This window comes from Patagioenas fasciata, chromosome 7 (assembly GCF_037038585.1).
Source record: "Patagioenas fasciata isolate bPatFas1 chromosome 7, bPatFas1.hap1, whole genome shotgun sequence".
NCBI classification, from domain to species: Eukaryota; Metazoa; Chordata; class Aves; order Columbiformes; family Columbidae; genus Patagioenas; species Patagioenas fasciata.
In genome coordinates, this window is record NC_092526.1 from 1,341,159 (window position 1) to 1,485,337 (window position 144,179).

Here is a 144,179-nt window from a genome sequence, read left to right on the forward strand (position 1 = left end):
GGCACAATTATTTATCAGAATCATAGCCGCAGTCTACAGCACTTATGGTTGTACCTGAGATGTTCAGATGGATTCCCACCTTAACACTCTGCCAAAAGCTCTTCCATCATCATGCAAATATTTGGAAAATGGATTTTTATGAAAAGGCATTGTAGTACTGAATGCTAGCAAAACCTTTCCCAGAATATCTCAAATAAATTAAAGAACTTGACATTAAAAAGTTAGGTATTAAATAAGATAATTTGGGAAGTATCCTCCATGGTGTGCCAGGCACATGGCACCAAGGGACTTGCCTCGGCTCCCTTGGCATCCCAAAGCCACCAAGACAACTTGCCCTTTAAGTCATGGAAGAAACTTGCTCTTCAATTTATAAAAGGGTGCATTGTTTCTCAACTTTTTGCAGAGTTGTTGTCTTTTCTTTGGTCTCTTCTCTTGCCTCATGCATCACCAGCCCCAGGGCTGATCCGTTCGAGGAACACGAGCACCTTCTTCCTCCCCCTGCCCTGCTGGAGCTGCAGCAGGAATGTGAAAACACTTTTCCCCTCAGAAGGCTAACCAGCCCTTTTCAGACGCCTTTAAATAGGTATCAATACCTGGCTTTTACAAACAGGAGGAATTAAACTTTGTAGCATTTTGCTATTTGAATGACCTACTCAGTGGAATTACAGCAGCAAACTAATCCTTTAGGAGAGATGGCTCTATCAATCTTTGGATTTTTCTAATGTGGAAGCTACTCAATTGCATCTCAGAAATCAGGGAGGTAATTACTCATGCAGACAGCACAAAATGAAAAAAAAAAATGCAAGTTCTGCTGAGTATCCCTTTTAGAACAAGCAGTGGAACAAGGAAAACAGCCTCTATAATCAGTCAAATTCTTCCACTAATTTTTCAGGTGTTGAAGGCTGCGGTGAGGATACATGCTATGAAAGTTAACAAAGCAAAGTGGCTTTAATGGAGGGTTTTACAAGAGAAAAATGCCTCTTATTAGGCAAACATACTATTTTAGATGTAGTTCGCTATGTTACAACTTCATTGTTTAAAATCGACATGTTCTGAGATAAATACATTCACAGATCTCTTCTGAGGCGTTTTGCCACAGTGACAACATCCGGCTGTCAGTGACCAGAGCACCAGGGCAGGTGCTGATGGTGTCTGATCAGTGTCACCGACCTGCGGATGCAGCCGTAGAGGAGAACGCACACACCACCTTATCACCCATAAAGGATATTGTATTTAATTTTAAATTCAAGTGTTATTAGATATATACAAAGTAAAGAGGGCATACATGGAAATATAGGATATAAATAACAGTCGAAACAATTGGAAGGAATCAGTGGTTTTGTACATCTTGGATTACTCTGAATTCTATCTCGATGATTAGTCTAAAATAATATCTGCAGAGTCAGACAGACACCCCTGCAGGAGAGGCTGTCACAAGGTGGGTTAATAGCTCTGATTATTGAGTAGGAACATTCTAATCCGGGGGGAACCTTTGAATGCATCACCTAAAGTGAACACCAGTACACATGGTATTCAAGATCTTTCGAAGGCTATCAGGAGTGGTCTGGTGGTGGCTTTGGACAGCTCCTTCAGCACCGGGTCCATGGACCGATGTCTGGTCAGTTTGTGCAAATGCTCCCCAGCCTGGTGCTCCCCCAGCAAGGCCAAGTCTTGTGCTGACCTTGCTCTGCAGTCCTGGGGACTTTGGGTTGCTCAATGCAAGTCTCACCGAGCCCTACAAGAAGAGCATTTCAACTGCCTCGGCCTTTTCCGTGTCCTGTGTCACCAGATCCCCTGTCCCATTCAGCAGCAACATTTTCCCTGGTCTTCCTCTTGGTGTTGATATAAACACGTAAGGATGACAGCCATGGAACTGTTCAAAAACACCCAGCTCTGAATCATCCTGGTAAAATGTAAAATATGCTTTTAATGTAAGCCACGTACCTTTAAACATCAGTAAAAGATTAAGCAAATACTTTGGAGAGCATTACTGTATCAAAACACCAGTGACTGCCGTGTGCTTTTGTTGATGTCAGCGTGGGCCTGTTGACATATGCAAGGGGCTTGTTCAAAAACCCATGAACTGAGAAGTCTTACTCTTTGTTTAACTTTTGAGACTCCTGAGGAAACAGGGAGGTAGCAGGGCTGCTAGCAAATGCGCCGTCGGTTAGATTAGAAATCAAAGGGGTCTTTGGAATGAATGTGAGGGCCCAGAGGGTCTCTGAGACACTTGACGGCAGATGCTGGAGCGGGGCTGGAAGGATGCTCAGCGCCCAACCTGAGAATTTGCACCGCTCTTCGCCTGCCTGCCAGGCAGCCCAGCTCGTCTGCTCACGCACGGTCCCCAATTTGAAATAATGATATTTGGAGAACACTGATTGAGCATAAATAAAGAACGTTAAATCCCTTAGTTCTGAAAGCTTTCTTGATTTCGGTAGTTATGGTAATTCACACCCCTCCAAACGCAGCTGTGAAAGCAGAAGTACACACAGATCCCTGCGACCGCTTTGTGTCTGAGTCACTCCATTGTATACATTGGGGTAGTGAAACACGGTTCTATATCATCAGGTGTTTCGGGAGTTGTCCTGTCACCTAACACATCACCCATCCTCTTTCTTTTTAAAGCACAACCAGAAACGATGCAGAGGGACTATGTTTTCTACTTCGCACGCTGCCTGGGGTGTGTGGTAATGTGCGTTTCACCGAACCTCCAAACTGTCAGATACGACTTTCAAAACATTAAACCCGCCACCACAAATGAGAGAACGTGCGTTGGGCTTTCCCTTCTCCTGGGCACTCAGCAATGGGCAGTTCTGAGGTGGGGGGCGCCTGGGGACACCCCTTTGTGCCACCTCCTCCTCTGCCCTGCTCCTGTCTGGCACCTGCAGAGACAGCTGCATTTGGTTTGGTTTTTGTGGAGTTTTGTTTGTTTGGTTTGGGGCCGTTTGTTTGTGTTTCGGTTGGTCTGTTTTATTATTTGTGATAATGGTGCTGAAGTCCCCCCGAACTACCCCACATACACCAAATGTGGTTGGAAATACCGAGGTGAACATACGGCCAAGGCCAACACGATCTCCCCAGGCTTTCTGAACAAGTGGGGTGATGCTCCCAATCTGTCCAAACCTCCCTGTTTTCATCCAACGATGAAATAACTCTACGCTTCTGCCCCAAACCAGCAGCGCTGCTGTGTATGGGGTGGTTACCCACATCTGGTTCAAGGCTCCATTATTCAGGATCCGTGAAGCACCCAGAGATCTGCAGATGAAAGTCTCCACAGAAGCGCAAAGTATTATTTTTATGATAGGTTTGATGGACAGAAGTGGGGGCGTGCTTGACCTGACAACCTCAAAAGCCTGGTGGGCTTGCCAGGCTTTAATATGATCTGTTAAACGCGATATTAGTGGGGTGTCTGGGTCTGAACAGCTTCAGTTCTGATGACATGTAATTCCCATTCCCTCTCTGCTATAGACAAAGCTCCTCGTGCAATTACCACTGGGATTCATGAAAGGAGAAGATATTGTTCACTGATGGTTCTCTTTCTCCTTATTTTTATCCATTCGTAGCATCCTTCTAAATATTGAGACTGAATAGACTTTTGCTGATGCTTGATATAAGTAAACCGGTTTTGTTTTTAAAATGTTTTAAGTAAATAATCCTTTTTACAGGCTTTGCCAAACTAGATGGAAATATTTCTCCTTCAGCATTTACAGATTATATATTTGTGCGTAATTGATACAACTCTCGGGTCTGTATATTAGAAAAAGAAGGGTACTGTTTTATCTAATTATACATTTATCTAACCATTTTAAAGATTAACAAAGAAGATAGATCACCTCTCTCAACACATGTACACTTCTATATATGCAGACACAATCATTTATGTGTATATATAAGAACGTGTGTGTGTGCACTGTAACATATCTGTTTGGGATATCAATAAAAGCTTATAATTTGCATAAAACCACAGACCCTCCTCCAGAGCCAGTTCATTAACTGCTAGAACAAAGATAACTTTTCAAGGGAATCATTTTCTAAAAGTCAGAATCTGCAAAGTAGCTTATTTGTGATATTGCGAATATAATGGAAATATCCACAAAGGTAAGAAACTCCTGTTTCGGGACGGAAATCTTGGTTGTTCTTTTTGTGGTGGTGGGAGATCCATGTCTTCATTACGATTACATTTAATGGCCTGGTCATGTCTAAAAGCGTTGCTTACTTTTAAAAAACTGTGCATATTTGACACTTCAGAATGATTTTAGATTGCAGAATAAAGCAAATGCTTGTAGTGCAGTGCATTCTGCAGCAGCACCTTTTAGGGGAAGAAACGGCTGAAACCAAACCGTGTTCACATAATCCGCTGCATAGATCTTGGTGTCCTTGTGCAACAGTTTAAAAATCTTAATCAGATTGAATACGCTGGATAGAGATAATCAATCTGTAATCACACATTTAGTAGCAATTCCAGCATGATAGCCCAGAAAATCACACAAAATAAATTAAAAGCACTTTCAGAGAAGTTCAAACTTGCGTGTTACTTCCCTACATGAGTTTTTGCGTTCCCAGCAGGTTACCAGATGTGCTCATTTTCATACTAGAACAAACTTTATCCTCTATTTTTTAAGCTCACAAAGCTTTAAGTATTTATTTATTTTTCACCTTGGATGGGAGAAATAAACCTTGCAGCATCGCTCCCATCGTCCTTTCCCCAATTAGGTCAGCAGCACCAGGTGTTTGCCGTTGGCCAGGAGCCTCCAGCCTTTAATTGGGCATCGCACCAGCCCACCAGAGGCTGCCAAGGCAAAGTTCTCCTGGACCAGGTAAGTTTCAGCTCTTGTTTTGTGTGAATGTTCAAACCAGTCTAACAAACAACCTTCTATGAACAGCTGCATCATTTTTTAGTGTGACATACTGTATTGATGAATATTTCCTGTTTAGTTAATGTGCAGAAAAGAAGATCCAACTGACCTTCCATCCATCTCACAGTGATTTAACAACTAGATTTCGATAGACTTGCTATCAATTTATATTTACTTTTCATATATTTTTCTGCTTACGTGACACACCGTGAGACTCCTCATGCCGATCCAATAACATCTTTCTGGTTACTTCTCCCCTAAAGAAAAGTTTTTATTTATGACTATGCCTCCCTCCCCCATCTGCCCTTTAGCCGATGTCAATCCATTTTATGTTACATTTATGTCTATTCCGCTTCCTTTCTTTCTTTAGACCTCAATCTCTGCACAAAGACCTTGGTCTGTGATGTGGAACTTTGCCGAACGCTGTGCGGGTGTGCGCGGCTGCTCTGGCAGCAGAGGTGCGGTGGGGATGGGCAAACACTGCGGGTTTGCTCCTGCAAAAGTTTCAAGGCACAGCTCAAGCAGCAAAGCCTTCTCCATCCACCTGCAAACACACCTTCTCTGTGGGTTACTCCCTGGTAATGCACATCGCCTGCCACTTGATGCAACTTGTTCTGTCCCGGGAATTTGACATTTACTAACAAAACAGCTCAGATAAAATTGATTTTTAGAAGGAATGCTTTGGTCTTTGTATTTGACTGTGTGTAGAAGAGGTGGTTGTGATCTTGTTTTAAATATACAACAGAAAAACAACAGCAACAACAATGATTTGTTCTTGTGCCAGCTCAGGAGGCCACGTGTTATTAGATACCCAAATCTATTAAGACTGTAAGTTGATTTTTAACATTACCAGATACACACAGTTTCATGTAATTATTTTGTTTCATCATTCCTATTTCACTTTCATTTTAATTTCATTTGCATTTCATTTCATTTTTATTTCATAATTCCTATTTCGCTTTCACGTTTTAATTCCTTTCCTATGGTTTTCTAAGGAAACACAAAGACACACATTTTATACAGAATAGAACTGTTCACTGGGAGGTTTTGAAGCGCATCAGCTGGTGAATACTTGCAGGTGGGTTTGGTTCATGATTTGCAGTGTCGTTAAGTACATACCATGTTGTTTTCCTTTAAGTGTGTCCATAGGGAAAAGTTAAAGTGAAGGCAGGAGAAGTTGTGGGTTTGTATTCTTTTAATATCAAATTTAATTTGTTTAGGAAGTAGATGTTATCACATTTGGGTACAGAAGGCATTTGATGTCTGTCCCATGCTGTCAGTTTTGCCATGGCCAGACGGTGTGGAAGTCTCGTAATCTTTACGTGATTCAGTATTTATGAAATAGGTGATGTTTATCAGTTAGTGCGAGGGAGATGCTTTTACAGCCTTTGCATGAGAGACATCTTGGAAGTACCAATAATTGTGGTGCCTGTAGTTCCTCGCTAATAATTCCTCCTTTCTGACTAATCTGTGATTTTATATTTTTTTTGTTAAACACCACAAAAAAAAAAAATACCCCAAAACATCTCCTAAACAATAAGCAAAACGCTATCACAAAAACTGCACTGAACAAGCCCTTCTACTGGCCCCGCTCCATCACACCCTGCTCCTGCCCACAGGCCTGGCCAAACAAAGACAAAACAAACTCAGAAGCTGCTTTTCCCAGAGCAGGACAACACGAACTCAGCACCCGCTGAAACTGAGGCCATGGGCTGCTTTTCTCATTACTCATCAGCTAATTGTCCCTTGCATTTCCAGCTCGCTTCTCCTCCACACCTACATGCGCTGGCTCGTTCCTCGCTCAGACGCCCCTCTCCCGAGCTGGAGTCTCGCTGATCGTCAGGGTATTGATTCAGCCCACGAAAATATGTTGCATGTTGCAAGTGGAATTTACCCTCTGCCCTTCGTCTCCCCCTCTCCCGTGCCCAACAAGGACAGTTTTCTGCAGTTTCCCCGTGGCTGGTGAGTGCTGTTGGTCGCCGGCAGCAGCCGCTGGGGCCGAGCCAGCACCGGCTCCGCTTCGCGCCGCCTCCTTTCACGAAACCAAACGAAATGCAAAGCGGGCTGCTTTCCTCTGCGCATGGAAAACCCCACTTCTTCCCAACGCCACTCCAAATCCTGCTCCGGGGGCTATTTCTGAGTGGTGGGAGCAGCGGAGGGGCCACAGGACCAGGATGAGGTGCCTAAGCTGGGGCTTGCAGGTTCTGAGCACTAAACTAACGTACCCTTCTTGCCCTGATCTTGAAAGACATGGCCAAGGCAGCCACAAAGAGCCTCGTTTGTACTTTGCTTTGTGACAAGCAAGCACTTCAGTTTTAAGTGCAGTCAATTTATTAAAAGAAAAAAAACAAACAAAAAACCACTAAAGGCAAGGCTACTTTCCACGCCTGCCACACAGTTATCGAGTTGGGTGCTGTGGTGGGATTTAGGAAAGGGCTCAGGTAATTTTATGGCCTATAATAACTGTTGTAGCTACACAAAATGAAGTAATAATAGAGGTAATTAAATCTCATGCATGAAACTCTAACCTGGTTGGCAGTGACACTCGTGGGCAGAGTACAGCAGAGCACTGTGTTGCGCTGCGTTAATTCACCAGCCCACATGGAAGCGGAATTCCAGCTGCTGGGATGTGTGTGGAGCTGCCCTGCTCGAGGAGCTGCTGGTTGAATTGCCGAGGGCTCCCCGAACGGGATGCGCAGGAGATGCAGCGTCTCCTGGCTCAGGTCCCAGTTCTGCTCCTTTGTATCACAGTATGTTTGGGACTGGAAGGGACCTCAAAAGTTCATCCAGTGCAATCCCCCCATGGAGCAGGAACACCCAGCTGAGGTTCCACAGGAAGGTGTCCAGGCGGGTTTGAATGTCTGCAGAGAAGGAGACTCCACAGCCTCCCTGGGCAGCCTGGGCCAGGCTCTGCCACCCTCACTGAGAAGTTTCTTCTCATATTTAAGTGGAACCTCTTGTGTTCCAGCTTGATCCCATTACTCCTTGTCCTGTCATTGTTTGCCACCAAGAAGAGCCTGGCTCCATCCTCGTGGCACTCACCCTTTATATATTTATAAACATTAATAAGGTCACCCCTCAGTCTCCTCTTCTCCAAACTAAAGAGCCCCAGCTCCCTCAGCCTTTCCTCACGCGGGAGATGCTCCACTCCCTTCAGCATCTTGGTTGCCCTGCACTGGACCCTCTCCAGCAGTTCCCTGTCCTTCTGGAGCTGAGGGGCCACAACTGGACACAATATTCCAGATGGGGTCTCACCAGGGTGGAGTAGAGGGGAAGGAGGACCTCTCTCTATCTACTGATCACCCCCCTTGTAATACACCCGAGGATGCCATTGACCTTCCTGGCCACAAGGGCCCAGTGCTGGCTCATGGTCACCCTGCTGTCCCCAGGACCGCCAGGTCCCTTTCCCCTATGCTGCTCTCTAATATGTAACTTCCCAACCTATACTGGAACCTGTGGTTGTTCCTGCCCAGATGCAGGACTCTACACTTGCCCTTGTTAAATTTCATCAGGTTATTCCCCACCCAGCTCTCCAGCCTGTCCAGGTCCCGCTGGATGGCAGCACAGCTTCCAGCGTCACCGCTCCTCCTGTCTCCCTGCCCTTGCGCGTCCCTCCTCTCCATCCTGTGCAAACACTCCGGTATTGCCGCAGCTGAGTTCGCGCTGGGCTCCTGGGTTCTGTGCAGCCACGTGGGCTGCAAGGAGAACATCACGATTCTTCTGTAAAACCGGTCTGTGATCTCTGGAAAACTTCACACGCGTGTTGAAAGCAAAAACCTCGGGAAACATCCCTCTCGTGTCGGAAGGAAGAAGTTCTCTTCATGTGATGTTGTTTTGTCAGGGTTGTGCAGGCATCAGGAGATGTGGCCTGGGAGGAAGAGTAGAAAAAACTAGAAAAGGACTCTAGATAATAATAATTTAGAAAAAAACACTGCTGGCTATTAGTGAGGAGCTGAGGAAGGCTGTTCTTGGTTTGGAAGCTGAGGATGCCCCTCTGTCATCCCCCTTGGTGGGAGCCGCTTTGCCAAGGGTTTCAGCGCGGCGGAGCTGCCGGTGCTCGACGGCCCCGCTGCTCCTGCCCGGCTGCTTGCAGGCAGCAGCTGGAATTAAACACCTTTATTATTCACCTCTGCTTGTTTCGTGCAATTAGAGAGTGGAAGTTAAAATTTGGTTCCAAAGAAAGATGAAAACGCAATATTTCACCAAGACAGCTCTTTTGTCTTTTAATTAGTAGCCAGTGATCAGTCTTTCATTGATGATCTTTTTTTTTCTACTTTATTAATATAACCAAGCTAACCCCAGCTTTTGCATCACTGCTAATGTTAGTATAAACTAGCTAATAGATGGCTATTTTTTTCCACCGAAAGTCTAAGTCTTGATATATTTTTAACTGTAGTTTTGATATTGTGTTATCCTAATAATACAAATGTTAGCCAAGAGTTCATCAATGTTCTGAAGATGAATGAGAATTCTTTTGCTCCCTCTTTGGAGCTGTTGCTACCGGTGCTGATTCATGTAGCACGATGCTGCTACTTGCACCATACTTGCAGAACCCATTCATTTATCGAAGCCTCTTTTTCTGTTTGGCATGTGTACAGACACACAGAGACCCTGGCTATAATGAAATGAAAAGGAGCAGATTTCAGAAAACTTCAAATGGGATCCTATTAAATATCATTCTTGACTTCTTGTGGAAATAGTGCATTAAAATTATGTATAATTTCAGAAAGCAGCAACAGGTGAAAAAGAAATGCCATTTGTTACGCTATATTTTCATGTGCCACTATTGCTCAGTTCAAATTTAATTCAAATAAAGCCTAAGCCTGTTTCTTCCTTCTGTTATATTGTTTTATTAGAGAAGATGCTAGCCTGTATTAGCCACTTACTAGATAAATACAGGAAAACTGCTTGTCATTTATGGGTTTATCCATTATCATCTTGAACATCGGATAGAGTAGCCCGATTTCAAAGTGACAGCTGGTGGAACCTCTTCTTGATACATGCTAATCCAGTTTTTATTATGGAAAAATTGCCTGTGCTTTCAGAGAGCGAGAGGCAGTTACGAGATGTAGCTGCTGAGGGTGGAACCTTCTCATCTCTGCTGTAGCAGCCGAAAAATGAACCATTATCTTCCTGGGTAGCGGCATCCTGGTAAAATATGGACATAGGATAATTTATGGCATGAGCACGTCAAAATGCGCAGTTATTCTTACGGTCTGTTTCATGTGGTAAATAATAAATAGCAAGTTACCCAGAGAGGCCAATTCCCGTGATGAAGGGTTCAGCGGGAGGGGACAGGGGCTGTGCCTTTGGTGGCACCCACAGGTGGTGGAGCATCAGGGAGATGGGACAGCACCTGAGGTGCCTTCGTGTGGATGTGTGGGTCATGGCTGGGGCTCAGGGGTCCTGAGGGGGCGGCGGGGGTGTGGGTGCTTGTTCATCAGCCTTGGTCAGGGTTGGTGTGATGGATGCAGCCCCTGAGACAGGCAGGGCTGAGCTGGCCCAGGTTGCAGCCTGGCGGGGAAGGATGACGGGGGCCGAGCCTCAAAGCTGGACATAGTATGTGTTGTGCCATAATACCCATAATATTGGGGCTCTTTCCAAGATCAGAATGAAGATAATGCAGCTGCTGCTGGTGTTGTGGAGAGGAGCAGCGTGTCGGAGTTCCAGCTCCTGGCTGACAGATGGGAAGATCAGCTGGCTGTTCCATTCTTCCCCAATTATTAATTTATCGCTAAATATATCAGGAGGCAGTAGATAACAGAATATCATTTAACTGGGAGAATAATAGACATTCTAAACCTTGTTTTTTCTTTTCTCTTTGAATTTATCGGATCTCGCTCTCTCCAACAGCCCTGTCCAATCTCTGATTTAAGTCAAACATGCTGGTTTAAAATTTGAAGTGGAAAAGACTTAGCAGCGTGCCATCCACACTTGGCTCGCTTTCTGAAGCTTACATAGAAAGTTTTATCAAAACCGAGAGCCTATGAAGGTCAAGTGCCCCTGAATGTACAGAGCCTTAAAGACGCTTTCCTTACAGACACTGAAATGAAAGAGACTCTCAAAAGGAGCTGTGTTTAAAACAAAAAGAAAATAAAATTGCTCTTATCTCTGCTTCTGCTTTTTACTTTGTACAAGTTATCTGTTGTACCCGTGGGTATGTTCTGCACGAGTGGTATGATTTTACCTGTCTCAGGTAGGTTTGAGGCAAAGGAGCATGGATGTGTGTGTGGATGTCTGACCGCAGACCGCATTTCAAGACTTTGAGGAGAAAAGTTTAATATGAATTCTGAAAGTAATGTTGTAGAAAGCAGAACAGTGGCTTAGGAGGAGACTTAGTTTTGTCAGAACTGGATTGGGCAGCCCACAAAAATCGGGTATTGTTCTCCAGTTTGGAGTTGTGTTGATTGGATGTCAAGCGATGCTGACAACCTCAGTCCAAGCTCCTTCTGAACGGAATCCCAGACTGCAGAGAAACGGCAGAACCCCCCCCGATGTTCGGTCTGTGCAGCCTGGTGCCACCTCTGATGCTGTAACCAGGCCACGGGAGCAGATGAGAACATGGGATGAGTCAATCTGCTCTCCAGCTCAATACCCCTGTTGCTTTTTTGAGGCTTTCTGAATTTAACTTGGACCCTTATGTATATTTGTTGCTACAGGGAGCTGTTGTTTAAAAAATTACGTTTGCAATGATTCACGAATTTCCTGGAGTACCTAGAACCTGCCTTTTCCAGAACACTGCAGTGCTACCGAGTGAACTCATGTCAGAGCATGCCAAGGGGAGGGAAGATGGAGACGAATATCAGCCGCATACAAAGAACGAAAGAAACACGCAGAAATTGGTGCATGGACAGATCTCTTTTACCAGTATCCCATAAAATAGTTGTCCTGCTCTGGAGGCATGAAATGCGAATTTCTTCCCCATTGTCCCCTTTTCTCTTCCCGTTAGAAATATTTCCTACCCTTCACAAAATTGTCAGTCGTTGCAATGGCCAATTATCTTGCCTGGAATATTATTATTATTTTTTTAAGTATAGCAAAATTCTGTAAGAATTCAGCGGGGGACAGCGAGGTGACAGCCCCGCGTGCAGGGGTGGCTCCCAGCCTTTGTCCCCCTCTGCTCCTGGGACTTACCACAGACCGACCCATTAAAACATGAAAGCACCATCCTGCTCCTGTTGAATTGAGTTGAATTGCAACGTGAGGAGGCTCATGTCCACTCCCCAGTGTTCCTGGGTAATAAAAAGAGATGCTGAACAAATTCAGGAAATAACAGGAAGCAGGTCTTGGTAAGAATGCTAGGGAAAAAAAAAAAGAAAGAAAGGTTTCTTGTGTGTATTTTTTGTTGGTTTGGGGGTTGTTTTGGTTTGGGTTTTGTTGTTGTTTTGTTTGTTTGTTTGGGATTATTGTTTGGCTTTCTTTGTTTTTACTTTAAGCAAATTTGGGACTTCAAATAAGCTTTTGCCAGTTTCTGCACCAGTTAAGAGTCAGAGAACGCTTCTCCCCAGCGTTATTTCTATACTGGCTCCCAGCTCCTCAGTTTTAGGACTGACGCTGAGGACTGTCCCTGCCTCTCATTCTCTGCTGTACTTTGAGCTCATTGATCTGTGAAGGTTTGCAGGGACTTTCCCAGGGGCAGTTCTCCTCGCAGCGCCCTGGCCGTGCTGCAGAACAGCTGCTGCTGGTAGGAGCCGGGTCCCTGCTCTGGGAGACGCTGGTACCCGGAGCAGGGTCCCCCAGTACATCCCAGTTCTCACCCCGACACAGCTGGAAGCCCCACAGAGACCGCTAAAGTCCTCTCCAGAGTGGTATTTGTGGTCTTTAAATGAGATTAGGTGGTTCACTTTTATCTAGAGTATCTCAAGCTGGCAAATCGTCCTTCTACAGTCAAGGCAGTGAAGTTGATGTCTCCTTGGTGGAATTCAGAGCAGGAATGATATGGGTAAAGGTAGGAGTGTTGAGGTAACACCAGTGAGTTGGTCCAGTTCCAAAAGCTGAAAATACAAACAGGAGATGTGATTAATCATGACTTCTAGAACATGGTGAGCTGCTGGTTTTGGTGAGGTCATCTTAATTCTCTTACAAAGAAATGGATTCTAAATGAAGTGACCGGCTGCAGTACTGTTTTCAGTTCCTTGGAAAGGAGCTGGTGTGAGCTCCCAAAGCAGAACAGGGACCGCTCATGGATCTGGGACCAAAATCCACTGCTGTGTGCGGGTGGCAGAGCGGCGTTTCCAGTCCAAATTTGGGGTGGAAAGTCCCCCCTGTGCTCCTCTCCCATCCTGGTGCAACCGACAGGTTGACCGTAAACTTTTGAATGAAAAACGTGCCATGAACCCATATGAAATAGTTTTTTGGGAGCACTGGGGGGTTACCGTGTTGGGAAACCGCCTACAAATTGATGTGACGGTATTATTAATATTCCCCATGCACACAAACAGGCTCAGTGCAGTGCACATGGGCTGCGCACGTGTCTAAGAGGGTTTGTTCTGGGTTCTGAAGTTATTATAAGCTGGTTTGTTCTGTAAGAACGTTTCTCATACACGCGGCCTCTGCTGTTTGCTGCTTTTACTGTAAACCACAGAAATCCTAAACCTTTAGGTAAATGGACGTTAGGATGTTGTGCGACCCATCGCAGCAGAGATGGGGACGTTGCTTGGGCAGCACTATTGCGCCCAGGGCTCCGAATTGCCACCAGTCTCCTATATCGCAGGCTCATATATACATAGATAGAGGCACATGGGTGAGCTAAGGATAGCGTTTCATCCACGACTCTGAATTTCCTGGGTTTTGTGGATTTAACTTATTTGAACACAGTTTTCTGTGATTTAATATAGAATTATTTCAGATCAAAAACTGGTAGGAAAATAGCTGACACTCTTTTTGCTGCTGCTCTCTCCCCCCACCCCCCCACCCCGCCTTTTAAAGGAAAGAGCTTTATCTTAATTAAAGTTTAATTAAGGATCACGTTTGGCAGTACTTTTCACACCGATCTACACCAGCAGATTTTCTAAGGCTTAACTTTATCGTGCAGAAAATCCTCTTTTATTACTCCCAACCTGTTGTAAAAGCTGTTGGCACAGAGCGATGCTGCTTCATTCAGTGGCCTTGTTTGCCGCTGGAAAATTCCCAAGTCCCTAGAGATAGCACCACTGTGGTTCAATTTAATATCTGTCCTATCACTACAAGACTCTAGCTCATTATTAATGATACTATTCATTAATTTCTTGTTGGGCTGATGTTGTTATTTATTAAAATATTAAAGAAAGCTCCTGAGACACATACATAATGAGGGACACCTCCATTTCGTGAGCTGTACCAGCCGAGGGAATGAATAGAGCGGAGATTTACCCGCCCGCCACACTGCATCCCTCCCTCATTAGTCCTGCTACATCTCTGAGTGACACTGTAAATTCATTTTGTGCTCTGGCCAATCGGAGCCTCATACAAATGGGGGGCTCTTTTTTTTTAATGAGCCATTCCTATGCAAAATGAATTGACTACTGTCTAAATCATCTAATCTGCCTGTATTTGGGGGAAGGACTAAATTGCCTATATTTATATAGGAAATAAATAAAAGTCGACATATTTTTCCCTTTTCAGTCTTACATTTGGAAAATTTCAACGTAATAAATCCCGCGTTTTAAGAACCTGCCACCTTAGTTAACTAAAGCCCAGCATGACATTTAAACGTGCGGTGGTTGTATTTAAAACAGCCTGGACAAGCAGTTTGTGCCCCGCATTGGTCATTCCGTGCCTTTCCTCACGCGCGCAGGTATAACCTACAGAAATTTCAAGTACACTTGATGTATTGCTCACCCTTTTAATCAGGGGATTTCAGAGCGCATCTGCTTCGAGCATATGAGGCCGGTCAGCGTCGCATGAGGAAACCGCGTACGGCAAAATAAATCAAATAAACTTGTAATTAATTTAGCGATGATGTCACACTTCTGTTTTGATTATTGGAAGAGGGGCTGGTATTAAGGGTCTTCTTTGGCCGGATGAGAGCGGTGAAATCTGCATAACAATTGAGGTAGCATCTGAAGGTAAAGTTTTAATTTGTTCTATATGGTTGTTATTTTCACCCCGTGCAAATAATTACTGTGGTGAAGAAATACCTCCCTGTTTTAAGAGGATTAACTGGGCATAATTGCAGCCTGTTTTGATCCCTCTTTTAATAACGGGTCCTCTCAACCCACATCCCGTCCGGCAGCTTTGTCTGGATCCACGGCTGCTTCCAAGGCATTTGTACACCTAGAAGGTCTTTGTACTGTAAATTTATAGTCATTTGTTTTCTGGGGAAAGTACCTTGGTGCTTCAAAGCAGAAGATACGTGGCACAGCACCCTCGGTCCCACCGAAACACCGAATAAGCAGGGATGCCTGGCCCAGGGAATGGGGATGGCATGGTAACGACCCGCTGAACGCACGGCTTACGTGCCACTGAAAACTTACAGAAAACAAACTTGTCGGGGTTGTTCTTCCTTTTCTTACTGTAACAACATATGAGTTTCCTGAAGCAATCACTATATTGTTTTAGTAAGGTGTCTTATCAATTTAGAAACTCCCCTTCTTTGAACAGAATCACTTCTTTACGATACGTTTCCTGCTAACAGGCTGGTCTGGCTGCACAAATCAGTCCTTTGATTTCTTTTCTCAGGGTCGACACCGATTGAACAGATTTACAGATCCTGTGTCTGCGCACACCATCAGTGGTTTTGGTTGGCGGCGGTGCTGTCCTTCCCAGGTGAAGCTTTGGAGCCCCCGGTGCCGGCCCCACGGCCACGGTCATCGGGTGAAACGCTCAGGAGGTTTCTGGGGAAAGTGCTGTCTTTAATGCGATTTAAAATCCTATGCGCTGATTAACGCACAGATCGCTTGTGTTGTGTGACGAATGACGCAACCGGGCAGTGAAGCAGGAGCCTTCCCTGGGTGGGTTGTGCACCTAGAGTACGGCTCCCTTGCAGGATTGTCCACATGTCCTTGAGAACTTGGTCAGGTAGAATCGTATTTTGACAACCTGCTTAATACTCTATTCACACCCCCAAATCCGTCTAATGTGCATATAGAGACTGTGTATGACTTGAGGTCAGCAAATGAGATAGTTATGGGCCAGGGGGATCTGTGGGGGGAATTCTAATTCTGCCTGGACTGAGAGAAAGCCTGTTCTGAACCTAGAAATGAAGTCATGCCACCGGGCCTCATGGAATCTATTCTGGTGCTCCTGTAAGATCTGTAACCCCTGCTTTGTGCTCCGAGTCTAAGCTCAATAGTAATAATGATAATTAAAAAGACTGGAAAGTCTGGAATTCCCTAATAGCAAAAGATAGAGCAGATGTAGAATAAAACTGCTGAAAGGAAGCGGGTTCGGAGTGCTGTGTCCCTGGGATCTGAGAAAACCTGGGAAACAGAGGAATCTGTGCCACAGCCTCTGGGCATTGACATCTCTGCCCCATCGGGGCGTTCAGACGAGCTCTTTGGGCATGTTAAAGATACAGGGGCTCTGATCATCTGAAGTAGGCAGGGGCAATGGGATTGGACTGGATGATCTTTCGAGGTCCCTTCCAATCCCTAACATTTTGTGACTCTGTGATATTGGTCACAACTTCATTGCACAGCCAGAGGTTTTGGTCTGTTTTCCAGAGTTGCTTTTCAACGCCATTCCCTTGTAAAGCTGGGGGGAGTTTTTTCTTTTCCTCTTATTTTCTCCCCAATTTTCGCGGATATAGGGCTGCAGGATTGCCAGGGCAGTCGCAAAAGACATTCCGGCATCACACCCACAGATTTGCTAAATAATAATAAAACTTCTCCTCATGTTTTTGTTTGAATAGTATACTTTCTGCTTTATGTTCACCGTTCAAGGCATTATAGGTTGCTTCAAACATCTCTTGTGAAAATGAGCCCCGTATATAGTTGTAATTTGTCCTATTGACGTCTCCCTGGCAGCACCCTGGCCATGAGACGTTCCCAGGCTCGCGGTGAAGAGTCGGCAGCGCTGGAGCTGTTAAGCACCAGTAAATCCCCATTTCAGAGCTCTCTGTGCTGGGAAACTGCACCCAGCGTCCAGCCGCAGCCTCCACTGCAAATCCGCACCCACAAATGCTTTGGGAAATTCAATAACTGCTGTTCCTGCTGTTGGACGGACTGGGGTATTTAGCACTGTAATTAAATAGTCCCATCCATTCGGTCTTGAAAGAATCGTGAATTGTTCCATGAGAAACCATCACAGCAATGTAACATTTTTATTTCAGACGCCGTGGTTTATTTTTTCCTCCTTTCAATTAGCTGTTAAAGGTTTTAATCTGACTCTACGATGCAAGTTTTTACTGCAAATATGTTGCGGAAAGCGAGGAGCCCTGGGCGCTGCTGCCGCACATGCCCTGTGGGAAGGGACATTGGCTGCGGGTCCCCAGGGCTCCGTGGGGAGGGTTAATGACTCCCGGAGAGGTGGGGGAAAAGAAAGGATTGCATGCATCCTGCAACCTGCAAGACTCTGAAATGTTTCCAAGTGTCATTTTCTTGAAGTTAAAGTTGAGGTTATTAAGGTTCACTTAGCAGATAAAGTTTGCCACAATTTTCTTGGTCTCTACGATAAGATGACAAGATTTCTAATTTATAAAACCAGAGCAGTATGTTGGGGGCTATGAACCATGCTCGAGGGATACACTGAGGTACTGGGAGCTCTTCTCTTTCACATGTGTTTTTATTTACAAGGAAATTTGAAAGCGATGTGCTTGAACTTCACTCAGTAACCCCTCAGAGCTGGTTGCAATGTGTCTGTGAATATCTGCAGCATCTGTGTCACCACCGTGCTGGGGTCTTGCTGACAATCCAGCTCGTTTGAGGCTGCTGGAATCCTGAACCGTGGAGTTACTGTGTTCCTGACCGTTTTATAGACGGTCACTCTGAACCTGCTGGGCAAACAGGTTACCTCTGAAAGAACAGCTTAATAGCCATGTGGAGAAAGAACAGTGGTTTTATTTGGAGTATTATTACATTTCTGACTTCATGTCTTTCATTGCAGTCATAGTTTTGGTGCTTTACAAAATACCCAGGGATGCCTTGTAGGAATGCGCGTTGATTTTATTACAAACACATAGGAAGAGCACATCCAGGATTGCTGGGGTGTGTTGCAGATGATGGAGATCTCTGGAGTTTGCAACGTCGTGATTATAAAAAACAACTCCAACAGAAACGTAAAGCTCAGCTAAAATCTGCCTCGTTTTTTTGCTCTCCCTCATTGCAACAGAGTTTTAACGAGAAAACCTTGCTGCTCCCATACGGAAAGTGTAGAGCCCTGGGCAGGAGTGAGAGCAACAGAGCTTGTCCTGACCGCTACTCCTTGGGGTTAAAGCTCTCCTGATGTTCTGCCTTATAATGTTATAGAACAGATGCATGAACACATAATTTTTCCATTGTTTTGAATTAGAGACTGAACAACACAAATGATGCTGGAGTTTTAGGAAGGTGCCTGAGTTCTGCTCCCCTCTGCACCCCCACACGTGCGTGAGCTGCGGACTCGGCTGTGCTGCATGGGAGGTTTTACTAAGAACTAATTACCGGTGCTGAAAAAGGTGCAGCTCCTTCTAACCCAAAAGTATTTACCGCGAACTGCCAGCTGTTAGTGGATATTCTTAGTTTTTGCCTAGCAAATTCAGGAATGCTTTGCTCTCAGGAATTTGTAACTCTGATGAGTAATCAAGTCAATTCTTCACCTTCTTGCAAATATACTGATCAGATTGAACTCGTCTCTCCCTGCGCAGCTGTTCTGCAGACTCTGGTTGTTCCCATAGTGCTTCTTGGGACCTTTCAACATTTTTTTTTTAAATGTGGACACTAGAAGTGAATAGATTGTCCCATTAATGGTCTTACTAATACCACATACGCTGATAAAACCACCTTCTCATATCTACTTGATATTCAGTTTCCTGCCTCTGACATATTATACTAGGAACTCGAGAGAGCATGAAAAGTTATTTCTGTCATCTTGCCGTTTTATTAGTGCAAGAGAACAGCTACCTTACATATCAGCTATGTTTGTTGTATTAATGAGGGAAAAATAGCCATTAACTGGCCTTAAGCCTGCACTTGAATTTCAATAAGTGGTTTCTTTGCATAACCAAGAACAGATTACAGATCAGACTTCGCGGCTACTGGAATTGGGCAATTTTTAAAACATGGACACTTCATTTGTAAGGTTTTCAAGTGCTCAGATGGCTATCTGAAATTAAATACCTAAACTCAGCCAGTGTTTGAATTTGAGGTGTCACTGCTTCATCCAAGCTAGAGATAAAAAGGTAGGTGTTGAAAATATATAAATACACTCAGTTAACCAGCCAACTCTAATTGCCTAGTACCCCTCCACACATTACTTAAAAGTGGATCATGACTTAAGAAAGCTTATGTATATTCCACAGATGAAATGTATTGATTTCTTGAGCAGGTCTCGCGGTAGAAGAAAGCACAAAGGCAGCAGCATGTCTAACCCTGCTGTTGTAACTCTCAGAAACACCTCGGTTCGCAGTGGCACACGGATGCTGATGCATCCCCACCTCTCAGTCCTGCTCCCGTTTCCAGGTGCTGTGCACCGGGACGTGCTCAGCCCAGCACAGGCTTTGCCATTGGGGGCAGGTTTCTAATGAGTGATTGAGCTGCAATCAGTACAGATGCAACCTGTTCGGGTGAGGGACGTGACTGTGCTAATGTGTCCTGGTTATTATTGCTGTCTTTTTGCCTTCCGTAACTGTAATATGCTATCCATACTTAAATTGGTAGGTGGAAATAAACGGAACCTCTTCCTGAACTCTAATCTTCCTCAGTTGCACGTGCCCTAGAGAGTGCCGCGCTGCTTCTCAGGAGATAATAATTACAACCAAAATGATGGTCTGCGAGCTTCCCTTATCTTGAGTTAGGATAAGATTAAGGTCTAAGGAGTCTGTTTGTGCTGGGTTTGTGGAAATAATGGATGTCTAGCTCAGATTTCCTCACCATTCCAGAATATTTATTCACTGTGGAGTTTTCTTGCCATACACTCAACTCTTATCTTTCATAGCTCAAAAAAAGTAGAAGTATAAATCTGTTTCTCAAGTTAAAAATTTGGTTGATAGGTGTTTCAAAGAGTGGATATCTATCTGTCTATCTCTCTGTCTATCTATCTATCCATCCATCCATCCATCCATCCATCCATCCTTCTTCCAGGCGTCTTGTGTTTTGAATGACACTTTTACCAAGAAAATACATATAGATAGTAGCTTCTCTGTTCAAAGTTACTTTATTAATTCTAGAGCTATGCAAAGAATATGGAGGTTCTTATTCAGGACTCTTATCTACTATGTGTGGATTCTTCATGTCACCAAACTGTAACGCTCTGCTAAATTTGAAATTAAACAGAAAAAATTTCAAGAAGTTGCAGGAAGAAAAGCCACGTGGCTTTGCCTATTTACCAAAGCCATCTGTATGAAAACCATTTTTATTCCCTTCTTTTCAAACTCAATGTACATATGTTATGTGACTGTAATTATGCTCCTCAGGGTGTGCGAGGCAAAAGGTGGTAGTCAGGTGAAAAACAACACTGGGAGATTGATGACACTGTGTTTTGCTAATACAATGCAAAAGATGCTAAAAGATTATGGTGCTCACATTTGCCTGTTCTATTACTGTGGTCTGAATGTTGTTTCCTCAGTGACTTCTGAACTGATATTTCACTTATCTCAACTGTCTTTATTAAAAAAAAAAAATGATTAAGGCCCCCCAAGAAAAATGAAAAGAGAAGAACAAAATAATCTCACCCTCATTTTCTATGAAACCATTTTAGAGGCTCTCAGGACATTGTTTTTCATCTTCAGATTAGAGATGTGTGCTTATTCAGATAATCTCTTCTGCATACACGATGGGCTAATGCTGCCCAGCAAGATGCACACGGCGGGTTGAAGATACGAACACAAGTAGCTCATGAAAGGTTCTGACGTACTTTTAATTGGGCAGTAATGCATTATTGTCCATTAGTTTCCTGAGGACAAGGTCAGGTAAAAAACCATTTAAAAATAGATTTAAATGTAAACAAGGGGTTTTGCTTGCAATATAAGTAGGTGTAAGTCAGTGGTTTCGATCAGCAGTGCTGGATTGTAATAAGGTTCACCTGATATTTATATCTATTCTTGGTTCTGTAACATCCTTGAAGGCTGGAAGATCCATAATTATTAATCTGGGCTGGTATTTTATAAGCATTATATGTGTCTCAGTTGTCAGGAATTCTTCAGTTACCTGATCCAGGGGTGGATTGAATTTGGTGGTCACTCGGTACAGAGGACACTTAGGTACCACTCTGACGCCCTTTTCAACATTGCTTGTTGTCTTTTCATGAGGGGAACTTGTGTTTCCACAAATATAATAATAATCAGCCACTGCATTCCAGACTTGTTCAAATCACCTTGTATTGATGGGGGCATTCGGCCAGCCAAGCTGGGAAGGGTTTTCTCTGGCTGTATCTTGGCAAACGGATCTGTTTCTCCTGCGAGGTTCCAGCGCTGTGCTGGTCTGGTGTGTGCTGTGCAGGGACAAGGGCTGGGAGGAACCTACGCTGTGCCTTTCGCATCTGCTCTTCTGTTTGGATCTTACATTGGGAGATCTTTGGGGGCAGGAACTGTCTTTGCTGTGAGTTCAGTGCAGTACGTGGTGCATTTCCATCCCCTTTGATAGCTTTGCATGCAAATATTGAGTAACGATGGTTGTGTGATGGAAGAACAATGATAGCTCTTAGTACAATGTCGGAGCCTGGAGAGACTTTGAGCAGAGGACATGGTGTTACGTCTTCACAAAATGCTGGAAAATCATTGCAGCTACATTTGTTTTCTGGGTAGTTTGAGATTACGCTTGTGGAAAACTGTGATTTTTCTGTTTCACAAATATTCCTACGTGAAGACTGATGCCTGGGTAGATTTGGAATATCTTGTTGAGTCACTCATTTGGGAAATTGTGTTCCCCCAACAAACAAGAGACATTGACGTTAAAAAGAAGGGGGAACATTCCTCAGAATCTTCATACAGCTGCCCAGATACAGAGTTGTGCTGCAGAAGTAACAGCCCATTGATGTGGGACACAGCAAACAGAACACAGACTTCTAAAATAAAATTGATTGGCCATTTGGCTTTCTTTCACCTTGTTGTTTGCTATAAGAAAGTGGGAATTGTCGATGAGAGTGATTTCTGGCATTGCACCACCCGGCCGTGCCACGTCAGAAACCTGATGGTTATTAGACCAGTTATGACCTCACAGCAGTCGTGTTTTCCCCAGTCTATGCATTTACACTGGGAAAGAGAGTAATTGCATCCTTTGCGTCTCCAGAACTGTCACCTCGCTGCGAGTGACAGGTGACAAACTGTTAAATTCACAGGGGGGCGAAAAAGTCAGTAACTCTGCAAGGAATGCCATGCTGAACCCCTTTGGTACTGCCACAAGTTCACTCTGCAGTATCCCCTTTATCCTTTGCTGTGTCCTGGGGTGTCCGTCCCCCACGGTGGTGCTGAGCTGGTCCCAGGGGCTGTGTTGGCCGTGGGGCAGAGCCAGAGGTGACGGCACATCTGGAAAGGGGTCCTGGGAGCTGCCCCCACCCACTCCATTGGCACCTTCTCGTTTGCGCAGGCACCAGCAAGTCTCAGAGAAGAATCAATCCCCTATTTCGCTCCTTTTCACGAGTATTTTACACGTGCTTGAACATCAGCGTTTTGCAGTAAAATCAATCAGAACAAAAGAAAGTAACCTGCTGCCAGTGCTGTTAACTTCCCAATAATATTGTGCTTTTAAAGAAAAATATCTGGCGAGTTAACTGTCCTTGCATTGTTTCTGCTTGTAAACTCTTTAATGTTACTGTACGTTGGGCATTTCATCAGAGGGCGTGATTTTCTTAACGGAATTGCAGAGATATTTCATTTAACGATGCTATGAAATGCTGCATTACGGATTTCGTTGGACTTGTTCTTTCTAACAGCTGCACACGGCTGTCCTGGCCTGTCCATTGCGACAGACCCAGCTGGGGCATCACCGGGCACGCCGGTCCCATCACTTCGGGTCCCTTTCCCCACTTGCAGTGCAGTCAGTCCCTGTGGGAATTGCTGTAGATCCCTTCCACGCACAGCACGATTTCAATAGCGTGTTTATTGTAATTTCCCTAAAACTCAAGCAGAAATAGCCCACAGAGTATAAGCTGCAAAATTACGAAATCAGGATGCATTTATGCCAGAAACCACAATGTATCTTACAAGGAGCGGCACAACAGGACTTTCAGCTCACACAGAAATCATCTGGAATTCATTGACAGGTGGCAGTTGGGAATTTGACCGATTTGCTCTTTGACAAACGTGTGTTTCTATGCATCTGGTCACGATTATTACAAGTTTTGTTGGGGTTTGTTGTGTTGCGTTGTGTGTTTTTTGTTTGTTCATTTTTTAAGGAGACATCCTTTTAATCTGCTTTACAGCAGATAGATTATTCTTTCCAAATATTCGGTGGCTCACAGTTTCTCATTTTGTAACGTGTTGTCTTTTCCTCGTATTTTAGTCACAGTGGAATTCCCAGAGCTGAACCGTGGGCAATCTCTGCTGTTCCCTCAGCATCTGACGAGCTAATACACCTTCCAACCCTCCCCATGGGTCTTCGCTTCCTAGCGCACACAGGCATCTTTGCTTTATTTCTGATGTTGGACTAGCAGAGACTCTCTCACAATTCCTCAGTAGCTCTGCACCCAGGGTATCAGCGCCCTTATTTTGACTCAGGTTTGATTAGGGCCGCTGTCACTTATTACAGATTAAAATCGCATTCAAAGCCTCCGCGTTCGGAGCTTTACAGTAATCCAGGCAAAATCGCCATCGCCCGCCTGATTCTGCACCCCCTTTTCTCCAAAGCTTTCTGCCGCCCGCGTGGAACTCCTGCTATCTGATTTTTTTATATGCTGCTGCCATTAGACTGAAATGATTTTTCTTCAGTTTGCTCAAAGCCAGATTTAAAGTCAGGTCCCAGAGGCAGCAGGAAAGTCGATCCCCTAAGCTACTCAGTCATTGTTTGCTTTTTTACATGTAATATCCTATTTCTAAGCCAGAGTGTAATTTAAAATGCAACACACACTACATAAAAACGTCCTTTGGAAATTTTGTAATATGGCATTTAATGGAAACGAACAGCTTTTATTGTCATGTTTTGTTGCACGCCCAACCTGAAAAACGAATAAATCTACTTGATATTATTTAGAAATATTTCTCATCCTTTCCTTTTTATCAGAGTTTCTTGATTTTAAATCAATGTAGCTGTAATAGTGCTGTTGAGCTCATCTAAAATATGTCCAAAGATATATAATTTTAAGTGCAATAGTCCACCTAAGAATTAAATGTGTCTCTTACCCATTAGTTACGTTTTAACACCACTGGAAAAAACACAGATCTGTAGGGAAATACCAGTTAAAGCTTCATATTTATTGCAGAGCTGAGACCAGCAAAGGGTTACGGTAGCCCAGGCATTGTAAGTACAAGCAACAGGACTCCATTGGCTTTAATTTGTCCATGTCTTTCATTTGATACCACCAGTATTAATAGCTTTGCAAGGAAATTCTGCAGTCATTAATCATAATAATTAATCAGATCCAATTATATTGCATATAAATGCGAACAAATTGCTGAAAAAATAATGATCTATCACCAAGATGTCACAAGAAAAAGAGACTAAAATAGTAATTAGAAGCAGGGATGTAGTTGTGTACAAGTACTCTGCAACTGATTTTAGCAGGATGATGATCTGATGATGTAATTAGTGGAAGGAAAGTCTGGCGGGCTTTTGCAGCAGACCCCTTAATGACTGTGCACCTCGCAAAAAACACCCTCGTACCACTGACTGCCTTTATAGTCCTGACTAATTCCTCGGGTTTTGTGCAAAGGCGATTAGGAAAATATGGCTTCCGACATTTCCAGCCCGAGTTTGCCTTGATGCACTCCGCAAATTTTCAAAAGCCCCTCTAAAATTGGGAGAAAGGACAAAGGGTGTAATCCGGGACAGATTTGTACCGTTCACTGGGGATGTTCAAGTGGGAACATTGAATATAAAGGAACTCCTGTTTTCGTTGTGCTGCCAGGCACTGCAGAGCCAACTTCTGCTCAAAGCAGCGAGTTTTTCAAGTGTTTTTCTTCCCTTTTTTCCCTCTTTTTTCCTGTCTTTCTTTCCTTTGACCGTACCCGTGTGGCACGAGGTGAACCCAACCGCTCTGCCCCGCCGTGCCGCCTGCTGATCAGCACCCGCTCAGTGACCATTCCAACACCCTGCTCAGGAAAAGCACCCCCGAACCTTTCAACCACCCTGCGCTGCTCCAGTGGATTACACTTGAAACAGTTAACTGAAGGCGGATGAGCAGTTTTATGACAGATTTTCCACTTGAAAATAAATGTGAAGTTCATCATAGTTTTCAATACTAAGCACTGCACTTTGCTGCCTTTGATCTCAGTGTTGTGACTACTACAAAGAAATAAAACCTTATCTTACCTTTTGCAGCATCTACTGCAGAAGACCTCAATAATGCATAAGAACATCTGGAAGTACGGTAATTTCAGCTATCAGAGATAAGAATTGACACAAAACAGGTAAACCCTACAAAGTCGTCATGTTGAAATGAGCTGATTAAGGTCTGGGAACATAAAACATCATGTATAGTGTTTTCATGCTTGCTACATCTTCCCATTTTATATATAAAAAAAGGAATGCCAATTATTTAATCTATCTGGGTATGTCTAATAGGTTGGTTAGCTGGAAGCTACGTTATATTTTTACACAAAGAGACAGAAGCGACTGCAAATCTAGTGCCATATACCTCTCTTTCGAGTTATCTGTGAGTTCATAGAAAATACATGGGCATAGTAAACAGGGGTTTGAAATGACAATTTTTTACTGGTTGCAAGTGCTAATTGCTAGTTCCTCAAGGGTATAGAATTAATCACCTGCTAGATTTACAGTCTCTAGGTTGAGACCTGAGGATGGAGGCAATAAGAAAAGCTCTTGAGGGACATATCATATGGTGAGTCTAAATATCAGTCTCTATGCATATGTAAATTGGCAACAAAGTTTTTTCAAAGCTCAAGTATGCTAATTTCAAACAGGCAAGACTAAAGCTGGCTTTTAGCAGCTGTTTAACGTCTGCCGGTGGGTGGTAGAGAGAGCTTAAAATACAAGCAAACAGTGGTGCATAAGTAATTAAGCAACATTTTGCCGGGCATAAATAATTCTGTTTATATTGCTCTTTGAAGAGTATAGAATACAAAATAACAGATCGAGTGCACCTCTGGTCGCCAGAGGTTAACTGCTCCTCCTCTTTACCTTTCCTTGGGCTCCGCGTTTTTAGGGAAGGATTAAACGAGGGTCAGCGCTGCTCTCTGTCATTTGTATATTAAAGAACTTCATTTAGCATTGCGGCAAAACAGACGCTTCAAAGATTTTAACGTGTCGTGTTCACCGTTCGACAGCTATTCTCAAATAATTCTGTCTCCTAGAATGAACTTCCCTCCCGCCAGGAAGTGGGTCTGAAATGGATGTTTATCCAGTTTTAGAGCGCTGCACTTTCCCCAGATTAGACAAAGTTGATAAAATTATGCTATATGTGCTATTTTGTTAAATTGTAAAAATCAGTGAGTCAACTCGACTATTTTCAAGGTCATAAGGCTGTTGATAATCCATAAAACAAAATAGCCTGACTTTTGCAGTTGTTATAATTTAAATTATTGCACGCATTAAAATAATCAGATGGTTGCCATAATGGTATTCTCCTAAAACCAGGAGTTACTGAAGTGACTGAACACAAAACGCTGTGTAATTTTGATAGCTGCTCTGAACCCGCAGAATTGACTGAAAGCCTGAAAAACTAAACCAGAGCGATTTAAAAAATATCTCATTTGATTCAGTAAAAACCTTGAAATTAATCACAGGGAAGATGAAAGATGTAACACGATTTGGAAACATCTAGTCTGGAAAAAAGGATTAGGAGTACTGGCTGTGATAAGAGTCAGGGTTTTAAAACTTGGTTTTGATTAAATGTTGATGGTTTAAAGAATGAGTAGTTAAAAGAACTGGAAATCCTCCGTACCGATGTGCCGCGTTGCTATAGGAGACGCTAATGCAAATATTGCTGCCACTTTGATGGAGCTACTGGTACCAGTTTGCGGTGCTGGGGGGGCAGGCGGAGCGGGGAGGGATGGGTTTGTGCAGCAGAAGCGCTGATTGTGAAAGCGTTTTGCATTTATGTCCTGCCCACGCCACAACTTGGCTCCCCGTTTCTTCTAATGCAGCCTTTTTTTTTCCCTCCTCACCTATTTCTTTTAGTTTAATTATTCATTTCCTAATTCGCCCGCCTCTCCCTGCAGAACTCTGGCAATTTGTCACCGCGGCTGAGGGCGTTTGGTGGGTCGAGGCGTTGGTGCGGGTGCCAAGGCTGATGTGGAAGACGTCCTTTGAGCCCGAGCACCAACACCGCTCATTACAGACCCCGGACTGGCCAAACATGTGTTTGGCTTTAGAGAAATATCACCCGATGGGCTTCAAATCATAAGCAAGAGGTGGCGCACAGAATTTGGGACAGAAGAAAGCCTGGAGAATGGGCAATATTGTCTTTAGAAATGTAACAAAGCAGCACAAGAAAACACAGGTGTGAATGGTCTTCCAGGTGCTGAAGAGAACAAACTGAGCAGATTTTGGCTGTGCTGCTTTCACAGGGTTCTGTAGTAAAGCTCAGAGAGAACTGAAATGTGGCTTTTAGCTAAGTTGCTGTCACAGCGCTCACTGTGTCAGAACAAAGCTATTTCAGGTTGCTCACACTCCAACAGAATACTACGTTTCTCGTGAGTACTTGGCAGTTGGACCAGATGATCGCTGTGGGTCCTTTCCAACTGAAATAGTCTACTCTGCTTTTTAAGAGTCTGGATATTTAATTCCTGAAGGAGCAGCCTATCTTTGCTGTTCTAATTACTGTTGTCATTTTCTACCCCCTTTGTTAAAGTTTCTTCTTTCTTGCCTACAAATATTGCTTGTTCTGACTCGTTCTCTTCTCAGACCTCTTCTCTTCCACCTGCTTGTGGTGGCCATCGCTGTTTTGCCTCTCCAGCCAGAGGAAGCCAGTTTTGCAGATATATTCTATTTGCCTTTTGGTGGTCAGCACCAAGAGAGCAGCAGAGAGCTCTGAGGGCAGCCTGGCAATGGACTTATTGGGGGGTTGTAATGATTTCGTCAGAGGAAGAGGTGATAGGTGCGTTCACGTCTATTTTTTGTCTTAAAACAGAGCTGGTCGTGACCTTCAGCCTCCCCTCCCATAGCCGAGCAGTTTGGGGTTGGGTTGTTTGGTTGGGATTTTGTTTTTCAGAGTGTTTTTGTTCTTTGAACAAACAGAACGGCCCCATGTGTGTGAGGACAACCTGTTCCCTCCCCAGCACTCAGAGCTCGCAGGTTCCCTGCTGGGGTGGTGGATGCTGGGGGCCCCGTGGTCCCCAAACCCTCGTTCCAGTACCCGTGATGCTCCAACCTGTGAAAATCAGGCTGTGTGCACCTGGGCAAGAGGAGTTCATTGATCTCCTTGAAGATTTTCCTTGACAACCCAGGGCATTTTGCTGAATATAATCGCTGCTCTCTGTTAGCAATAAGAACCAAACTAAGAAATAAAATAAGGGCGACGAGAAAAATATGATTTGTATCCAAACTGCTGGTTGCCGCAATAAGCGAACTGTTGCAGAAATGCTCGCTGTAATCCCATTTCTGGCCAGGTTTACATTCTGGCAGTAGTTGGGGGATCTGGGAAAACTTTGGGGTGTTTTTGTGGATTCTGTACCATCTGGGAAGCTTTCCTGGGGAAATTTCCGCTGTGGTTCCTGCGCACCCTTCCCTGCAACCCAGCACCACAGCGCAGCTCAGCTCCCCTGCCAGGGCTTTTATGCACAGGAGAGGGCAGAATTTGTCCCTCAGCTTATCTCGGAGTGCAAGGATCATCCGTTAGCAGGGACAATAGTGCAGCTCCGGAATACCACGTGTTAATAGTATATCTGGAGAACAACATCCTGTATTGATTTTTCATTTGATTTTGTTTTTCCTCAGGGCTTTTTTATTGGTGTGATTATGTGAGTTTGCTTCCACCTGCTACCAAGCACTTCCTTTCATCTTATAGCCACTGATTTACATAAAACCTAAAAGCAAGAGATAATAACAAATATTTGGCTATTTCATGAATTTTAAAATTGTTTTCATTATCAGGGAGAAATATTTCTGCACGGCCTTCATTTCCTCCTGAATTTTTCACTACTATCCTTCAAATATAAAAAATAAAAGGGGGGAGGAATTTCCTATTTCTCTCCTTTTGACTGGTATTTTACACTTGCTTGAACATAAATATTTTACAGTGAAAGCAATCAGAATAAAAGAAAGCAACCTGCTGCCTGTGCTGTTACCATCCCAATGCTCTTATGATTTTAAGGTGAGCTAACGGTCCGGTTAGTTTCTGCCGATTCTAGGAAGGTTTCTTTTAGCTCGGACAAACTTGCACATTATATTTAAAAAAGAGCAAGGCAAAAAGGCCTCTTCAGCTGTCACAGCGCTGTGGCAGAATTTAGTTCTGTTCTCAAGAGCTTCCTTGTCCCATGAGTGCAAAGACAATAGTACACTATATAGAGAGCCAATAAATCAATTAGCTTGAACAGCCAGCGTTCAGGAAATGCATTTATTCTCTTCAATGAAAACACAGTTTTTACTTGTAGCCATACTTCATACTGTTAAGGTCAATTTTTCATGTGGAAATTAAATCCAGTGGATGAAAAACTGCTTGTATATTCCATAAAGCAGGAAAGAACCGTTCTCACTGATGTGGGATCACAAGTTTGTTTTATTTGTAATTATCTTTCTTTAGAGTAATTGAGATTCTAAACAGTGGCTAATAGCTTGGCTGTCTCAAATTACTACTGCCTGGAACTTTACCTTTCCAAAAATAAGTGAGCTTTTCAATTGCAACACAACTACTGAAGCCTGGGTCATTTTACAACAATTAATCGAGAGAGGTGATTAATAGCTTAATAATGGGTTTCTCTGTAAGTGCATGGAAGGCATCGGAAAGGAATATGTAATTTTGTATCCCTAAAACACAGCCTAATGGCGAACTCAGTGGTGAGCCTTCCATGCCTACCTCAGGGCGCTCTTTGCAGACCTGGTTTGATGCCATCAAATCTGCTCCCACGTCACCTCTGGGTGCTGCAGCCTGGTGGCTCCAGAGGGCGTGAGGAGATGCCACCAGTCCCATTGTTCAAATGGAGGCACAGGGAAGGAAGGCCCAAAGAATTGACCAAGGCAACGTAGAATCATAGAACCATAGAATGGTTCGGGTTGGAGGGACCTTCCCAGCTCCCCAGTGCCCCCCCTGCCATGACAGGGACATCTTCACCAGCTCAGGTTGCTCAGAGCCCCGTCCAGCCTGGCCTGGGATGTCTCCAGGGATGGTTCAGCCACCACCTCTCTGGGTACCTGGGCCAGGCTCTCACCACCCTCAGGGCAACAATTCCTTCCTCATGTACAGCCTGAATCTCCCCCCATTCCAGTTTAAACCCATCACCCCTTGTCCTATTGCAACAGGTGCTGCTGACAAGCCTGGAGAACGGGAATCAGGATTTTTTGCTGCTTCAGAGGAGTTCAACATCTGCAGTGAGGAAACCTATGAGCTTCTCCCAAGGGGGAGAGAAGAAGCTGGAGAAATGCAAATGTAAAGGGAAAAGGGCAGGTTTATCGTCAGTGATCTTAAATTCTTAAGCTGAAGACCATCAGCCCCAGGTTGCAAAGGAAAAAAGCCCTAGCTAAAAAACACCTGTTAAAGGAGAACCACCACCCAAGACAGGAGAAAGCAAGGTACATCCCCGTGTTGAACGTACAGATGCTCAGGGCAAGCTGTGGCTGTGAAGTGGGGCTGGTTTGTAAACCATCCCCTTGAATAAACTGGGAGCCACCAAGTTAGGCAGAGCCTGGCTGAGCAGAGCGGGTCAGGACTATTTGCAAAGATCACCAAGAGTTTTAGCTCCTGAGCTGGTACGGAGGGCAGTCCTGGCTTCCACTTCTGCCCACAGTCAGGAAAAGCAAATTCTGTGCCTGAAAAGCGACTTTTGTTCACCCTCCTTTTCCTGCTGCTTTCTTGGTACATGGAGGTACAAGGTGTCTTCTCCATGGCCACAGTGCATCGTGAATAGCGCTCACGCTTTTTATGTTCATGTAGGTAACGTGGTTTCCCGAGCTGCTGTTGCTGAGAAGGGAGCCAGTGGTGGAGCTGCCATCGCTGACCGTTTGCCTGGGGGTTTTTGTACTGGTGAGCGTGCTGGTTTGGGTTTTTCCTCAGCCCAGATACCCAAAGTGAGCAGAACTGCGCTGTGAAGCTGCAGCAGTTTATCTGGGATGAACTGTGGTTTGGGGCTCGTGCTGCAGGTTGCACAGCTGGCACGGGGTGCTTGCTGCCACCGGGCTCTGTCCCCAAACTGTGGCCGCTCGCAGGGGAAGCACTGGGGCACTTCTTTTGAAATTAGAAATCCTGTGCGTATTTTTAATAGTTCTGCGCAGGTTCTGATCTGCTGCTGTGTTCGATCTGTCGGGAACGGGGGCTCAGGGTGCTCGCAGGTTTGGACAACTGAAGCACCTTTTTAAAGGAGCGTAGCTATGCAATGTTTATAGGACAAAATATTCTTTACAGCCTTTGTCCTCAAACTTTTGCCGGACCTTTGTGTCCCTTGTGTTTACAGATCTCCATTTCTCACACAAATTTCTCCATCCTTGCTGCTACTCAGGCTGTTTACAGCCAGAACAACACAAATCCTGCCGGGGTCCCCTCCAGCACCCGCTCCTTGGGTGTTTATTGTCACCCAAAAGCCAATGCAGGTGAGAGGAGCAGCAGGGAAAAGGAAACCAAAGCCTTGGTGGTGCCGGGGAGCGGCGGAGAGCGCGCTGGTCCTGCCTCGGCTGCAGAGGCCGTGCTGCACGCCCCAAAATCGTCACCTACGGGAGAAATAGTCTCTATGCTTGCTTGAAGTTTAAACAAACTTCATTTTAAAACTAGCTAATGCGTTCATTTGCATTAATTAATGCAGCCTAGGCTATAGTAATTAGTTGTAATTATCATTTGGCTGGAGTACAGGTAGAACTTGCAGTGCGACTGTTCAGGCTGATATTTTCCCATTTTCTGTAGACAAAGCAATATCTGCAACATGTTCAGAAATTCTTGAACAGCAGATATTTCTGTATAGATTTGCATATTGGATATCAATGAAAGGATTCTCAAAAGTTTCATGAAAAAGGCTTTTGGTTATCTTGCAGCATTCTGGGGGCAATGCTTTTCGAATGGTGAACGGGGCTCGGTCAGTAGCTCCAGTAGCTGTGCAGAAAGCCCATGTTTTGCACCAGTTTTATTAGTGCAAGGCTTAGGAGAGTTTGTGTGGCAGAGGACAGGGAGAAACAACCATTTGGGAGTCCCAAGGAGAGTGCAGAACTTGTTAAGGAGCTGAGCACGCCCTGAATACTGGAGCAGTCCAAGTCAAACCAGCACCGCCATGGGGAAATGGGCTGGGAAGGGATTTGTAAACCTCCATTGCAGTAGTTGACCTCATGCTGGGTTTCCTCAGACTCGGGTCAATAATGAACACATTTATTCTCTCCTTTTTTGTCTGAGAAGTCCATCAGAGAGAGCGAATGGAGGTAAATAGAACAGGGCTCTGAAAAGGAAGCAGAAAATAAGATTTTTATTGTAGCATTTGCATAATAGTCATCTTGCAAAATGGCTTGGAAATAATAGGAGGAGGAGATGGGGATGAATAGGTTAAGTAGAAGGACAGTCAATTTTTAGTCTTGTTAGAAGCGGTGATGTTTTCTCCTCCTTCGATTCAAGGAGCAGCACTCCTCATGTAAAAGCTGCGTTCATGGCAGGGCGCTGGGAGAGGTATTAACTGAACACCGTGTGGAAAGCCAGAGGAACAGGGTCCTGTCACCGCAGCCCAGGAGATCCCCGCTCAGGAGAGAAGCCTGCGAGGTCAGCACTAACGCTTACAACAGAATAGTTCTTTAGCAGCTCCTACAAACCCCTGGTGCTCTGGGCTCGGCTTAGGGCTCGCTAGGCACGACCCAGCGGCTCTGGGCTGGACTGGCAGTGGCGGCTGCACGAGGGCGGGTGGGACAGAGGCGATGGGCAATGGGTCTCAGCCCAGTGATGCCCGTCCAGGGGCAGCTCCCACAACCCAACAGGTCCCGACAGGTGAATTTTCCGCGTCCATCGGGATTTGGCCCCAGGCCATGTGCCCGTGTTGCTGTTTGTTGTGATGAAATGTAAGGATAACGAGGAACTACATCTAAACTGATAGAAACATGCTTGTTTATTTTATGCTAATTTTTGAGAACATTGGAAGGTTTGGAAAGAATTTAAATTTGTGCTTGAAATGTATTGATCAGTAAGACTTAATTTTTCTTTAGCTCTCTCTGATAGTGTGGTAAATATTTTCATTTGTTACGCATAACAAAATATACATTAATCTGTCAGAATATAAATGGTTTTCTTCTGGCCACTATGGCTTGAGGGATTTATTCCAAGTCAGTGGTGGTACTGTTTGCCCTCAGGATGTATAATATATATTTAAAGGGAATGTGGATTACTGTAAGACACTTATATTATTTGTGTGATTAATATTAGTGTTACAATGAATGAGGTCCTGTGGTCTTACTTTGCTCTTATAGTGAGTTAATCATTTCTCACAACAGTGAAGTCATCTTAATAAAACATTCCATACAGTAGTTTGTGTTTTTTTCTCAGATATGACAAATGCAGCTGCAGTAAGATGTGAATTTTCTCTTATTAAATATATAGTATCATGAATTTAATTTACTGTAAGACATGTACATGATATCATTATGTAGCAGAGTGAAATCTAAATTCAAGCCCATTTCTCCTTGACCGGGTGGGACTGGAAGGAAGACTACGGTAAAACACTATATTCTTAAAGTTCATTTCTCAGCACAACTGACTTATTCCTGAAGTTTCGGATCTGGAATTTCACACGCTGCAAAAGGTCAGCCCTGGAGAGCCGTATTTAAAGTTTCATGTGTGTAGTTTTCCACGGTATGTGCACAAACCCGGTCCTGCACATCCCCCTGGTTACGGTACCATGTCCTCCAGTGCTGCATCTTCTCTTTCTACACTTTGAATTTGTGGGCCGTCCCTGCTGGGGGGTCCATCTGTGCTGCGGTACCTGTCCATGCTGGGGTACCCATCCTTCTGCTGGGGTACCCATCCATCCTGGGGTACCCATCCTCCTGCTGCTGGTGTGGGGTCCCATTTATCCAGTGAAACCCATGGTGGGAAGGAGATGAAGTCCCAGCTCATTGCAGGAGCTCTTAGGGGGGTGAAACATCCCAAGTGCAGTTTGGGTGCTGGGCATGGGCTGGGGGGCCCAAGGGGAGGCTTTGCCCCCCGCATCTCCCCAGCGAGGTGGGGTTCAGCTCCTGTGGCGTGAAGTCCAACCACTGCCATGTGTCTCCTCGTGGAGAAGCTGTTCTCTGATTATTTAATCATATTTAATCATATTACTTCTTAACTGCCATCAAAGTCTTAATGGCCAAATCTCGAAGTAGGTAGTTCTGGGGTTACGTTTCTGCACAGGGCTGGCAGAGATGCCCCAAAGCTGGTGGTGGAGCATCCAACCCACCTTGGGCAGTGGAAGGGCCTTGCGGTTACTATTGCTTGTTAAGTAGTGTATTGTTTAAATCAGCCTTTAGGTATGTTTCCCATGACTGCAGCAGCACAGCGAAAGGTTGGCCAGGTACTCTTGCACTTGGTTAAAATCGTTACGTTAATGAGTTTTATCACCCACAACAGCACAGCACGCGTTTCAGAACGTCGTATCTGTTGTGATGGACATCAGTGTGCACAAAGGGAACCAGTGAAACATGTACACTGTGCATTGTAGACGCTCAGTTAGATAAACCCCCACCTACATGGGGTATCTGTGCCCTTTCCGTGTGTCTGGTCACTTAGGGCAAAGTCTGAATAGATAAATCACCTCTGCACCATTGTCAGCCGTCGATGGGTGTTCAGACAGCAGAGAACCTTCTCCAAGGCTTCGAAAGCAGCTTCTGTGGCATAAACACAGCGCTTTATGAAAGGACCTCAGTAAAACGCTGGCCTTCTTACACAGTACATATGTAGCGTGCATTCTATGGCTTAAAAGTACTTAAAATTATCACGCTCCTAGTGAAAGTTGTCTACAGTGCAAAAGAGTGATGTTGGTAATTACAATAAATTCAGCTAGGACACGGTGGACAAGAGCTTTAAAAACTTCAGAAACATCAATTAAAGCCCAAGTTCTGTGCAATAAGCATCAAAAATTGATAAAAACTCAAATTTAGGTTTTTAGATTTAGTGTTTAAATCAATCAACTGCAAACAAGATTTAATTAAAGAATATTATTTCAAAGTGTAATTACCTACTGGGATTAGAATGAACCTCTATTGCCCATAATGTTCTCCTACTGTGATCCCACACTGAAAAATGTTGAGTTTTAGATTAATATGCATCTTGTAAGTACAAGTCCTAATCTCAATCTTAAAGGACATTTAAAACACACTTGGAACCTTCTATGCAATCAAGCACAGTGTGACTACAATGTCCACCATGCTAAATTTGTGATTACATTTTTTATGTGCATGATTTAAATCGCTTTAGCAGCCGTCCAGGGAGCATTTTACCCTGCATATTAATTACACAAAGGCTTTGTCATGTGAGGGTCTCAGTGGTCATGGTCGGTAATCCAGCTCATTTGAACTGTGAGTACGGTTTTTGAGCATGCTGTGCACATCAAGCTCGGCTTTAAAGCTGGAATATGCCGAGATGGTTAACAGGTATGGTTCCTGCTTAAGGAATGAATGCCATTTATTTAGTGACATCTGCAAACTAATTGCTTAAAAATCGAGAACTGAAAAAGCTTGTTCACAAAGCTTTTGCACAGACCCAGGAAGAAGGGGGCTGGTGCTCCAGCATCCTGCTATCTCCAGAATGCAAAACCCCAGGAAAGAACACCAGAAACCAACCACAATTCTTACTCAGATGGATACTTATGTTATTCTTTTGATGCAAACTACTAGGAGTTAGAACTACTTAGTACCTAACATTTTTTCAATTACTTCGTTACTTCCTTTTCTTCTGAATACCCTTTCTTCTTAATATATATATATATACACACACATATATATATATATGTAGTTTAGTCAAGGGTGAGGCTTTTTATTTGTCCATCCTGTTTGGATCATAAACTCTTAGTCTGCAAGGAACTCGCTGTAGTGCAGAATGCTGCAAAGCGACCAAGTGCTACTATCAAAAGCTGTACCAAACATTTTGATGCACGTACATTTTTCTGCATGTATGCATTTTTTTTAGAAACTGCTTTAGTCATTTTAAAGTCTGTCATTACAGTACCTATGGAAAAAAACGTGTGTTATGGTTAAATTGAGGAACATAAGAGGTGAAAGAGCTGATGGATCCCGTTCTATGCAGGAGCACAGGTTGGACCCTGGTCTGTGCTGATCAACAGCCTCCTTGTGTCAACAAAGGGGCCAGGATTTGCTATTTTAGCGTAGCCATAGACCAGATTCTGTGATCTTTAATTATTTCTCACTTAGGAAACATTTAATTGAAGCCATAAGTAGGCCATATTTTTATTATTCTAATGAGATTCGTGGGACTAATCACACAGCAGAGGCAGACTCGGAACCTCCGTTCCCTTTCCTTTTGCACAGGAACAAAATGAGAATAAGGATGTGTGAAAATGGTGCTCCGGCCTTCAGAAAAATGCGCGTTGTGGCAAATCTGTGCTGGGGGTCTGTGGGAGGTGTTGCCGTGCAAAGCCAGCCCGCTTTAGCAGTGAGAAGATGAACGTGGTGGGATGCTGGTGTGACCCTCCCGCGGGGAAGGAGCAGGAGCCCCATGGCCATGACCGATTTCCCAATTCACTGACCCAGCTGAAAAGAGAAAAGTCATTCCAGTCACATCGTTTGGATGAAAATCCTGCTTGTTCCATTTGCAGAAGATTTTGAAGACCAGGCGAGTAAGCAAGTTGGAAAGGAAAACAGTTTCAAGATTAAAAAGACCCGTATTGTCTAGATTTGAAACATCTGTATAGAATATGGATGCGCTTTTGTCGTTGGTGGTGGTGGTGGTGGTTGTTGTTTTTTGTGTTTGTTTGTTTTTCCCCATGGTTGAAGCTGTTCTTGAAATTTGGCTAAATCTGTTTATTTGTTATTTTCCATTTTTCTTTTGTTTTGGTTTCTTGGTGAGTTTTGGTTGGTTGGTGGTGTTTCTTGTTTGGTTGGTGCTGTTTCTTGTTTGGTCAGTGGTGTTTCTTTTATGCTTGGTGTTTCCTGTTTGGTTGGTGGTGTTTCTTGTTTGGTTGGTGGTGTTTCTTGTTTGGTTGGTGGTGTTTCTTGTTTGGTTGGTGGTGCTTCTTGTTTGGTTGCTGTTTCTTGTTTGGTTGGTGGTGCTTCTTGTTTGATTGGTGTTTCTTGTTTGGTTGGTGCTGTTTCTTGTTTGTTTGCTGGTGTTTCTTGTTTGGTTGGTGGTGTTTGTTTTTGCTTGGTGTTTCTGGTTTGGTTGGTGTATTTTTGTTTGGTTGGTGGTTTTCTGTTTGTTTGTGTTGCCTTAGAGTTTGACTAATCTGATCAAAACTGACACAAATGTTCAGTGTTCACTCTTTGCTGCTTTTCTGGTGTTTCCAGTGGGAAGGCCCTTGGTCTTCAAAACTTCCTTCTCCTTGAAACTTGCGCTGAAAGCCCCCGCGGATTTGTGAGGAGCAAATGCCATTTCTGTGCCCCGGCGTGTTCACGGGGCCTTTCACAGAGATGCCCTTCATGAAATCCACATTCTCAACCGGGGAAGTGATTTTTCTTGGAATCCCACCCCAAATCTGTGGCCTTTTGCATTAAATTCTAATCAGTCTCGAATTTTGAAATCTCAGCATAAAGCTGTTGATATTGGTCTCCTTTGATAAATTATAAAGGTAAACTTTAATGAACAGTGAATGGAATCACCTTTGCTACTTGGGGGTAATAGAATAAAAAAGCAAACAAACACATTTTTCTTACTGCCACATGCCTCTCCTTAATAATAAGTTTTGTGTCTTCTGCAGAAATAGATGCTGTAGAAAGTCTCATTAAATTAGCTGACTGATGGAATAAATACACAGCCCATGGCTCTCCAGTCCATAGTAAACTAAGCAAGGGTCTTGATATCTCAGAGTTCTGCTTATTTACACATGCCTCGGACTCTTCGCACAGATATGTAAATTATTCTGGTTAAAACTAAATGCTAAAGTCTACACCATTAGTCTTCCACTTCATGATCTCCACATGGGGCTGTTAGAGGGATAATGTACCATACAATACACGGTTTACTTTTAATTAATAGAAAAAAAATGTGAAATGAATATTAAATGTAGCTTAATGTGAAAGAAACCTCAAAGCAGTATGGTTGTTATTTTTTTTTTAAATATTCAGCTCTGCTTCAGCGTTAGAAAACAAGAAATGCAGGAGCAGCCTGAAAACATCAGTAAAGCCTGGGAAAAGGAGAAGCAGGTGAAGGGAGATGGAAAAGGAGGTGGGTCCCGGGCAGTTTGCGCTGGGGGATACTGGTCTGGGGAGCCCCCGAAATATGGGGAGTGGTTACGCTCACAACTCCCCACCGGAACCATACCCGCCACCCAACGCTCAATTCCAGAATCGGGTATTAAATCTTAATATAAAACCCCCTCATCAAATAGAAGCATTTAATTAAAACACAAGATCTGTTTGTCTGCGTTATAATTCAACGTGTCAAAATTAATGCCCCTGTTTTTAATAAATAGAATTACCAATTCACAAACTGTTTATCACACTCTTCTCAACAACGGAGTGGAATTTTAATTATATAGCATTATTTATTGCGGTGAAATGAGCACGTTCCACGATGTCTGCTGGCAGTACCAGTCCGGATTTAAGCTGAAAAGCTCCGTTAAGTCGGGTTTTTCTCGGGTGACGCCCGCTCCGTCCCACTGGGCTCACCCAGGATCAGGTTCGGATCTGGGCTGAGCCTCAGCCTGAGAACAGCCCTGCGGAGACCCCGCGGGTAACGAGGCGCTCGCTGACGGCGCTTATTGGGGAGATTAAAGGGTTTGAACTAAGCCTGAAATTAGCAACTTTTCATCCCTTTTACCAAGACAAGCCAGTGTTTTGCAATAAAATAAAGACCCTGCATTTTAAAGCCTCTTCTGCAGGCGGAGTGTGGAACTAAATGCTACTTGCTCATTTCTAAATTATTCATACCTTCTTAATTGTGATGTTATCCTTATAAATGATAGTAATGGTACCATTTAAAGCCTAAAAACCGGCAAGCACCTGCCAGTGAAACGGGTTCATTTAATGCATGGCAGCTGAATCTTTAATACAGGGGATAAATGAGAAGGCTCTGCGGGCAAAAATACTGCGAGACACTTGATTTTGACAACAAGGCGTTCAGTAACGGACTCGATTGCTGGGTGGGAAGGGAAATCCAGCGCCCGGTTTCCAAGGAAAGCTCACAGGCAGGACAGAGTAACTGTCCTGGGCTCCATCTGGAAAAGGAGCCTAAAATACCAGCAAAGTGCCTGGAAGCAGCTCAGCTTCCGAGGAGTATTTCCACCTTTGCTGGAAAAATGAATGATTCTAGTTTGCTGATGTGTATGGCACAAGGGAGAAGCCTGAGGCTGGGGAGTGGTGGTTTCACCCCAGGGGCTCAGGCTGGGCTTGTGAAAGTTTCCTTTCCATGTTCCCTGCTGGATCCTGTACATAAAACCATAAACCACACCTTTCCGTAATCAATCACACGGTATTTCTGCTGGGAAGCAAGCAGAACTATAGAAGTACAGTCCCTGAAGAAGAAGCAGGACCCAGAGTGGGTGGTGGTGCCAAATCCTGGTCCAGGTACCTGATCTAAGTGTGGGGCTGAGCTGCGGGATGCGACAGCAAAGGGTCCTGTTTCAGGGATGTACAGGTGTGTTTAATGAGGTACCATCCTTTCTTTTTGATTTAAATGACAAAATTGTTACAAAGCTCACATTTGTTTAGGGATTGACAAACAATAAAAATGGAGATCATAATTTAAATTACTTAAAGTGTGAAAAATTATATTGGTTCAAAAACTTCAAGGAGATGCAAGACAGGATTGTTTTTTTTTTCCCTCTCCAAATCCACTGATCAACGATTGAGCATTAAGCTTTCATTCACAAAGCCAGATTGATTTCTCCGTGGTTCCTGACGTGGGTCACAGTTTGGGAGGCTTTTAAGGGCTTTTATGTGCTCTTGTGTTCCCAGAGGCTGGCTCCGAGCAGGCTGCTGTGCGGGCACACGGCTCCTGGGGGCCGCTGCTGGAGCTCCAGCCAAACCCCACCAGGGCTGAGCAGATGCTTCCACAGGTGGTGATGGAGGTGGAGATCATCACCTTCCTCCTGGCCTTGGTGTGGCCACCTGGCTGGGAGGAGGAGGAGGAAGAGGAAGAAGAGGGGCAATAGGAGGAGGGTCCCTATGGGGGGGAGGGTCCAGGACAATTTCCTTCATTAGCTGGGGGACTGGGGCAAAGCAACCCTTAGAAGATGCAAAGTGACGTGCTCCAGCGCAGTCCTGGGGACAAGAGCGTTCAGGTAAGCTTTTGTTGGGTGGTGCTGAAAGAAAGAAAAAGCCGGTTTTTTGTTATGAAATGCCTGTGAATTATTTGTGGTTTATTGCGAGCCAACGATCGAGAAACATATTTAAACTACAATTTTGGCACTACAATGTGTTTTTGAGAGTCCCCGCGGGTGCTGGTAGTTGGTGGTTTGCAGTTTGCGTTTTACTTGGCTCCGGTGGAAACTGAAATCAGCCTCGCTCTTGTGTTTCTGTTTGTGTTTCTTTTGTTTTTCTGTTTGGTTTCAGTTTCGGTTTCTCCTGAACCAGCCCAGGGTCCCCGGGGCTGAGCCGGGCTTGGAGGGGCTGAGCCGGGCTTGGAGGGGCTGAGCCGGGCTTGGAGGGGCTGAGCCGGGCTTGGAGGGGCTGAGCCGGGCTTGGAGGGGCCGAGCCGTAGAGGGGCCGAGCCGTATCGGGCAAATGCTGTAACATGCGTCTGTTTCTTGACCTTTTAAGAACCGTTATTGCTGTTTACTAAAGCACTAAACCAGGAACAGGGGTGAGGAACTCTGGAATTGTTTTGTTAGAGCCTGAGCTTCTCTGAAACTTGGCAAAATGGGCTTTAGAAAACGTGACCTGTTTTCCACAATTTATATTAGGCCCAAACTGAACTGATGCTTCTTTTTAATGTAACGATTTCTGGACACATTTTATAATTAGAATAATAGAATTACATTTATTAGATTCACCTTTGGGACCTTGCAGGTGGTTTCTTAGGGCAGAGCCAGCAAGTCTGGGACTTTGTGTCCGTTGGATGATGGTGAAGGGAAGGGTCAGACTGTCCGGGGAATGCTTTGTGTCTTCCAGGACGTGGCTGTAAAACTCCGAAGGTGCTTGTTGATTAGGGTGGAATAAAGTAACATCTCTGTATTCGCCTTTGGCCATGTGGGCCAGACTGCAGGAGGCAGTGGTCTTGTAACTAAATTCTGTGTTTTTTAGTTAAAAGTCTGGGAAGATCTTGTCTCCAGAATCGGTGTTTGGAACCTCACAAACCTGGTAACGGTGCGAGCCTTGGTGTCTGAGTTAGGCCATGCTGGAATGTTGTGAGCTGCGCTGTCTAAGGGGAAAGGGGTGAGAAAATAAACAGGTGAATGATTTTTGGCGTGTGAATTGGCACGCTGGGTTAACACTCCTGCTCCTTCGGTCTCCGAGAGCTGAGGCGCAGTGGGTAGCCGGGGTTTTGCCGCGGCTCTGCCGATACACATCCCTTTGCTGCCCAGTGTTGGGTACAATTTGCAGTGTCCCCATGGTCTGAGGACACCCGGGTCAGGGCTGGCGGTGTCACCATCACCCTGTGGAAATCTGCTGTTCCAGATGAGATCCACGGTGAATTTACCACGGCAAGTCATGAGTTGTCCTTAGAATTAAAAGCAAACAAACAGAGAAACCAAGGCAATTCCTAGTGCACTCCCTAATATGTCATAGGACCATAAACTGAAGGTAATGAATGTGTTCCTGTGTTTTACAACAAACTTATAGGAAAGCATTGCTAGCATTTCCAGTCTCTGTGGTGCAGAAATACGCTTAGCCCAGGCTTATTGCAAACATCACATTTAAGATCATTCAAGATCCCGAAGGCCACAATAAATATATTTACAGATGAATGTGTCCCAGCGCTGTAACAAATGCAGCAAATTCTTCATGGGATTGCTGTTCTGTGCTCGCTTCAAAACGCGAGGCACAGACAACGTTCTGTATGGGTTGTGCCTCAGGGCGCTGTTGTTGGGGGGGAGAAAAGTAGATTAATTTAGTTAACCAGTCTTTTATACCTTTTCTTCATAGGCTGCTGTAGGTCGAGTTTTTGTTTTCTAAATAACAGGGCCTAAAGCTCTGGTTTGGGAGTCTCCTCAATGCCACAGAGTTTAACTTTTGCACAAGATAAAATGACGCTTCCTTTTGTCTTTGAGCGTGGCTTGTTGGGTTGGTTTGTTTGTAGGTTCGGGTTGTTTTGTTTTGTAAATCTCAGCAGAGGGAAAGATGCAGCCCCAGCAGAGCACAGAACAGTAGGTGAACACGAAAGGAACGCTGTGCAAAAGCTGTTTGGAGGGGTGGTGGCAGCTCTGGGGCCGCAAAGGGGTGCTGAGCCGCCCTGCTCTGCTCCGTCCGCCAGGTTGTATGGTGTAAGCCAGTCCTATTAGCATGTAGGATGATTAGGTTCCCCTGTCACTTCAGTGAGGAAAATAGATCTATTTAAACACACCTTTAGTGAAATCCGAGCACAGTGGTTTTACAGACAGCAAGGGAAGCCTTGATTCTGTAGATCTGAGCGTTATTTGCGAATAAATGCCCTTTGTAGTCTCTAAGAATTATTATTCAGGATGTCTTCCCATCTCGCAGATGAACTATGAACTAATGGTTCCTTTTTGCATAGTTCACTTGACAAAGAATTGGTAGATTTTCTGTGTAATTTGCTATTATCCTAAAACTCTCAGCAAACCAAAATGCCAACCTGGGTTTTAAAATGTGATGTGGTTGAAAATGGAAATTTGACCACTCCAAATAGGAAAATCTTCATTTCCATTAGGATTTTTATGAACTGTCTGATTATAGATCAGAAAAACCCACACGGTTCTACAGCCTCCTGAGATGCGCCAGACAAAATGATGAAAACAAAGGCAATTATTTGTACTGGGAATGGCGTGTTTCATTTAATGCTTTAACAGAGAATATGGTCGAATTGGAGGCTGTTGCATTTCTTTAAGGATTTATTTACTTCCAAAGGCTGTAAGTCTCAGACCCTGGACTGCTCTTTCCAGGGAGGTGGCAGCTCCCCAAGCAGAAAACCCCGTGCTGGGGCATCACACCTGCATCTCCCTGACATGTCCTCCACCCATAGGATCTTGGCCTGGGTGGGGTTGAAGGGACCTCTGTGGATCCCCAGCCCCACCTGCTTATGCAGGGTCACAGAGCAGATCACACAGGTCGGTCCAGGCGGGTTTGAATGTCTCAGAGAAGGAGACTCCACACCTGCCAGGCTCTGGCACCCTTACTGAGAAGTTTCTTCTCAAATTCAAGTGGAACCTTCTGTGTTCCTGTTTGCACCCATTGCCCCTTGTCCTGTCACTGGTTGTCACCGAGAAGAGCCTGGCTCCATCCTCCTGACACTCCCCCTTTCCATATTGATCCCCATGAATGAGTCCCCCCTCAGTCTCCTCTTGTCCAGCTCCAGAGCCCCAGCTCCCTCAGCCTTTCCTCACACGGGAGATGCTCCACTCCCTTCAGCATCTTGGTGGCTGCGCTGGACTCTCTCCAGCAGCTCCCTGTCCTTCTGGAGCTGAGGGGCCACAACTGGACACAATATTCCAGGTGTGGTCTCCCCAGGGCAGAGCAGAGGGGCAGGAGAACCTCTCTGACCTACTGACCACCCCGTTCTAATCCACTCCAGGATGCCCTTGTTGAATTCATCAGGTTCTGCTCTGCCCAGCCCAGCCTGTCCGTGCCTCACTGGCTGGCATTGGGGATGTCCTCCCTGGCCGAGGCAGTGGCAGCGAGTGCTGTGTGACTTAGGCTGGTGACTGCCATGAGGCCGATATCTTGTGAGGCACCAGGGATGATGAGGGGGTGGCAGGGGCAGCAGCCCTCAGCCCATCTGGGAGGGCTGCCTGCTCTTCCAGAGAAACCCAAGATGAAATTCTGGAGCTGGATTCCTCCAGTAAGAGGTTTTCTCCCTACTCCGTGGATTTTTCTTCCGTCTGTTTGCTACAGGTGGAATATATTGTCAATATGCGAGCAATAAATCTGACTCCTTTGCGATCGGTTGTGTTTGCCATTCAGGATGCTCGTGTACTTTGATGGAGGAGGTGCCAGGGTGTGGTGTGGGACGTGATGAGCTGTGTGGCTGATGTTGTCTGTCCCGTGGGTTAACGGCTGAGCAGAGCCAGGCTTTGGCAGGGTTTATGTTAATGTGCTCCGTGTTCGCTCCGTCCTCTCTGTGCGTGGCTCTGAGTCCCCGGGGCTCCCCAGCCGGCTGGATGCCTCATTGCCTAGAGCAACCCGGGCACAAAGGAAACCGCCGTTCACAGCAAAGTGGGATTCTGTCCCCGCAGATGTGCCGCGCAGCTGGAGGAGGTCCCCAGCGGCTGTTTGCATCTCCTCTCCCCGGGGCCAAGCCTGGTTTTGGTGTCCAAGCGGTGTCTCGGCAGCGGTGCCAAGCCTCGAGGTTCCTGCGCTCGCTGCTGCGCAAATGCCCAGGACTGGTGCAGGATCCCTGCGCTCCCTGACCAGATTCCAACTCCCTGAGCAGACTGCAAAATTCTGATGCATGTCAAAACTGCCAAAGGGCAGAGACAGGAGCAGCAGGAGAAGGGGAAAAAAAACCCATCAGTTCCACACTAGTGGGAAAGCTCACTTTGCATCAAAGGCTGGTGCCAGATTGTGCTGCGACATGTGTGTCCGTTTCTAAGCAGGTCCCTTCACTCGGTTGCTGCTCCGCTCAGTCTGACTGGTGTGAACTTGTACGCGTACTGGGAAGGGGTTGTTAATGTGGTGGAGGCAGGTTGTGTCTACTGTTCCTTCTTAGCGCTGCTCTCGGCGTTTGGACCGGTTCCACGCGGAAAGCTGCGTTCGGATCATAACTGAGTTCTGCCACGCGGTCCTGGCACAGCGTCGGAGCTGGGGCTCAAGCGCTGCGTGGAGCGGAGCCCGGGCACAGCGAGGAGGAGGCAGCTCGCAACACACAGCTGTGCAAACAAGTTCTTCCCAAACAGCCGTACAGATCTGATGCCACACTCCATAATATTGTGACAAATCCACGTCTACGAGCCGTCTCGTGCTTGTCACCACCCTGCGAAGCGTGCAGGCGCGGCGGCTGCTGCCAGCGCGGGGATGGGGCTGGGCGGCCCTGCAGACGGGCTGGGGGGCAGAAGCTGTGCATCTCTGCCCCGCTCAGCAGGGGAGGGTGAGCCGGAACATCAATATACGTGTAAATATACATACATGCACATAGGAAGCTCAGAAGGCAAGTTTGGGATTTTTTCTTTCACTCTCTCGATAGGCAGACAGTCACAGTTCGAGAGGGGGTTTAATCTCTCGTAAACTCCGGGGGTTTGTCTTTGGAACGTGTTTCCAACCTGTGCCATCAGGTGGGATGGAGCATCATGGACTCTGGGGATAATTAAACTGAAGCGCTTGGAAGTTTTAGGTGTTTGATGTAGCTGGCAGAGATGGGAAGAAATGATGGGAATCCTGACTTGTAGCCCCGAATCTTCTCTTGGGTCCCCATGCCAGGAGCGGGTGCTGGGGAAACCCCCAAGGCAGCTCTGACGGAATCTCTAAAAAGAGCAAAACAATGCACTGACTCATTATAAGTCACTGAAAGAAAGAAAAAACAAAACCAAAAAACCCCCAGCTTCCTGAAACATTTGGTTTAGGTCCTGTCCTCTTTTTGACTCTTTCTGGGCTCACACAATGAATGTGTTTGAGCATGGGGTACACAAACTAAGGGCCATGCCTTGGTCTCAGGGAATAGTGGTTCTGGTTCTTAGTGAAATTCTAGAAATAAAAGATCTGGGTATTTCTCTCTGTGATTATTCTCATCTATTTTCATTTTGTTGCCAGAGTAGTTTTATTTAAACATAATCCCAACAATCTGAAATCTAAACACGGTGATGCCTTTCCAAAGCAAAGAGATGTTACAAAGTATTAGAAATTACAGGATACAGTAATAATCCATTTTACAACATTTTAATGGTGTCAGGAAGAATGTTACAGAGCGTATACAAAGACTTGTCTCGTTTCTGTTGACTTTAACATTGGCCAAGGACTGGAGTGTCTTTCTTACCCTGCTGGGATACAAAACCTGTAATTTGGAAAGCTTATACTGTATCAAAATTCAGAAATGTGATAGGCACAGGCTTGGATCTACTCCAGCAAAGTCAAAAAATCTGAAAAGGTAATTACCATGGAAGACCAAATTGTAGTCTTTGTATCTAATGTGTATTTAGCATATTTTTTTGCCAGTCCTGAGAAACCGTTCTCCCAGCTAAAGTGCAAGATCTGAATCTTTCCATATTAGGGTGGTTTTTAAAATCTAAAAAAACCCGACTTGGAGCAGAATTTCTGTCACCAGCCCTGTTTCTCCGAAGGGCCGCTGCCCCACGTTGGCACGGACGCTGCCGTCTGCTCTTTGCCGCCGGGTTCGGCGCTCTGCAGGTCGAGTCCCTTCGGCAGCGAACACTGACCCTTTGTCACCGCCGAGCAGAGCGTTGGCGTCCCCGTCCCAGGGCCCTGCCCGAGCTGTGGCACCCGACAATGGCCCCTTGTGCCCCTCGGGGCCGCGGGGGCTCCGTGAGTCACCGTCACACACGAGGCCGTGGCTGGACCTCAGCGACCACGCGCCTCTTCCCAGCCCGCGGACAGTGCTCCCGGGGGGCCGAGCAAGCTCGCCCAGGTGAATTCTTTCAACTGGCCCAGACTTCCATTTGAAATTCAAAGAATCCCAGCCTGGGTGGGGTTGAAGGGACCTCTGGGTCACCAGAACAGATCACACAGGATCCCAGGGGGTTTGAATGTCTCAGAGAAGGAGACTCCACACCCGCTCTGGGCAACCTGGGCCAGGCTCTGGCACCTCCCAGCAAAGAAGTTTCTCCACATATTTGGATGGACCCTCCTGTGCTTCAGTCTGTGCCCGTTACCCCTCACCCTGGCGCTGGGCACCACTGAACAGATTCTGATCCATCCTCTGACACCCACCCTTTTGAGATATTTATCAACATTGATCAGATCCCTCTCAGCTTCTTGTCTCTGAACAGCCCCAGCTCTCTGTCTCCTCATCACAAAGATGTTCCAGATCCCTCAGCACCTTTGTGTCTCTCTGCTGGACTCTCTCCTTGTACTTCTAAAACTGAGGACCCCAGAACTAGACAAGGCTCTGCTCAACAACGACTGTTGTTGGAGGTCTGAGAACGTTCTTATTTTCTGCATGGTATGGGTGGTTTGGGGTATCATTCAGCAGTGGAAGCCTGAGATTCCTCATCTCTTGTGGTTTTTCTTTCCCTGATTAAATAAAATCAGGACCTAAAGCTGGAGATGCACTTCTCTGCCCCAGAGCTGGCTGGGGGGGGAGGTAGAGGTGTGATGGTGTTGATGGGTGCTGGCCAGGACCCCTTGGCCTTGGGTGCTGGTTGCTGCATCCCCATCCCCATCCCTCTGCCTGCATCCCCATCCCCATCCCTCTGCCTGCATCCCCATCCCCATCCCTCTGCCTGCATCCCCATCCCCATCCCTCTGCCTGCATCCCCATCCCCATCCCTCTGCCTGCATCCCCATCCCCATCCCTCTGCCTGCATCCCCATCCCCATCCCTCTGCCTGCATCCCCATGGACCGCGCCTGCATCCCCATGGACCGCACTGCATCCCCATCCCTCTGCCTGCATCCCCATGGACCGTGCTGCATCCCCATGGACCGCACTGCATCCCCATCCCTCTGGCTGCATGGCTCTCACCGCTGTGGTGGAGCGATCCCTCTTCCACCGAAGGGACTGCGAGATAGAAATCCCAAAGGTTAATCTACCCATTATTATAAATATTTATAAATGGGTTGGATAAATCATACTGTGTAATTATCTACCTAACTAGTCAAGCCATTAGGACATTAAATAGCACAAATCAGAACTCATTTGGTTCATCATGAGCCTGATATTGTTATGAAACAGCTGAGCAGAGCTGTGAACCTTTAAGGGGTTTCAGGGCAGGGAGTGGGGTGGGAACTTTGTCTGCGAGGTGTGGCAAGCCTTCAAAAAATGGCAGATCTGAGGTATTTGGTTAAAAATGAGTATCTATGATGGGAAGGTCCTCCAAACCAGGAATGTTTAATTAGCTTTAAGTCAAAGTCTAACACAACAAAACTAAACCAAACCAAACAAAAAGAAAACCCAAACAAACAAAAACCCAAACTAAAATACAGCACTGAAATATCAAAGTCCTGTGTTTTGCTGCATTTTCGTGAGAATGCTTATGCAAAGTCTGTTCCGACTTTAATTTATGCCGTTTGTGGTTATCTATCGATAACGGGAGGGATAGCACATTTTTCTGCCTTGAAGACTTTCAAGAATTTCACGATCAATTGCAAAGAAGTTGTCTGTAAGTTGTGCTCTCAGTGTAGTTAACTGCTGAACTTCCACAGAAGGTAGATGAGGGTACAGTTACTGGCTTGTTTCCCTTCACATTTATGTTTCAAATAACTTCCAGAAAAAGGGGCAAAAAAAGAGGATGTTGGTGTTTTGAGAGCAGCCCAACCAGTGCAGCCCAGCCCCGCGGTGTGGCCGTGGGGACGAGGTGACGTGGGGCTGCTGTGGCTCCCAGCCCAGACGTGCCAGAGAAAACCCTGTGATAGGAATTGTCTGGAAATGGCATTGGAGTGGATTAGCAGGATTCCTCGGTCATAGGCAACAAAGAACATTTATCTTGTCTATTATACAAAACATACCAAGCCAACCTTCGTAGTATTTCCACTCAAAGTTGATTTTTTTTTTTTTGTAAACAAACAAAACCAAAATTTGTCTTTCCTACCAAGCCTAAATTTGAGTCTTCCGACTCATTTAAATGACAAGAGCCACTAAGTAATTAGTACCTGCTCTCAAGCCCCTGAGTTCAGCGCGGCACTGCAAGGGCACGTGCTGGTTCCTGCGTTCCCGTGCACTTTGTGGCTGTCCCCGGGGATTATTGTCCCTCTGCGGAGGACATGGCTGCGTGGGCTCCCGTGGGCGCACGAGCCCCCTTTGCAGGGGCTTGTCAGCCCTCCCGCAGCACAAACAGCGCTAAAGCCCAGCGGGTGCCGGGTGTGGGTGCTCCCCTCTGGCCACTGTGCTTGCACAGTTCCCTTCTCTCGCGGTGTCCTTTAAACTTGGGTTTTGCGTTAGTCTGAGGGCGAAGTCTGGAGATTGACAGTGGGGGCACCCGGCGCTGCAGCCTGGGGGTGCCGGCAGCTGACACCCCCAGGCAATCTGCGGCTGCACCGCTCTGATCTGCGCCAGCGCCGCTGCGGCTGCACAGCCGGGCACATTTGCTCCGGGTTTATTTGCCTCTTTTTTTGTATACAAATTGGAGAAATTATTTTGCGATGACATTTAAATAACAACGATGAAAAGTAGGATATAACTCCTCAGGAGTGTGTTCTTCTCTTGGTGTCTGCGTGTAGCTCCCACTGGTATTAACGGGAATTTTCCAGATGTATATGAAGAAGAAAAAACCTTTAGCATTGCATAACCAACCTGAATTTCTCCGGAGACTGTCGGGCACTGAAGCAGTTGGTTGAGATCGCTGCATTTGAGAAGTTATTTGTTTTACCTGCACATCAAACTCCAACTTATATTTTTATTTCAACAGCATATTGCACATCCTGCTTCTGGGAGAGCGGTGCACACACATCCAAGTGAAATTCTATTTCACACTGTGCCTAAATACATTTACTGAAATGAGATTCAAACAATTAAGTATGTCTTCCGTGATTTTTCTCTCTGTTAGTCCAGTAGCCTAATAATTATCTCAACTGTTTTAATATGACTTGCACTGCGTTGTCAATTTATTTAGTTGGAATTAGTTTTCTATTTCTTTTTGTAAGTGTTGCCTGTTTACTTAACAATATTTGGCTTTGCCTAATGATATGTACAGAAGACAGGGCTAAGTGGAACATCAGCTGTTTACATCAGCTCCAACAATTAATGCATGTTAATTTTTAATTACAGTGATTGTACTAGAGGCAGAATGTATGTTTTTTCACAGAACAGATGTACTAGTCAGCTTTGCTGGTGAACATGCATATCGATTAGATGTTGATGCTGCCAGCGTTTCCGAGGGTGTCAGCTCCTAATGTACTTGCAGATGTATGGATTGCGCTCCCACGCACAGCGCTTTCTGCGGGGAAAATGACCTTACACCGGCACCCAGGGTGGGCAGGGGGACCTGGCAACTTAGAGAAGTCCAGGGCTCGTTACCCACAGGGTCTTAATTCACCTTTAAGCTCTTTCAGTGATTGGTGGGTTTGTTTTCTAAGTGCTGAAGTCCAGATTTGAGTGTTGGAGCTGGTCCTTTTAAAAATACGGGGACTCTTGAGGATTTTAAGTATGGCAAATTTACATTAGGGTTTATTTTCACCTAGTCTGTGTTGGTGGGTGCGTTTTTTTTGCTTTGCCTTCCCAAGACTTCATTCTAAAATTGGGAAGAGACTTGAAAAGTTTGCCGGACTGGTGAGTAAACATCTGGCAATGCAGGGTATGCCTGAGAAATGGACAGGGAAAGGGGCATGTGAGGCGACAGCAGCGGCGCTGGGAGCTCCTTCTTTCCTATTGTACCTGGTGACCTCCTTATCTGCGGCTGAACCGCGGAACCGGTGGTGATGGAGCCCGTGTTCACCGTTCACTGGGGTCACCTCTGCCCGCTGTGCCACCTGTGGGGCTGAGCAGCTCTGGCCCAGCTCCTGCGTCTCCACCTGCATGGAGCAGGTGGGAGGTGTCACCGGAGCAGGCGGGAGGTGTCACTGTGCTGCCCACATGCCCTTGCACCCGCCGGGTGTACCCAGCTGCTTTGAGTGGTGCTGGGGCAGGGCTGAGGCTCGCGTGTGACCTTGCTGGCTGAGATAAGGTGTTGGGGTTGCTGGCAGGTCAAATAAAAGTGTTGGAGGTGCTTTTGAAGAGTGGTGCTTGTTCTTTGCCTCCAGGTTCACCACCCAGGAGTTTGAAATATCTTGAGGGTGGTGGGGCAGCAGCCGGGAACGAGGATGCTTTTCCCGCTGTTAACAACGCTGAAGGTGTCTGAGATGTGGACCATGCTCAAGCCTTCCATGGCAACCTTGCAATCCGTTTGTGTTTAAAAGAGGCACCTCTCCGTCTTCGCCTATAAAAGGTCACAATCTAGACTGCAGAGTTGCAAAGGGCTCCTGAACAACCATTCAGGGTGAAGCTGAAGTTATTTTGATGGTGAAATTCCTGTAACCACAGCAGTGAAACCCTTGCACTAAAGAGCAAATTTCATCTTCAAGCCCTACAACCTGCAATTCAAGCTGTAGACGATTACAAATTCTTGATTACCTTGGAAGGTTTTGTGAACAGCCAGTTGTCATGAAAGCCCAAGACACAAAGGCTTGAAGCCAAGGCAAATTTGTCTTAAGACCAATTTATTTTATTTATTTTTTTAATTGCCGTTAACCTTGCGTGTGTCCTTGCTATGCAAGTGCTGTGATAAGCACACTAGGGTGAATGGGACTCTGTTCAGCTTCGTGTCCTCGGTAGCACTAACAGGCAGTATCAGTCTTTCTCGTTTCAGGTTGGTTTTGTGTTCAGCAATTTTTGATGTTCTCATCAGGCAGATACTTACAAAAAAATAAACACAGAGTTATCAGAAGTAAACTTTTAAATAGAAAACTGGTGTAATTCCAGGGGGCTGTTGAGAAATAAGGAACTGTAGTAAAACATGGCTTTCCTAATTGGTAACAAACTCATTTACATCATATGCATGAGACCAGAGTTGCCAGATGAATGTAGTAATGGTCCTGTTTCGTAATGTATTCACCCTGATGTGCACTCTTGCATCTGTTAGGTACCTAAGTAGTTATTGAAGAATTTAAGAATTACAAATATTGCAGGTAGCAGACTTTTCATGCATAAACTACAATATTCATAGCGTACCAGCAAAGCCACCTAATGAGTAGTAAAAATGAATCATAGTCCTCTCACAAGACGTATTATGCGCAAGTATTATAATGTCTGAGGAGAGCCTTGCTAGTTCTGTTACATCTCATGGGCCTCACATACAAGCAACAGTGATAACGCTTATTGGAAAAAAAGGAGAAAACCAGGAATCCTTTGATGTGGTATTTCTTCTGTCATGGGAAATGACTGTAAGAGCGAAGTCTCAGTCCTCCGGAAGCCAGTCGGAGTTCTGCTGGTTAATTCCACGGGGCTAACATTCGTAGACATCATGGAAATCATAAATATCTGACTGTTGCATGAAATTAAATAGTGAAAGACAAAATGTGAACCCAAAGGCTCCTGTGGGTAGTTTGGTGGGCTCAGTGTTGAGAAATGCCAGACACAGGTAACGGAGAACATTACCGGGGATGTGTTAATGCTACTCAACTAGTCATAACTATTAGGTTACAACTAACTCAGAATTAAGCATTGTGCCAATAAGCGGGCAGCGAATGTGAAATATGATCTGAAATGATGTTTTGGAGTAGTTGAATAAATAGTGGTTCCAGAATAGTACTGAGCTTCTCTGTGGCAAACTTGATAAACAGACCCTTATTTTAGTAATTACTTGGAATGTTTTTCTGGAGTAAATCAATTGAGTCTGCAGACAGAAAACGGAGGTGAGGATTTAAGCCAAATCTTCACCTGTGGCATCAGGTAGTGAACCCTTGCATTTTGAGCACTCAATTGGAGTTCATACACTGCTGGAATTTCCTTTCTCAATGAAGTAGACAGATATCCAAGTTGGAATCCAGCATGAAACATTGGTGTGTGCTGCTGGGAGCTCCTGCTCTGATTTCCCTCATCCTTCGTTTCTCTTGGGGTGCAGAAATACCACAGGTTCTTAACTATTTTGGGGTTTTCAATCCAATCTCATAGAATCTGAGCTCTGTGTGGGCACAGGTAGATCGTTGTCTCTTAGTCTGTACGAGATCCCTAGCTCAAGGGAACGTGGCCATGGCATAGTCAGGTTTTGTTGGGTGCAATTTGTGCCGTAAGCTCGGGTCTTGTGTTAAATTGTGCTCTTTGAGTTTGAGCATGCTCCATAAATGCAGTTGTGTAACCTCTGTAGAAGGAACCTGCAACAAGAGTTTGCTTCACCTTGAACACAACTACAACCACCTCTGGAGGGATCATGGCAGCTCAACAGCACCCAGCAGAACAGCACCGAGATGGGACAGAAAACACGTGCGGCTTTGTGTCTGTGTGCACGTGTGAGCAATGTAAGAGACTGCACGATTCGACCGCTGTGAGGTCGTATGGTGGCGGAATGCGATTACCTGGGAGAAATTTCTCTTTCTTGGTTATACCCTTGTCGTGTGTTTTTGCTTCCTGGCACAGGAGGATCACAGTTGATTGGGGTTGAAGGGCCCTTCCCAGCTCCCCAGTCCCCCCTGCCATGACAGGGACATCTTCACCAGCTCAGGTTGCTCAGAGCCCCGTCCAGCCTGGCCTGGGACGTCTCCAGGGATGGTTCAGCCACCACCTCTCTGGGAACCTGGGCCAGGCTCTCACCACCCTCAGGGCAGCAATTCCTTCCTCATGTCTAGAAGTCAGCAAGTCCCAGCATCAAGGGGTTAATGAGAGAACTCTCCCTACTCATCATCTCTGTTAGCAAAGAAGTGCCAAGAAATAGACTTTCTTTTTTTTTTTTTTTGGGGGGGGGTGGGGGGTAAATTTACTTTTGGTCGCTTAGTAAATGGAGCCGTGTGTTAAATGTGGTTTAATGCTTTGTGGTTTTTGTGGGTCCCCCCATGTCCTTGGTTCCTGTTGGTCCCCCTGCTGGGACACAGGGCTGCTGTGCAGCTCAGGGATCTACGGACGTGGCTGAGTGCACAGAGCCACTGCCCAGCTGGGCAGGAGCAGCATCATCCACAGGAGACAATGCCCTCGCCCCCAACCCCGTGCCCAGGGAAGGGTGTCCCGGGCACTAATTGCACTGATCGTCCCGGGCTGGGGTGCAGCTGAACTGGGCCATGGAGCAATGGCAGCACCGGCGCCTCCAGCTGCAAAACTCCGCAGAGGAAAACTAAAGAAAACACAAATGGAAATATGCGTCAATTGGCGTTTTTGGAGTCCGGAATCTTTTAAAGGCTCTAGGTAATCTGTGACTTGCTGTCCCTTCAAGGACCACCTTGCTGCTCCTTTCAGCTGCTCCGGCCAGGGCAGGGGTGGGCAACCCACCGCGTTGGATGCGCCTTCCTGATGGAAAACTGCCTTGAAAAACAAAGCAAAAAAAGAAAAGCGAACCAACCCCACGCCAGTGCCTTCTGTTTATGCAGAGCTGCGAATTAATAGTTATTAACAATATATATTTTTTTCTGTTGTGCATCCTTTTTCCGATTTCTGTTGCAACCTTCCCATAGCGGCGCTTCCCAGGACACCCGTGTCACCGGCTCCCGCCCAAGCCCGTTTCAAGCAGACGCCACCGTGCAAAGCATCATCCCTCCGCTCTGGTGGGAGGGGACAGCTGATGGTACTTTTCCTCTTGATGGAAAACCATATTGCTCTAACCCCCCCTTTTTGTTTTATTTTTGGTGGACTTCTTTAGAAGTTACCGTTTTTAACAGACCATTTTCTTTCTTGACTTATATGAGCACAGGCACATATATGAGAGACTGAAATGATTCATGTTTTCTCTTTAGGATGAGAACAGATTGCATATATACATATACGTGTTTTTTAAATGGTTGTGGTGGACCAGATACCCATAAAATCACTTTGTTCTTTTGGCGCGTGCGAGCAACAGTATCTAAAAGTAGCGTATGGCGATCTATATTTCAGAAAGACAGCGAATATATTAGTCCAGAGGGAATGCATCATTTTAAGTGAAAAATCTATAAATAACAGCATTTGGTGGTTTTTTAATGTTAAAATATGTTCCTTTTTAATTAGTCATTATATGTATTGATTGATGCTTACTGTACTTCTGATGCCTTTCCTTCAGGGCTTTGTGTATTTCATAGATTGGAAGATGTAAAAATACTTTAAATCAAAGCAGTAAAATAAGCGTAGTTAGAGGGAGAACACGAGGGTTTTTTCTTCATTTACATTCATTACATATTATGAGTTTAATTACCTCCCTCAAATAATACCAGTATGAAGGAATGATGCTAAGGAAGGCGTACTTCTCTGATGATTTTATTGATTGTGACTGATGGATGGCATCAACATTTCATAGTGAAGAATCATGGTTTTGTTACATCAGGAAAATTAAATTGGGAGAGTTATTTTCTTTCCCAGTGATAGTGGCAGTTAGAATATTTCACCTGTAATGAGATGTGTGCGTTATGTGCCATAGTGAACCACTGCTGAGCCATTAAATATATGTAAATGAAGAGAAACACAAGAGAGCCTGGGCATAATAACGTGCAGAACAGAGAAATGGATCCTGGAAAGTGATTAATTTATTTGATGATGCCTCAAGTGAGGAATTTTAGGTCACAAATGAAGTGACAGAATGACAAATTACCATTTTAAAGAATTTACTGGGCATCATTACTGAACAATTGTCAGGTAGTTTATGGTGGCTGAGAAGATGGTATAAATATAGATCTTTTCCTTATCTGAGATGAATTATTAATCACCTTTTTAAAAATCTTTGTGAGTGATGGTTGGCTGTCTGATTGGAAATAATGTGTTCTACAATTTTAACTAAATTCTAATATGATATGTTACAGGAATCTTTACAATTAAAGTCTCAGTGGAGAGTGGTAGGAGGTTTACAGTCAATTGCGGTTTTAATGTGATAAAAGAGGATGAATTCACTAGCATATTTCAATAGGTTTCCTTAGGTATATTATCCCTGCTGTGATGTTATTCAAATGTTTACAGTTTATTTTCGTTTGAAAAATGACATTCAGATACTTAAATTGTTTTCCTTGCTTTATTAGTTAATGAAAATGAAATTCTTGTAATTACTATATTTTTGCTGCCTGCCACATTATTTAAAGTGAAGTGACTGGCTTTGTCAGCCGGGTTGTAAATGCCGTCGTCTTGTGTTTTGTTCGGCTTCTGTTTGCTTTATGTATGTCATGTCCCTTCCCTGTCTATATGTCACTGCCTGCGGTACCGCCAGCAGCCGGGGCGCAGACGAAGGGGTAGGCACGGGAAATTAAATGAGAAGTAATAATGCCTTTCTCTAAGTTCATTTCATCTGTTTGATGAGGAAACCCACCTCGGTTTGGCTGGGAGCAGGCGCTGGGCGTCAGTCCCCGCTGGGCAGTTTAGTGGAGCTTCTGACTTGGAATATTAGGGAGGATTTCTGAATGCATATGTGCGCGTTGTATCGCTTGTGTTGTTTCTTTCCCTAGTTGTGTACATGGATGGATACGTGTGTGCTCACACAGAGCCCTGCAGAAAGAGACGCCGGACCGTACAGCAGGCGTTCCCAAAAGTGCATTGAAAACAGATAATTACTCTCTGTTTCTCAATGGCAAATCACTAGTGAATCTGTATCTTGTAGTGTTAAAATTCTCATTATTTTGGTAATTACTCTTACTCAAGTGTTGAAACAATTGGGGTAAATCCAGCTGCACCGTAATTAAGAATATTTGGGAACTTTTTTCCTTGTCATTTTCTTTGTTCGTTTCCTGCCTGGTTTGCGGACCCGCTCAGCTGAGCTCAGTCCTGTGCCCAGGGCCCTCGCGCTGCGACCAACCTGCCGCACTTACTTTGGGAAACCTCCGACCTCCTGGTGGCAATATACTTGTTTATTTTAATTTTTTTTAAACTTAGTAAATTAATAGTCAATTTACTTCATAACAGTATCTTATTTCTGCCCTGCTTTCGTCTGGAATGGAGTTAATTTTCTCCCTGCTAGCTGGCGTGGTGCTGCGTTCTGGCTTTGGGATGAGCAGCATGTTGCTAACGTGCTGTTTTGTTGTTGCTGAGTGATGTTTTACCAAGTCGAGGACCCTTCAGCAGAAGGTGGGGGATGCGCGAGGAACTGGGAGGGGACAGAGCGGGACAGCTGACCCCAACCCATAAAGGGGTGTTCCAGACCCTGTAATGTCATGGTCAGTGTATATTTTGGGGGCAGAAGGAGGAAGGGGGGATGTTCGGAGCGATGGTGTTTGTCTTCCCCAGTCACCGTTACGTGATGGAGCCCGCTTTCCTGGGGTGGTGACACCCGCCTGCCATGGGAACCAGGGATTTAATTCCTTAGTTTCCTTCTCTTGTATGTGCAGCTTTTGCTTTACCCATTGAACTGTCTGTATCTCAACCCACGAGTTTCTCACTCTCACGCTTCCAATTCCACCTCCCATCCCACCGGGGGCAGTGAGCGAGCGGCTGCGTGGGGCTGAGCTGCTGCGTTGCCCAGTGAAGAATCTTGTTATCGCCATTTTTCATTGTTAAATGTGAAGTTAAATGTAAGTGAATTTATTTTTAGCCGCTTCTGAAAATTTTCTCCTTTTTTTTATTTTTTTAACGGTGATGGGATATTGAAAATCAGCTGCTTTGCTTATTGCACTTCCCTTTAGTGGCTGATTACCTGCTCAGCACCTCCCGCTGCCTCGGCGCTGTTCCGCTGCCTCGCTGCCACTGTGTGTTTCGGATGAAAACGACTGCTTCCAAGTTTAAAAATAAAAAATAGACGATGAGGCTGTTTGATTTGGGTTTGTTTGACAAATAAGCTTTGAATGCATAATTCCAGTCTTACTGCTGATTTTGTGGTGTGTAGCTTTAACTCACCTGTCTTGAGTTCTACAGAATACAGGCAGAAATCAGTAATATTAACCAAATCTGTCCTGTAGTTAGCACTGAGGAGTCGTGTTGTCTGTGGAACCGGTGCTTGTCATTGACTGTACCCGCAATTTGTGCTCTGGTGCCGCAGGGTCCATTCCGGTGACAAATGTGAGCGCGGTTGGTGCCGCTGCGTGCGGCCCCGCTCCGAGACATCGCCGGCGTCTGAGCGCTGCAATTGCTAATTACCTGTTCGGCTGGCGAGATGAGGCACCCGAGATCCTCGGAGGACACGCACTTCGAGTCACAGTGAGGAATTCTTTCCCTCTCGTGGATTTTGGATTGCTCCCTCTGGTTGCTCAGCTTCACGAGGAAGAGAAAGACCTTTTCGTGTTTGCACCTCAGAGTAGCAGTAAATAAAGAAGTAACTTGGCTGCTTTGGGTTCCAGGCTGGCTGGGGCATAAAATGGATGTAAATGATCTTGATTTTTCTCTTTTGCAACAATAATTCCTAAAAGAATTGACATTTTGCAGATAAGCTAGACAGGCATTAAGTGAGAGGGTTCGTTTCTAAGGGTATTAAAACCCTTCTTTTCTTTTCTTTTCCCTCCCCATTCATGCTTTGCAAATCGCTGCTTGAGGGTAAGGACGTGTTAAAGGGGAGTGCGGAATGGGAACTGGGGAGTTTCAGGCATGGCCAGAAGTCTCTTTCAACATTTCTTTGGTGGAATAAGCACAGTCCAGATCCACAGAGCCTGGGATCTGCAGAGCCTGGCTTTGCCCCACTGCCACCCCAACAGCACCAGTGTCTCCGGGGTTAGTCCTGGCTGGAGCAAAGCCAAGGACTAAACTTCGGCATCACTCACAAAGGACACGTTGTCCCCTCTGGCTTCCAGCAGCCCTTGGGAAGCCCCGTGGTAGCGTGAAGCTCAGGGCAGTGGGTTGGTGGTGTAAAGTAAGTGTTGGTAAACTTTTGTATATATCTCTTACAAGGATTGTTGTCATAAATTCACCTTAATTGTTACTTATTGACAAGGGTAAAAGGAAGCACATGATGGATGCTGCCCAGTGGAGATCCAGTAAAATATATAATCTATTCTAGTCTACAAATGTTGAGCTTGTAACTTGACTTGGGTCTGACAAACTCCAAATTACATATACCGTAGAAAATTTAATATTTCATAAAAACCATTCTCTGCCCTATAATCCTTAACAGACACACTGTGTTTTAAGAGGAGGAAAGAAAATAAGTTGGTAGTAGAAAAAACATACACAGTGAGTTCTCTGTGAAAGACTCGGTGATCGCATTCCAGGGGCAGGATTTGCTCCTATGTTATTTATTTCAAAACACCTGAGATGCTTCAGTGCTGCCCAGTGAGATGGGTGCTGGGATTTGGAAAGGAGCAGTTTTAGGACATGGGTTCTACATGGGGTCTTATGGCTAAGGAATGGGCTGGAAGCAGACGTTGCTCAGAGTGCGGTGGGTGGGCTGGGAGTGTTAGACTGGTCCCAGTGGAGCCAGGGCTGCCGTGTGCCAGCGGGCTGGGAACCGTGGCTGGGCGGAGAGAAAGGTCTGCGATACGGGAGAGAATCATTCTGTGCTGAATGTTAAAATGTGCTTGGAAATAAAATCCAGATTTGTTGTGTTGTTGCAGCATCAGCAAAAATACCAAAGGGTGTGACTGTGGATCAATGATTCCTGTAGGCTTTTAATTAAACTGAGGGCCATGCAGCCTGCCCGTGCAGGAGAGCCATCCTTTTTTTGTCAGGGTTACAGGAGAGTAATGGGTCGTGGTTTAATTTAGGTTTGTGAATTTTTCGTTGCTGGATGTGGAAGAAGAGACTGTCCTGTGCAGTGATGGAGCTAACGGCTGCAGAGCCCCGGGGATCGTTGGTAAGCAGCAGAGAGGAGCTGGAGGTGAAGCTGGAGGTGGTTCCAGGAGAAAAGCTGCTGCAGGAGACAAGTGGTGTTGGGTCCTGGTGGCCACCTCAGTGTCCGTGCTGCCAGGAGGGCGATGGTGTCCTGGGCCGTGTCAGGAGGAGCATGGCCAGCAGGTTGAGGGAGGTGATGCTTCTGTTCTTCTCGGCATTGGTGGGGCTGGGTCCGGTGCTGGGCTCTCCAGTGCAAGACAGACACGAACACCCTGGAGACAGTCCAATGGAGATGACTGGAGACGTCCCAGGCCAGGCTGGACGGGGCTCTGAGCAACCTGAGCTGGTGAAGATGTCCCTGCTCATGGCAGGGGGGGCACTGGGAACGTCCCTCCAACCCAAACCATCCTGTGATGAAGGGACTGGAGCATCTCTGTTGCGAGGCCCCTTCCAACCTCAGCCATTCAGTCAATTAAAACATAGTTATCTGCATGATGGTATAAAGGAGACAGGGCTTCCATTTCTTCTTGGCCATTGCAGAAAGCGGGGAGTTCTCCCTCCAGGTCAGAAGAGCCAGTTTGGGGCTCCCTGCTCGGAGCGGCTGCTCCCGCTGTGTGGTGGGTGGGGAAGCTGCAGGTCGGGGTGCTCTTGGGAGGGTTATTCTGCTCAGCAGGCTGCCCCAAGCACTCAGAGCTGGGCCAGCACTGCGCCTCCATCTCACTCTCCTCCTTCACTTAGAGGTTCTGCTTCTGCTTTCTGCAGTTTCTTTTATTCCCCAAAATATTCTGTACCAGCCTTTGACTTTTGATGCATGACATTGTGGTTTTTTTTTTTTTCTTTTTCTCTGTGGGGAAGCCTTGATGAGAAATTATTGCAATTTATGAAAGCTTTATTTGTGCTGCTGATGACTCAAAAGTTAGTAATGCTGCTTAGCTGTGATTACTAGGTTTAAAAAAATGACACAAATGAAAGTGGGACATTTTGATTTCAGCAAAAGTACTTTGTCTGAGGCAGAGAATGAAAGTGTTTTCTATCATTAGCATTCGCTCCTTTCAATAGAGCTGTGCTTGTTAGTAACTTTAAAAGATACAATGAATCGAAAAGTGTATTAATCCACTTAATGGACCTCTAACAAAACAAATAAGCAAATGCTGAACAGGAAAACTTCAGAGCTTTGGGGAAAGAGCTAAATGCAAACTTAAGGATGGGGGAAATATGTGAAGACGCTGTATTTTACTGGGTCGCCTGAGAAACTGTGATGGAAAAGAATCCATGCACTGCCCACTGTCAGCTGAATGCGGTCCTTCAGATTTCATGGCTATTGACCCCAAAGCAAAGGCGAAGCTGGGTGGTGGCTGCAGGAGATGCTGATGGGAAGGGTCTGGATGGGGCAGGGGGTGTTTTGGGAGGGATGGGCAGAGCCAATTTCTCTTTGCCTTTTTATCTTTTTTTTTTTGAAGAGGTTTCAGATCTGGGAAAATTAGAGGGGGAATCTACATGGTATTTGAGGGATTTCCTTTGTCTTACGAATATTTTATCTTTTCTATTAAAACAAAACACCAGGAGGTCTGGCAGGAAGGCGAGAAAAGGTCAGGCCGTGCGCTCGTTTGCTCTGGCCTAAGTCCGGACCCATGCCTTTAATATCCATGGGGCTGCTCTGGATTTGTCAAAGTGCAGCCGAGCAGGATGCGGGCGCGGGAGGCGCCTGCGTGGCCGTGGGGCCCCGCTCTGCGGGGACAGGGCGGAAAAGACACCTGAACTTGGGTTTTCTGCAGCTGGGCGCGCAGCCCCTGCAAGGGAAGGGTCTAAAGCACCCCGGGGTTTGCAAGGACTCGCTTTTTAAAGCGGGGTATCATGCAGATAGGGCAGACGGGCTCTGGTGTGGCACAGTTGGCTCCTTGTGGAGTTTGACGGAGGCGGGGATAAACTTGGTTTGGGGTGCCGACGGTAATGCGGTTTTGGAGGGTGCTGAATTAAAAACAGTGATTTGTGGGAAATCAGAGTCAGGAGAAAAAATAAAGCTTCTTGAGTGCTATTTTTAAAGTTGGCATTTTTTAAAATGTGAATTGCCTTTGACTGGATAGCTTTACATTTTACGGAATAGCCATCCCGAGTGTCCATCTGTGGCGAAGCTCCTGGGTGTGCTGGTGTGACTGCGGGGGCGCGGGGCCCGTTCCAGCCGTGGCAAAGCAGCACATCCCAGAGGCTGCGCCGGGTGCCCGCAGCGCCAGGCTCCGCACTGCGCCCCTGGCACAAAACCGCTGCCAGGAGCTTGTCCTGGGGGAGAGAAGAGCAAAACCCCGTGGCGTTAGCTGGCGTGGCTGGGGAGGCTGCTTTTCCCCTCATTCTGCCTGTATTTCTCATCCCTGCATCTATGTTTTTAAGGAGTGAGGATAATTTCTGTGAAGCAGCAATGTCCTGAGATAATTCAGTTTGTGCATCAGTGATTTCCTAAAAGATGTGTTGTGTTTCTATAATTGTTGGTATTCTCTTTGTTCATATCACAGACAGTAATTGATAGGTCATCCCCCACTATTTTTTTTGTAAGATGATGAAGCTCACACTTGGGCTGCAGGATTTTATGTGCTTGTTTAGGTTTTGGTTTGGTTGGTTTTAAAGTGTGTTGCAGGAAGCACCGCTTGGTCCAGGGGGCAGATGTAGAAACCCTGCAAGTGACCACGTTTGGTAAAACACTGAGAGCCAATATTTAATACTTTTTTTTAGTAAGTAGTTTGGTGCAAATGCAGTTGTTCTTTGTCTTTGTCAGCTGCTGGGGGTGTGTTGGTGTCACTGGTGACGTTCCCAGTCCCTGACGTCCCCAGCAGTGGCACACTGAGGATGTCCCTCTGCATGGTTCCCCATTCTCCTCTCCCCATATCCTCCCAGTGTTTATCTGCGGCTTCTAATTAAAACAAATAAACAATCGTCTTCAGCAATACACAATGTCATTATCACACTATTGTACAACATTTTGCCAATGTACATTGATTTTTTTTAGGTTTCAAAGTTGTGATGAAGCATGAGGGAGAGCATGGCAGGAATGTAATAATGGATGTGTTTTCTTGGTGATGTTGAGACTTGTGCCGGCAAGCTCCGTAATTCAGGCATTAGAAAAGAGTGAGCTGTGTTTAATAGACTACTTATGCAAATGGCAGCAAAAAAACATGACAATAAATAAAGGCATTTATTTTTTATCTTGCATAGGCCATGCTGCGGAAAGGTGTGCAACCAGAGCTCTGGAAATATAATTTGCAAAGGTCAAAGATTGATAGCAGAATTCATAAGTGCCCCTACTTGACTGAACTGGCCAATTATTCTTTGCAGGTAACTTGGCAAACACTTTTGCATCTGTATCAGAGAAATTTCAAAATTCAAATTTCAAACTTTCAATAGAGGTGCGAAGGACGCATCCAAGCTTCTTGTGCCAGTGCCTTCAGGAGCGTTTCTTACAGCTGGAGATGCTGAAAGTATCCGTGGCCCCAGGGGTGATGAGCACCTGGGGCTGTGCTGATGGACCACACTGTGCCAAGGGGGTCAGCTCCACCCGAGCATCTGCAGCAGGGATGCAGGTGGACCTGTGGGTGCTTCTTTGGGGGTCCAGGAGAAATTTAGATCTAAAAATGAGGAGACAGGACAATAGATATTTAGTGTGCTTGTTCAGAGAATTGTTTAATGTAACTCTGGGTTACTGCAGCAGGCGGAGCCTGAGGACATCAGCTGAGAGCAAATGAGGCTCAGCACTGTTGGGAGACGGCTGGTGAACATGGGCAGGAATGTCATGGGCAGAACATGGACACAGTTGTCCCGCTGCGCAGGCAGAGCCCTGGCACCCTCTGATCCCAACTGCTGTGTGCTGCTGTGCTTCTCACACCTCCCAATGGCCAGCAGAGCTGAGGAGGGACACCAGAGGGGATCAGAGCTGCTTGGCACCTCCCATAGGGGAAGCCGCCAAGTTTCTGGTCCTCCAGGCTGGCGGGGTGACAGCGAGGGCTGGGACGGAGGTGGGAGGGAGCTCTTTGGACTGAGGCAGGACGGCTGCTCGTGTGCGCTGTTCAAGGCTTGTGCGTCTGTTCCGGGCAGCTGCCTCCAGTGGCAGTTAAGCCGGGCTGAAGTGGGCTCTGCGTCACCTTCCCTGTTTTCCTCCATGAGGATGAATGATTTGAGCACAAGATCTTCCTCTTTTGCTCCCTCTTGTTGGGCTGTTTTCCTGCTCATCTCCAACTTCAGTGAGCTCGCTTTCAAAGCATGAGCCAGGCTGCCATGGATTAAGCATAGTATTGAATTAGGTATGGATAGAAGATGCAAGTAGCAATGACAAGATGATATGTATTGGAATTTTGTGTTGGTGCATATAGCATGTGTGGTTAAAATAGGAGTGCATGTGAGAATGCTATCCAATGAATAGACATTGAAATGTTTGTGTGAAGTACTGTGGATATCATCACGCAGGCTGGACCGTGAACTTGAGCATGTCTGGCAGGCAAAGCTGCTGAAGTGCGTTAAGGATTCTCCGCACATAGCGTCCAGGAGCGCTCCTGGGGAGGGTGGGGGGGAAATAAGCTTTAGGTTATGAGCAGCTCTGATCATGGAAATAACCTCAAAAATCACTGATTAATTTGTCTAATAGCTATATTCTGAAAATAACGTTTCTGCACGTATTTCGAAAATTCCCTCTAAAGTCTCAACGTTTTCCATGTCTTGCCTCAAGAAAAACAGCTGCAGTTGAAAATTGAGAGTCGTCAGTGCGCATTGTCAAAACAACTTTATTTTATCAAGTCAAGATAATCTTGAGAGAAGCCTATACCCACTTTAATTGCTTTGACATTCAATTAGCAAGAGATTCTACTCCTCCCCAATGGAGGGAGCGTTTGTGCTGCCCGTAGGAGACGGTGGCTGGAGGAGCAGCGGGGACGCTCCGGCGCGGCTCCTCTCACCCATCGCTGCTGACGAGGCGTGTGCTCCGGTGCTAGAAATGCCACAAGAAACCCATTCCAGTGCTTTACCTTCCCATGCTGTTTGGTTTCTTGTTTTCCTCTCCCGAGTCTCCCTTGTGGGAATTCAAATCCCTCATTTTTTTGCCCAGTCCACCTTAAACATGAAAAACTGATTTTTCCTTCCATCTTTGCTACAGCTGTCAACATACTTGGAAATTGTTATCATGTCCTCTGCTAAATGTTCTTTTTTAGGATAAACAGCCCCAATTCTTTTAATCTTTCCTCAGATGTCAGCTTTTCCAGACCTCTGATTAATTCCATTGCTTTCCTTGCGATGCATTAATGCTCAGTGAATAATGACTCTTGTCCCCTAGGATAGGTCATTTATACATATAGCCGAATATTTATTCATTTAATCATTTTACAATATGTCGATTGACGTAGCAGCTGAGCACTTGCATAGTTCTTACAAACATGAGCGCAAAAACCATAAGAAACCTAAATAAGTGGTAGCAATTCCATCCAATAAAGATATTTGTTGTGCTCTGAAACTTGTTGGGCTCTGGCATTACAAATGGTTCAAGTGAACCCTAATTCTGGTGGGCTGGACTTGTTGCAGATGGACATCAATGGAACTGCTGGAGGTGCCGTGGTCCTGCTGCTGCCCATCTATTGGGTGTCCAAGGAGCGGCAGGAATCCCAGCTCACACCAGGGAAAGGAATGGGAAAGTTAGTGCAGTGTTCTGGTTTTGGTAGTTAGGCTTGCCTAAACCTGCCATACAGCAAAATTTGCTCAACCCGTGAGGTTGTGAAAGACTTTAAATGTATTTGTACATAAAATGTCTGTTGGGGGCTGAAGTAGGTTTAAGCGAGAGCTGACACAGCCATGCTCTTAATAGGCTTGGTAGATGACTAGAAGGTCTTGAAATGTGCTGTAATTAATGACAATGTTACAGACGGCAGCTATTATCTGTTGTGGCTGGTACCCGCTCAGTGAGGATGGAGACTGCAGCCTCCTGAGCTGCAGGTGCTTGTGCATTCAGAAGCCAGTACTAAGAGATCTGAGCCGGTTTGTAGCTCCTGCTCTGCCCGCTGTGCCAGCAGCCCGTGTTTCTGTCTGCACGGGCACGCTGAGAGCTGCTCCCAAAAACGCCCTCTTGGGCTGCACAGCGTTCCCTCTCTGAAAAAACCTGGGGGTGACTGTATTTTCCTCCTGTGATGTGTTGGGGATGAACTAACCCATTTTTAATTAAAGCATCTGGGGTTTCCAATGGGAAAGGTGACAGAAAGGGGAGGGAGGGTTGGGTGGAATTTCTTCATTCCGTTACGTACTGTTCTGACAAAATGCTTAATTTTAAAAGGTTTAATAATTTCATTGGCTTTGTGAGAAATTTGGTATTCAGAAAAAAAAATAATCCAAAGGAGCAGGGACAATGGGCGAATGTTGCTTTTCCTGAATTGGTGGCAACCTGAAAACCAGAGGGAACAGACAGAGCAGGAACTGAAACGGAATGGTTGGGTGTGTTTTCCGCTATCTACCACTTGAATGTTTCCTTGAACCTAAATATTTGCTGGACCTAAACCAAAACGTTTTGGTTAATTTTTTTCAGTTGTATAACTTTGAAACTTCTCTTTCATTCTCTATACAAATGAGGTTCTTAGGGATGTGGCTTAGTGGTCGCCTTGGCAGTGTGAGGTTCGTGGTTGGGCTTGATGATCTTAAAGGTCTTCTCCAACCCAAAACAACTCGCCGATTATCTGATAATCCCTTCTTCACCATCTTATGGGCAACGGCTGCCCGGCTCATCGGTGCCGGTGCTGGCACACCCTCCCCGCGCGCACGGCACTGCTGATGTTCGGATATTTGTCCGGGGTCTAACCTGCCTCGGATTTTAAAAAGAAAAACACGTGTTCTGCATTCCATATCCGCTCTGAATGATTAGGTAATTTACACTAAATCTTAACCTGATGTTAATTTACTTTAGGTCTTTCGTTACTAGATTGAGAACTATCCATCACATCTACACGCGATGAATTTTTGATAAACAGGTTGAGCGTCGTGATGTTCCGCGCGGCGGGAAGAGCTGCGGTGCCGGGACTTGAGCAGCACGGGAGATCCTGCCCTGCGGGTCAGGACGTGGCTTTGTGGAGGAGCTGATGAGCACAAACGTGTCCTGCAATCGGCTGTGACTTCCGTGCCGTTCCAGGAGGGACAACCCTGATATGCTGTGTTAGAATTTGATCTGAGAAATGCCGGCCAAGCGACAGCGCTCCCGTTGGGGACCTGTGCGGGGATTGTCCCAGCTCAAGTGTCTTAGCCCTGATCCTGAAAGGTGCCGAGCATCTCTATCTTGGAAATGACAGGAGGAAAGGGAAGGGGATGTGAGACCTGAACGAAGCAAAGAGCAAAACTCTCTTCAGAAAACAGTGTTTTCTGTTCTAGGTCTGCCTGTGTTGAATATTTGATATTTTGAGGTGGAGAAGCAGAATTTACAAGTGACAGTTTATATGTACATATAAAGCATCTGACTGTCTCTAACACAAACCAGCAGAGAAGCAGTTCTTCAAAGTGCGGAATAAGGCAGTGTGAGAACTGTTAGTGGAGCTCTTTAAATTACAAAGTCTCTTCTTTTAAACCATAAATATTTACACTCCACATTTCTCGAAACATCTGTTCTAAATATGCAGACAAGTAGCCCCATAACCGTGCATATGACACTAATATTTAAACTGATAAAGAGTAATAATTAATGTGAAAATTGCAAGAAATTAACTGCCTAATTTGCATTTTCAGCTTGTGCCGTTTGGGCTGGGAGGAAGGCTGGTGTGGCGGTGCTCCCGGGGGAAGGTGGCCGGGGAGAGGTTTTCCCTGGGTCCTCGCAGGGTCAGGGCACCCTCGAGATATTTTCCAGTGTTTCAACACTTTGTCATTTTGCAAAGGCGTTTAGTGAGTGAATGGGATTTCTTTTAAAATGTATAAAGCCAAGAAATTCCTCTGACATGAATTAACTTGCGTGTTGGTGGGAAGAGGATTCTTCCATGTGGGGGACGAGCGGGTGTGTTGTAGCGAGGTCAGGGCTGCACAGGTTTGTTGCAGTAAAGGCACCGATTGTCCTCACTGAATACCAAATGTAACGGGCACATGACAAGTCAGTTACTGTCGCCCTGAGGCGAGCCAAGCTTATAGATCCTATTTTTCTTTTAATTTGCGAATATCTTAATTTATAGGAACACCTGAAATGTTAGGACACGCGATATCCTTTTCTGGCCGGTGTTCTCGTTTAGTGCCGGGGTGCAATGAAAAGATCGAGACGTGTGTCGAAGTCTAAATGGGCACAGCTTTTTTAATACAGCCGCAGGTTTTTAATGCTGTCATCCCCAGAAGAGCCGGGTGAGGAGCGCTGCTGATCTGCTTGCTCGGAGTATTTGAGACCCTACGTGTGCCATACTACCTCTTGCAAATATACAAAAAACGTAGCCAGCACGAAGGGTGCTGGGATGTGCGGTACCTGCTGCCCGATGCTCAATTTGCACCGCTTGTCTTCTTCATAATCCGTATTACTGGGCAAATGCTGCTCTGTGAAACAGATTTTCCAGTTAGAGTTGTGTGTGGTATTCTCCAGGTGAGGTATATCTGAGCTGGAACACAGATTACCAGCCCTTATCCTATTTATCTTTAATATTTCGTGTAGCAGCTCAGCTCTAGTGTTTTTTCAATGATAAATTGTGGCTATTGTAAACAGAAGTACTCGAATCATGGTCTCGCTGCACGTGTCTTTCATGACTGTGCTGCCACAATAACGAGGAATAGGAGATAATGACTTAAGGAAAAAGTGCTGGATTAAGTGGGACAGTAAATTAGGCATTTATCTCTCTCCATTGGAGGCCTGTTTCCAGCTCCCTTCTAGGTCTCAGTTGAGCTCTATTTAAAAGTAAACCACGTCGTATTTCACCAAGCCAACCCACTCCATAGAAATCAGCATATAAGCACTCACATTAAATTACCATATTACCCAGGAGGTCCTGGTTTTCAGGAAGGTCAGAGTTGAGGTGTGTTAGCAAGAAAAAATAAGGTTATACCATTCTGTCTTTTTACTATGCAGCCAGTGTATGGAAAATCCCCACTAACAGTCTCGCTCTCTTTCTCTGTTTTGTTATTTTTTTTCCCTCCTGTGTGCTTTAAATTCTGGTAATTTTTAGACCATAAGAAAACTACTGTGTACAGAAATTGCATGCCTGCAGTTTCCTCTCAAGGGGAAAGGATTGCATGGTATTAGATTCAATGAAGTGTGTTTGACTATGCATATGCTAGAGCATTTTACTCGGAAAACTATGGCAAAGATTATTATTACGGTTGCGAAGTCATAGGACCCTTGCTTTATTTAATTCGAGAGGTTGAGCTGCTTAGAGGATGACTGGAGATTGCATAATGGAGAAGATGCCTCTTGCCTTCTTGCTGCAAACGTGGAAGGGGTTTCGGAGGAGAGAGACCAGGAAGCTGGAGCTGGTTTTGGTCGATTTGGTGCTCTCCCTTCGCCTGGGTTGTGTCTGCGGTGTGAGGTTACTTAGAGGGAACATTTTTCAGGAAGCTACATCATATAATTGTATTAAAATGTACCCATTCCCCCCCGTCAATTAGGCCTTCTGAAATGCTGTTTTGGAACTTCATCCTGGCTGGATTAACAGATACGGGGCCCTCCTAGCCAGAAAGCTTGAAAGTTCAAGTTTGTGGCCTAAGAAAACTTACTTATGCAAAGCCAGTTCTATATGGGGAGTTTCTAAATGTGTTGTAAGAAGTATATGAAAAAATTCAATGTGCTAATCCACTCTATTCCCTAACACTGGAAGAAACCGTCATTCATCTTTGGATGCAAATATTTTAATAGGTAGGTTACAGCAGCTTGTTACACCAACTGTTCTGACAGCAATATTTTTAAAGTCGAATAAATGTTGTTCATTTTGTTCAGTGAACTGGCCAAGCTCTTTTACTCCTCTTTTCACAAACTTCCTTTATTGTTGTTCCATTTTGAATTAATCTTTCTCGAGCACTGTGTTCCAGAACTAGACACACTGTTCCACAAGTGCAATGTTATTAATGGTGGATAATGATGGTAATTATGTCCTTAGAGGTGTTACCTAATACCCCAGGTTGCAGTAACTAAGCCTTTAGCTGGTGACCACGTTTATAGATGTGTGACTTCAACCTGATCTGGAGAGGTGCTGAGCTTTCTTTACCACAACTTACGTTTATGGGAGCTGTGTTTTGAATAGGAAGCTGTAAAAATACAACTTGTTTGTGAGCAGGAGGTCTCAGGTTTCCCAAACTGTTTCCCGTGTTGATTTTCTGACGGTTGTTAGGTCAACTCATAAGCCTTTTTGGGGTGGGGAAAGAAAACAAACCTGATCTAGACAACTAGGTGCATATGATATGGAAGAACTGGAGCACTTTCTGTTGTCTGCTCTTCTGCTGAGTTTGGCTGAAATTAGGCGATGTCTGCAAAAGTTATTGAAAGATACAGAAATGAACGTGCTTCCTAGCATTTACACACACAACAGTTATGTGGTGGCTAAAAGTGATATAAGATTAAAGACTGAAGCCTGTCCGTAACCAGAAAGAGTCAATGGATGTATCGTAGGCAACTTTGGCATTTCAGCTGAGCCCAAGGTGAATGGAGATCCAGATTCCTGTGTTTCTGTGGGAATTATAAACCTCCAAGACATGTTTTCTGTTCTAATGGGTGCACGGCCTCCCATCTCTTGCTTGGTAGAGACTATAGAAGAGTTGCCCAAGTGATGCTCTGGCAGCTCCTCCCTCTCACTGGGTTTCCGTTGGTTCTCCTGCTGAAGGGCTTATGGATTTGTAGAGGGATTGCATATTAGTCAGTATTGATGAAGTATATAGGGGTTTTTGATGTGGTTTTGTTTAGTTGTGCTTACAGAAGTGTCAATGGGTATCTTTAATCAAGGATCTCTTGGACCTGACTCCAATGACCATCACGACTCTTTTGGAAGGCGTTGTGGGGGATAGCGTTTCTTTCCAGGTGTCCCACTACCAGGCCAGCCCTCTGCCCTGCCCTCCATGGACAGCTGAATACGGGCAAGCTTATTCCCAGCAGTTTGTGCTGGAAGTCGATCTCCTAGTTAGTTATCTTGTAGGTCAGAACATGATTAATAAATTGCATTAAGTGTTGAGGCAAAGGTTGGAGAAGGCAGAATCCAGATCAGTATTTTACTTGGGTATAATATTTAATTAAGATATGTAAATTTATGTGTTTCTGCATACCTATTTTCTCTTCATGATGTTTTCTAAAACAAATTTCCTTTGACTTACTAAAACTAATGCAGAAACACATTCTCAGCATTACAGTATCTACATCACAACTCCAGCAGGGTCAGAGGGGCAAACTTTTTAGGTGTCAGCACCATGGAAGTTGATAATCAGGAAAAGGAGGCTGATACCATGAAAATATCAATGATTCTAATTGCTGCGAATTCAAGTCCTGACCTTCACTTCTAACAAACTTTGCAGATTAATTCAGGCCTGAGATATTTATATAGCATGATCTGAAATGGTTTATAACTTCCAATTTTTCGAGGCAAGGGTAATGTCTGGACTGAAACTTTAACTTAGCAAGTGGTTCCAGAACAGCGCAGCAATAGCAGATACTGGGAGTTAAGGCTCTCATCCATAAAAGAGAGAAAAAGGTAGAATAATGTATATGCAATATATAACGATATGCAAGTCAGCTGTGTGAAGGACTGTAAATGGAGCTTGTTTTCTGTTACAGCGTGAATGGAAGGAGACTCTGAATGTGCTAGATAGGAACAAGAAAAATGTGAATGTATAGTGCATATGATATAATACACCATAATATAGGGTACCTGAAGTGCTGCGTAAATCCCTGTATCAATAGGGGCTCTTCAGTGTCCCGTTTACCCGCAGATGCTTTGCCCGTGTCTGCGTGTCCTTCTGGTCACTGCTGGGCATGGGTCCTGCATCGGGGGAGGCTGGAGAGCAAGGGAAAACCCTAAGGCTTCTCTGCTATTACAATACATACATTAATTATAGATAATAAATATAATCAAATATTGTTAAAAAGTGTTATAAAGCCAAGAGAGGTGAGGCTGGACTGGGAAGAAGGAATATCCGCTCTTCCATCTTCTGGTCCTTTGCTCTCCTTTCACTCTCCAGGTTTCTACTTTCTTTCTCAAGACACCTTTATCTCAGCAGTTTTATGTGGCTTCTTGTAAGCAGAATAACGCGAGTGCGTTCTGCCCGGGGTTGTGTCAGCTTTTCCACGCTGCTGCTGTCACAGCCCAGCCCAGGCCAGGGCTCCTCCGATGCGACGCCCGCACCAGCGCTTTGCTCCCCTTGGCATGGAGTCCTCCTCCTCTTGTCTGGATTTTCCGTGGTCTCCACACTTGACTAAGTTGCCCATGTGCACTGAAATTCATGAACTGCCTATTTGCCAAGATTTAAATGCCTAACCTTTCTGATGGCACTCGGGATTGAACTATGATTCTTGAGAGAGGTTATTAAGCCACTGTGGCTGTTACGCTTAATTTTTGAGGACGGGAAGTAACGTCTGCAGTGTAGCCAGAATTCCTCTCTTTGCTCAGCTCAGCATATTTTTTAATGTCAACAATTAAGAATTGCCATTAAAGAGTATCACAATCAAAGAGTGTCTGCAGTCCAGGACAAATTAATGAGGTACACTAAAGCCTCTACCACGTTTTCATGTTCCTTGAGATGGTGGGGTTTTTTAAATAGCCCTTAGTAACGCCACCTGTAAGCATTGTAGTTCTTCTAACTGACTTTAAATGAAATTATTCAGCTCTTACTATAACGACAAGAGGTAGGCAGTGGTAATACGCTGGCAATAAGATACGGATACATACATCTAGAACATATAGACCCAAACCTGTTGATGTGGTGGCCACATTATTGGCTTCCCATGTGTGACCTACCAGGCCTGTACAGAGGGACGAGCATTGAACAAACTGAACTCATTTTCATTAAAAAAACCAAACAAAACCAACCAACCAACAAACACAAAAAGAAAATCCTAGAGATTTTATTCCCATTATATATTTCTTCCAATGTATACATTATATATTCCACCAACTCTAGCTCTGAGCAGCCTGTTCCTGGTGATGAGGATTCAGATCTGGGAGGCTGTTAAAGCAACAATTTCTACCTTGAAATATTTGTGTTTTGGGGTAAAACTGTGTCAGCGGGAAAAAAATCCACAACCCCAGAAACCAAACAACGGCAAAAAGCGCTGGCTGCTTTGCTTGGGAGGTGTGAATAGCATCTTCAAACAGATTCGAAGGAATTTGCTTTTGAAATTCTAGTGTGTGCGTTTTGCCGTGCTTTCTGATTAACACCTTGCGGAGATTTGTGTTTCCTTTCATTTGCCTTTGCGCCGCGTGTTGCTCGGGTTGGTGTGCATCTTGTGAGCAAGCATTGCTCTCAGGACTGGCTGATCTTGAGGAGGGAAATTTTTGTTTTCAGAAGAACATTGTTTGATGCATTTCTGGGACATTTGGTGGTTTGTGCTGCGGAGTTTCTGGTGAAGTGGTGGTGGAACAGGCGCAGATGATGCTGCTGGGAGTGGGGAAGAATGGGCTCAGACTTGGTGCTTGTGTTCCTGGGCATTTTCAGTCCAATTGCACTTCAAACCATGAGACAGCAGTAGGTTGAATTGAAAGAATGGACAGTTTTAGCAGCTGAATAACTATCCTGTGATTCTATGAGACAACTTGATGGGGGCACGGACCCAAAAACCCTTGTGAAGCAACACTTTGGTTTGAATAGTCGCCCAACTTTTTGATTTGAAGCGGTAACCAGAGTGTATGAATGTCACAACTTGGTTTCCAGAGAGCTCTAAACTTCATAAAGAAGAACTGAGGATTTATTTTCAGATGGTACACTGGTGAGCACAACCCCCTGGGTAATTTGGGCGCAAAGTGGTGGGAAATGGTTGTGGTGTTGTCACAAAGCTGACAGACCTGGAGGCTTCATTGTGAGCTGAGGACATGGGTGGCTTTCCCCTTAAAGGATTTTGGATGAGAAAGGAAGAAACAACAAAACAAAACCCAGAACAAACAGAAAAACCAACACAACAACAAACCAAGCCAGCCCCACAAAAAGAAACCAGAACCGAAAACAAACAACAGAAAAGCAGGAAAAACAGCCGAACAGAACCAAACCCCAAGCAAAAAAACCCACCACAACAAGCCAAAGCAAACCAAACAAAACCCACCACAACAAGCCAAAGCAAACCAAACAAAACCCACCACAACAAACCAAACAAAACCCACCGCAACAAACCAATCAAACCAAACAAAACCCACCGCAACAAACCAAAGCAAACCAAACAAAACCCACCGCAACAAACCAACCAAACCAAACAAAACCCACCGCAACAAACCAACCAAACCAAACAAAACCCACCGCAACAAACCAACCAAACCAAACAAAACCCACCGCAACAAACCAAAGCAAACCAAACCAAAAGAAACAAACCAGCAAACCCTGAAAAGAAAACACAAAACCACCAGCTGCCCTGCAGGCTTAAAAATTGAGCTTTGTTTCCTGTGTGGGCAAAGGGAAGATGTATTCAAGGCTCTCTTGTTTTGTTGTGTTTTGTTTTGTTTCGTGGGGATTATTATTATTATTATTAATATTATTATTTTATTTTCTCTCTGGAAAGCACTGGCAGCTGGATTGCTGTGATCAATAAAATTATAGCACAGTATCAAGTCGCAGTTGGTCTGCAGGTTCAGATCCAGCTCTGGCGAGGTGATCAATAACTTAGTTTATAATGACTTCTAGCTGGCAATGTGTGGTTGTTGCTGAAAAGCCCTATCAAAAAATCTGGCCTGTATAGTAATGGTATTTGAATTACCACGTGACACTGGGCGCGTTCCCAGGCAGCCCAGGACCACGGTTCATCAGGCTCTTGGTTACTTGCAGGGAGCTTTTCTGCTATTGCCTCTATTTTCATCCAAATGCTTTGCTGCATCCCTGTGCTCCTGGGCCCTTTTGTTTTGCTGCTCTCAGCCTGTTCCTTGTACACAGGTTAAAATCTTGGTCTCTGTTTAGTCTGGAATATATGAGGGTGCTGGATCAGCCGATATTGGACTATTGTATGGAGAAAGCAGGGGCTTAAGAATGCTCTTAAAAGTAATTTTGCTTTAGATCATCTAGAGGCTTAAAAACCACATGATGGAAACAAAGATGTCTTAGTTCTTAATTAAAATATGGTTTATATACTAATGGCCAAATGAAAGGTGTACTGTGCCGTTTTGCCCAATGTGCTATGGGTGCTGGTGACTAGTTTCTTCTCTTTGCATTTCTGATCAGTTTTTTTGAATGTTTAAATAAGTGTTTGGGATCAACGATCTGTTATCTGGTGCATGACTGTCGTGCTGGACCGCATGATGGGAGGAGGATGTGGAGGAAGAGGATGAGGAGGAGAAGGAGGTGGTCCCTGGGCAGGTGGCTGGTGTTGGCTGTGATGGTGCTACGTTGTGGTGACGGCTGGCAGAGCAGGAGCAGGAAGATGATGATGATAGAGAAGGTGCGGAGGTGGCCTCTGGTCATGTAGCTTGCGTTGGGTGTGATGGTGCTGCCTCGAGAAGATGGCTGGAGGAGCAGGAGGATGATGATGAGGAGGATGATGAGGAGATGGCCTGTGGCCGTGTAGCTTGTGTTGGCTGTGATAATGCTCCATTGAGGTGTTGGCTGGAGGAGGATGATGATGAGAAGGAGGAGGATGATGATGAGAAGGAGGAGGATGATGATGAGAAGGAGGAGGATGATGATGAGAAGGAGGAGGATGATGATGAGGTGGTCCCCGGCCATACCACTTGTGTTGAGTATGACAATGCTGGGTTGAGGCGATGGTTGGAGGAGTCGGAGGCTCCCAGGGCTAATTGTCCATTTTTGGGGAGCTAGCGTTATTGGCAGCTGTCACCGGCCCAGCCGACCTGCCGGTGCTAATTGCAGTGGCCTTTTCATGGCACGGGATCGCGGGCCGGCCACAGAGCGCCGTCTGGCCGCTAGCGCCGGGCGGGCCCGGGCTGTCAGCCGCCGTGCCGGCAGCGTTTAGCGGCAGCGTTTAGCAGCAGCCTTTGCCCCTCTCCCCACCTGCCTCCCCCAGCCCGGCCGCCCCCGTTTCCGAGGTGCCGGGCCCGGCAAAGTTCAGGCCGGCGGGCTGGCGGCGGCGCTGACAAGAGATCGATACTGTCCTCCCCGGCGCGGGAGCGGCTGCCGGCCCTGTCAGAGGGATGTGCGCCGTAATTGGATCGGGGATGCGGGAGCCATCCCGGGCTCCCGTCAGCACTGTCACAGCTGTCAGATGTCATCCCTCCCTACAGCTGTCACCGCGGGAGGGCCGGGGCTCCTTCTCCCTCTAACCCGATGCAAATGTCCACTTAGCGGATGAATATTGAAGATATTAGACACTTCTCTATGCCTTTATGCAAAATAAAGATCTGTGTCATCTGTGAATTTCATGGAAATAAGTTGCAATTTATTCACTGTGAGAAAAGTGAAGTGAAGCCTGTAGAAATGAGAAATTATTTGGTTCAGGCTATTAAAAAAAATATTTTGAAGAATAAACAAAATATGCAGATTTTCTTCTGAAGAGTAAAATCCACCAGATAAATATATTTTTATGAGAATAGAGTAGTGGTTTTGTATTAGAATATTATTTTATGCAAATAATTTCTTTTTGTTTCTGAATACCGTTACTGTGAGAGCAATGCGATTGCGGTCAATTGGTGATGTAGAAAGAGAAAAAAGGGAATACCGTCTTAATGTTTGTTTTAAAAGGACTGTCTGCTGACATCTGAGTGTCACGCGGATGGGACGGGCGGACAGACAGACAGACAGACAGACGTGCTGTCCAGCTGCCAGGCGGGAGGATGAGCCCGCGTCCATGGGCTCGTGGGCGCCGGTGGTGGCTGCAGCGCACCCGGCACAGCTCGTGTTCAAAAGTTCTCAGAGGATGTGGCAAACCAAACGTGAACGGCAACAAATACGTGATTTTTCTTTTTTAATCTGCTTCCCCCCGCCTCCCGTCAGCCCTGACGCGTGCGGCTGTGGCACAAACCAGACCGCCGTGGTTAACTTAAAGCCGCGATCCAGCAAAATCACAGAACCTGTCAATCTGGTGGGGACGCGGTGCCATGGGCACCCCCGTGGTCTTATTGTTCCCTGTAATTGAGGGTAGTTTATATGCCGCAGAATAGGATCCAGATCTCTCGTGCTGTTATTAGAGAGGGATAAGCTACTGTTTTATCTGTTAAATAGCCTGATAGACTACTGGTTTTTGTTTAGTTTTGTTTTGAAATCTGTCTCGATGATGTCAACATCATCCCTGGCTTTCGGTCACGGCCGTTCCCGATTTGGCCGGTTGGTTGGTTATTTTATTCATTGCATTTCTCTGCCGGAGCCCTGGGCTGCCCCTGTCAGCCGTGGGCTGTCCCACTGATGGAGGAGGGTGACCCAGATCTCCCCCGTGTCACCCGGAGCTCGGCCGAGCACCACGGGAGGACCCAACCCCTTTACAGCCCGCCGGGCCGCTGGTGCCAGGCTTGCTATTGCAGCCAGACACGGTTTGCAATCATGATAAAAGGGTCAAGAGGACAGAGCAGCAGTGGTGGCACAAGGGGCAAAGCGGGTCCTATGGGGGGCTTGAAGAAGGTGGCCTGAACGTGAAGTTAAAATGTAAAATTTCCATGGATTTTGATGGCTGCAGGGTCACGCCTTAATTGTTCTGGTACTTGTGATGTGTTGAAAGCGAAGACCTAACCAGTCTTTGCTTCTTTACTTTGGTGCAATACTCATAAGAGCCAAACACATGATTAATGTACAATAGAACTGAAAGGCCGGGGCCGAGCGCCGGTGGCTGGAGCCGTCTTGGAGCATCTCCGGCTCCATCCCCGCGTGCAGGTCTGTGTGCATGTGTGCAACTGCGCTGACAAAGGAAGGACTTTCTTCTCTCCTATTAGACGTGGTTTATGGCTAATTACATCAGAGATCCAAAACAGTCCTTCTTACATTTGCATTAATAAGGTGTATCACATGATCCATACTGAAGTAGGAGTATACATCAAAGGTAGATTAAAGGTTGGTTAGGCATCAAACTATGTTCTATATGTAAATTTATAGCAATGATGTTCTGTGGAAGGATAGCTTACCCTCTCTCTCTGTGCTACTAAATAAAATTAAAAATTCACAACTCTGGTTTATGGGATTTGAAATGAATTTGATCTCTCTTTTGGGCAGGGCAAATAAGTGTTTGGTGATGTATTATTTTACAAAAAAAAAAAAAAAAAAAGGAAAAAAAAAGACCATCGTTCTGGCTCATTTAATTTTGCGAGTGAATGATCTAAGATTAACTACAGACTAGTCAGTGCAGTTTAAAAGCTGAAAGCAATTTTCAGCCATAGATGGTAATGCCACATTTAGTCCACAACCGAATGACTCTAAATGACTAAGCTGCAAGGTCTTTGTATATGACCACAGGGCCTGATAAAGCCATAGGAACACAGTAAAAGCACAAAAATAGTTCCAATTTATTTGGTGCCATCACCTTAATGAGATTAATACAGACGTGTTCATGTGCCTAATTGGTGATTTTGTTTTAACTGGTAATGAAGGATTAAATCTTCAGGCAACAGGCTGCTTGCAGGAAAGGGGATTGGAGGAAAAAAAGTTTTTAATTATAAAAGGCAGCTAGTGAAATATACCACTGCAAAGTTAATAATGCATCTTTAATAAAATATATATATATATATGTTGCATTTGCCACTTCACTGCTTGCCTGAGCGACGTTAGGGAATGTTTGTTTGGAAGAGAGGGATAAGGGTGGCCGTGTGTCACTGGCATCTCCCAGTACCCAGGCGGACAAAGCTGGGCACGCAGCCTGTGCCGCCCCAGAGCCGGGCACCTGGGCACCCCACCGAGCCCAGAGATCCAGAACAGTTCTGTTCTGTTCCATAGACCCCAGATTTCTGGAGCGGACTTTGGGGGCGAAGGCGCTGGGCTGAGCTCCGTCCCGCTGCCGGCGGCTCCGCTGCTGAGCAGAGCAGGAGGGTGAACCTCACCCGAGCGGCAGCCAGCTCTGCCCTTCCCGCCCGCTTGTGACCGTTTAAATGCTAGCACTATTAAACGTGCTGCCAAAACACAAACACCCAGCCTGAGCCATTAAAATGTCATTACGAGGGGGCAGCTGAGCCCGGTTGGAGTTTTGACTCCGAGGAATCTCGCAAAAGACACGGACACGCAAACCCAAACGCACCCCAGCTCCAGCCTGAGCCCACGGACCACTTAAGATGGCTCTTTGCAGTCATTTGATTAAATTAAGCTGGGTTTTTTGTTTTGTGTGTTATTCTTTGGGTTTCTGTTGTACCTCTCACACGTGGATGTCTACTGTGGACCTTAGGGTGCTCTTCTTTTAAGTTGAACTTTCAATAGAGGTAATGGCAAAAAGATCTTTAACACCTTCGGTGTAAGAAACGCTCGCGTTTTTAAAGTGTTTATTATTTTGATTGCACGTGAGTAAAGTGACTTTTACCATGTAAATGGATTTTTATGGAAAAAAGAAAAGCAGCTTTTTGTATTTGTCTTGGCAAAAGAGCAGCTCTGTGACCATGTTTTCTGGCTTCTCCTGCGTTATATGTGAAACCAAGAGGTGGTGTCTGAAATGTCTTCTGTTTGCCACGGTTTTATTTTGCCATTGGCAAATTCAAAACAAACCAAACCCCCCCAAAAAAATCAAAGCATCGGTGCATTTCATGGCAAAACAAACCCTACCCCACTATTCCAAGTGCTTGTAGCATCTTTAGACTTTGATGATGCATTAGGAAGCTCTTCGGAAGGACTCTGGGTAGCGCTCCCCCCGCTGCACGGTGCCACCTTCCCAGCGAAGGGAGGCAGAAATACATTTCACATCTCTTGTCAGATTGAACTTTAAGACATCTTGACTGCTTTCTGTGTAATTTTAAGCCGCGCAGCCCCAAATGGCAGCACGCTTTGCTGGGTTCCAGTTGCGCGGGGCCGGGGTGCTGGGCTGCGCGGGGAGCGGCGCTGGCCCCGCGTCCCGCTCTCCCCGCAGCGTGTCGAGCCATTATAGCGGGGAGCAGAATGTCACCCTGGTCTCAATGGTTCGTCAGCTGAAGGATATGGTTAACAAATGTAAAACCAAACTTCAGAGGAGCTGCTTTTCTGTGCTAAGTGATCTGTATTCCCTCTGAATTTACTTTCCCCTAACCCCGTGAAATTAACAGTACTTTCTGACATTCGACCCCCTGACCTCACATATAATAAGAATTTAAAAAGCACCATGCATGAGTGTGTCTGTGTAATGCAAAACTGGGAAAAATGACCATGTCACTGTTTTATTATACAAAACCTTCTCCATCTCCATTGCATGCTTCATATATGAGCGCTCGGTTTAAAGTTATTATAAAGAAAACCACAGTTTTAACAGTAATAATTCACCGCTCGCGACTTTTATAGACAATAAATTGTAGCAAATACACATTGCCGCCCGAGAGCCCCGTACTCCATTAATGCAGATATTTACCGGGCTAAGTGTTAAAAGTGGTCGGGGGGAAGAGGCCGGGGGCTTTGGGGGGCCGGCTGCTGGGGTGCGGGCGCCCGCGCCGCGCCGAGGTCTCGGGGTTTAAGAGGCAGCAGCGGCAAAGTGTTATGTGGAAATGATTTTGCAGTTATCAGGCTCAGGGGATGACAGCGTACAAGAGTAAGAACAAGGTGCTGTGTGGCTTTTTCTTCACTGTGAAGTAAAGATTGGCAGCTGGAAGTAAGGCTTCCAGGCAGCCCCGCGCACAGGACCTCTTCACCCAGGACTCATAATCACTACTCAAAGGAAAACGCATTTACCAGTAAAAAGCGGCTGTAGCCATCAGAAGTGTGCTTAAAACACCACTTAAATATCACTTTATACGCTATTACTTGCAAACTGTGGCTTGGTATTAAATTATACTTGCATAGGCTTTTGCTTAGGTGCTGATAATGCTTTTGAGGTTGCATTGGTGAAGAAGAATTTAGGCTGCTTTACAAGAGACGTGACTGGAATATCCCCCGGTGCTGACAGTGACAGGGTGAAAAATTGCAGAACTGTACTTTCTTTCCCCATATAGATTGTAATTTTAATTGTCATTGTGGCCCTTCTGTTTTAATTATGGGACTTCTTTGATATATACCAGGACATCGTATTGAATGAAAATATGGTGCTATAATAGTCTCTTTATAATTAATGACCACATGTAGATCTTGGTGCATAAAAGGAAAGGAATAAATGAACAATTTATTTAACTAGGTTTTGGATTTCTTTCTGTCTTCCAGTGAATATAAAATGATTCTGGGGCTTCTGAGGCTGTTTGATGTAAGAACTGCACTGAATATCTAATAAAATTACATTGGTGTAGATTACAAAACATATTAGGTGGTTTTATTTCCAAATGTTCCCATTACAGATGGTAGATTTCTTCTATTTACTGTGTTAGCCTCCCTTGGCTTTAGATTTTGAAACAAACGATCGTTTTCTTTAGTTTATTTGCGAAAGCGTTTAGAAAAATTAAAGCCGATTCTGCTCGCGAAGCCAGCGGTTCGGCGGGTGGGCTCCTGCCTGAGCTGTAGGTAACAGCTCCGCAAGGCACTTTGTATACTCAGTGCATGCTGCAAACAGCCCTTCCTCCCCCCCAACTTCGGCTTTCGAAATATGATGGATTTATGTTCTATTAATTTCTGGCTCAAGAACCCGTTCTGTGTGTCCAATCTTAAGCAGGGGGCGGTTGTAGGAAAACACAATAAAAATACAAATGGCTGGTAGTTGAGTGGGTTTTCTTGCATAGTCTAGCGGGGAGGAAGAAGCAAAGCAAAGCAATAAAAGCCTAGGGGGAAGGCCATGCCACCCTTCACGGGTTCGCACCATCCAGGCGCACGCGGGGTTGCGAACGCGCGGCCGCTATACATTTCGGGAGAGCCGAAAGCTCGGCGGATCTCTGAACAGCAGGCGTGTTTGTCCAGCGTCTGTCAGCGTAAAACTAGAAAACATCCCCTGACAAGCTTCTGCTAATTTTATTGCGTGGCGGAGCGGCGTTTGCGCACCGGCGGGCGGCGCGGGGCGCAACGGGATCGGCAGCGACAGGGCCTACCCCGGGGTGAGCCGCGGCCACGCCGGCCGCCCGTGACGGCGAGCTGGGGCGATGGCGTGTAAAGAAACGTGGGCAATTGCAGATCTTGTCATGGCCGGGCGGAGCAGCTCAAGCATTTAGAGATGGTTGCCCGCAAACCTGGCTGGGAGGTGGTTGTGCGGCTCTGGTGGGGCGGCGCGGCACGGGTCCCCGAGTCCCTGGGCGGGCGCTGACCCGGCTCCGCACGGCTGAGGGGACTCGGCGCCAAATCCCGCTTCATTTTAGCGGAAAGTAAAGAAACCAACTAACCGCCTGCTAATATTGCTCCGTTACAGCCGGGCTGCGGGTGCTTTGTGTATTTGTGTTATCTGACGTGATTTATTTTTTTAAATGAGGTGAGGAATCTTCATGTCCTACTGTTTAATGAATTTGGGCGCATTAAAGTTCCATGAGGTCTTTTCATTATTATGAACTTTACTAATGTTGGAAAATAAAATATTATAGAATTCACATTTTCTGCTTATGAATCTAATTTTATTTAAATACTACTTACAGTGGTCATTAAAATACACCGTAATTTTGCTGCCTTCGACCAATAAGATGTATTTTTACCAGTATTACATTTACACATATCTGTTTTTCTGTTACTTTTCCCACATGACAATTACCTTTCATTACAAATTTATAAAATCATTTACATTTTAGCAGTTTAAATGTTTCTGCTGACATTTTGTAACTATTACCCTCTTCTAGAATGGCATATGTTCAGGCAGTTAATAAAAAATTAAATGGAATAGCACTAGACAAGGTGAAGCTTTGTATCAGAGTGTTCTGCACATTGCTGAAAATACCATCTTTGTGTTGCAAACTGTGAAGCGAGGTTAGGGCTATGCCAATATGTGTATTTGTCATAACTGTCACAGAGTCCGTGAACTAGCCAATCATTCCGCTCTTAATTAGACAGTTACATTTGGCTTTTTAGAAAGCATCCTCATGTAAAACGGTGTCTGAGATCCGAGAAAGGTGCTTGGAGCACAGGGGGCAGCGAATACCGGCGTCAAAACACTTTTTTGTCTGGATGAGGCAGAGTTTTAACCGCCGCCGGGCTCCTAAACGAGGGATGCAGAGCGTGCGCCGTTAAGAATCCTCTCTGCTTTTAAACGGGGGAAATGTCGTCTTCTGGAGGAAGGAGGCAACAAAGCTGCTTGGGTGCGGGGTATTTAGCCGCGTGCTGCACGTGTAGCGTTACTGAATTAGAATGGCTATTTAAAAAGCAGTATATATATATATATATGTTAAAGGTGTACCGTTAGCTTCCTTGCAGCCGTGAAGGCTGCGCAGGCTGCAGACGGGGCTGTGCGCGCTGCTCCGAGGGCTCGTCTGCAGAAACCCGGCTCATCAGGCGCTTCCCCGGGCTCATCAATCTCCCCTGACTTCCCCGAGATATTTACAGTACGTTGCGCTAAATACAGGTTCTGTAGCCAGACTTGGGGCAAAGGAAGCAAAAAAGATGAATAAAAATCATCCTGCCTGCCTGCTGGGTTTCAGTTTCTCTTCTTTCTCTCATTGCTCTATGTCAATAGGCATTTGGGATTTTTATTTTTCATTTAGAAATAAAACAAACCCCAAAATTGCAGTTCTTCATTTATGACTGACTATATTGTAATCCTATGTTTAAACATGTTTTAAAAAATAAATGTGGATTTACAGTGCTAGAAGGCAGGGTTTGCCTAATAACTCCTAGGTGTCCAAGAGGGATTATTAGTTTTTGCCACTAAATTCACCTTGGGATATGACTGTGATAAATTCCTTGGCTCCTGATTTAAGCAAAGCAGTGCTATATTGAATTTGGAATAAAAGAGCAATTCCGTTTCCTCTCTGTTAATGGCCACTCTGCTTTGTTTTCCAGCACGAATGCTTCGGTGGTGTGGGAAATGTTGCTAATAGTCCAAGATACCCCCTTTGCCTCCCAGGGGGCTTAGAACAAGCTGTTGATAGTCACCAAAATCCGGGCAGTCGGGCAGCAAATGCGAAACACAGAGTTTTTGGTGGGGTCCCGCAAGTGCAGCCCAAATGGGGGATTTTCAGGTCCCCTCCTGGCAGTGGAGACGTCGAGATTCAGGGAAAAAGGCAACAGAAATCAGTTTGGGGCAACTCACGAGGTTCATCTTATTTCCCATCTTTATTCAATAGGCGTATCACCCAAGTTTTAACAGTCATAGCAGATTAACCTTGCCTATGCATTCGGAGGCCAGTCAGCTGATGAATTTACATGCAGCCGGATGAAAATGCTATTTGGAGAGAGATTGAGAGTTTATTTGATTAAATCCCTTTCTCCAATACCTTGACCTCTTTCTTGTGAAATAATCAGAACTGTTTAGCAAGAATATTCTGGCATTAATAATGAATTGCTTTGGAGCAGGTTTTCTGCTCTGGCGCAAACCCATTGGTGCTTTTGGGGGAAGCGGGGACGTCGCCGCGTGCTCCACATGGAGGGAACGCCGCTCAGGAAACGCTGAAATAAATGCATTTCAGTTTTGCTTTTGAAGTTTACAGTCCGGGAGACGATTTGCGAGCCGAGGCATGATTTAGGGAGCGCGTTCTCCTGGCACGTCGAGCGGCGACCGTCGGCTTTGGTGACTTGCCGATGACAATGAAGAGGGAGCAGCAGGAGCTCTGTGCCCGCTGGGGTGGGTTGCAGGGTACAAACAGCAGTTTTCTCGGTAACAACCATCGTGAGCACTTTAGCAAGTGACCCATTTTGTTGTTTTTAACTCTGGTGCCGACTCCGGCTCCGCACTTGATCCCGCGCCGCGTTGGAAGCGGCTGAGGCGTCCGTCCTTCTGTCCAAACCGCGCTCCGGGCTCGGCGTTCGGGTGTTAATCACCGCGTGCTTGTTATTTTGAACAAGAGCGTTTGTCAGCCGCGATCACGGAGTGTCTTTGAAGCCGAATTGATGATTTTATAGTATTACTTGACTTTAAGGTAATGAGATCACGTGTGAGTCTTAAAAGGTACGGAGCCCTCGCCCATGTACGTTTGTGCTGGAGATACTTGAGCTGCACACAAGTTGGTATAATAGCTCTATAAGATACCTTACTGCATTGTCAACCCTGATAAGGCTACGCTATCTTGTCTCCCAACTAAATTAAGCTTCATTATAATTTGTTTCTTAATAACATGCACTTCACTGTAATATGTAAAATGCTTGGCTTTCATGAACAACTCTATGGAAAAGCTGTACAGTATCTCATTTGCATTTAGCAATTATATTATATTACAATATACTAAGCTGTAGAAAACCTAATCTAACATCATAATTTAAAATCATAATTTACAGTACTTTACAAAGAGCATACCAGGCAGATTACAATAACACATTGCCTTTCCATATCAGCCAGTAAAATTATTTACTCATCTATTATTTAGGTTTCCAAAATATTCTGGGTAAATTTTATCCATAAAATTCAGGGAGTCCTTAGAGCAGGGCTCCCCTAGGATGACCAAATTTACTAGCGTACTAGTTACTGAAATTTGTTGCCTGGTGCTTTTTCTACTAACTTTTTGGGTGGAATCTTTGCCTTGCAAGGGCCGTGGTTTCAGAAAAGGGAGGCTGTTCAAGGAAGTCCAGATTTACCCAGACGTTCTTTGCAGCTCAAGTCAAACGAAGGGAGGAAGGATCCCTTTTGAAGAGACTTTGCGCAGGTTGTGACACAGCATCTGATGAATCATTTGACATGCGGCACGTGGCGCGGAGTGTCAACACCTGGCTCCCTCGCCGCCTTTGCGTGGAGCTCGGTTGGAGAACAAACTTCCCAAAGCAGCAGGTTAGAGCCAGCCACTCCAATATTTTGAATAAGCTTTTGTCAAATATGTATTACTGTTTAAATCTAGCATTAAGAAGCTAGCATTAAAAGGAATATGGGCTGCTTAGCAGCTGATTTACCAGGTAACGGTTTAATTCTGGTACAGTATCTGGCTTAAATTTATGACTCCAGTTAGCAATATTTTATCAGAATATGTGTTAAACAGTGCTACTGGGTTTGCACTGCAGAAGCAAGCAAGGTGCTGGTCTCAAGTGTGTGTAATCTGAATCTTTCCTGTTACAAGGAGCACGACCGATGAGCTGCACGGTGGCAGCAGTTTGGTCTCAGTCCCCTCTGTGACACCTGAGAGTGGGAACGAGAAGGGTGCTCCCAGCCCCCGAGAGATGTCGGTCCGCACTTGGCCACCTCAGGCTCTGCCATGGGCGGTTTTGGTGGCACCTGGGGACGTGCCACACTCTGCAGCCTGATAGGAGAGCAGGTCCTGCCTGGCCACTCAGCCAGGGGCGTTTGCAGAGACTCCTGCCCGTTGGGTTGTGCTCCAGCTGTGCTCTGAAACCAAGCCTTGGTGAAAATGTTAAATGATGGATGAGGGAGTCTCTTTTTTTACCTTCAATAAAATAAGATGAACCAAAGCTCCTTCCTGCTCTTGTCCCTCCCTGCCCAGCCCTTGCAAATCAATGTTCTGGCTCTGATGTGTCACATGGACAGTACTAGGTGCAGAACCCAGAAAGTGCCTGGAAATAGGTGATTCCTAGATCCGAGTGTTATTTGTAGTTTAAAAACACACCGATGGTTTTCACTGATATGGGATCCACCTCTTTGGGGGAAATTCTCCGGGAATAAGGCAGATGTCAGGAAAACCGGGAGAGCCGTGTGTTTGGGTTCAGGGTCTCTCCCGCAGCAGGAGCGGCTCTGTGCTCGAAGCGCTGAACTGCACCAGTGAGTGATGCCTGTGGTCCCTGTCGCGCTTTACAGGAGCAAAAATACTTTGCATACTTTAATTAAATTGTATGGTGAATCATTTTGCACAGTGATATTAATGCTCCAGTCCATGACATTAGTGTGCTTTCCTTGTTGAGAATATTAATGATGTCATTGTGCATTTGCAAGTATGTTGGCAGTTTATGTGATAATTGTATAATTGTCAAAACTAGAAATTGCCCCCGATCGCTTGGACTGCAGAGGCTGTGAGATTTATTTTGTGTCTGTGAGGAGTATTTGATTTGGTGTGATTGTCTCCAGAGCCGTGGCCTCACTAACGCGTGTGGCTGGGAGACTGGGAGGCTGGAAGAGGTCACTGCTCTTCCCAATGAAGCCGGTGGGCTCTTTCTTCCCAGGAGCTCAGTGCTGGAGAGATCAGATCCCGACAGACAAGACCACCATCCCACAAGGAAGCTTTCCAGGTTCACATTCTTGTATTTAATTTTCACGCTTCCCCTGTATAAGTGGTGAAGACAAACCATTAATTGCAGTTGACCTTTTCTTTAGCCCCGTCTTCTGACCGGCTGTTGCCGTATATTCTGGCCCTTCTGACCTCTCAAGGTACCTGTGATGGACAATAAGAGAAGGTCCAGTGTTGCTCTCTCCTCATCAGCCTCCAACCCTCACACGTGTACAGTACCGTCCCTTCAGACCCTTTTTGGTTTTTCCCTTTTCTTTCATATATGATAATATTTCTCTTCCTAGCTTTCCTACAGACTTCCCTTTCACACGTGCGGGTTGATTGTGCCCTGCTTTTCATAACCCGAATATTGCTCTTTGAGATTTTGTTGCTGTGCTGTCACACAGTGCATTCACATGAAGCCCTTTGGCCGTGCTCGTGCCCTCTGCATCCCCATAACCTGCCTTTCTATGCCTGTGAACTCCTGGAGCTCGACCAGAGTTCAGATTTCTCTTCCAAAGGCTGAAATGGGGACAAAGTCTGAGACTTTGCGAAATCCTGAGCCAGCTTCTTACCACCTGGCAAAAAGAAATGAGATGCAATTTTTCCACCTCACGCTTCCAAGCTTCATCTTGCGCTGAATCCCAATTGCAATCTGCGGTTCGCTCCACATGCCGAGCAAAGGCAGCAAACAACATCATTTCCATAGAAAGCCTGTGCTCCGCGATGTCCCAGTGAAGTCTTCGCTGTAAATGCTGTGGGCGTGTAAATTGCCACCTACTTTTGAAACAGTTAATGGATTCATTTGCTACAGGTTGCAAATCAGCTCTGTTGTTAAACTTTGTCCTATATTCTAGTAATTTTCCTGTATTATGATGAAGAATAAGCAATAGTTAGGGAAATAAACATATATAAAAAGAATAAATCTAGGAATTACATGCACAGCTAATATAGCGTGTTAATCTTCCAATAGTAGTGAAAGCCTAAAGCAAAGTCAATGCAGTTATTCTGTCCAGCCTGTGATGTTGTTCTGCGATCAAGTTAACTAATGAAGCCAAGATATGATGAGGTACAGTATATATGATGAGGTACAGTATATATGATGAAAATATGCCCTTGCCTTAAAAAAATGTTCCAATTGAGGTCGCTTTTCTGAGGCTTATGCCTGTGTTTTGGAGCACTGTTCCCCGAAATGGAAGGTGTCCTTTGTTTCCGTGGGTGATTCTGGTCCCCGGAGCTGACTTCTGGAGCATATAGACTTCTATAGACCCCAGCAGGCTGAGTCCCAGCCATAGCACAGCCCTAGGTGAAAAGTCCTTGAACTTTCTATTCATTGTCTGTCGTCGTCTTTATTACGTTTAAATTGATTGACTCTGCAATGCCATTATAAGTATAAAATTTCCCAAGTTATTTAGCTCTGCTCTGTTTTTGCTGGGGACTTATTGAATACTGAGCCCTGACAGACCTTCTGTATCCTAGTTTCTTATCTTTAACAGATTTCAGGTAATGGGTGCAAAGTTCTCCCTGATAAATACCTGTGTTTTGGGAAACTCGTTTAATGTATGTAGTTATGACATGTCAAAAGTCAGTGAAAGAGAGAAGTGGAATCTGAATAATACATTCCCTCGAGCAAAAGGACGACTATCATGTCTGGCTTTTTTAATTGTTATAGAGACAACGCGAGCGCAATTAACAGATCTCTCCAGTCAGACTGGAAATGCCATTGCACAAATAAAGACCTCAGAGTATTTTTGTTTGCTCCTAAGGCTCAGGCAACTCCACTTTGGAGATCAGTCCCAGCGCTAGGCTGGAGTTACACAAATGACCAGAGTATTGTCCATGCCTCTGCCCCAGGAGAGTTGGCACCACCTGGGGTTGCACAGGTGGGCCTGGGGGTCCCGAGATGTCCTGGGGTGTCCTGGGTTTGCCTTCCAACCTGCAATGGGCTTCCCTACCTGCCGCTTCCTACACGAACAGAACGGCACCCAGCAGCCCAAATGGAATGTCACCTCTTGGTCACACAATGCGGTTAAGTGCATTCAAGCACACACAGTGGTGTCCAGAACATTTTTATTTCTTTTTTTTTTATACATATAGCTGTAATAGTGAAATATGAAAGTGCCCTTTTTGTCTTTGCCTTGCTTGTTTGAACACATTTTAATCTTGACCCTCCAGACAAGAGGAAGACCACAGCCAGGTAGCTCGGAGTCCATCCTGCCGGCCCTCAACTGCACGGGTGTCTGTCCTTCCTCACCGATCCTCACACCTGTGAGACAGCCGGCACTAACAGTGCAAAAACAGGCACTGAGGAGTGATTAAAAGGCACTGAATCATGTTCCGAAAAGTAGTGCAAGTATTTTTAGTTACTTTCTGTAAATTCAGGTGTTGAATCTCCAAACTTTCAGCATCCTTGTAGCCCCGGTGCCTCCGTCAGGGGAAGGACCTGCTGAGCGCCCTGCTCTGCACAGAGATCGCTGAATTCTGCAGAGAACCAAAGGGGTACTATTGCAACTCAGCGTGAAAATGGGAGAAAAAAGTGCCCTTTTTCTGCCATGTACTTTTAAAAAAATTCACATGGATGTGTATGTTTGTATGAGTCACCACAAAGTAAATACGCATCTTTTGGCTATAAGACAAAAGCGACCTCTTGATCATTAAAACTTGCATGGCATTTTTATAGCAGCACAGGTCTTAACTTGGTGCAAATGCGGGTAATTACATTGTAGGTGATCCTGAGATGTGCTGAGCACTGTCACCCTGCACCAGCGCCGGGATGTGCTGGACCGGGCTCTGCACAGAGGAAAAGATCCGTGTCCATCCAGGATGATACGTTCAGCTTCAACGGGGGGCGAACGCCTGCTGGCTCGGGTTTGGCTTGGTCTAAATTACAGGGGGACAATAATTTCCTCTGAAAAAGCTGCGGGTGATGAAGGAGCGGTGTAACCAGCTCGGCTGCGCTGCTGAGGGTAGAGCCAGCGCCTGTTATCACAGCAGCCGGCGCATCAGCCCATCTTATCAGCAGGGGCGGGGGAGATAATGCCGATAAGCTCTTGGTTGCGTGCAATGTGTTTTTAACACCTCGCAGATTTTGGAGATGGAAAAGACCACGAGGGGAGAAAAAGATATGTACATATATATATATATGCACTGGAGTATCTTTTACCCTTTATTATGCGGGTATTTTCAGGAGTTTTAAATGCCATCTTCGGAGCAGAGGATTGAGATAGCACATGGAGAGAAGCTGGGAGGACCTTCTTTTCAAGCTCACTTGAAAGAGCTCAGTATCTGTAAATTAATTGCCCCAGCACGGCTGTCTGCCTTGGCTGAGATGGTATCTGTGGCTCTGGGTGCTGCACAGGGGGTGTGTGTGATTCGGGGTGCCCAGAACAGCTTTATTTACTCTGGAAGGCCGTGGATGCAGAAATGCCATCCTCACATCCGCTCGCTTGCGCTCACGTAACATCGTGTTAATTGCAATGCAATTTAGAAAATCCAAAAGTTCCGTTTGAGCAAAATCCTTTTCCCTCCTCAGGGTAACCTCCCATGCGAAAGTACGCTTGGCTGCTGGGGGGCTTGTATGAAATTAGGACTAGTTGTAATAGGGTTTAAGCAAGGAAAGCGCCTGGTCATGGGCAGCCCCGTGCCTTACAAAGGCAGGCTGCGGACAAGCTCTTCTGGCTCTGAAGTTAACAGCCTTTCACCAGAGCCTTTAAATTGAGATGTTTTTACCCTGTGTTTTCTTTCCCATATTTTATTTTATTCTTCTCTCATAGTTTCCTCATCCAGGCAGTGATCAGCCCTGATATACGATAGGGATTTTCACTTGAAGGACTGTGCATCTTTAAAATGTCTTCCCTTTATTCTTCCTAGTTCTTACACATGTAATTTCCCCTTTAATTTGACATCATTTAACGGCACATTACACGTCAATGATGTGATCTGTGAATATTTACAATGTTCGTGTCATTTTTATTTTCTAATCCAATTTAAGTAGCTCTGCTTTTTATGACATCATGAATTCTTCAGTCTTTTTAGTCTTTTTGGAACTAATTATTCCATTAGTTCCTTTGAAGCGGCTCCGTGTTGTCAGTCATTCCCCTCCCGTTTGATCACCAGACCTTTGCTGCCCTCCTTTGCGTCTGCTGCCGGAGCTGGGGACGGTGTGACCACCGCTAATAACTGCGCCTCACCCCCACCGCCTTGGTAACACCAAACTGAAATTACGCATGAAGACTTTTAAATAGATTCAACTGAGCAACTTTCTTCTGATTCGAACTTTTATTTCTCTGCAGTCAATGTCTTTGTGTTGTACTTGCCGGGGTCCCCAGGCTGTGGAGGACGCGCTTCCCAGCTCTTTGGCTTTTTGCTTCTTCATCTACCAGGAGATGTAACAGAAAACAAAGCAGCCGATCTGGAGCGTAAAGCAGGAAAGAAAATACGAAACATATTTAACTCGCTACCGTATGGTCCGACTCCTGTATTACGACCCACGGTTTATGCTTGCTTTTAATATTTGATAAATGGGCAGAAAATAGGCGTAACTTGTTAAGCAGTCCCAGCTTCCCTATGACTTCCCAAAGCTTTTTTGCCTGTTGGCACCCAAGGAATAACCCTTGGGACGGTGCTGGCGTGTTCCCGGGAGCGTGGGACGCTCCTGCGCTGGCTGCTGCTGCCCTCTGTGGTGACAGCGCGGGGACCACAGGGTTCTGTCAGCCACAGTCCTGGTTGTTACAACCACAATCGCCTTCTAGAATTCACTGGCACTGCGAGTCGAGGGCGTCCTTAGATTCTGCTTCTGTTGCTTTCTTTCATTTAGGAAAACGTGACCTTCGCAAAATTATCAGATTGACGGGTCTTTGTGTTTGTTGCGGGGTTTTATTTCAATTTTATTTCAATTTTATTTCTTTTCAATTAATATTTAGAATATGTCATGGTAGCATTGTTAGCATGCTGACCTGCTTTCGGTAACACGTCCTGAAAACCATAAAAACTCAACTAATTCTACGCAGACCACAGGAAAGAGAAAGGCTGTTCTTCTGGGTTTCACAGCACAGCAATTGTTTCCCTAAAAGAAAAGGACGAAGTCACAGGAACTCCCGTGTGCTGCTCATTGTCTCATTTCTTTGAAACTTTAGCCAGACAAAACAACTTTTTTTGTCCGGTGGGATGTAAAATGTGCTCTGCTTGGGGAATGAAAAGCAAATATTGACGTGTGTTTGTTATCTGGCCTCTTAGGTTGTTAAACAGATTTCTCCTCTGGACAATGCTCACTGATAACCATCAGTATTTTATGGCAGCAATAAGGACAATGTAAACTGGGATTGCTGAGAAAATAATGCTACCACGTAGTGTGATTACTCTGCCTCCCCATATTGCCCTATTTTTTTTTTCTATTTGTATAAAAATTAATTCATGTTTGAATACAGAGGAGTTTCTACAACTTTGAGTACAGTAGCATGGTGTACGGTCAACAGCAATGCTCGCGTTTCAGGTGGAGGGAGCAGAAGGTTCTCACACTGTTATTTTGGAGAGGTTTTCAGGTAGTGGTTGTTCTGGACTCTACTTTAGTTTTTGCATAGTGGTGAATAACTTAATTTGCGAAAGGAAATGTCCGAAGTTGGCCGGGGCCATCTTCCAGGTGATCCAACCTGCTCAACACGACGGGGTGATTCATTCTCAGGGTGCGAAACATGTGGGTCGTGATTTTTGGAATGCAGGCGCATCAGTTTGGGCTGTGTTTGGTGAATGAGGGTGTCTTAATCCGGCCATCAGAATGGCTTCTCTGCTCCAAGGGGATCGAGTGTTTGTGCCGGCCGTGTGTTGAAGACGTTCAGGTGTCCGTGGTGGCCAGGTGTTCGCGGTGTTTGAGGTGGCTGTGGAACGGCTGGGCAGCTGAAGGGGGCAGCTCACCCGCGGTGGTTCTCCATCCACCGCTGCGGGTCCTCTGCAATAACACCTCTGTGTGAAGGTAAATAATGGCCTGAAAACTTAAACCAGAATAGGGGAAAATTTACCTGGGAACTCTAGACCTTTTTTTTTTCCTATGTCTTTGTTTCCGCAGCCCCAGTTTTCTGTAAGGTTAATTTTATGCCCAGATCTTCTTTTACATTTCCTTTCCATTTCCACTCTTATCCTCCAGTCCCCTCGTCTTTCCTCTCTTCTGATGTCACTCCTTGCTCCTCAGTCTTTTGTTCTCTCTTTGCTCACACATAGGCTTTTCCTTTTATCTTCCTGAATAAGTTCTTGGTGTCAACAATAGACATTTTGTTGGTTTATATCCCTTCAAACTTCAGCTTCTAGAGAAAAAGAAGAACTTTTCCTGTCCTAAGTGCTTAATCCAATGAGGTTTTTTAGCTTTAACTTTATATGATTTTTTTTCCCCCCAGAGTTTCCTAGAGGCTTAAAAAGTGATAAACCGGTAATACTGTTACTGGTGCTAATAGTTAAAAGAAAACCCACCTGTGCAGTTCACGGTGGCTCACCAAGTATCGAGATGTAGGTGCTGTCCCGAGTGCTTTCTTGTCCGCTTACGTGTAGTGTCTGGAAGAAGCGAAAGAAAACAAATAAATACAAAAGAGGAGAGAAAGCACCTCTAGAGGTGCCCAGCTGTGCCCAAATATAATTGAATCTAACACTTAGGAAATATAAAACTTAAATGCTGGAAAAAAAAAACATAAAGGGAAGTTCCAAGGACAGAGGACTGGACTTCATAGCCTGAAGACCAGATTTTCAACTGCTGTATCGACATCGAAAAGAGCTATGCAAGTTTATATAACCTGAGGATCTTGCCACAAACTGTAGTGATTCTGAGCAGCTTCAAGAATGGCATTCTCGTTATAACCAAAGAGGTGAATGTTGGTTATTAAAAAAACTGAGGAAGATCAGACACTAGAAAGGTGAAAACTAAATGCCACTGTGGTTCCGTTCTGAAGGATCCATCTCAGCTGCAAGGTGACTTTCTGGGGTTCTGATGTTTAAACTAATAATCTCCATTGCGTTTCACTTACAGACATAGCAAAACCTTTTTTTTTTACAAATTTTTGTAGATATTGAGCAGGAAAACTGAAGAGAGCTGAGAAGGATTATTGCTGATTATAGTTATGAGAGATGGTGAGCAGTGAGCACTTGTCTTTGCAGCACTGGATGTATCATTGCATAGAAGTGTTGCAGAAGTTTAGAGTATCAGACTCCATGGTTGAAAGTTGTAGGATGTGCTCACCAATATGAGCTAAAAGGGAAAAAAATCTTTTTTTCACAGAAAACTCTTCCCCCCAGCTCCCAGATCAAGAGAGTTATATACACATATATATATATGGTTGGTCTGCACCCAGAGCATCGCGATCTGAAATGGATATGGGAGCTCCCGGGCAGCATTTGGGTACCCAAAAGCAGGGCTTGCTACCACAGATTCTCCCCAGGTTGAACCATTAACGTGCCGCCACAACCATCTTTCTGCTTTATCTATTGAATTCTGTTAAACTTTTGCATAACTATAACTATGAGCTGTTACTCTAGCTACAATAGGAAATTGAGATTCGGTAGAGCTAATCCCTTCATTTATACCGTCAAAAAGAGTATCATAATGTTCAATCATTCAGATTGGATATTAGGAACAATTTCTTCCCTAAAGGGCTGTGGGGCATTGGAACAGGCTGCCCAGGGCAGTGCTGGAGTCACCATCCCTGGAGGGTTGGATGTATAGATGTACCGATGAGGCTCTTGGGGACACGGGTTAGTGGCAGAGTTATGGTTGGACTCAATGGTCTCAAGAGTCTCTTCCAACCAAAATGTTTCTATGATTCTATGCCCCCCCAATCTTCCAGTTGGGGTCTGAGTTTGCTTTGGACCTGGTTGTCTGGCTGCTACCGCTGACTTCTTTAATGCTGAAGTAGTCGCCAAGAAATTCTTTACCAAAAGCAAATAATTTGTAGCCAAATCTACGTGTAGGTTTGTACTATTTCTTTGTAAATAAGGATCAAGAATAATATTTGTGTGTCTAGTCAATTTGTTTATTTTTGGAAAGGAGTATCACGTAAACAAACAGCCCCCGAAGCCTGTGCAACAACAGGATCCATGCACGGCACGGAATCAAAACGAGGGAAACAAGGCACGGTGCGTAGCAACAATACAAGACATACAGTTACCTTGCTCTGTACTCTTCCACCTGTTGTTTATTACAAGACTCATTAACTCAAGCTTTGTTACCTTGAATTGAAGCCTATAAACACGTAATGTCTACAGAAGTTCTCTTCCCAGTTCCCAACCGAGCCTCCTCTTGTATCTGTTTGTACCACACCAGCAGCTGCAATATCTGAGCACGATCAGGGAGTTCCTGTTCTGGGCAAACAGAATTTGTGTCCCCAGAAATTAACCATTAGGCAAGATACAGAATTTTTACCCAAGTGACATTCGCTCTGGGTTAAAATGCAGTTCTTCTCACTCTGGTGCTCAGCCAGGAGGACACACGGTCCCGTGACAGACCATGGGACATCCAGCGCTGCTCTGCCCTACAAGTGAGCAAAAGAGAAGGAATATGGGTCTAAATGCCCAAGGGAAAGGTATTTAAAAAAAACCCAATATTTGAATTATTATCCTTAATCTGATAAAATTATTATAAAATAACAAAAATGAAAATCTGCAAGTATGTGAAAGCTAAAGATATTTTGGAAAATAAACAACATTAAACAATGAAAGACAACAAAACCCAGAAAACAATAACGCCAGAGAAAAAAACATTCCATATTCAGTAAGGAAAGGAAATAAAGAATTGTTTGTCATTATAGCATAGATAGCTAGGTGTTAAATTTATATGCTGGTAATTACAAATTTATTAGAAAGAATAGTTCCAATCAGTCTGGTCACGGGGAACGCAAAGCGGTAAAATGCTTTGTGGAGAGGATTGTCTGTAATTCTGTGGGCTGTGCGCTGTGCGCTATGGGCTGTAGGCTATGGGCTACGGGCTGTGGGCTGTGGGCTATGGGCTGTGGGCTGTGTGCTATGGGCTGTGCACTGTGCACTATGGGCTATGGGCTGTGTGCTATGGGCTGTGCACTGTGCACTATGGGCTGTCCGCTGTGGGCTGTGTGCTATGGGCTGTGGGCTGTGTGCTATGGGCTGTGCACTGTGCACTATGGGCTGTGGGCTATGGGCTGTGGGCTGTGTGCTATGGGCTGTGGGCTGTGTGCTATGAGCTGTGCACTGTGGGCTATGGGCTGTGCACTGTGGGCTATGGGCTGTCCACTATGGGCTGTGCACTGTGCACTATGGACTGTGTGCTGTGCGCTATGGGCTGTGGGCTGTGCACTATGGACTGTGCACTATGGGCTGTGCGCTGTGGGCTATGGGCTGTGCACTGTACACTGTGGGTTGTGTGCTGTGCGCTACGGGCTGTGCGCGGATTTGCTCTCCTGGCAGGGTCTCTGGGGAGCCCACGGTGCCCCCCCCCCCACACTGAGGAGCATCCTTTGCCTTTCAGGAGGTGCCTTTTGAAATATTTCCTGCTCTCAGAACTTTAAAAGAGAGCCACCAGATCCTCTTGAATTCGTTCATAAATATGGAGAACAGGGTGGATTTTTTTTTCCCTCCATGAAATTATCTGCAGCGGGAGGAAGAAAAGGAAAAAAAATAAATCTCCAGCAAAATAATGTTTTATTTTAACCAAGTTACGATGTCAAAATCTTTATTGATGACATACTGCAAAAATAACCCCGTGTGTTACTCTTTCATGTGCAAATGGGAAAAAAACCCCACGTATTCTTCTTCTAAAGGAAGGGTGTTTAGTTTGTAATCATCTGGGAGCGCTGGGCTGGAACTGCATTAGGTCCGTGGCCATTTCCAGGCAGCCGAGCTGGTGCGCGGTGCAGAGGCGGCGTCAGTGGGAAAAGAAATGACTGCAACTGTCTTATAAAACAGTCTGGTTGGTGTCGTTAAGCCAGCTCTCACATTCATAATGATCGCTCTAACGGCCACACGTAAAGCAAGCTGCTTGGTTAAGTGTCTATATAATATTTCCATGCGTTTACATTGTGTTTTAAATGTTGAAAGAGCCTCAAACAACCTGGTGAAGCCAGGTGTTTCAAATGGCATGAAGGGAACTGTCAGAAAGTCAGTTTGGAATAAGACGTATAAAATTCAGGAATTTATTGGATACATTTTCTGTGGTATTTTGATGAAAACAGAGCACCATGAGTTCTAGAGACCATAAGACCCGCATGATTTCCCTTAACTTCAAGGGAAAGCTTATACATGTAAAATACATAAATCTGGCCAAACCCTTCAAGTTAGCCCAATTTTAAAAATTTCGAATATATTGCAAATAATCTCTGATATTATGACTCCAATCCTCAGCGTGTGCTGTATCTGGGTATCGATTGTTTTCCTAGAAGAATTGCAATCCATGCTTTTCTTCTATATCTGTATCTGTATCTATATCTATATCTATATCTATATCTATATCTATATCTATATCTATATCTATATCTATATCTAGATATATATCTAGATATATATATATATATATATACACACACACCTGTGTGTATATTTTGCTGTTCATTGATCGAACCCACTGGTAAATGAGCTGTATTTTTATTTCCCTGAAGTGGTGTTGATTATTCAGGGAGCAAACCCTCCCGGAGAGCCTGGGGGTGCGGAGCCGTGTCCTGGGGACACAGGGATGTCCCCGCAGATCACCCAGCACCCACTGGAACAAAGCGCTGGAATAAAACCTCCATGGGCGGCTGAACCGCTTGTGCGGGGTTTCAAGGCACATGCTTTGACCATGGGCAAACTCTCGAGCAATTATTTGTGGTAGAGAGGATTGATTATTTTGCTCCTTAATGAAATAAATCCCTTCCCACCCGCTCAAAGGGCGCGGGGTGATGAAACAGCACTGGAAGTTTCCAGGACGGTTTGGCGCCGTTTCCTCGGCTGCAAAACGCGTGGAATAACCAGTTTTCAAGGCTCGGGAGGTGCTGGAGCCTCAGCAGAGCGGATAATGGAGTGTACCTGTGGCCGGGCGCTGTGCAATCAGCGCCGTGGAGGTGGGTGGTGTCAAGTGCCATTCAGCCGCGTCCCCCGGGACGGCGGGCGGGGGAGCGCTAAGACAAAGATATATAACCGTGTTGACCGCTCAAGTACACGGTTAACAACTTAATTATCTGAGTTCAGCTATCAGTCAGAAACAAACCCGGACAATTTAGACATACTCTATAATTTGCTATAAAAATGGCATAATGATAAGGACGGTGTTGCTAGAATTAGAATCCGCATTAAGTGTGTTTAATTTAATTTTTCTAATTATATTTCTAATAGCTTAAATATGTGCACTGATAAAATGGTTAGCCACCTGCATTTAAATGCCACCTGATGCGTTTATTTTGGAACAGTAGAAGATTGATATAATTTGAGCTCGAGTTCCTCTGAAAATTCCTGTATTAATGGGTGTGAAATGACTCTTTGTGGCGATGCTGCGCGCGAAGTCGCAGAGCTGCTAGCAGTGTTGGAATCACTGCAAAATGCTTTACATTTGAAAACATTTATTATATTTTCTGAACTGTGGATATGGGTCTGTTTAATTAAAAACTAAAAGTTGCGTTGGCGTTCCACAGTTTTTCAGTGTTAATTAATTGTGGGGTTTATCATTTAAATCAGGTGAGTTAAAATTTTTGCCTAATAGTGTGTGGACAGAGTGTATTTCCACGTAAAGCATCCCCGTATGATACTGATTTATCAAGTTAATTTTGCAGCCAAAAATGCAACTCGTATATGTTGCAATTTCAGTGGCAATCGTCTGTTTTCATGTTTGAGATTTACAAAATAATTCCTGTTTTACGGTGAAATGATGCACTTCTGCCCAGATCTGTGTTGGATCAAAGTGAGTATTAAGAAAGTGATTAGAAAAACATCAAAAAAGCTCTCTTCCTTTTGTATGAGTAAATGAAAATTGACTTTAGAAAACCCCTTCTGCATAGCTGATCCTGAGAGAGATGTCTCCAGGCCAATTTGAAATGTGTAATAAATTACAACTAAAGTAATGATTTAGAAAACGCTATTTAAAATAAATCAAAATGGCATAATTTCATGAATTGTACAGTGCAGATATTGTTTACAGGCATATGAGAGAAACGTAAATCCATAAAATCAATGTTTATTAATTGTTTACTTGTACTGGGAGCTCCATTTATTTTCCCTCCACAGGACAAGGTTGCAGCCCCGAGAAAACGGAACCGAGCGGGCGCCTTTGTGCTGAGCCGAGCGAAACGCGGAGTCGGTGTGAATGCAGAACTTGGGTTGTGCAAACAAGGTCAGAGGAAAACCTCCTTCACCAACACCCCGAAGGGCACCGGGACAACAAAGCTCAGAGCGTCCCAGCAGCCCCGTGGCTGCCCCGCATGTGCTGCCCATAAAAACGGGCGATCTGGTAATGCTGATGATTAGCTGGGGGCAGGACGGACAGACGGACAAAGTGGGCGGCATCTGCTGCTGGGGATGCTGCTCGGGATGCTGCTGGGGATGCTGCTGGAGATGCTGCGCCCATGCAGTGATGGGCTGGACCACGTGTCCCGGGTCTTTCTTTAAAGCTTAATTTTCATTTGCTACTTTCTCACAAGAACGTCCACATCTGATGTGGCCCTGGTGACAATTTCCCCCCATCCTGTCTCCTTCGGTTCTGCTGCACATGCACGTTCCTCACTTCCATACACACATCACGCGGAGATTTTAAAAAAGCACCAGAAACCAAGTTGCTTTGACTCGAGAGCCAGCACTGGAAAAAGTCAAAGTGTGCAAACCTCACCTTAAGCATTTTAAACAAGAGGACCGCTGATTTTGCCTTTCAGAACAAAGCAGGAGGCAGCAGCAGGCTCCGTCTAAGCCCCCAGAGTCGCGGGGCTCGGTGTGTTGACTTGGCTGAGCGCGGGATCGGGCGCAGCCGATGTCCCCATGTGGGGGACCCGCCGCTTGTTTTCCATTTCACGGCCCTTTGATCTCCTATGGATTCCCTTAACATTTACCTTGATATAGAAGAAATATTTTCAGTTGCTCGCGTTAATCTTTCAATCTTTCTATTTGGAGCGCGGTACCCGCAGAACCTGCTGGGCATGGTGGGCACAGACCTGGGGCAGGTGAGGGGGCTGCAGCAGTTCCCTGCTCACGGTGTCGGGATTTGGGGTGCATGATTACCTCTGCCAGCCCTAAACCCTGCTTACTTTGCAGTAAATTCCTCATTCACCCCACAGCCACATTAAGATTTTTCTGGTTTTCCAGCCTATCGATGCATTTTCTTTTGAAATCAATCCCGGAGTTGGCTAAAATTGATAAATGCGCTAGCAGAAACCAACAGTTTTCTTGTCTTTCCCCAAACCTTTAGCCAATCTCACCTCTCATTCAAGCCCTGCCAGAAAAGATCATTCAGAAGCCGATCTTTTGAGAGCGATGTCAAAACGTAACTGGGCATTTTGATGCCCACACATGGGCTTCTGGGCTGCGTGCAACACCGGCCCATGGCACGAGAAACAGGCGGCTGACATCATCCGGCAGAGCAGGGTGACAAACCATAATTAAGCTTTGTTGTCTTTTTAAATGAATTTTAATGAAATTAATTAATCTCCACAGAAAAGCAGAAGTTTTCATAGCTGTAAAGATATATCTAAAATGAGCTGCGCATTTGCTGAGCCAGGCTTAGGGCAGGTGCCTTCTCACGCTGAGGATTTGGGCTCCATCCCATTGTTGTTTGGTGGCATCCTCTGATTTCTTTTTGATGTAACGTGCTTTATTTGAAAGACTTTATTATATGATGCTTTATGCCTATGTAATACGGTGTCAAGGTTTAAGGCAAGGCCAACAAAGTTTAAGGCCAACAGCCTCTTGTCTGAAATACTTTCCACCGGAGAAGCTTTGAACCATTGCAAAGAACGGTTTTAATCTCTAGGCGCAGCTCAACTGCGCTTAACTCCTGGAGGCCGTGGTGCTGCTTCGCGCTGAACCGTCCCCGGGACAAACACTTGGATAATGCTGCATTATAGCAGACGGCGCGGAGACAAGTGAGATGTGCGAGTACAAGAAAATGAAATCAGTGTTTAATTACTAAATATTCTACATCTAAAATAAAAAAAAAAGCTTAAATAATTCAGTTTGATTTGGTCTAATTAGCCTGATTTCCTAGTATTTAGCCCTAATTATGTGATACATAAGCCCTAATTATGTGGTACGTATACAGTGTGCTCTCTAAAGTTAAAGATCAGAACGGATACTGACTTAAATGATAAAATATGTTAAATTATTAATTATAATTAATCTTACAAAATAGGCATAATTAGTTTAAGTACTTTAGATATTCTACTTAATGGCATTACGCATTATATGCGAGGTCTGAACATTTGACAAATGCTGTATTGAAGGAAGAATGCGGTGAGCGCTTGGTGTAAGTCAGAGCTGGCAGCGGCTGGGCTGCCGCAGCATCACGGAATCGGTCACAGCGCGGCTGCCTCTGCTCTGGTGAAGGAAGGAAAGAAGTCAGGTAGAAATTGGGTAAAGAAGAAAAAAGGAGAAATATTTATAGTTGTTCTACTTAAAACGTTCTTTCCAACTCGGTGCTCTAATATAACGTAGGCAAAGTGGGCTGAAGCTACTGTGAAAATGTCTCATGCTGGCTTGTTTTAAATGATGTTCTGTCCTTTGCTTAGGTGAGAGGTTTTTGGGGTGGGCTCTGCTGCGATGCTTCAGCTCGGCCCGGGAGGGGAAATGCACCATAGGCACTAAGGGCAAAAGGGGGCGATTCCAAATCACCTGAAAAACAGAATGAAAGAAAATAAAAATAAGGTGTTTCAGTTTTCCAGTTCGGGGTTTGCGGAAACGGGAGCGGGAAGGCATTTGAGGATATTTTTCTAAACAGTTTTACCCATTATGAAGCCCAGTGTCGATGATTTACAGCACATTCACTGCATTGGGGCAGTAACTCTTCATGGACCTAATGAAAGACAGTAATGAGTTCACCTTGAAAACAGCCGCATTATCAATATTACAAAGTCTCCTTATATTTTTATATCACCTACTGTAAAAAGTAGACCCAAAATATGCTTGAAAATGTTGCTTGAAGATTTTATTTTGTTGGATTTTGACTGAAATTCTAGGAAAAACCCCTCACTGTCATCCATTGCAACTTAGGTTCTTTTATGGTAAATCTTATGAATCGTTTTTAATCTTTTAATGAGTATCCCAGCACAATGTGAAATGCTAAGCATCAGTACATGTATGGATTGCAAACTGTGCACGAATTCAGCTGAATAATCCCCTGTAGTATGGCGTTTTCATTGGGGAGGCTGGCAGAGCGGGGCACGCACACGCAAGCTGGGCTCGTGAGTCTGAAGATGTGCTAGAAAATAGAGGGGATTTCATTTTACATGCGTTTCTGTTTTGTATAACAGCAAAACAAATTAAATTACACTTGAAGAGAGGAAACTAAGTATAATAACATCGTATGTGTATGTGTTAAAAATCCCTTTGAATAGTTCAAAGTATTTATACCAACACAATGTTCAAGGTGTTGGCAGTGCTGGGAGCGTGTGGCTTTTAAACCTCAAATATTTGGGATATTACATCAAATACAAGGAACTGTTTTCTTATGTATTCAAATTTAGTTGCAGTGTTGGGACTAGAGGTGGAAATCACAGAATAACAGAGAAAGTGGGTTTGCAGAACTAGAGAGAGAAAAGAGAGAAAATGAGAATTTTTGTTATATATCCAGCTAATTTTTGCAGATCGACAGCTTCATAGATTAATTAAACTTTAATAAATATAGAAAATATGGGTTAAGCACGCGATGTGCTGAAACCATTCCAACAGATGACAAACTATGTCCGTGAGAAGAATAAGTTTTCAAGTCTTGAGAAGCATCTTTGAAGCTCCACTAAGAGCCATGTTGTGTGAGCTCCATCTCCATGCCACGTCTCTCCTGCCCATCCTTGCAGCCGGCTCTAGGACCCGACTTACTGCTGCACTTCCACCTGCTCCTGTGCCAGCTACACTGAATCTTTCTGCAGATGAAGTTATTGTTTTAATGGGTGTCTGTACCGAGCAGTGCTCTGCCCGAAGTCCCACGTGTTCTCCCCCACGGTGACACCCACGGGGAGGTGACCTGTGGGGCTGACCTGTGGTCCAACGGTACCAGATGTGACCGTTTCTTCTCATTTCTGTATCTAGCAAAGGAGCAATTTGTAGATAAAGAATTAAAGGGATTAAAACTCTAGTAAAAATGCTTCAAATCTATGAGTAGGTGATAAGCGTTACTTTGAAGTTCTTGAAGATAAATTCAAGAGAGAGTTAAATGACTCCGGGTTTCCTCTGCCGTGACAAAAATCTTCAGGATGAGGGGGGCGACCTGTGGTTTAAGTGCAGTGGGCTCTTTAAAAAACACTATTTAATAACTATCTTAGTTCCAAATCCCTTCCAATATTTGCAGTGGAGAGAGAAGAGTGCGTTTGGGCTGGCGGGCTGGCCGTCCTCCCTCGGCTGGGACCAGCAAAGTGTTTTCCTTTCATTTTCTCTGGCTGTCTCGTAGCGCTGTCAGTCTCTGCGTCTTTGCAGTCATCACAAGGTATTTGTCTGGACCATGGTGATACCGGGGGCTGCGACCCCATCGTGATGGATCCTGTGTGAGCAGGTGGGGGAGACCCAGGGAGGCTCGTGTTGAACCTTTTTCTTACATAAGAAATGGGAAATATTTGAGAAGCCAGTCAAACATGGCACGATTTTCAGTGAAATGGCTCATTTTTCCATAAAATATAGGCAATGGTAGACAGGCAAAGTTGGACACACAGTGACCAATGTCTTCTGTCCAAAACGATGTGGAAGAATGAAAGGTGAAGTGTCATGGAACAGTGTGAGTGTGGGACAGGCTGAGCTTGGGCTGCTTCGGGCCAAAAAGGGTGTTCAGTGACATTAGGCTCTGACTTTGCATGCTGTTGGCTTGGGATTTGGGAGAACTGGATTTAGTTTCTGTAGATAACCTCACCTGCGTGTTTTCTTCTCCACGTCGATTTTTTTTCCACTCTTTATTGAACAGTTTGATTATTTGTGTTTTTTAGAGCTGATGTGAGCATGAATGGCAGTGAATTACATCCTGGAGAGGACCCCACGCTGGAGCAGGGACCAGCGCATCCCGCACAGCCGGGGTACCCACACACTCCGCTCCCTGAACAGGTCAGTAAATACGACATCATTCCATACCCGTTATCCATTTCGCTGATGCCCCCGTATTTCTGCCTCACGCCGTATGCGCTGTCTCCTCACCCTGTAGCGATTTTTGCGTGTGAATAATGGAAGGGACACCTTAAATTACGTTGTCTTCCAGTATTACCGGGAAGGACGGGATTTGCCATTCCGGATCAGAGCGCTGGTCGATCTCGCCAGCGGTGACCAGGACACGGAGCCCCCTCCTCGCGTCCCTCACCGCAGCGTCCGACCTCCCACGACACCAAACAGGGCCCTGCTCTCCCAACACACCAGGAGCGCCCCGTGTCCTTAAGCAGGGTACGTATATGTTCTTCACCACCTGCTTCTGAGCTGGTGCTTTGATACCAAATATGTTTTCCTTCTTAATTAAGCTCCCCTTGGGATTCTCTCGGATTTTGGCTATTTACAAAGTATTTCGTACAATCTTTCCCCACAGATACATTGATTCCCCCACAGATACACTTGAACTAAGTTTAACACTCTAAGTTTGATTTTTCTGGCTCTTGTACCATATTTTCAAGTAGATACAAAACAAATGTGGCAAAGCAATATGGTTTTTAAATCTAGCTTAATTTTTACTGGGAATACTGGTGAGTGAACCTGTGATGGCTAATGTGGTGGATTGTTGCTGTGCACGCTGGTGCACAAAAGGGCTCATTGCAGTGCTGCATGTAGCATTAGATCTTTTCTGACTTTTTTCAGCACTATGTGGGCCTCTTTTCATCACCACTCTGTCAAGCCTATCTTTCTTTGCATTCAGCACTTCCCATAGATGTTGGTGAGAAGGCAACAAGAAAGCCTATTCACTGTGAGCTGGGATTTATGTATTGCATAGGTTTCCGTTCTGTCCCTGTGCTGGCGAGGCGGGCAGGGACAGCACGCACGTCGCTGAGCAGCGTGTGGGATACGAGGCTGCCTGGAAATGTCCTTTTTTCCCTTGAGGAAGAGAGAGGATTTCCTTGAAGCAGCTCTGCGGAAGGCTGGCAGTGATGGCAGGAGGTTCCTCGCTGGGCTGCAGCCGGGCAGCGGCCGTCTCTGTGTTGCCCGGTCGGTGGAGCAGGTGGCCACACGCAGAGGGACTCGCTGCAGTGTGGAGCGTGGGACTCCAGCTAAGACCGTGTGTAAACACTGTCATAAGCCGTGCTTTGCCGGGGTGCTAATCCATGAAGATATTAAAAATGTTACCTGCATCACGTTGCAGAGGTCTCAGAATAAACAACAGCTTTAGAACATGCAGCTTTTTCATAGAATAGTTTGGGTTGAAGGGACGTTCCCAGCTCCCTCAGTGCCCCCCCTGCCATGACAGGGACATCTTCACCAGCTCAGGTTGCTCAGAGCCCCGTCCAGCCTGGCCTGGGATGTCTCCAGGGATGGTTCAGCCACCACCTCTCTGGGAACCTGGGCCAGGCTCTCACCACCCTCAGGGCAACAATTCCATTCTCATGTCCAGCCTGAATCTCCCTTCTTGTAGTTTAAAGCCACCTTTATCCGGAATAAAGATCTTGTACCGCTTCCTAATGCAGAGTGGCATAATTAACACAAGGCTGCAGAGGTACAAATACACACAAGTATTAAATGAAAATGCTAACAGGAAGGGCATCATGTGCACTCAGATAAAAACATTCCTTCCCATCCTTTCCTGCCTGCCTTCATTGCTATCTACATAGATTTGTTATTTTCCTCTTTGTACAACAACTGCAGCGCAGGATGGGCAGAAACAGGAGTTAAATCATGTTGCATATGGTCAACATGTCTTCAGACTCCTTTGGCTGCAGTTTATAGAAGGAATTGTATGGAATTGGGGGCCTCTGTGCTGAATTTCTTGGCTCTTTGCTGGTGTCCAGGCTGGAAGCCCATCCGCGGTGTAAGGTCCAGGCGAGGCCACCTCTGTAGTGTCCGTGTGGTGTCCGGGGGTATCCTTCAACACCAAAACAACAGCAACAAATTAGAGAGTTGCAATGGACTTTTGTGGAACATTTTTGAGCTTTCCAATCTCTGCTTCTCATTTATTTAAAGGAAAATTATCTTTCCTTTGACAACTGTGTGTCATTATTCAAAGTCCATCTACAACCAGGGTAAATAAATATTGGTTAGAGGAGTTATTCCACAAAGCAGACGTGAAACCAAACATCTAATCCAGTGCCACGTTTACCAGTACCTGGGCCTGCAGTAGGAAGCCCAGTGCCCAGAAGTTTACCTCCGTTTTAAGAATCAGAAGCTAATTTACTGACCGGCACATTCAGCGTGCTGGAGTGTATTTTTCTACTCATTTTGGTCAAGATGGGTTTATTTCCATTAAAATTTCTCGCGGCACTTGGCAAGCCGTAGGTAGGGCCGTGGTGGGCTCTTTGTTCTCCCCCACTGGGGGCCAGGTTACCGTCTTCCAGGTGCTTCTGTACTCTTTGAGCTATTGTTTGTTTTAGAAAATAGATGAATATAACAAGGATTTTTTTGTTTTATTGAAACTGCGTGAGAAAAAATATTTAGGCTAATACACAAAGGAATTTTTAAACCCTGGTATATTTTTTTTATATATATATTCTGCATTACAATGCAGAAAGGAAAAATCTGTCCTTCTGTCTGACTAATGTTAGTTTGATGATTATACTAATATTAACTGCTTTACTTGAGTAAGCAAAGAAAAAGTAAAATACCAGTCAGACCAGCTGCTAATTCACACAGTGTTGTACTATGGTTATTAAAAATACCCAAAAGATGTACCTTTGTGGTTCAGTCTTTTGAATTAGAAGCAGAATATTAATTTAGGCCTGAAGCATGATTAAACATTGTAAGGCCCCTTAAGAATTTTCACCAAATTTTCTTGGATTTCTCTTTATTGGGTCTTCCTCGACTGTGTTTAGCTCTGTAATTGCTTTGCTCCTTTGTTGATAGGTTAAAGCACAATGTGATTTTCTCCATGTCATAATATTTAAGAGGGTGGTTCAATGTTCCGCATGTATGATGTGCAGCTGAGGCACGCGGGGACGCGGTGGGGGGTGGGCTCGGGGGCTTTTCTGGGCTTTTTCCTTCCTTTTTTTTTCCTTCTATTTATGAAACCATGCAGAAGGATGTTGCAAGATTTATCCGGTTAAACCCCAGTGCAGAAAATGCAATCACTGTCTGTTGGGGGTGGAAAGGCAGGAAATCTACCTGGGCTTTCACTACCTGTGCAGGTTTACTGCGAATTCAGGAGATTTTCTGGAGCAGAGCTGTAGAACATCCAACCGCAGATAAACTGAGCTGTAAAACCCAGCTCCTTCCCTGCTCTCCTGTTTGGAAGAATTAATCCAAGACTTTACATTTTTCAAATGTTTTGGGGAAGGATCCCTTACGGCTTCTGGCACCGGCTGCTGGGTGTAGAAGGAGCAGAACTGGGGGTCCTTGTCTAGACTGGGCTTGTGCCAAGAAAGGTTGGAGCAGATGATCCCTTGGTCCCTTCCACCTTGGTGCTCTGTGGTTCTGTGTGTTGCAAGAGAGTTGGAAGAGAAAATGAAGTGAGAAGAGCTGAACGTGATGGTTCTGGTCCTGGTGGTGCTGGTGACAAGGCAGGATGGGGGCAGGAGAAATATGGCATGTTTTGCACTTGTCAGGGTTTCAGGTGAAAGCTTAGCTAAAAACCACTTCACAAAGTTATACCGTGTGTGCCATGTGTTGTTCTTCAGAGAAAAGGTGTAATCCTAAAAAGGTGAGGTATGTTAGTTTAAAATTTTAATGAGATTTTAAACATCCATATTCGCCTCATTAACGATAATGAGGGATACGCGTGTATATCACTCCATGATCCAGAATGGCTTTGAAAGGCCTAATATTTGGCTGTGGTTAGATAATTTATATATAGCACTGCTAAAACTCGAATATGTCAGCAAAAATGTCACCATAGTTTTGGAGTGCCATTAGGTAGAGATATTCAGACATATTGATATCATTACTCGGGCAGGTAATGATGATCCTCTACACGCATTGACAAAGACTCCGTCTCCTCAGTTTTTAAAGAGCAACACTGTTTGCTAAAAATACCGGAATTTCCATTTTACACAACGCAAAAAAAGAGAGAGATCTAATAAAAAGGGCTGTGCTACCTCTGAGACAAGCCCCAGGGCCACCTCCACGAACAAAGTACCTACAGTAGGTGGTAGAAATCTAAACCACATTTTAGTTGAGCATCTCCCACGCAAGCTGACAAGAAGAGTGAAGCTGAGCTGGAAGGAAGGTAATGCTGAATATTGAAGTTTAACCACCGGTACAGAGAATGAGCTGGCAATTCATTAATAAAGAAATAAATTTATGAAGGTATCAGTGATGAAAAAGACCTTATTTTGAGGCACAACAAGAGAAAAAACTGTTATTTAAATCCTTTATAAGGAAGGGAGGGTTAGAATCAAGAAGAAATTTGACCTGCATCGGGATAGTGAAGTTTCTAACCAAACAGCAGGTTCTGTAAGAAGCGGAGGGTGATCGTAGTAACTATGGTGGCATCTCAGAGCATCAAAGCAAAAACTCACTGAAGCTCAAAGCAGAAATTGCTGAAACCATCGGTGAGAGTTCCCGTGGCCTCGTGCAAGAGCGGTGTGGACAGACCTGACCAACAGACCTCGAGCGTGGGCACGAGGAAGAACCCGTTATTGCTCGTGGCTGGGATGCTATAATGAAGTTAACTTTGTTCTCTACAAGGTTGGCAGAAGGAATTATGATCTCAGTAAGCAAAGGATCTGGGCAAAATAATTATAAAAATGCCGTGATGATAATTTCTGTAATACAAACAACCCAGGCAACCCAAAAAATATGTTGTCCTGGTTTAGCTAGCAGATCAACTAGCGCGTTAATTAGCAGTAAGACGAGTGCAGACGTTGCATTCTCTGATTCAACAGTGAAATTAAAATCCGTCAGCTACCGGAATGTACCAGCTGCTGGTTGGAGATCGGTGTCCTCTCAGACCTCATCAGCTTGTGATTCCGGCACCTTTCGAGTTGCAGTTAAGGCATGGAATTTCAGAAATCCGTTTTTTAGTGTTAATATTATCTCAATATGTTCAATCAAACAAGCGATCCATTTGTTCAGGTTTCCAAAGACATGGCAGGTTGTTTGTTTAAAATGTAATTACTGCATTTTTTTAGTTAGCTGTGTAATTCTGAACCATGTAATTGTGGAAGTGTATTTCCCGACAGTGTATTTCCCAACAGTGTAGATCTTCACGTTCACACAAGGAGGAACCCCAGAAACGCACTCATGGGGTCATTTTGCGGAAAGAATCCCCATTCAGGACATGAAATCTTTAAAAGTTGTCCTTTCAGTAAGAGCGCACTGTGAGTTGTGAGTTACGGCGGTGGGATCCATTGTTTGAACAGTTTGAAAAATCAACGTAACAAATTCCGCGTTGGGTGAGATAATCCCTTCCAATAATGCACAGGCTTCGCTCTCGCGAGGAGTTTTTGCAATTTGAAGAATTTTGCTTATCTGAATTGTTGTTATTGGAAGGAAATGTTTTGGTCCTATCGTGGCTTGCGTATAAATTCATTTCAGAGCAAGTAAATAAACTAACTCAGACTCAGTGAAGGAAATATGGAAATTGACGCTTTGAAGTTCTCGGTATTGTCTAAATCCAGCATTTTAGTAGAAAAGAATTTTAAAATATTGGTTTTGCATTATTATAAGTGTACATTCCTGTATCGCTACCAGTTTCATCAACAGTGCTGCTTTACCTCCCTTTGTTGAATTTTCCTTTCTTCAGGTGATTTCCTCAGTGCCGCGTGTCTAATTGTGGCAGGTGCTGGTTAATCAGGCCTGGCTTAACTGGATGATCTCGCAGCGGCTCCTGCGGGGGCCGGGGCCGGACTCCCGCTTTGTGCCGGGGCAGGCGGGGTCGCTGCCCTCGGGGACGGCTCCGTCATTCCCGATGCGAACGTTAATGACGAGCGTTCCGAATAACCACGCTGCTCATGCAGATCCACCCCGGAACATCATCTTCATACTTTATCGCTTTCCCATATGGGTGCTGGAAAATGACTCAAAATGTGTAGAAGCAGATAAGTGTTCTGGTCCGAGGTGTTTTCCCGAGGTTGTTTACGGGCGGCTTGGGCTGGAATCGCCAGATCTAATTGACTGGTAACACTGCGCGGCATCAGCGTGATGGTTTGGGGAGTTATCGCGCCGCGGCGAGCGCGGATGCTATAGATGGGCGCTGACGTCGCTGCCACTTCAATTACGGCCGGTACCCGGCTCGGTGGTGGCAGCGGGGACCAGGGCCGAGGACGCTCGGCAGGAGCGCGGCCGCGGGGGTGCGGTGACAGGGAGGGGTCCGGGCTGGGGCCACCGCTGTCCCCCCGCAGCTGCCAGCGGGACCTGCGCCCCCTGCCGGAGGGGTGGTGGATGGACCCTGGCTGCGTGCTCACAGATCTGTGGAAATGCAGAATTTCAGGTGGCATAGAACATAGGGCTAAAAATACAAACAAACTAGTTTAAAAATGAAGTTTTTAAAAGGCCTATTTAATTGGTTGTTTTCTACATTTCCTGGCTCATAGCGCCGTGGTGGCAGCACCTATAGGGTGCTTTGGGATGATCCGAGTTCGTAAAAGTGGACAAGTATGTAAAGCCTTGCAAAATTCCAGGAACCACTGCATCGGTGTCTTTTTATTATGGTTTTGTTTTTAAGTGTGGAAGAAGTGGAGAGCTGTGACCTATTGCACTATCTAGAAATGAAAAGCAGGTACTAAATATTTTATTTTTCCCCCCTCGTCTATTTATTCTTCTGCCTTGCTTTTCAATCTCCATGTAAAGTTTGTGCATGAGGGTATGTGTACTTTCTATGAGCACATACAGTATCTGTAACTGTGAGCTGGATTTAATAATTCACAGTAATATGAGACCTTGCCAATATGGAAATAGGCTTGTCATTGGCTCTGTCTGCTGGCTAGATAGGAGGAAAACATCTCAGTTTTGGAATAATAATCAAACATTATCAACTGCATCCAGGAATTTTTGGGGTCTCGCAGAGAAGAGTTGCCTCCTCTGCCTATATGCATTTAAACTTCCCTATTGACACACCACTATAATGCTTATATTAAACTCTATCTGGGTATTTTTGTGTTGTGCTCCCGTCACTTGTCCAACTCCCTGTTTTCCAGGATACTAGCAGGAAAAATGAAGCTGTAGTGATCAGTGGACAGTCAGAGCACTGAAAGAAATGCTGAGAGCACAATCGAGGGAAGGAAAAATCCCCCCAAACACCAAAAAGCAAGGGAGCAGAAATCTGGGCTGGACTTCCCTCCGCTACCCATCGTCCCCTGGCTCCAGCCTCTGGCTTTGTCAGATCGAAAGGTGGTTCAGCATCTGCCTGCTGTTTGAGAAGCATGGGTGTACAACACATACATACATACATACATACATACATATAGATGTATACACACACTAATGGGCATTAGATGCAGATCCCTGACACCACAGAGAAAAAAGGTGTCTTTGAGCAGAGGGTAACGCACTTCATTTTGAAATACTGTGGCCATCATATTTTGAAGGAAAAATTAAATAGCTTAAAAAGTTCTTGATCCAATTAAGATCCTCATAATGAAGTTTCTTTGCCCTTTATATTCCCTCCTTTAAGAAAAAAAATCTTATATAAATATAGATACAGAGCATCATGATTGGAATTCCCAGGAGGGATTTTTGTGGAACTTCAGAGCAAATGTGGTTGACACTTGTTCTTTGTTACCCTTGGGCTACTGTTTTGATCATCGACTGAACGGATTTATTCTTGTCAGCACAATGAATTCGCCACTCTTGTCGTAAGTGCATTTTACAATCCTTTCTCATGTCTAAATGAAGCGCAATGTTCAGGTGCTTTCTGTTTTAAACATCTTTGGGAACGTGAAGAAGGAGCACCAGCGGATAGGAGAGATGGGTCCTGCAGTCCGAATCCCGCTTTGATTCAGCGACCCTGGGAAATGCATCGCAATTCGGAGGCCCGATGGATTTTTTCCCTTTCATGTGGATGGTAGGCACATGAAGCTCTGAACAGCGATGGCGAAATAATTGGTATGAAGATGGAGAAGCTTAATTTTGATGAAGCAATTAGTGGTTGTTTCCTGATTGCTCTTACTCCCGTGAAGAGGAGGTGAAGATCGTGCCGCCTCTTTCAATTCCGAACCGTTTCACAGCCCCTGAGACCTTTTGCCCCGTTATTGGACGCCAGCGAAAGTTGCTTTGAATTTTTTTAGAAAGTGTATTGCCACCATGGATTCTCAAGAAGGTTAAACATAAATTAGTCATAAAGCCAACAAAAGAGAGAGGAAGACATGAGGCTGTACGATTATCATCCAAATTTCTGTGTTTTCAAACTGCTAGTGTTTAATTAGGAAAAAAAAAAGCGCTAAATTCTTTTGCTCTTTAGAATAATAATAATAAAAAATGCTTTGGAAAACAGTGCCATTTATAACCTCAAACATTAATGTGCAACGAGCTATGTAATGCCGCAGATCTGAGCAGTGTTTAAGACAACAAAGTGCTATTTGATAGTCTAGCCTTTCTGTGGAACAGCTCTTCTTCCTGCCTTTGATGTGGGGATGGTTTATTTAATCAATTATTAATCAAAGTTATGGCATTCTTCTTATATATTTAGGTAAAAACTAAAAGATGCCTTTTCTTGCTTTCTTGTTTAAATGGAATGTGGAAATAGTTGCTTTTGAAAAAAAACCATCCATATTGGAGAGCTTCCAGTTTCAAGCGTTTGAGCAGTAGATTGTGTGTTTAGGGTAAAAATCAGAGGCAAAAGGCGGGCGTTTCTAAGTTGTGCAGCTCAGCCCAAGGCGGCAGAAGGTGCCGCTGACCTGCCTTGCTGTACCAAAGAGCGCGACAAACGCCGTGCTGCTGTTGTGGTGGCCCAGGCGCTGAGGCCGCGCCGGGGCCGTGGGGCCGGAGCGGGGTGGGCGGCCGGACCCGCGGCGCACGGAGCATCTTGAGCAGTTGGGAACATTTGGCAGCTTAACGCAGGAAAAATGACTGCTAGGGAAATCTCAACTGCTGCTAATTAGCAGCAATGAACTGTGGGTAAGGACAGTACATTTTAATGCGAGAAGAATTTGTACAATAACCGCCACACTGAAAGAAATAGAAGGAAATGCTCCCTAGCTGACCCTTGTGGCAATCTAAGCTGCATATTGCAATAATCCTGTAAATTACTATGCTTTTTTATACAGTAACTTGGAGTTAATTAGTAATTTAACATTCCTCTACGCTATTAAATGTCTGTCTTGCATTATATTATGTTGTTTCATGGTCTTACCTTAACACTAATGGGGTTTAGTTATATTTTCTCAAAACAGTAACAGTAAAATAAAACCGAGCCGGAAAATTAATTACTTCTCTTTTACCTTTGATTTACCTGTTAGTAACAATTAAGTGGCAATGTAGCGTTTTGGAGCGGTGCGAGGTTACACAGAGATGAAGAGACTCCCGGGATGTGCTGGGGGGGATGAAGATGAGGAGTAGGAGAAGCGCTGGGAACCGTGTGCAGACACCACGGGCTTGGGGTTGAGGCAGGTGGGGAAGCATCCCCGCATCCCCATATCCCCACATCCCCATATCCCCGCCTCCCTGTATCTTCGCATCCCTGTATTCCCACAACCTTGCATCCCTGTATCCTCGCATCCCCTCACCCCTGCAACACTTTGTCCTCACATTCTTTGATCCCTCTCATCCCTTCGTCCTCGCATCCTCTCATCCCTGCATCCCCTCATCCCCATATCCCATCATCACTCCATCCATTCATCCCCATATCCCTTCACCCCACATCTCCGCATCCCCTCTGTCCTTGCATCCCCTCCATCCCCGCATCCTGTGTCCCTGTATCCCGGTGCTCAGCGATGGGTGCTGGCAGAATTTGGCAAAGCATCACTAGGCTGGGGGCAGCATCCCCGTGATGCTGGGGAGAGCATTTGTTGTGTAAAGCTGGAGCTATGAGCAATTTATTCCTTCTTCTGTGTCATCTTTGCAGCTGCAGGAATCTGTGGGCTAATTAGAGTAACCAACAATGATGAAACATGTGATCTGAGTGAAAGTTTAGGATATAATTATGTGGGGCATCAGGTGAAAGAGTCTCTCCTAGATTAATCCAGCACAAATTAAAAGTTGGAGTGCTTTTTTCTCTCCCTTCTCACCCAACAGTCGCCTTTTCAGCTGCAATATTTGCTGCCTTTTAAAGCCACCCGAGTATTCGGGTTGATTAAGACGGGTTTCTGGCGGGCTGTTTGCAAAACGGAGGTGTTTGGAAGTGCTGGGAGGTGAGGGGGGTGTTGCGTTTCCTACCGGAGAGGTCGAGGTGGGCACCACGGTGGAGGACTCGGTGGGAGCGGCGTCGGGAGGACGGGGGAGCAAAAGGCGCTGGCTGGGGAAGGGCTGAATTCAGCACAAAACCCTTCCCAAGACTTTGTCTCTGGGGGCTCCTGCTAAAAGCAGCGCTGCTCCCATTTAAAACCCCATTCTTTGCAGCTGGATTTGAGCAGCCATAAAAAATTCATCCCTGCTTTAAGAGATTTCTGCTTCTCTGTCCTCCCCATTGTTAGACAAATTGAAGTGTGCACTCTGAAGGAGTGCGGCGGTGAACTGAGAATTTATTTACTCATTCGATTCTAATATTGAGAGAATCTGCTCTCCCCGTTCAAAGGGTAGAGCAACAATGCGAGTGACATGGGGTCAGCGGCACTTCACAGCTACCTGCGAGATAGAATTGTTCTCCTGGCAGATAGGAAGTGACTGAAACCTCTTTTTCTCATCAATGTCTATTATGATTGATGGCTCTATGGTCACACTGAATATGCCCTTTTTAAATAATTCACAATGTCATCATCATAGTACTAGTTTATAACTAGCCTGTTATTTTTACCTTTGTTCATTCACTAACAGGAGCTCCGATAAATTAAGTACCGTGGATTTTGGTAACATTAGAACTGATGGAAACATTCGTTTTTCTTTCTGTTTTCTTTTATTTCTTTTTTATTATTCTTTCTTTCTTTCAAGGTGAAGTCTTTCTGCACACACTAGTAAAGACTTTTTAAAAGCCACGAGGTTCAGGTATGATAACACATTAAAAAGCAGTTTACCAAATCAACATATCCTTGTTGATTGCATTAATTAAAATAGAAAGACGTCATCAAAATAAAGCAGCTACCTCCACCTAGCTTGGATTCGGAGTGCAGGGAGAATGTGTGTCAGACAGCACAAATGCGTGTTGGAAGTTTGTGTTGAGAACTGGTCGTTAATTGATGTTGAGATAGTCCAAATAAAGGCTGCTCAAATTGAATAGTTGAATTATTTTAGCAGTGGTTAATGGATAAAATATTTAACAGTGTACTTTGCAAATCAGATTTTATTGAACTTAGAAATTGGAGCTTTGCAAGTCATATTAGGTGGCGGTCGAGTATTTATCATCTCCCACTTAACTGCAGAAATGCTGCCCATAATTAATGGATGGTGGGAATAATCGTATCTATTTCTTTGCCGAGGCTTTAAGCAAGTTTTACTTTGCCTCAATTATTTTTTGTTTTGTTAAACTGTTGTAAGTAAATGTATATTTCATGGAAAATAATAATGACAGTGTTTCCAGATCAATGTATTTGGTTCTTTCTGTGTGAGCTGTGAGTGAGGCCGATGCTGTTTAACAGGAGCAGGATTTTTCAGCTCTCTGCTGTTCCAGTATAGCAAAGTTTCACATGTTAACGTGGACTCTGCGGGGTTGGAAAGTCAGCGCAGCTTCATCACTGAATATCTGATTGAGATGCCTGTTTTCACCTCCTTTTTGCCCCAGATTTAGATCTCAGAGATCTTCAGTGGTACCTCACGGGGGTGAAGATGATGCTGTAGCAACTCCCTCCAGCACCCCCCGCCGTAATTAATAAGAAGTCAAGTTCTCGACTCACTGTGACAAATTGGAAAGCTGCGAAATTGGAGATAAGAGCAGAGGGTCACAGTTTATTTGTAACCGGGTTATCGAATCAGAATAAGCACTTATAGCAAAAAGCATCATAAAAGAAAATAGTAAGGTACAAGAATCCAAGAGTAATTGGGTTTTCCCACACAAATAAGATCCATGGAGCAAAAGAATTTCCCTTAGAAGGAAGTGTTATGAATTTGGGGTCTGCAGTCCCCGTTAGCCCCTTGTCGTTACCGGCCCATTGCAAGAGAGAGAAAATGCATAAACATCCCCAGCATTTGATGTCATAACCCTATTTGGTTATATTTCCTAACATTCCCCAATGTGACTATAAAAATGACAAAATCGCAAGAGGGATAATACAACATTTAGTCCTCTTCCACGAAAACTTAAAAATGAGATTCCTTGATCTTCATTTTTCAATATTTGGCAATTGATTTTTAAAAACAATCCATTTCTGTGCACCATAAGCTTAGAGAGTTAACTAGAAATAAAACACTCACAGATTCTAATCTTCTGAGTTTTGGAACGTTTTCCTTCTATTCAGAGCGGAAGGAATTAAGGAATAAAGGTGTCATAAAGAAAATAGTAGTTTCTTTTCTGGGGGGATAGAAACGAAAGGTGAAGCCTTGACTCTGCAGCAGAAAACTGCAGAACGGCTCTGGGTTTTGGAGTGAAATATTAGGACATAGTTTAATTTCAGTTTTCAGCAGGATTTAGTAGCTAAATGTTAGTAATACATTTTTTTGTTTAGGTGTATCCGTTGAGAACTATTTACAAGGTCACTTTTAGGAACTGAGCTTGTTTCCTGGAAAATTCAACATAGCTTTAAGAGCACCTGTGAGCGACTGCAGCTCAGGTGACCGTGGGCCTAAGTGGGAACACTCCAGGTCCTGGGAAATATCGATCTTTCCAACAATCTGTTTGATTTCATTTGGTTTTATTTGCATCCCCGCATAATCTGCCCTACCAGACTGTTCCTGGTGCAGGCACAGCTATGGGGACTTGTGCTTCTTAATACAGGGTTTGTGAAATGAGGGTTGGCTAACGGGGGGTGTTTCCTGCAGCGGAGCTCTGACTCCTCCATGGAGACAGAGCAGATCCTTGCTGGGGAGCTAAGCACTGCCTGGAGTGAATCACTCCTGCTTCACCAGCTCGCTGCAGAATAAAGCTCAGTTTGCTGAGGCACCAAGAGGTTTAATTTTATTTTATTTTTTTTTTTTTTATTTTGCGCTATTTTGAGCTTTGCAATTTTTTGCTCTTTTATTCTAACTTTGTGGTTGGTAGGAAGGTGACGATGTGTACCCAAGCCGGTGGGAAGGGCAGGGGCTCTGCCGAGCGCTGCTGCAAACCAGACGGGTCAGGGCAAGAGATGCTGCTGGTCCGTGAGAACCAGCCGTTCCTCCGGCTCCCGCCTGGGCCATCCTTTACATCGGATATGAGGAACAACTGCTTCCCAAAGGGCTGTGGGGCATTGGAACAGGCTGCCCAGGGCAGTGCTGGAGTCACCATCCCTGGAGGGTTGGACAGACGGACAGGAGGTTCTCAGGACGTGGGGCAGGGACAGGGGTGGGTAACAGCTGGACTTGATGATCCAGAGTGCCTTTTCCAACCAAAATTATGCCATGATTCTGTGATTCTATCCTGAGCAAATGCACTTGCGATAGGGGAAGAGGCTTCAGACCCTAGTGCAAGTGGAGGAATTGTTCTTTGAATGACATTTTCCGAACCAGAAGAAAAGCCGATGGCTGGGTGACCCTCAGGCTGCCCGGCTGTTACAGATGGGAAGGAAAGGTTGTTCCAAGTTTAGTGGTCGAGGCAAGAGATAAGGGATGGTTTTGCCTGGTAAAGCCGGGAAAGCAACAAATATGTTAAGCGGTCAGCTAAAATACGTGGCAGACGTTTGGTTTCTCTTAAAGCATCTCTGCTGGAGCCCCTTTGACTCACCATTGCTCAGTGCCACACACAGGCACCTGCTCTTCTGAGTCAGCCCTGCGATGGCAACATTTGCGGAGTTATTAAAACCATTCTCCACTCTTTTTTTCATCCACTGCTTAGCAGGGCCCAAATCCTGACAACCTCCACTTTCGACTGAGATTTTCCCTTTTGGGAGCCCAGCGTTGGAGTTCACCGCTCCCCTCAATTGTGGACGTGCACCAGAGGTCTTGGAGGGCACGTCCAGCATTAATTGTGGCTGCCCGGCCACTCCTATGAGATACTGTTCAGCATCTGCCTGTGGTGATGCTGCAGACCCACCATTCATTGGGTTGCGTACAGTTGGGGGTGGACGTTCACCTTGCTTATGGTGAGATATACATAATCTATAATTAGCTGGCTTGCCCTAAGAAAGGATTTATCAGTAATAAGGAGCTGTGGGTAATGAAGGCTAAACAAACACCATCTTTCTAACAGATTCTAACACGGCAGAAAATCTTTTATACCCACCCAAGGGTTTAGTGGGGGGCACCTTTTGAATGTGAAACGTTGCCCACCCGCTACGGGCAGGTGCGGGCAGGTATGGCCATACCCGCTTGCCACCGCATCTCTGAGAGGTTTGGCTGCTGGAAAAGGCCATTTTCGTGTTCTTCTGTGACTGTCCCACCTGTTATAACATCGAGTAGAGCTTTGCTTCTCCTGGCCCAAGGGCTGGCAGAGCATCCTGGGGACAGAGCTGGTGGCCGTGGTCCTTGTGGCTGCCCAGCCGTCTGATGGCAGAAAGAACAAAACACCCTCCTGCATAAGAAATGCTCCCGTTGCCGATACTTGCGAAAAATCGGTGTTAGGTGAGGCTGCGGCGCCTGAATCGCAGTCCTTAGTTTATGAAAATTATAATTATTTTGATTTTTGTCCACAGACAGCTTGAAATGTTGCAAAACTCTGCAGGTGCTCTCTGTTATAACAAAACCCCAGAACAGATGGTGCAAGGTACCAGGCCAGCTCAAGGGATTAAACGCAAGGCTTTTGAAATTTAAAATTAAAGCTGGGTGATCTTGGGAAAATGTGCCTGCCAAACGAGCTTGCTTAAAAAAAAAAGTTCTCCAAGTTCTCCATGCAAGCTGATTTAAATTCAAATGAGACCAAAATTGGGCACTTTCAAAGTGCTTAAGAGAGGATTAAAAATACGCGATCAAGAAAAAATAGGATGTATATGAATTGTTGTTGCAGTAGGATTTTTTTGGTGGCCAAAAGCTTATTTTCTCTATTTTCTCGGTAGCGCTTCGGCGATGGTTGGGGAAAGTCCTTACTGACCTTTCCTTTCTGTCCTCTGCTACTCAACGCATGAATGAGATGGTGAATGCACCGAGCTGCGCAGCCTCCGTGGGGTCACTGGTGGCAGAAATGATCCCCCAGTCCCAAACCGGGGCGCCTGGCGGTGGGACCCCCATCCTGCGAGCGGTGGGGAGGGGGCAGCTGTGCGCCTGGGGCTTTGGGGATAAAATTCATTCGGAGATGGCGCGATTAAAAGGCACAGGGCTCCCCTTCCTTGGGCCGCGCGAGCCGAGCGCGGTGCCGCGCTCCAGATGTCCCCTTTGTTTCAGCACCTTTGTTTCCCCCGCGCGGAGCAATTTCCATTTCTCATTGGCACACGACATTGTTTTCCGCATATTTTCTTTTTTTAAATTGCTCTTAATCGTGGGCCTAGTGGGGGCATTTAGGCTCACAAAGAAGAAAAAGCCTACTGGGTGAAAAAGCGGCAATCTCCCCGGCTTTGATGGCCTTGTTGGCCAGAATGTGGGACTCCAGCAAACAGTTTGCTGCGGCTCTATTTAAAATGGAAAGGGCTGGCAAATACTATAACGCTGGACAGTGTTTGCTAAAGCCTTTGTTAATGTGTTAGATAACCTATTAATCACAACTTTTATATTCATATGCAAAATGTGCCCGGAGGACAATTTAATCATTTATTACAAGCTCTTTCTATATTTCCTTTCGTTCCCGTCGGAAGAGCCGTGCTGGTTACCCGCAGAGGGAGGACGGGGTGTCGAGCCCGTGCCCAGGCGGGAGCCACACGGGAAAGGGACAATTGCACCAAGTTTCAGCCCACGCTGGGTTTTGATACGAATTTGAAAGCCGGCGCGATTAAAGTAATTGAAAGTTCCTCTCTTATTTTTCTTTCCCATTCCTGTCTCATCTTGTCATATTAAAGGTTTTTAAGGACTTTAATTAGGTATACTGGTTACGGAGACGACAGAGAGCAACCCTTTCCACGCCCAGACACTTGATGGAAGATGATCACTTTGGCAGGTACAGGCTGGCAGGCTGAACCGATATAAATTAACTAGGAAAGGTTAAATTAGAGTAAAATGAGGATTGCAGACCAATCTATGAAGCAAAGTTAATTCTGAGCCAGTGCCTCGTTCTGTCCTCTGTGTTTAGTCACAGCTGCGCAGACGGCTCGGGATTAGGAAGCTTTTCCACATGGATCGTCATTAATTGTTTCTTTAAAAATAAATCCTGAAGTGGAAGAATGAGTTAAGGTTGTGAACTATCGGGGGTGGACAACGTGCCTCTTGTGCAAAACTTTGTTTTTAAAGCTGTGTGATGCTTTATGTCAAAAGCAAAGCAAAGCTGACAAATGCTTGGGAAGGTTTCCATGGGGTGAGGAGCGGACAAGGCAAGGAGAGCGGGGTGCGCTTCTGTGCAGCCACGGACCTTCAGCCCCTGTCCACGGTCCAGTGTGGCCCTGTCCTCCTCCCTCAGGGACTCGAAACAGGGCCGAGATGTGTCCTGTGTTTTATATATCCAGCTGAGCTCTTTGGACACGTTGGGGAGAGCAGGCTGTGAGGGACGGGAGGTCGGGGAGGTGGGTGCTGATCTCCTCTCTGGTGAGCAATGACAGAGCCCAGGGAATGGCAGAAGATGTGCCAGGGAGGGTCAGTGGGACATGGGGAAAAGGTTCTTCCCCCAGAGGTGCTGGACACTGAACAGACTCCCGAGGAGGTGTCACGGCCCAACCTGACAGCGTTCAAGAAGAGACTGGTCAGCGTCCTCAGGCACACGGGGTGACCTGTGGGGTGTCCTGTGCAGGGACAGGAGTTGGACTCCATGATCCTCGTGGTCCTGTTCCAACTCAGGAGATTCTATGGTTCTGTCGGGGTGGTGGAGTCGGCAGGGACCTGGAGGGGCTCTGGCCGACTCCCTTCTTGCAGCTCAGCCAACGTTGGGACCTTGGGGCTGGTTGCCCAGGGTCTGGTCCAGTTGAATTCTACGTGTCCCCAAGGATGCTCTCCATGATCTCCACCCTGTGGACTCCCCTTGACTCCAGCCCGTCCATGTCCTCTTGGCGTGTCCCCTCTTGCCCCGCTCCCCTCTGCACCCCCATGCAGGACTCTGCACCCCTTTGCTTAACCTCGGGAGGTCCTCTGAGCCCAAATCCCCCCTGCCACCAGCGTGACACACGGGGTGTTGTCCCACAGCGTCCCAGCACCGAGGGACAACTGCACCCATGAGTCACCACAGGCGTCATGTTGAGTCAGCACAGGTGTTTTGGATGGCCCGAGCTGGGGTGTGTTTTTAGTGGCCAAGACTGAAAAAATGGCAGTGTGATAACAATGTAGAAATGTGAACATATTTAAATTGTTATACAGTATGCAGTAGGACAATACTACCTAGGGATTGTTGTAGATTGCTTTTTTAACTCTCAGGTAGTGTAATTAAACAATACAAACCAACAGGAATTGATCCTACCCTTTGTCTGAATTAAAAAGAAAAAATCATTTTTGTGTTTTATCAGGATGTCTATTTGTTTCGGTTTTCAATTACAGGGTTCATTAAATAAAGATCTCTATAGCTATATTTCATCTTTTGTTTGCAATGCAATATTGTGGTGTATAATACGTACACAGTGCGTGAGACAAACGCTAAGAGGATATCTTGGTGCCTACAGTTGAGAAATAACATCTACCACCTCAAATTGGGGGAAAGTTTCAGTATTTTCAAAGCAAGAACCTCAGGTGTTGCTATTCTGTTTATCAACGAGGCGGCTGTTTCAGGAGCACCGTGGTACACAGCTATAATAGCTGGTACAAGTGGTTTTAATTTGTCTGACAGTCTTTAATCTACCCTTTTGTTAGAGTGCTTGGTGTTGAAGTATTTTTTTCAAGCGCTTTGTGGTTGCTATAGATATTTTATTCCATAATGAGGATTACGTTGCATGTAATCCTATGAAAAGAAACAGTAATTAATTTGGAAATTGCTAAGGAGTCGATAAGTGTTTAAAACCTGAATTACGTATAACCTGGTTTTCTCTTGGCGCTCCTCAGATCCAGCGCCTTTGAAGCGGGGAGCATCCTTTTGGAGGGGAGCAGCATCGCCTCGGTGCCGCGGTCCCCCCGCCCGGCGCTTTGTGCATCTCCCAGTGCCCGGCCGGGACACGGAGAGCCCGGATCTGCCGCCCAGAGCTCGCGGGAGCAGGGAACTTGTTCTCTAAAGCTCTGGAGAAATGCAGTGCATTTATCAGCTTTGAGTGGATATCATTGTGTTTATAACAGAGTGGAGGCACCATGCAATTTTGCTCTTGAAATTGGTTTATATAGATGACTGGTTGCTGTGAAGTGTGTGTCAGAGTTGCATGCAGCCGTTATGAAGTAGTACAATTGTCATCGCTTCTTACATGGTTGTTGAGAAGAGCTTGAGAGCCCAGCTCAGTCAGCTGTTGAATAGATAACCCAACACAGTTAACGTGGCATACATTGTAAAGAATTACATGCCTGCTACAATGAGCTCTGGGCCTTTGGTCTAGATAATAATCCTGGTGGGTGTACCACGTGTAGTGGCTGTCTGATCGCTCAGATATGACTGACGAAACATAAAGAAAAATGTCAGTCGGCGAGAAGAAAAATGCTGCTGTAAGTTTGTTTAAGGTTCATGTAAACGGCTGTGCTTTTTTAGTTAACCCTGCGTCTCCCGAAGACTGGGCTGTCAAGCTAAGCGCGGATCTGGGTGCAAGCTGGGGCTGAAACTCCGTTTTAGATCAAGTAGAGGTTTGTCAGCTGCGATAAAGGCTTTGGCCATCTCCTCCCGTCGCGGTGGCCTTGTCTTCTCACTTCACAGCGAGCAAAGTCCCCGTGTCAGTTTACATTTGCGATGCGTGAGCCTAACACCACTAAAAAGGATGAGTGTTCGCGACTTTTTAAGTGCCGTGGCATATTTCATTTCAGCGACTTGAAGTAAGCCAGAATAATCAGGCTGGCAATATGGACTGGGCTGGAGGAGCGGTAATTAATACTGCTGGCAAATTCAAATTATATATATGTGTATACAGATCTGCTGTGTAAAAGCTACACAGCTGCTACACAGGGGCTCAGACATTGGAAAGATGAACGTGCGTAAAAGATGCATCCATGACCTTGAGGCACTTTTGTACCAGGAAATCAATGGGGTTTTTTTAGGTTACTTGAATTTTGTGCATGTATTGGTGTTTGGCGATAAGACAGCTCTGCAGTAATACCCTTGCCCGTGCTGGAACTGTAACTGGGATCCTCGGCGGTGACATCTGCCCATGAGACACCAGTTTCAGAGGCTTCTCTTCATAACAGGACCAAAAACATACTTCCCCAATTCGACAATTGATAAGTCATTTCCAGATGTTTTAATATCATGTAAATAATTGTTTTAGAACTACTTTGATTTGCCGAAGTAACCGTAGCACGGAGTTTGCCAGAAAGGTGGCGCCGCTTTGCAAAGCCCAAGCTGGAAGCTCTGGTTGTTGGTGGCGCAGGTTGCAGCCTCTTCACTGAGCTACAGTTTGAAGAACAACGTCACGGTGACGGCGCCTGTGCCGTGGCGGACTGGGGCTGTTCTAGGCTTGTTTCACTAAGAGCTGCTTCTGCAACACAGAAACGCCGCTTGGCTTCATTTTGGGGATTTCTTTTTGCACAGCAGTCAAATACCGGTGCTTTATTTTTGACAACAATAATACTTCTCTGCCACAACAGGACACTTTCATTGCTGGTTTTGAACTATTTATATTTTAAAGTTTGAGACAAGCAGAAATCTGAAAAAAAAAAAAAAAAGAAAAAATCAAAGCAAATAAGTAAGAATTTGACAAAAATATGTATTGTGTGCCCCTAAATGTAACGTGTGGAGTGCTTATGTGGCAATCTTTTACTTACATATTTTTAAACCCTGTGAGTTGCTGCCATGGGCCAGAGCGGCTGCTGGAGCACAAGCTACGTGGAGCAGGGCAGTTCTGCTCAGTCTGGGCTGAACCAGGTCCTATTGACACCGGCCTGAGCTTGCAGCAAAGAACTGGGAATACTGTTGTGCTTCAAACCACCAGTCTCTCCAGGGGAGGAGGGAAGGGGTGGAAATACCCCTCAAAATGTCCAGAGAACTGTATGGCTCAGAAAATGGGTTTGCACCTTTGGGTGTGGAGCCAGCAGCATCACCACGGAGCGGGCAAGAGGAGGCAACATGGGAAGGAGTTAGAAATGGTGGATTTATTGCTTTTACTCCAAATTCCTCCATAACATTTGGTCCCCAAAGCTCTCTACTGTTCCTCTCCCCAGCCAGAGCCACCGCGGGCTCGGGGGTGTTTTCATTTCCACCTGGCAAAATTTGTCTCCTTCTGATGAGTGAAATTGTTCCTGCATGGCCGTAGTTGCCGTTTTGTGGAGATGTACGATGTCGTTTTATCGTCACCTGTCCCCACGTGAGCTCAGGTTCCAGTGTCGTCATTGCGGGAGGATGCACAGAAACATGCGCCAGTTTTTCCCCTGTCCTTGCATTGCCCATTAATCGCAGCGTGGGTTGCAAAAGTGTTTTGTGGCAATTTTTCGGAAGATTCTTGTTGTGTGGAAGTTCCTTAGGGCTGTACTATAACCACAAGTATCTTCTAGGTCTTTATTGTTGGGATGCGGCCAGTCGTAATTTGTCCTCTATTCTTGCTGTTCTGCCCCCTCCACCTCTGCCCTGGCTCCTGCCCCAAGCCATTTTTATTTGCTCCTATTGAGAAACCCTCTTCAAAGCAACCACCTTTCGGGAAATATATCTGAAAATACCTAGCTGCTTATCCACTGTTTTTTTTGGTAACAGCATTATGCTTGAATTAGTCTTACATCATCCACTTATTTGGGGTTCAAAGCTCATCCCAGGAGGTCAAAAAATTCTCATTAGGAACAAACAAACAAACAACTTCTATGTTAAATTCTGGTCTTTTACAGAAAAAGAACGGCTGAGAAGAATGAATTATTAGTGCTAAATAATAGGAAGGTAGCAGCAGAGTGTAGCGTTTCACAGCTAAGGAATATCTATGTTTGCCCAGGTGCGGGAGCCTTTCCCTTACATGCCATAGATACCCGTTCCTTAAACAGCCCAACTGGGGCTTGCTGGTTTAGATTCTCAGAGGTGCCCTCAGGAGGCACCTGTCTGATCCTTGAATACTTTAACTGAAATCAATAGCAATAGGATGCAACGCAGGATTAGACTGAAAAGTCTGCGCCCTTCATATTTTTTCTTAGTGATCTTGTGGTATCCGAATCCTTAAAATTATGCTAGAGGATTTCGTGTATATATACGCACGACATATGTTTATGCATTTTAATATGAGATCCTTTCTAATGGCTCGTATTCAAACTCCAGACTCTAATGATGCAATGTGTGCGGCATGAGGTGCAGCAATTCCTCACAGCTTCCATCGCTGCCTTTTCCTTACGGCACTGAGACTTCAACTCCCGTTCCGAAACCTGGCAGAAACTCATTAAAATAGTCCAGAAAACATGTTTTCTGATAAAGTGCTTAAACTATTTGCTTGGTTTTCTTAATATAGAAGGGGTGTTTTAGTTTGGGGATTTGGGGTGGTTTTTTCGCTTTGCTTCCAACACCAACTTAATAAAAATGTGTGGATTTTGGAGGCGATGCCGTGAGCGAGGGAGAAACGACCCAATGAGGAGAAATGTGCAGAAACGTATAGAATATGTCTATACATATGTATATACATAGGCTCTCCGCCCGCCTTGTCTATTTTAATAGCACGATGAAGGGCACACCAAATATTGCGTTCCATGAAATATTTGCTTTACTAGGGCAAAACTTGATGGGACTGCGGGTTCATCTGGGCTGGACCCCAGAGATGCATCTGCATCCCCCAGGTTCCCCAGAGAGCTGCACATGCTGGGAAATTATTGAGGGTTTGTTCCATTGTGTTGTTTGCAGCTTAAAAGTTTTGGGGATCTTGTTGTTTTTCAGGTAAAGTAGTTTAATTTTAAGAACTGTAAGCAGCTCTGCGTCCTTTAGCCGTAAATCCCCACAGCGATTACGTGTCTCTGCTAATGGAAATAAAAGGTGAGGGAACTAAAAATAATAATAAAAATACTTCAGGTTTCTACACTTGAATTCAATTAATGCCTCCATCTTAGTCTATCAAACACTTGAGAGCGCCACAATAAGAGGAAATATAGATATAAGTGCCTAAACAAAGTGGTCAACAGTTGAACAGCCATGTAAATCGCCTCCTCTTCATGAACGTGCTCAAAAAAACAAATTATCACTTGTATTTTCTCCAATTATTTTAACTGCTTTCCCCTTAAAGCCATGCAAATGATGTTAAACCCTATAAATGGCGATGCCTTTGCGGCTACAGGAGGCAGAGGTGGGTCTGTCCCCTCCCATTTGCAGAGTCCTGATCTGCTCTTTGCCGGTGAAGGAAGCCTCTGCGAATTTACGGTGTTTGGGGTTTTTTGTGGGTTTTTTTAAGTATAAATCCCTGGGGATAAGTTAGAAAATGCTTCAGTGCTTTTAGAAATAGCGTTTTGCTCGAATGGTGGCTTGGCTGGTTCTGCAGACCGTATATATTTAGTTATACATTAATTAATGTAGGGGGTCCGAGGGTGGATCGTGCCCACGCGGCGCTGCCTCCACGTCCTCCCATTGCACCACGCGCTGCCCATTGCTCCTTGGTAAGAGCAATTTTGGTCTCTGTGTTTTCCTTGCGCTGGCCATTACCTGTTAGACTAACTAAACCCCAAAGAAGGCTAATTATATTGCTTTATAATTACTCCACCTCCAATTTCCCTGTAGCACAAGGAAGGCGCGCTCTGAGTTGAGGGGGAGTGGTTGTCAGGATGTCGCGGTACCTAAAACTGCCAGAAAACACAGCAAGGAGGACTCCACCAAACCAGTGCTGAAGCACGTATAGAGCTCTTATTTCTTCTATACCATAATGTCTGGGACCTTTGCACCCAAATAAGTTGAGCATTTCCCATCCCCAGGTACCAGTGGGGTTTAAAATGAGTGGAGCCTGTTCATGGTGATGTTACCATTGTCTCCAGGCAGCTCGAGTCCCTCACTCAGAATATCCAGAAAATAAATGTGAATAGAAATACTTCTAGTTTTGTTCACAGTGGGTCTCTAAGCAGAGGAGAAGCTGGAGCTCCTGCCACCCAACCTCAGGCTCTGGACATCACCGGGAAAAAAGAATTCAAGAGTCGAAGCTCGAACGTGGCAATGTAACTGAATTGTCCCATCTTTTGGAAGACAAGTGAAATAGCTTCGCTGTGCCTCGCTCTGCCCCTGAGTCCGGCACACAGGGATATTCAGGTTTGAACCTCTTCCCCAGGCACAAGGTTAAATTGCGCTCAGAAATGCCGACAGGTTTGTTTTAATTTCCCTATTTCAATATTTCTATGAAATAGATTTGTTTGCTGGAATAACTTCCAAAATATTTTTGTGAAGGAAAATGAATTTCAGCCTTGAAACGTACATCTATTCCAGAAGAGAGCGTTGGGTACTGATGAAAATATCTCTGAAAATATTGTGTAGGTTAAAGAAAAGGCCTTGGTTTTTCTTTCTTTCAGGACCGGGCTGGAGCACAAAGGGAGTGAAAATCCATGGCTGGTGGGGCAGGGGAGGGAGCACCCAGAGGGCTCCCCCCATACGCATCTGCTGTACATCCCCCGGTGCTACCCACGGGGTCAAACGTTTTACCTGCACACTGCATTTATCCATCCACAAGATGACATTTGTGTGTATGCAAGTGTACATATATTTGTACATATATGTATCAATCACAATCTGAATTTCCAGGAGAAAAATGCATGTTTGCAGTTGGGAGGAAAAATGCCTAAATGTCACTGAAATATTTCTTACCTGCTCCTAGCAATTATTATTTTTAGTGTGATCATTATGCAGGCGGGCGCTTTCTGCTGGAAACACCAGCTAAACTGAAATATTCCTCCCCTGTAGGAAAACCCACAAGCCAATACCTTGTGAGGTTGGGGGGGTTCCGTCTTATTCTTAACTCCTGTGTCGTTGATTTAAGTATCCTCCGTAATCTGTAATTGGAAAACCATTTGGAAAAATTAAAAAGCTTACGCACTTGTACCCGTTCGTTACTACTGAGGTGTTAAAATAATTTATTCCATTATATTAACGATTGCTTGATGCATCAAAAGATAATTTGCCATGTAATTTTGTTAAACCTGAAACTGTAGCATATTTTCTTGATAATACCATTAATATATCAAGAGTAAATAAAATGTTTAGTGGTAGGCACATTAATTATCGCCTTCATCTACTGGTGTTTAAAACTAAGAAATAATTAAATGCGCTTTAATAAGATATGGTTGTGGGAAAGCAGGATCATTTATGAATTGCTAGAGGTGCATTCAGCTGCCTTTCCCTCGAGAGGAGGAATTTATGCCGAACACCCCGCTGATTGTTCAGGAGGTAAAGAACCAATAGCCGCGTGTACAGAGGTTTAATTTAAAGTGTGTTTCTCACTAGGCTGCTCACAACACTTAATTAAACTCTGCTGTTTTGGCAATGACAAATGCTGTAGTGCAAAAGGAACCCGAGTAGCGGTGACTGAGAAGCTTTCGCAATTTCTTTCATGTGCGCTGGCAGCCAGATCCAGGTCAGGAACGAATAAAGGAAGATTTATTTAAGGTGTTTGAAGGAAGTTGCCACTTTCCAGCATCCCCGTTGACTCCCGACGAGGGTTTCCTTCTGTGCGGGTTGCAGCACCAACCCGTCTTTGCGGATATCACGGCACGCGGCCGCAGAGAGTGATTTTCCATCATTTCTCAGCCTTTTTGCCTCGATGCTCCTGTTCCTCGTGCGGGGCTCGGGAGTGAAAACTCAAATGAGAGGAGCGGGTACGTACCTGGCCGTTCCTCACCCGCTTGGGCCAGGCTCCTCCGGGCTGCAGAGCAGAGAATCAGAGTCATTTTGGTTGGAAGACGCCCTTAAAATCATTTATTAATATTAATATAAGCCCATGAATGCCATGGGGGCTGTACAGTGCTTGTGTACTGAAAGGTGATTACAAATGATAGAGATGATCACAGTTTCAGACAGATTCCTTATTCACATGGATTTTTAAATAGGCAAGTTTCTTCCCATTCAGTTTAAAAAAATCTAATCTTTTCACATTTCTGCCGTGAAACACCAACCTGAAATGTGAGGAAACACTCTTCTTGTAGATATTTTTAGCTTCAAGTCCTTTATTTTAGGCATACGTGGACATAAATGGTACTGCATGTTAAACCACAGCCTCGTCTGCTTTTAATTCACTGTTCCCCTGTACACCTGTCCACACAGTTTAAGAAGGCTAATGTAAATTGTCAGTAATGTATAGTCTCCTTTAGCACTTGCATTAATAAAAGGAGCCTGGAAACAGCTATCACTGTTTTTTTTGATTGTTTCTCTCTCTGTCTGTGTCTCCAGTCATAATCCAAATTGTTGTAAGGACACCAGTTTTGGGCAACCGTCCCTCAATATTAAGTCTGTATTGAAGCTGACAATTTCTGAGACAAAAAGCACTGAGATCTTTTACAGTGAAAACCCGCATTGCAATAATGAATCCGAGTTTTAGAGAATGCCGGGTAGGGCTTAAATTTCCTCTGTGGAGGTTAAAAAAATAAATGAATAAATAGATAAAGATTTAGACCAGCTTCCTTAGGTCTGTGTGCGTGGAGGGAAGGAGCCCCTGGAATATTCCCTTTCATTTTCCACGGGGCTGGGATGAACCAGAGGCAGCGTTTAGAGCGAGCTCCTGCTCAGCCCTCGCCACGCGGCGCCGGACCTGAACCGGCAAAATCGTTCCTCACCACGTTCACCGAGTCGTGAGGACGTGCCAGACAACGGTGCTGATATTTATGATATTTATAAAAATATCACACTGGTTAAAGCTTTTCTTTTTTTTTTCTTTGAAGGGTATTGTTGATGAATTCTAATGCAAACCATTTTGTTAATTTAATTGATTTTTTCCTTCTTAGCATGGGCTTAAATAAAACCCCACACGTGTCCCCAGGGGCTGGTGGTTCTCTTTGATCTGCGCGAGCTCTTCCGCTGCTCTCTCCCATGCTTTTTCGCGCCTGTCTCCCCTCTCCCTGCCACTTTTTCTTTGCCAGCCCCTCTCCCCTAACCCTTCGCACCCATCACGTTGCTGCTTGTCCCACTGCAGCTGGGAGGGTCACAGAATCCCAGGATGTCAGGGGTTGGAAGGGACCTGGAAAGCTCACCCAGTGCAATCCCCCCATGGAGCAGGAACACCCAGCTGAGGTTCCACAGGAAGGTGTCCAGGCGGGTTTGAATGTCTGCAGAGAAGGAGACTCCACAGCCTCCCTGGGCAGCCTGGGCCAGGCTCTGACACCCTCACCAGGAACAAGTTTCTTCTCAAATTTAAGTGGAACCTCCTGTGTTCCAGTTTGCACCCATTCCCCCTTGTCCTGTCACTGGTTGTCACCCAGAAGAGCCTGGCTCCATCCTCCTGACACTGCCCCTTTCCATATTGATCCCCAGGAATGAGTCCCCCCTCAGTCTCCTCTTCTCCAGCTCCAGAGCCCCAGCTCCCTCAGCCTTTCCTCACACGGGAGATGCTCCACTCCCTCCAGCATCTTGGTGGCTGCGCTGGACTCTCTCCAGCAGTTCCCTGTCCTTCTGGAGCTGAGGGGCCACAACTGGACACAATATTCCAGGTGTGGTCTCCCCAGGGCAGAGCAGAGGGGCAGGAGAACCTCTCTGACCTACTGACCACCCCCTTCTAACCCACCCCAGGTACCATTGGCTTCCTGGCCACAAGGGCCCAGTGCTGGCTCATGGTCACCCTGCTGTCCCCAGGACCCCCAGGTCCCTTTCCCCTGCACTGCTGGGTCCCCCCGCATTTCTCCATCACAAGTTGGAGAAGCGTTTCTCTGGCTCTCCACCCTAATTGGGACCACCTGCCCTTGCATTCCTTTTGATTATCCCTTATTTTCTCCCCACTGGTCCCTCCCCACCCTTTTGGGTCATTGGCTGATGTGTTGGTGTTTCCCTTCCCAGGACTCCTCCGTCAGCAGCAGCTGCTCCAGCCCTTTATCCCTTGAGCTGGCCAGGTTCAATCACACCAGTGCAGCTCCTGGCTGATGTGCCCTCTGCTGTGGTTCCTGAGCATGTTTGAAATATTAAGGTAAAACTTTACCTAATACCTTTTACTGGAGATAGAGCAATTCAGCCAGGGCCTATTTACCCTACCCATTTATTTAAAAGTGTAACAATAAAACCAGTCTGTTCTGAATGGTAGATAAAATGTGGTGTAATTGATGAATGCCTTTTGGCAAGTGCGGTCGAGTTTCCATGGGGTTTTATACATTATTGACACTGTCAGTGATTTCAGTGATTGTGGCTACAGCTGGGATATTATTATTACCGTGTTGCAGTACTTCTGTCGGGAGGCTATTGCAGAGGCACAGCTGGAAGTGCCAGTGGCATTTGATGTTCATGACCTGCGATAATTGTACCGTTTTATAATGGGAGTTTCAGAAACGCAGGGTGAAGAATTAAAGGGTGGCTATCCCGTGGCTTGTGGGTGACGGAGGGGGCTCTGCAGGGCTGGGGGGTATCTGCAGGGTGCTCTTTAGCCCTGTGTGTTTCCATTGCATCCACAGAGCCAGTGTACCCGGTGGCAAATATTGCTGGGAGAGCCCTTCCTTCCCCTGCCCTTTCTCTCCTGCTTGCTGGATGCTCTTATGCCCTGAGTTGTACAAATCTCCTGCTCACCTGTAGGAGCTCCAGCTCTTGCCTCAGGGAACAAAGACTAAAAACAGGCAGGCAGTGGGTAAAGACTTTAAATCTTTCCAGAGCAGTGGAGAAAACTTCTATAAGAAATTCCCACAGCAAAGCAGAAGACAGATAACTGCAGCCTGCCGAAACAAAGCACATGCACGGTACATTGTCCTTTAATGTTTAAGTAGTTGTGCAGCACGTTCGTTAGCACTTTGCTCCTAACAGCATGCATCTTAACCCTGTTGTGATGATTTTGCCAAGCAGTCATTTCCAGACCCTTTAGAAGGACTATCTATTTGCTCTGATGGCTTGCTACCCTGTTTGGAAGGGGATGGTAAATCAGACCAGCTTACAGCCTTACTTGTGTTTCACTACCGTGGTGAGAAGCCCAATAAAAACGTGGTATTTGCTGCAAACAGCATCCCCAGCCATGCAGAGGAGCCAGACAGCTTCTTGCACAGAAGCAACGCTGCCAGAAGATGTCTTCTCCTGCAGGTGATGCTCATGCTATCCATCATTTATTCAGCATCATTTGGCTGCTTTTGCTTGCGCACCAGTGCCCAGCACCATGGTTGCACGTGGAGGTGCATCTTACAGCTTTCAGCAGATGGGAGTGATCTCCCCAGAGATTCAGGGGCTCAGCACTGGTGTCTGTGGAGAGGAGCCCACGAGAATCCCTTGCAGGCAGGGGCCGGACTGGTCCTGGGAAGAAATCGCAGTATTTGCTCTCTGCCTGTGGAACAGCTCCTAGTTGTTGGCGAGGATGAACCTTGTGGGAGCCAGGACTAGTGCTGCAAGTCCATAGCGTTTTGTAGAGAGTAGCAGAATTTCGGTATGTTCAACAGAGAATCGCCAAAAGATCATCCTCTGTACTATCCCATAGGGCTACTAGAACCCTATAGGAAATACTGTACTTTCTAGTAAACGAACCTCTCTATTTCGTATTCATTTTATGTGAAGTTTTGTAACACTGGAGATCTCTGAACGCCGTCCTGTGTTTAACCCGGCTGCACCATATCCCACGTTTTGCGTGAATCCCAGGGCTGCAGGTTGTGTCTGTGATGGCAAAACTGGTGTTGGTGTCAGTGCTGGGGTCTGGCTGCCTGACGCATCCCATGGACCGTGGTCAAACCACCACCTTGGCTGTTGTTCTGCCATGGGAAATGATGTGTACCGCCATAGTTAAGCCTGTGGATTTGGCATACGTACTTGCTTTCTATACATACATACTTTGCTTTCGAATCTAAATGTTTGCTCTGGATCTTTGGCCACTTTTCTGCCCTTCTTTCATTTCATCTCCTGCCTTTGACTGGTTACAGTCTCAAGATGTTTGCCAAATATTCTACAGTACAGCAAGAAATCCATGTTGAGAGATACCAAATTCCTGTTAGCTGTTAAGGTTGGAAGAGGTGTGTTAGGTAGCCCATCACATAAAGCTTGATAAAAATCCCTGAGTAAATGCCACAGGAACCCTCCAGGAATAGAGCCTTTAATCTTTAGATCGTCTAAAAGGAGCCTGGTGACATGACTTGGCTTATTGCAGAAAGCTAATTTCAGTGACTCTTGTGATATTGTGAAGATCCTCAAGTCCTTCGCCCCATCCTCTTCTAAGAGGCAGAAGCAGGTTCTTGCTCATGACTCTTTTTTTTTTAATGCTGAAATGCTAAAAGTTAGAAAGAAATGAGAAATACTTGGGCATGCCCAAGCGCTTTTGACCTTTCCGAAGTGCTGACGTGGCTGTTGTTTCCCCTCACCCAGGGCAAGGGCTGGTTCAGAGCACCCCTGGCACCGCTCGGCTCAGGCCATGGTTATTTCGGGTGCTGGTGCTATATCCCTTTTGTTGTCTGCTGGAAAGTGAGGTCCCTCTGCTGCTGGTTTAATGCCCCTCAGAGCTGGGCAGACAGGAGAGCGTGGCTCCCTGCCCGGCAGCAGGCGAGAGCAGAGATTCTAATACGTTGTTTTATTATCTTAATATTGGAATCGGAATATTTTATTTTAAATGACATTATGGAGGAAGAAAAACAGCAAAGGAAATACTCAGAACAGTAACTTTGCTCTTATTAAAAATTGATGGGACCTGCCTACCTAACACACACTAACTCGGGACATTTTTCATATCGGTATTTTTCTCAATAAGTAATGAAACTCGGCAAATAATTTATTATTGCTGTTTCTTGAAATAATGTTTCATTGCAGGGGAATATGTAGAAAACCTGGTTTATGGTATGGTGTGGTGTGAAGCCTTGTGGATTTGCATCCGAGGTGCGTGTGTCCCCCTGAGCCCCCCTGGGCTCACTGGCCTGGCTGAAGCCACCTGGGATGGGGGAACTGAAGTTCTGGGGGCTGCAGGAAGGCCACTGACTTGGTGCAAAATAAACTCTTTTTTGTACCTGGTCAGGGCAAGGTGTTTGAATCCAACCCCTGTCTGCAAGCTCCCACAGGTGGAAGGTCCTGTGTGTGGCTTTGGGGGGCTGCTGCTTTTCAGAGTGATGCTCTTGGGAGGAGGGGGCGGCACCACTGCTGCCATTTTGCCTTTTGGTAGACAAATTTATTTTGCAGCAGAATGCGTGAGGGTGGGGTTTGTTAGTTTGTTGTAACAGGTAAATAATATGGAAGAGTAAAGCTTGCTAGTTGTACGTGTCACAGCTGCGTGAGACCAGTAGCCGTGCATTAGGGCTGTTGCTGTCACTTCCGTGACAACCAGGAGAAATCATTCCCAGGTTGAGGAGAGACCACTGGGAAGGTCAGATCTAAAAGTTCAGGTGCTAACTTAAGCAGATGAAGAGGAGGTTTCCACGTAAAGAAAGGAGGCAGAAAAAAATAATCGCGGTTTGGGGTAGAAGACCCAGGGTTCTGGGAAGGAGGAATGGGAAGAAATGTGAGGCTGCCAGGACATCGCTGCCCAGAAACGCAGCTGGGTGGCCCTCAAAACCAGGGGCTGGGGGGCTGCCCTTGAGTGGGGGACACCTGAGGTGCAGGGGGAAGGGTGGATGGAGGAGAAGGTGGGATGGAGAACAAGGGTGGATGGAGGAGAAGGTGAGATGGAGAACAAGGGTGGATGGAGGAGAAGGTGGGATGGAGAACAAGGGTGGATGGAGGAGAAGGTGGGATGGAGAACAAGGGTGGATGGAGGAGAAGGTGGGATGGAGAACAAGGGTGGATGGAGGAGAAGGTGGGATGGAGAACAAGGGTGGATGGAGGAGAAGGTGGGATGGAGAACAAGGGTGGATGGAGGGGAAGGTGGGATGGAGAACAAGGGTGGATGGAGGGGAAGGTGGGATGGAGAACAAGGGTGGATGGAGGAGAAGGTGGGATGGAGAACAAGGGTGGATGGAGGAGAAGGTGGGATGGAGAACAAGGGTGGATGGAGGAGAAGGTGGGATGGAGAACAAGGGTGGATGGAGGAGAAGGTGGGATGGAGAACAAGGGTGGATGAAGGAGAAGGTGGCATGGAGAACAAGGGTGGATGGAGGAGAAGGTGGCATGGAGAACAAGGGTGGATGGAGGAGAAGGTGGGGTGGAGAACAAGGGTGGATGGAGGAGAAGGTGGGGTGGAGAACAAGGGTGGATGCAGAGAATGGGCAGCTCCTGGGAGGAGACCAGGCTGCTGAGAACATCGGTGAGATGGAGGAAGCCACCGTGCAACTGATAGGGAATATACAGAAAATTTGGGTGTGTGTGGACCCCCACAACCCAATAAATACACATGCTGTAGCCTTTTCGCTGGCAATTCCCAGCCCCGGGATGGCAGGGGCCAAGGCAGTGCCACCAGTGACCTTGTGCCACCAGTGACCTGTGCCACCCCGAGAGATGCCCGGTCCTGTCCCACCTCAGCCTTTCAGAGGCAGAAATCACCCTACGTGGCTGCCCGCTGTAATTTTGTACCTCTCGGACATGGAAAATAGCATAGTTGTATTAAGACAATGCTCATCTTGGGTTAATTAGTTTCTTCGCAGGGCTAATTAGCTCAAGCTGAGCGCTGTGCTAACACACCTGTATTGCTTCCACCACGGAGGCAGTTTGTCTGGGGGGAGGTCAGCTGTAATTTCCTTTTATACTCCAGATTCAATCGAAGTTCACGTCTGGGTTCATTCTGAGCCTGGGAATAAAATTCAGAACAGTTCTTATTTTATGTCAATTGGTTCTTATCTTCTTAATCTGAAACTTCAATGTTTGCCCGGCAGAAGCAGTTACCTGCCATGAAAGGGCTTGTGCTGCTGGGGGAGATGATGGGAATTTTACTTTCAATTTTGGTGGAAGGAGAAGAGAGCTGCACAACATTAATCTCCTATCGAGACATAATCTAGGCACATCGAGGTGCTGAATGGGTGTTTTGTGCAAAAATTGATAAACACTTGATCGACAGAAGTGGCCGAATCTTCTGCTGCTCTGACCCGCAGTGGAGGCTCCGTAATTTCCTTCTCGCCTCCTTCCTCCTGAGATACCTCCCCGTAAGATGGTGATAAAGTCAGTGTTTAAGGGGTGTATTTTGTTAATGGTTCTCTTTCTTTTTTACTGTGATTTGGAAATTCAGATGTGAATACCAGGAATAGCTGGTATAAAACATATCGAGGCTCATTGTGACTGTACATTCAAAGGGTGACACAAGGATCTGGCTCAGGGAGCTCCACTCCACCCAGTTTTCCAAGCCTTAGGATTTAATCAACCATTTCTCCTATTTTTGATAAAGCACATAAATTGGTGTCAGTTTTTCAGAATAAAAAAAACCCTAGTTGTGCAATTATATTTTTAGAAAGATCAGTTTAACTGTTTCATAGCAAAATTGCACATGAACTTTTTAAGGGATATCATCCATTTTAAGACCAAAACATAATTTATAGGTATTTCCTGTAATACACATGGCAAAGATGGTCTCTGGTTCCTCAGCTGGTGTCACGTTCAAAATAAAAGGAAATATGGAAATATTTCCATTTCGCAAAACTAAAACCATTTGATCCATAATAATATAGCACTGCTCTGGAAAATTTAAATAATAATAAATACCGCATGCCAAACAACATTTTTGAAGGTGCTGCCAGCGTTCTCATAGCAGTTAATAAAGTAGTCACAAATGATTCTGCCCACTTTTGTCCCAAAGAGGATCATATTTAATGCTCCATTTAATTTGCTCAAATGTCAGGGAACATCAAAAGAGGAAATTCATTGTATTAGTCACTGAAAGAGATATAGTAGGAGCATCATGCTATCTAAAGATGATTAATAAAAATAGCTATTGATTTTGCAAAGTCAATAAATCCAGCTGTTCCAATGATGGTATTAGGCAGTCGAAGGGATGAGTTTAGTTTGTAGTGGCTGCGGTTTCTCCCAACCCTCCTCCTCTGGCTTGACCAGGCTCCATGTGGGTTACAGCGTCTGCCATCGCTTTTTCCTCTCGATCTGCAGTTTTGTGCACAGAAATGCTCCTCAGCCTCTCCCTCTGCCTGGCCTCCTCGCTCTAATCCTCATTTCTGGAGCGGTCCTTGCTGGTATTTAGAGAGACAGGAGCCTTGTCCCCTCCCTCCTCCGCGTAACAGGGCTTTGGGAAAACGATTCCAGCACTGAGGTTTTGGTCAATTGGAGCTTTTTCCTCCCTGAGTAACTTCTACAGGGATCAATTCCAAGGAAAACACCCCGGCCGTGTTTGCACAGTGATTCTCACACACGGCCAGCCGGGCTCGCTGTGTTCATCTCCCAGTGGCGTAAGCCTTGAACTCTGCTTAACACTTTTTAAGAAACCAAAAATAAGTCAGTGTTTGGCATCAGAGAGTGGAAAGCACTGGCTGATTTCACCACTTCCTTTTCTGCTTGTTTTCTCAGCGAGGCCAGACGTCACCGTGCTAATTTTTCTTGGGTTGACGATGGGAAAAAATTAAGGATGCTAACTTTAGTTTAAGAATATTTCTTCAGCTCTGTCATTTCTGCATTTCCTTTCTAAACTCTCGAGCAGCTGAGATTCATTTGCAAAAACGCTCGTTACAGATTTGCAGATAGTGGAGAGATTGCCACTGACAACAAGGAGCATGGTCAGCTAGATCCTTTGGTGGGGGAAAACACCCTCTGAAATTTCAATACTAAAGTCACTCACTAATGAAATGCAGGAGAAATTATAGGATGGGGTAGATCATAGTGGCTTTGAAGATTTTGGGATGATACTGCTTAATTTCTGAGGTTTTACCGTGATGTTGTGATCACAGTTTTAATTAACAATAGGGGAGCGTAAGCCGCTGGCGCCTCTTACAAACAGATGGGGCGAATTATCCGTCGTCTGAAGTATTTAACCAGCAATGAGATGCACTCCTCAAAAAGTCCTTAGGCCACCGTTGCTGTGTTCTGTCTACCGGGGCAGACAAAAAGCTCTGGTCAAGGTCTAAGCAAGTCTGAATCCACCTCTTAGGCTCCCCCGGTGTGACTGTAAATACAGCCCAGCCCACGGAGCGGGACCTGGCGGGGTGTGGGTTCTTCTGTTCCTAACCCAGTTGCGCACCTTTATCTTGGGCGTTCATCTGCACAGTGAAACCCTGTTCAATGTCTTTTTAAAATTTAAGTCTACTCCATCTACTGAATTTCTCTTATCTACCGTGGCAGTAACATCTTCAAAGAAGGCGGGGATTAGTTAAGCGGGATCCAGCGTGCCCAGAGCTGTGCTGCTGTCCTTCCTCACCCCCTCCTCCTCCTCGCCTGCCTCCCACGGGGGGTTCCCCGTCCTTTCCCTTCCACAGATGTGGAACCCCCTGCTCCACAGTCACCAGTTTGTCTTTTTAAAATAACCGAGCTCTGTTTTACAGGTTCAGAGCCTCTGTAGTCTCACCCAAAAGTTTATGAGCTCTTTAAAACGTCCCTTAAAGATTCACAAGTTGCCCTGCTCGTTGTTTGACATTATAATTTAAGCACATCCATTCTTCTGTCGTTTTATGTGTTTGGTTTATTTTTTTAAGCTTCTAGATGGAAGTGTGCTTATGAGAACTTGCTGGTTTCTCACTGCCGGTGTCCCCAAGCAGGCAGAGGGACAGGGAGGGGACACGCGGGTGTGCACGGCTGTCGTGGGAAGGATGCTGAGCAGAGGGACAGGGAGGGGACACGCGGGTGTGCAAGGTTGTCATGGGAAGGATGCTGAGCAGGGGGACACGGAGGGGACACGCGGGTGTGCACGGCTGTCATGGGAAGGATGCTGAGCAGGGGGACAGGGAGGGGACACGCGGGTGTGCACGGCTGTCGTGGGAAGGATGCTGAGCAGAGGGACACGGAGGGGACACGCGGGTGTGCACGGCTGTCGTGGGAAGGATGCTGAGCAGGGGGACACGGAGGGGACACGCGGGTGTGCACGGCTGTCATGGGAAGGATGCTGAGCAGGGGGACAGGGAGGGGACACGCGGGTGTGCACGGCTGTCGTGGGAAGGATGCTGAGCAGAGGGACACGGAGGGGACACGCGGGTGTGCACGGTTGTTGTGGGAAGGATGCTGAGCAGAGGGACACGGAGTGGACACCCGGGTGTGCACGGCTGTCGTGGGAAGGATGCTGAGCAGGGGGACACGGAGGGGACACGCGGGTGTGCACGGCTGTCGTGGGAAGGATGCTGAGCAGGGGGACAGGGAGGGGACACCCGGGTGTGCACAGCTGTCGTGGGAAGGATGCTGAGCAGGGGGACAGGGAGGGGACACGCGGGTGTGCACAGCTGTCGTGGGAAGGATGCTGAGCAGAGGGACACGGAGGGGACACGCGGGTGTGCACGGTTGTTGTGGGAAGGATGCTGAGCAGGAGGACACGGAGGGGACACGCGGGTGTGCACGGCTGTCGTGGGAAGGATGCTGAGCTCCCACACGCCGACGGGCTCACGTTCCCACGAGGAGAGGGGAAGGAGAGGCTGCGGGGCAGGGGGTCCTCCCCGCCAAGGGCAGGGTGGAAATGTTGGTCCATTATGCCGGAGAGCAGATAATGTCCCCTGCGCGGGTATTAGTCTCGGTGGGTGCTGAACCGTGGCGGGTTCTGAAGCCGGCACCCAAGGAGACCTAATCTGGTGGAGAATGGAGACATTAGTGAACATGCTTCTTTGGAAAAGTGTTCTTATCTCAGACCTTGCATATGTACCGGGGGCTTCTGCAGTGCCCATGATAAGTAGTACTCCTTGTTTCATTGAATGGTGGAGTAAATAGTCACATAAAACCCATATAATTTGCTGGCTTGTAAGTTAAAGCCCCAGGCAGTCTTATCACTTCTTTTGTCATGTCCCTTATACTTCTAGGGCAATTCCGTGTCAAATTGCTCTACATTCTGTACTCTGACCCAGCAAAAGTGGAAGCCTGCAAAAAACTTAGCATCTCACCATCTTCTTTCTTTCTTTTACATTCTGTACTTTATGAACTGAACCATTTTTTCCTCCCAGTGAGCTCAATGTACCCCTGTGACTGCAGCAGGAGCACATCATTTCACCAGGGCTTGTCTATGGCATCGAAGTACAAAAGAAAAACATCAGTGTTTGACTAACTTTAAAAGTGAAGATGTTAATTATTGAGCAGCGGAGATCTTACCTTAATACTGATGTTCCGGCAGATACCGTATTTATCTTAAAGCACCCCAGAGCAAAGAAGCCCAGAGGAAGATGGTTACCTTTGCAACCATATTTATCATGTAAATAGCTCAGAAAAGGATACTGCCACTTACGTCTTTAAAATACAAAAATGCATGCATTTCACTATTTTGTAAATGCCAGAGAGATGCGGCATCCGTTAGAGTTAACGGTGCGGCACTTTTGTGTTCAGTAGCATGAATCATTAATCATGAGGCAGGCCATATTCTTGTACTGCTTCTGCTTTCATTACTTGGCCTAATTAAACAGTTCTCTGAACTGGAATCTCAGATTCCTCTGTTACAGATTATCATTAATTATGGTGAAAGTGCTCAGAGATGTTGGACTCAATTATATTCTGCTCAACTCTGGCACCGCGTGATTCATTGCACAGCCTGCTTTGCAGATGTACTCTTTTTCTTATCTTGCACTCCCACTTTTGTAAATTGGGCTCTGCCAGCCAACAAACCGAGAGTTATGCGCCGCGTTTTCGTTACAAACGTGTTGGAGAAGCACGCGCCAATTAAGGACGCTGTGTTTTAGGCGGAACGAGGAGCCGAGCGGCGGGTTTGGGTTGGTGTCCGACAGGCACCCCGCGCCGCGGCCGGGGGTGTTTGCAGACACCCAGCCTCTTCCTCCACAGCGTCAGCCACGGAAATGCCGTTAATAGCTCGAGCAACCGGAATTTTTTCTTGTGATTAAGGCAAAAAGTAGCAATGGCATGTACCGGTGGTGTAACACTGATAATGCAGAGCCAGCCTTGACGCCTCTTCTGCCAGGCACAGTTTAATGAATCAATGAGGTAAATGCATGGTTTTGCAAGGTGGCATTTGAAAATGTTTTATATTCTAAATAAAGCCCAAAAAATGAAATGATGAACCTGAGGAATTAAAAACAAAATAGGATCTGAAATGCATGAACGCTGGAAAAAAATAGAAGCTTTTTCCTTTTATACTTTTGTCAGATTCAGACTCTTACAAATCCGTGGTTATACCTGGTGGCTGTACTTCATAAATATCTGTAAGGTGACATTGTGGTCAATTAAGTCCCCTTGCATTGGGTAAAGATACACTATGGTGAGAGTGATGCGATCTGACTCGGGGATGAGGAATGTGAGCAGCTGTGCGCTGGTGCTCCCCGCGCCCGCATCGCTCCCACCGCAGCAGAACCCTGCCTTGATCCCCAGTGCCCGCATCGCTCCCACCGCAGCAGAACCCTGCCCTGATCCCCAGTGCCCGCATCGCTCCCACCGCAGCAGAACCCTGTCCTGATCCCCAGTGCCCGCATCGCTCCCACCACAGCAAAACCCTGTCCTGATCCCCAGTGCCATGTGCTGGTGCTCCCCGCGCCCGCATCGCTCCCACCGCAGCAGAACCCTGTCCTGATCTCCAGTGCCTGCATCGCTCCCACCGCAGCAGAACCCTGTCCTGATCCCCAGTGCCTGCATCGCTCCCACCGCAGCAAAACCCTGTCCTGATCCCCAGTGCCGTGCGCCAGTGCTCCCCGCACCCCGCATCGCTCCCACCGCAGCAAAACCCTGCCCTGATCCCCAGTGCCTGCATCGCTCCCACCGCAGTATAAACCCTGTCCTGATCCCCAATGCCATGCGCTGGTGCTCCCCACACCCTGCATCGCTACCACCGCAGAAGAACCCTGTCCTGATCCCCAGTGCCGTGTGCTGGTGCTCCCCGCACCCCGCATCGCTCCCATCTCAGCAAAACCCTGTCCTGATCCCCAGTGCCAGGTCTGCGAGCCCGTTATGGAGCAGCAGGGACCAGCTGCCCCTCCTGCTCCTGCCGCGGACCCTCGGCCAGCGCCGGGATCCACTGAGAGCTCAGCTGTTCCTCAAGTGAAATAGATTGCCAGCAAAATTGCTTATACTGCTTATACATTGTCAACATATAAGTATTTACAGATTGCAGGTTAACATGGCTTACATGAGAGAGCCTAGGCTAGGAAAATTTAAAAATCCAGCGCCTGGAGAATTTATATTCATCATCATCTTTGCGCCAAGCACGAGATGTGTTTTTACTGATATATGATTAGCTAATTCACCTGCGGTAAGTGGATTTGTTTCTCCGTGTCAAAATATACGCTGGATTTTATCTACAGGTAGATTGAAGCGGAGAGTTCTTGATTGAATTATCAGGAGAGCGGCGCAGTTTGCACTTGGTGTTTGATTGCAAAGACAAAAGGCAGCTAATACACAAATAATTGGCAGCAGGGCCAACGGGGACCTGGGTTTTGCCCCAGAAATGTGGGTGCAAAGCCCTGCAAACCAGGAGGGTGTTCTGGCCAGGGCAGGGTTGGGTCCCAGACCCTGGCAGGACGTCCCCTCGTGTCCCTGTGCCACCGAATTGCACCAAAGCCCCAAAAGTTTGAGGTGGGAGCTTTTGGGCATCGCCACCTGCAGAGTCTCATTTTCCGCAGGAGTTGCGGATTTTAATATATATGAAAATCAGTAGTCTTGTATCTTTGCATATGTGCCTTTTGTAATCTAATTTTGACAGATGGTGAGCTAGATAAATCTAGCTCCTCGCTATAGAAAACCTTGGCTTGACTTGCGCTCTCTGAAAACTTGCTTTAAACTGCCTTTGCATTTTATTTTTTAAATATAGATGTGTATTTTTTTCCCGGTCCGCTTTTGTTTTTATTTTCGATGTATCTGCCAAATATTCCCACCCTGATTTCCACATACAAATTGCAACTGAGCTCTGATTATTTTTTTCCCTTTAGCCCTATTCGGTGCATAATGCCAGTGACTTCGCTATTCTGCATGTCTCCTTATTAAAAATAAATACGCTACCCTGTCCCTGTTTGCACCGTCTACTATTCTGACAACAACCCTGACAAATTCGTACTGTTTAAGGGTGGTGGGAAAATAAAATGCAACCAGGAAGCAGTTTTCCTCTCCTGCCAGCTCCAGACAGGCTGCTCATTGAAAATGTAATACACTGCTGCCATGTCACAGGTCAGCTGGCAAATGGCAATCTGAATTTTAAAAGGAATATGAATAAAATTCTGTTTTATTTTGAAAATGAACTTTGTGCCCTCCATCATGAATCCAATATATGTCTTAATCTTCTATGCTCTTGAAGCCTGCGGCTCCTGGCTGAGTCCTTTGACTCCTGAACCTAATAAGGAAATAGGTTGTTTTCTCATCCTCGCCTCATTTTTAGAGGGGCTGAAACAAACAGTCCCTATTTCAAATGTAATTGGCAAAGCATGAAAACATGTGTGTTATGTAATTTTTAGGTTTATGACGGAGCTCGGCGCTGGGATGTTTTATTTTAAAATTAGATTAAGACGTTATACCTTTTGGAAACACGC

At 45.5% G+C, this 144,179-nt stretch overlaps 1 long non-coding RNA gene across 1 annotated transcript; it reads left to right on the plus strand.

The window, feature by feature from the left end:
* Positions 1-40,471: 40,471 nt before the first annotated feature.
* On the plus strand, positions 40,472-104,672 carry LOC139828344 (uncharacterized). The gene is made up of 4 exons (XR_011739856.1): positions 40,472-40,569; positions 99,348-99,453; positions 104,234-104,348; positions 104,500-104,672. It is a non-coding gene; the product is annotated as an uncharacterized lncRNA (long non-coding RNA).
* Positions 104,673-144,179: the final 39,507 nt, after the last annotated feature.